The sequence below is a fragment of the Nelumbo nucifera genome, chromosome 1 (genome assembly GCF_055504915.1).
Source record: "Nelumbo nucifera cultivar China Antique chromosome 1, China Antique-T2T, whole genome shotgun sequence".
In the NCBI taxonomy this organism is placed as follows: Eukaryota; Viridiplantae; Streptophyta; class Magnoliopsida; order Proteales; family Nelumbonaceae; genus Nelumbo; species Nelumbo nucifera.
Genome location: NC_142649.1, coordinates 182,876,293 through 183,020,471, shown reverse-complemented (window position 1 = coordinate 183,020,471; position 144,179 = coordinate 182,876,293). Strand labels below are relative to the sequence as shown.

The following is a 144,179-nucleotide window of genomic DNA, read 5'->3' as shown; positions in this document are numbered from 1 at the left end:
GAAAAGCATTTATGCCTCTTTTTAGATTTCAGACATTTAATATCTTTTTAACTTTTCAGATTTATCAAACACCACCTAAATGTTCGACTGCTCAAGCGCACCATAATTACGAAGCAAAGCAAAGGCTCATTTTAACTTTTAAGAACCATATATAAGTAGCGTGTAGAGACAAGTTTGTTCCTCTGCTCCAAAGCCTTGTTAAGAATCTCTTCCTATCCTTGCAATTTACTGAGTTGCACAATCTATTGCTCTATCTCCGCTTATGCACATTGAATACCATAGCCCAGACCTTTATTGTTTTATTTGCTATACAATTGAGATGTCTTTACTGTGATTTGTATTCTGTGATTGAATTGGTGTCAAGAGAGACAAAGTTTCTCTCCTTTGTTATCACTATCAATCTAGCCAAGAAATGCAGATTCCCATTACAAAAGTGATGAAGAAATTGAGAAGGAAAGACAAAGTGGACAGAGATGGACAGTGAGTGGATCTTTGATTAATGAACTTAGAATTGATCTTGAATCAAGCACCAATATGTTGAGAAGGTAGAGGTAGAATTGAGGATGGAGAAAAAAAAAATGCACGGAGGAGTTGGATGATGCACTACAAAGGGCTGCCCTAGGCCATGCTAGAATTGCTCAACACTATGCCGAGCTGCAAGTGAAGCACAATGAATTGTTTAGAAGGCATTGGATGATCATGGAAGGGATTGCTGAAGTGAAGAGAGCAGTTGCAAAAGCAGGAGCCAAGTGTATTGGTTCTCGTTTTGCCAAGTCACTTGTTATAGAACTTTTAGCCGTGAGAGTAGAGAAGGAGAAAGAATGGGAATATGGGAATACTTGAAAAAGGAGAACATGAGTTTCAAAATTTAACTTAGAGACACTACATAAGCTATTCATGCTACTGGAGAACTCCTTGTGAGGTTGAGGGAGGCAGAAGAAGCTGCCTTGGTGGGAGAATAACTTTATGAGAGCTCAGCAAGAGAATGAGAAACTAAAGAAGGAAATGGATAAGTTGAAGAGAAAACACAAAATGGAGATGGTCACCATGAAATAGTACCTTGCAAAGAGCCGGTTGCCAGAATTTGCTTTGCAACCACTCTGTATATGTTTGGTTCTGTTTACGTTTATTGAGTAAACATTTATTGACGGTGCCACATAGGTGCCCCATCAGCAAGTGCCTTATTAATTGCATTTGTGTGTATTGAAGTTTGCAAAAGCAAACTTCGGTTTATGTGTGCCTCTCTCGTTTCAGGAAGCTTCATTTTGGAGCTTCCTAAAACAGATAGGCGTTTATTGGCATTTTGCTGATGTGGTGCCTAATGGCGCTTATGTGTCATAAACGCCTTCATTAAATGTGTTTCTTGGTTTTGTAGTCACACAAGAACAAAACGTTTATTGAATAAACATAAACGAAACCAAACACCCTCTATACCAATAGGATTCTGATATAACAAGCAACAAGACAAATCCATTTCATGATGATGATCATGCATGGAGAGATGAATTTGAATCAATATATCATGAGCATTATTAATTAAGTCTCTATGAAGAGGGAGATAGGAGTTTTGCAAGATAGTTCCAGTTTAAACTGAACTTCGCCACTCAGCCTGCTTTTGACCCTACTTGGGTTGGAACAATTAGATGATTACATGTAGAAGATGCCTCCAGTTGGCTTGATTTGCTTTGGTGTGGAAGAAGATTATTTGTGTTTTCTCTCTAATCCACTATAACAAAGATGCCATTGCATGTTAGAGTTGTTCTTTGAAAATCTGCACTTAAATCGCATTCTATGAAATCTATTTCCATTTAGGTAAAACCAAGCATATTCCAAAATGTTTTTTGAACTTGATAAGCTTGTAGATTTAGAGGGTGTTTGGTTCTGTTTACGTTTATGGGTGGCCGTTTATTTGTATTTTTTCACTTAAATTTTTTATTTATACTTTTCACTTTAAATGTTTTTTTTTTTACTTTAAATGTTTCTTGTTTTTGTTGTTTGGTTGGACTTCACTTCAAACATTTTTTACTCTCCACCTCTGATTAATACCCATTAAGGTGTGACACATCAACATTTGGTTTCAAAAAACACTAGGGCATTGGAGGAAACAAGAATTTGGCATTTCCCCAAATGCCCCATGCACAAAAATCAAAGCGTTTCAATTTTTTACCGTTTATTTAATAAACGGTGGAACCAAACAATTGTGTCATTTTGCTTCATATGCAATAAATGCCAATGCCTATGTGGTGCTGATGTGGCGATGTTTTTTCAATAAACGCCAACGAAACCAAACACATACTTAATTGTTGCTTCACTAGTTAGGTATGATTAAATCAGGGCTTCACCTAATCTTCTCATTTGAAGGTTATGAACGAATAATCATTTGAAAGTTGTTTCCATCCTCGTACCATTCTTTTAGCTGGATAAGTTTTGTTTCCATCCTCATACTATCTTATATATTTAAGATGACATATAAGGGCATTTTTGTCTTTTTATATGCCATTTAATGTTCATAAACAATTTTGGACTTATTTGATAATTTTTGAGACTTCAGGAATTGCAGTGGCACGTTTTGATGTTTGGTACTAAACTACTAAACTACAAGAAGGTACTAAACTACTAACTTGGAATTTTCCCAAAAATAAATCCTTTTTTTTTTTCAGTTACCCACGACACTAAACAATCTTCTTCCCTGTGGAAACCAGTGTACTAGTTGCCAGTAGCCGGCCTGAATAGATTCGACGACTCAAACTGAACACTACAATGGCCCCAAACTTGAACATATCCGGCGATTCAAGACTGAAGGGTGAATCAAATAAGGTGGGTAAGAGATTGATCATTGTCGATTCAAATGAGATGGGCAACAGATCTAAAGATCCAAGCTTGAACAAATCTGTTCTCTCCTCTTTCCATTTCTTTCCACTACAGTAGCCCAAGCTTAACAGATCTGGTAACTCTAAACAACGAATCAAATTACAGTTCAAAGTTGGGTGGTGTATTAGATCAAGATTGATCTTTGTCGTTCAGAGGTGGATGAAATCCCTTTCTATAAAAAACAAGCTCTTTTGCTTTGTTAGATCTGCCTTCTTATTTATTGAATTCATCCAATTTAAAATTTTCTGTACAAATACGTCTGTTTGTCACTATTAATGATTATTAGCTTTGTTTTTCCGTTGGAATGATTTTAGTTTGAGGTGTATATCGAGACACTTCTTCTTCCATTTCCTAGATTTGCTACCAGCTAGCATTGTTCTTTTGTTTTGCTATAAATTGGGTGTTTTATTTATCAAAGTTCCTTCATTGTGATATCTGGGTTTGGTCGAATATTACGGAGGAAAATGAAGGTTTTTGATTTTTGTGGCGAAACTACAAGAATTAGGAATGTTTACGGGTCGGGTTGGGTCGGTTTCTTGGGATTTTTTCAACCGACCCGACCTGGTTGGGTTAGCTAAGGTGGGAACCGAAAACCGACCCATTGATAGGCCAAACCGACCTGGTCGGTTTGAGTCGGGTTGGGTCGGTTTGGGTCAGTTTTGGTTTTGCTCCTGTACAAAGCCAAATAAAATCTGAATTAGTTGATAATTTGATATTCAAGAGTCCAAGATAAATCTAAATTTAATTCAGGTAAAGAATAAAATCAATAAATTCTTCATGTAAAAACAAGTGTCAATAATGAGCCTTCTAGAGCAAAAAACTAGGTAAATCTAGATAGGTAAATCAATAAAATAAAAATTTAGAAACCTTCTAAATTCTAATATGGGTAAAAAACTAAAAAAGGACACTTAATTGAATTCTAATTCTAATTGCCTAATGGGCCTTCTAGAGTTCTAGTTCTAGTAGAAGTCTAAAAGTAGAAGACTAGTAGGAATTAGGAAACTACTCAAACTAGGAAATAGGAACTACCAAACTAATAGAGTACTAGTTCGGTTCGGGTCGGGTTGGTTTCGGTTTTCACGCAAGAAAACCGAAACCGACCCGAGATTTCAGTTTATGTATGTGCCCAACCCGAAACCGACCGATACGGATGAAAACTCGGCCAACTCGAATTGAGTCGGTCTGGATTGGTCGGTTTGGTCGGATTGGGCATTCTTATGAACAGCCCTACTTTGAACCTTGATCTCCCTTACTTCAATGGGAGATGTTTCCAATTCTTGGTTGGGATGTGTTGTGGGTGCCCCATGGATGTACTGTGGGGCGCCAGTGTGATGTCTTGAAAAAATAGTACCTAATAGAGATTAACGTTTGGTGGGTTATTTGAAAGGTTAAATACCGTTTAGCAAGTCTTTTTAGAAGAACTTATAGATTGCAAATGGCCAAAACTGAGCTTTTGGGGTATTATATTATTTTTAAAGACAAATATCGTTTGGTAAATGGCTCAGTATATCGGGCTTTTAAAAAGGTGTTTAGTCTATTTATCATGTGTGGATAGATCAGAAAGCTTCAAAAGCTTCATTTGACGCTTTGTGAAACTTGATGCTTTCGGCCTTTCCGGGTCTTTCCGTGCTTATGTCTTCTTATCTTTCCAGTTTTTGGTTATTAAACGGAAAAAATAAAATCAATTTTCGGTCTTCCAAGTTTGCCGAAGACCATAATTAAGATAGTGTGAAATTGCCAACCACCACCTAAATCCCTTGTAGTAAGGAATTATGGATAGGGAAAGGTGGCGTAATTTAATTGGATTAATAGAAAGGAGAGCATATCAAAGTTAGTTGTAAATCGGAACTAGCATCCAATAGTCTGGTTTTTCCTTCTAAGCCTCAAACACTTACATTACCCAACTCTTGTTGGAAGGAAGAATTGATGGGATTCAATATCAGATTTCACATTCAGGTTTACAATCCTATCAATACGTTCAATTCAAATAAAAAGGCAAAAAGCTAATGTTGTCTTCTACACGGCTCAATCGTTCAGTAACGTGAATTCTTTTCTTTCTTTCCCTCTCGTGGAGTACTCAAATGTTCAAAATGATTTTTCAATGAAGACTGAAGAGAAAGGCTATGGACCAGAATGTTTACACCTCTTTGATTGCTTCCTGGGATAGCCCAAAAATACAAATGAAGCATCGGTCTGAGTAGAGTTCTGTCCATAGACCATAGAGAAAGGCAGAGGCATCTAGCGACTATATAATGACCGAGAACATGGAATCAAACAAAACAATAAGGTGGCCATCACTTCATACAGAAACAGTTCACTAAGAAAGCAGAAATATCTACAAGCGAGATGATGGAAACCATCCAATCATGCTGACTTTTTAACAAAAGAGGTATCTTTTCTTTCTTTTTATCTCCATGTCATTTCGTGTCGTGTTCCATTAACGTACTACCACTAATGCAGGATGGCACAGGCGATCGATCTCCATGGTCAATTATTCCAAATAATACAGTAAAAAGTTGATCATTAACTGAAATTATCGCCAATAATTGTCATTATTTTGCTGGAGATTGACAGATTGAGAGATGAATGGATAGAGGCAAGTAGATTTTGGAGTCAAAAAAGTTGGGATATCCACAAAATTCCCAGAAATTAATTTTATTTCTGTTTTTCTATCTTTCCTTCTGAGTGGAATACAGTGATATATATCCACAAGATCCAAATGGTGATATTGATTTGACTGATTGCTAAGCAGAGCCACTATCGGTCCTTCTATTTCTTCCTCCTCTTCTTCTTCAGTTCTTCGTGCTACTTTTCCTTTTTTTTTTTTGACAAACAATCATCTGTAAATGGTCTCCATAAAGTAAGCTCTGCTGGCTACTTCATCATGAACCCTTGGATGATAACTTCATCCTTCGATCGATCTCCTTCTCTAACTCTTCGAGGCCTCCCACCTCTTCTAGTTCCTGCAACAACAGAAGCAACAAAATGTACATCTGAGTTCTGATGTACACGATAAAAAGGGAGTGAAACTGTTCAAAAGGGCCGTCGGGTTACCCACCTTCGGACCCAAGAAGAGACCGTAGGGCACTCCGTTAAATTTGTCCGAGTGATGGATCTGCAACAGGTGGCAAAGTATATACAGAGGAAGGTCATAACTCCGCACTAATTCGACCGACCAAAATGGATGGGGCAGGGGCAGAGGCAGAGGAGGCATACCCGGTGGGCTGCAGCAACTTTGCGAAAATAAGGGACGTTGGCAATGGGTCCCACTGGGAATCTTCTATGCACCAGACCGTCGTGGACGAACATGTAGGCCATACCAAACACCGTTATTCCTAGACCCTGCAAACGAAATCTTTATCCCCGTAATTCAAATGCATCTTTGATTGAACTTCGTGGCTAACCGTTAGCCGTTAACGGCCTAACGAATCGTAGCCGTTTCAAGTTTGAGCCGGAGACAAAAAGGTCATCTATGCTATGCAGACCACCTTTTCGTCAGGATCACATCGGGATTACTTCACGTTTACCCTAATAATTAAATTTCAGTGTTGCAGCTAAGAGCCTAGAGAGAGAGAGAGAGAGAGAGAGATTCGAAACTTACAGCACCAAAGCAGAGTCCTGGAACGAGGCCTTTGTGGAAGAAGCCATAGGACAAAAGAGCGATTGCTGGAACCGCGTTGATAATGGCGAAGACATCGTTGAGCTCGAAGGGTCCCTCTCTGGGTCGGTGATGAGACTGCATTCAATTTTATCATATTTATTTCATTAAATTGTTATACCGCCTAAACTTTGGAAAAATGAATTAGTCAATGATAATACGATTCAAAAGTTAATTATTAATTGAAAAGAAAAGAAGAAAAGGGAGTCCCAGATCTCCTGTACAGTCCATTCTGCACAACCAATACATCAGCATTCACATCACACATTATGAACGTTGTACATGTGCGAGCAATTTAAGATGTCTAAAGATGCTCGTTTCATTTATATATTAAAAAAAAGGGTAACCCAGCCGTGAGATACAAATTTAATGGAGGATAACAGAGGTCATCTTCTTACCGACAACCCTTTCTCCTCACCAGCACCGCCCCTTTGTTTCTAGAGACAGGTGACATGGAAACTCTTTCCAACGAGACATATCGTGATTTCAGTTTTGAATTCAACCATTACATTAAAAAAAGAAAAATATTACAGATTAATCGGACCAATTACAGATCGGGTTCTGACATTAGAGAAGGAGAAAGCAAGTTAGAGTAGATGGTGGTATCGGATCAGGCCGGAGGAGGGAGGGGTTGGGATGTGGCGAGACAGGGTAGCATCTGATTGGCGGAGGAGAGGTAACAACTATGAGTCAACAGAAGTGTTAGGCAATCGGATGTGGACGACGGTGGATGGTGGTATCGGCGGAGGCGGGGACGGAATTGGGAAAAGACGGAAACCCCTCTCCCACACGTTTCTTCTCATCTCATCAATTTCTCCCCTCTTTTTTTTTTAATTTTAATGTTTTAATATATTAAAAATAAGAGAAAAGGACGTTTGACCTCCATGAACGTTCTTTGCACTCAGATACCTGCACATGATCTTATGCTTACGTGGCATCATGCGATTGGATGTGAAAGACATCGAGATCGAGTTCAGGAGATCCGAAATCAAGAAAAGGAAGAAGCATAGCCATACCTCGTGCATATGCCACAATGAAGCATGCCAAAGCGCTCTGTGAGCCCATCTAGCCCAAAACTCCATTCCGACCTAAAATTTCACAATACCCATCTCGTTAATTTCACTAATCAAATCATTCACAAATCCCCATGTCTCCGAATCCGGTTGGAGAAATCCGAGAGAAAGGGAAAGTAATACTTACAGCAGCGCCCACAGATAAGGAAAATGTCCCCAGCATTTCTGAAACAGGGACCTCTCCTCCCTGTTAATGGAAATTAAAAGAAACCCAAGTTAACGAAATCGAATCATTAAAAAGGAAAACTAATAGGCAAAAGAAGAAAGAACGCATACCTCCATTTGCCATGAAAACCGGTAATAAACAGCGGCCACGGCCATGGAAGTGATTCCCAGACTAGACATGATTGCAGCGATGAGGTAAGTATACCTTTCTGATTTCTTTCTTGCTAGTCTCTCAGCAACTCGTGCGGGTACCACCCGATTGATCTCATCGGAGCTCTCACCTGTGTTATGTTCTGGAGCTCTACTAGTACGAATACTACTACCACTACTGCTATCCTGTTTCTTCTCCTCTAAGACGAAGCATATAGTCATTCTCATACTTTTCTTCGCGGGGAAAATTTTAAGCGGACGGCGTATGGCCGGAGAGAAAAAGATAGAAGAGGGACGGATGAAGGAGGTGGCTCTGGGACCCATGAACGAATTTTGGCCGAAACCGTATGTTTTCGCGCCCGCAGCGATGGAGATGCCGGCTGTCATGGTCGCTCTTTTGCGGAGAGCTTGAAGCTGGACGAATGAACTCGGATTTCAGGAGGACAGAGAGCGCTTCAGCCTGTAGAAAGGCCTGGAATTAGTAGGTGAAGTGAAGTGCATGGGGACCTCATCGTCCGAACTCGGTCCATTTGAATCAAACAACCAGTGGAAATGCCACTATCTTTTCCCTAATTTACAAAACTGACCCCAAACATTTTCTTGGTCAAAGGCCAAAAGTAGTTAATCTCATCTTTTCTCCGATCTGTGACCTCTTAGTGCATGTAAAGAATGTGGGGCAGTGAGGATGAAACACGTGTCCCAACAATTGGATCAGTATTCAGTAGTGAAATGTCCATTACTTTTAAAACATTCCCTCCCTCAGTTGAGCAACCAAGCCATGTAGAAAGTATTTGACCAAAACAAAACACACATCAAGAGCTGATTGGTTCCCTAATAAAGTTGCAAAATGACCTATTGGATTGAGGCACTTTCCATCCCATGGAATGAATTACATTGCTTAATTTTTTAGTCGTATGGCAATCAGGGTTATCATCATCAAAATTGGAATCCGCTCCGATCTGATTAAAATCTGATTGAATTTGAAGTTCTTGGATTCGAATTCAAATCTTAATAGACTGATTTGGATTTATTCCGAATCTGCTTTAATTTTTTTTTTTAAATCTAAAATTTCAAATTCCATAAATCATTCTAAATGATGATTTTTTTTTATTGTTATTACTCACCATAGCATTGCTTTGGATGTCTTTTCATCAATGTAACAACAATATTATGTTTTAATCTAAGAAAAATGGTGGTAAAAAACATTTTATCAAATAGAAATTTGTACATGGTGTTGCTAGATCTGCTTAGATCTACCGAACAACATTCATGAGGGCTTTCTACTTTTCTTAGAAAATGAAAAACGGCGATGATACCTTAATAAGAACAACATTCTGTTAATTTGTTGGCTAATGTTAGGATCAAAGCGATGAAGAGTCAAACAATTAAGGGGGTGCTTTGTAGTATGGACGGGAAATTGGTGGGTATGGATCGATTTACACTACATCATGTTGCAGGAATCAATCCACACCATACCACAGTTCATAGCTGTTTTGAACTGTGGACTGGACCAGTCTACACCACACTTTTTGATTCCATGAATCTCATATACATTTATAAATGGTCTACACCAACATTTTAAAAAATGACTTGAAAACGGAACCATTCTAGCCACTGGTTTTCGGGTTGACGGTCCGACCGCCCGGTTCGAACAGACGACCCATTTTGACAAAAAAATTAAAAATAAAAAACGGTAAAAAACCGTTGAACAGGTTGATGGTTCGATCACTTGGGTCAATAGATTGTTGACTTTTTCAACGGTTTCTGGCCAAAAACCGAGTTTGGGGTAAAACAAAACCGCTTGCCTGGACGGTTTTCAGGCCGAATGGTCCGACCGTCCAGGTCAACGGCGGTTCAAAAACCTTGATCTACATAATTAATCATAAATATCTAATTTTTGCATTTTATATAATAAATATATTGAAAAAATTCATCAATGAATTAATATTAACCAATAAATATTAATTTTTTTATAAAAACAATAGTAAAATAATTTAAAATTTTAAAAATATTTTAAGTATTATTTTATTGATAAAATATTAAAATTTAAAAAATTAAAAATTAAATAAAATAATTAATATTTTATTAACAAAAATATTAAAATGTGATACAGACAATAGGATTTCAACCTTTCAAAGAAAGTGTGAAATAGGGGATCAAAAATCAAGTGGGAACAGTGCCTAACTATGAGATTTTGCCGTAGATAAAAAATTGGAATGTGGAGCGTGGATCGATCCCGTCCACAACGTACAGAACAGGTGTTCATCAGTCCCGTCTACGAAATTAACAGTGTTGAACACCGCCTAAACTGGTCCCATCACCGTTAAATTGGTTTAGTTGTCGTGTGTGTGTGGGGGGAGGTGTCAGGTCAGGTGGGTTGCTCACGGAAGTGTCGATAAAGGTAATTAAAGAATTTTCTAATGTTCTCTTTTAGTGAATTTGTACCAAACATTAGAATTCTGTTGTTGTTACTTGTGTCAATAACCTTTTGCTAACAAGGAAGTCCGGATTAGTTATTTGATAGCTGTGTAAAGTCTAGCGTAAAGATATTATTATCGGTTAAACAGCCCTTACACAGCCATCAACATTAATTTTCATTTCTGCAAGTAGGGGGTGTGAGTGTCAATTGGACTGGATTTGGTCCAATCCAATCCAGTCCAATGTAAACCCATTATAAATAGATTTGGTCTAATCCATTGTTTAGACTGTCCAATCTAATCAAATTTGTTTTAATTTAGATTGGTTCTATTTCAAATATGACTTGATTCATTGACACCTATATTCTCATTTTCTATCAATGGATCAGATATCGGCACAATCCAATCCAATCAATATAAATTCATTACAGATTAATCATGTCTAATTCAATCCAATAAATACTTTGGATCATTAAGCCTGGACTCATCTAATTTAATATATGTTATTAATTCGTCCAATCCCTTCAATTTAAAATCAATTTGAACACTCCTATCCGCAACTAAAGCAGCTTTATGTTTCTCTAGAGTCCAGACAAATACAAAAAGGGTTAATCCTCGTCTTCTTACACCTACAAGCCATTAAAGGGAGAGATGAGATCCCATCCCATTCCCATAATGTGAGTCAATGCTTTTTCTTTTTCTTTTCTACAAGTATATGTACATTCCATTCTCATCCAAATGCCGCCCAAACCCACTACAGATGACTACAGACCCACCACCGACCATCTCTATCTTTCTACTCGTTCTCAAATTACTCGGTTTTGGGTGCACATGTAAATATGCAAATTGCAAAGCAGCTCCGATGAATTAGTCAGAGTGGCAGTTTGGTAATTTGGTGAAAAGGAGAGGGTGAGAGACAAGAAGGTGGGGAGGGGCTGTCAATAGTTAGCAAAAGACATGTCATATGCAAGGCAATAACGAGAGGTGGAGAGGGACGGTCGTCTTGACTCATGAGAAAAGTGAGGAGACAAGGTAGGGAGAGAGCGAACGTATCTCAATGGGCAACCACGGCCACTCACTTGCCACATGTTTCCACCCGCTTGCATTAGCCCTGTACCTACCTGGCGTCCTCCACCTCCATGCTGTGGGTGCCGCTACTACCAATCAAGTCCAAATCAGCAATAACACGAGAGTTCGGATCTACTTCTCACAAATGCATTTCACACCAACCTTACGGTGCATTTTCTTCGCACATCAGAAACATCTCCCATATTTGTATTTATTATGCATGAGGAGATATTCTCAATAAAGGGTGGGATATGGCTGTGGGATTGGTGTGAGGCACACATCCCAATTCACGACATCCCATTTTATCAATTGATGGTGGCTCTCGGCTCAGCTCTTAGATGGTAGGTGATGAGGGGTGATTTGGCCTCTACTAATCTGGTGACATGTGGCATCTATCTTTGTCGCTTGACACCTCAGTGCCACATAGATAGACGCATACCTCGTCGAGTCAAGGAAATGCACCCCTGAATTAGTCCAGAATACCTCATACGCAGCTCGAGCACCTTAGCAAGGCAGCTAGTTGCACCTCGTCTAGGGCCGACTTGTAGTATCTCGTCGTTATCAGTCTAAGGGACCTTGGCATGAGGAGCAACCTCATTCGAGGACTTTCGACCTATGGTACTTATCAGTACCGGTCCAAGGGACCTTGACATGAAGAACGACCTCCCTCGAGGACTTTTCTATCTGATTGAAGTCCAAGTGGCAACCTACGAGACGTGCTCGCCGACTTTGCAGGCATCCCACCATTCCTAGGTCCTCCAAAAGTCAACTCCCATACCGAATGTTCTGGAGGAAGGCACCAAAGCCTATATAAATGTCTCATTTCCAACTTCAAGAGGTATGCACAATTTAGCTCTTGTAGCTCTCTAGCTCTTTTGCTCTCTAGCTCTTTTGCTCTTTAGCTCTCTCCAAAATCTATATTTCATTGACTTAAGCGTCAGAGTGCCCACCCCGAGTAAAGCAGCCTAGGCACTCTAGTACTGTCTCTTTGCAAGTTGACCCAACGAACCAGCCAGTTCGGCATCCGAATCACCTTCCAACAAGGAACTACTAGATCATGCATCATCAGTAAAATATCCGACTTGGACGAAAGACCTGGGATCAAATTCAAATCCCATTGTTGCCACCAAGATCTCGGGGGACGGGGGTTTTCAAGGGGTAGAGTTGGGTTATACCCCACAGGCGGTTCATAGCACATTTCCTTTGTGTATTGGGAACATTTCTTATACTTGTCACAGGAAGATATTCCTAATGTACGGAGAGGATGTGATGTAGGGTGCACTTTGTGGGGAGCAATGTTCTAAATATCGACAAGCCAATATGCCGATAGGGCGTATCTGCTTGTATCGGTGTTTTTTTTTCAAAACTAGTTCAAAGGGGTCAGTTTAAGTCCTAACTACCTTTTGAACCATGACATGATCCGCCCCTGTAAGGGCATATTGGGAAGGCCCAAATATGATATGTATTAGCTTATATGGACTGATATGTAACAATATTTTGAACATTAATGAAAAACCCATCTATCGAAGGTTTAAAATTTCATTACGTATCGATCTGTATTGGCCAATATGTATTGTATCAATGAATCAATGATATGCGAAATGTAAGGAGTTCCGGGGTATGACCTGTTTCAGGGTAACCAGGCCTTTAACCGACCCCTTGAACATATTTTGAAAATAAAAAACAAAAAACTTATATATAGTGTTAATACAAAGTCCGATACACCCAATTTGGCGTATCGGATTGTATGGAAACTTTGAACTTTTTGCATCTGTCCTTAAATATCTATAAAAAAAAAATTAAAAGATCACATCAATGCCCCACAGGGCATGTATCAAATGTGCATCATTGGAGATGTCTAATACACCGTTGGGATGTACTGTGAGGTGCCTATGTGAATTTGCAATTTTTGAACGGGCTCCAAACAGAATGTTCTGTGTCCCACAGGTACCCAACAGCCCATCCCTCCCGATGGGGGAGATGCTCCCAATTCATGAGAGGGATGGGCTGTGGGGCGCGCACTCTAGTGAGCCCATCACGTCTGGAAGGGGAGTGATTGGGGCACATGACCTCATGTACGAGTATGATGCATCCCACCTGTTGACGTGAAAAGACAAGAAATAACTGTTTGTAATGGTCCCTAAAAAAAATGGAATGTACCGATCGATATCATTCTATGTTGCAAAACCTAAACCTAATAAGCAACTCAATCGTGGAGACTTCAAAGCTTACATCCCCACACCGACGGCAGCCGGTGTCCACAGGCACAGGCATAGGCACAGCCATTCAATCAACTACTTCAGTGGACGATATTACCCCATTCATGATTCATCTACACCGTCCGATTTTAAACTTATTTGGATCGTTGCTTTGGTAGGAGCGTTCCGCAAGCCATTCCATTTTACGGCATTACCCATTGATCTTCCTCTTCTAAGTTGTAAGTTGTAACTCACTCCACACACACCCCTCCTTCTACAGTCTGCTTGTGATTGTGGTGGCCCACAGAACCTTGGAGCCATCTGTGTCAAATTGATGGTGACTGATCCATGAGGCCCTGTCTCCCTTTTGGACTACTCATCGTCGATGCAACTCACTAGCGTTCAACCTGCGATGGTCCGTCCAAACAACAAGTGACTTGCATTGAACGACCTTCAGGAGTCAGGACCATGTCCACGTCCGCAGGTATATTGTGGGCTTAGATTCTTCTTCATTCTTGGGATCATCGGGTTTCTTCTCAAATGATACCATATATACCACACACCAGCTATGCAATTCAAGTCTCAAAAACGTTGGGTGTCCCCACCTTAGTTTTATCATGAAGCAACCACTTGGCTCTTGAGTTGATAGGTGCCACACAGTCGGTGGCCTGGTTCTGAGAGAATGAACAAGACTGTCACACCTTTTTCCACTTGTCAACTGATTAGCCACATCTAAAGTTGCCAACTCATTCAAATCCCTTTTCTTTTCCACTACTCCCACCAAACTCCTCGTCTCATGTCAAACCGGTGAGTGGCTCTGCGATTTTGGGCTTTTCAAGTATATATATTGAAGATGACTTGTTCGTTTTTTTTTTTATTGAAAGAGCTTTGACGAATCAAAATTCATTCATAAATTTTAATAAATAACACTTGATTGGCTATTATGTTTATGATTGCAGTTTATTGCTCAAAAAATTTTCCTCAAGAACCCATTAGCATGAAGAGAATGTCTCGATCTTGAATGATGAATGAAAACTGCCCCGGAACAATTCAGAAGAAAGAAAAAACAATGCCCGCTAAAATGCATCCTTGAAATTGTATATATTGTATATACTGTATATATAGTATACACCGATTTTAGTTTTAAGCTTTTAGCTACATTTTGTTATTAATAAATAATAATAACAATGTGATTGGATTGGGTTTTGCCTAAACATGATGAAGGTGAGCCTGGCCCAAGCCCAACCTAAGTAGCTTGAGTTTGTCCAGAATAGATCAGCCAAGCCCACAAAACGTACAAATCTTTACTTTTATAATGGCAATGCCGATACTTAGACCATCATGCAAAAAAAATCTAATTTTATTTATGGTTAGAATTACATGTTGCACCATTCAAAAGACTCATGGTTAGAATTAGAAGTGAGCAATAAAATAAAATAAAATAAAAACCAAAAAAACCAAATCGGCTGAAACTGAACCGAAAAATTAGTTAACTGAACCGGTCGGTTTGGTTTCAGTTAACCAATATAGAAAACCGGCGGTTAACCGAACCAATCAATATACATATATTTTTATATATTTTATATATTTATGCATATTATATATATTTTATATATTATAAATTAATAAATATGTATATTTATAATATATGATATATTATTTATTATATAAAATATAATATTATATATATTTATATATATTTTTATAATATATATTGTAAAAATTAAAAAACCGAAAAATCGACGAACTGAATCGATCAACCAATTAATCGATAGGTTTCGGTTCGATTTTAGTTTCTGCTTTTCTAAAAACTGATACTACCGGTTTGATTACAAAATATGCCCCACGGTTTGGTTAACCGAATCGTGAGCACCCCTAGTTAGAATTACATTTAAGTTTGAAGATTTGAACTAAATAGAGTATTAATAACCGAAAATGGCTATTCTTCCTCAATCTTAATATTTACCTATTTGGCGTTATGACGAATCCAAAAAGTGAAAGTATAGTATGATATTATTTTGAATCTTATATTAGATATAAGACTTTTATGTAAATAGGTGTTTAAATATTTTTATAGAAAATTATGTTTGTTGGGAAATGGGATCATTAAAACTTGGAGGAGAAGCTCTGAGACATGTTTGAAGACGCTATCTTTAGAATGTTATTTGCTCACACTCAGTTTTACTAAATTTGCTGTTGGGTTATAGGTAAATCCGTTTATAAGATACAACAGAGCCTTGGGCAAGAATCTGCAACCGGCAAAGTTGAAGAGTCTCCAAAGAAGCCTTATGTGGGACAGTAGCAGACTGGACTGAGAGAGAGAGAGACAAAGTGATTTTCGAAATTGTGTGTGCAAATGCTTGATTCATGCTCTTTAAATAATTTCTGAAGAATAATGGAGCAGAGGAAGGTGCTGGTTCAGAAAAGGCTCATTGAACAGTCACAAGTTCAAAAATTGTGATTGTTAAAAGGTAGTTAACATCAACGGTCAGTCTCGCACCAAAAGTCAAAGCCGCCATTTGCGAGCAAAGTGCACATCATTGCGCCGCACACACGCATGTGCACGGTTGCGCGGTAGCAAGCATCCATACTCTCCTCTTTATATCTAAAGAGTGTAAATTAGCTCCTATTAAAAAACCCAAAACAATTCTTGTAATTTTCCAATGTGGGACAAATTAAAAACTGGTTTTAGTAAGAAAAAAATCTATTTTTCAAGACATGTGTGCAAGTGTATTTTTTCATGTAATTGACCAAACAAACCTATTGGATTTAATCTCTAATGAGATTGAAACCCAACAATGTTTAGCTTCATGTATGTATTATGGGGATGCATTGTTACTCAACTAGTTTGTTGGGTGAATGCAAATAAAAGATTTCTCAGTCAGTTTGTTGCATCTAAGGGTGCCAATAGACTGCCAAAATCAATTTGGACGGACCAAAAAGACAAAGTGGATTAGACTAATCTGGTCCAAAATATTTATTAGATTTGGACTGGACCTGGTCAGCCTGTAATAAATTTATATTGAATTTGGTTGGATTAAGTCAATATCCGCTCCATTGATACAAGATAAGGACATAGGTGTCAATGGACCGGATTTGGGTTGAAACCAATCTAAATTAAAATGAATTTGAACAAAATGGTCCAAATTACTCATTGGATTGGATTGGACCTAGTCTATTTGTAATGGACTCACATTGGACTGGATCGGATTGGATCAAATCCAGTCCAATCGACACCCCTAGCTGCATCAATTTGAAGTTCTTTATGGGGGGAGTATGTACGTTGCAATTTCTTTTGGAATCAATTATTCTCTTCAATATGAGGTCTTGGTCATGGGTAAATTTCAAATATTAAGACTTTTGCCTTGTTTTTAAATAAATTCCTAGAATTAAAAAAAAGATTCAACCATGATATGATACCGGAAAAACTTGTATCCAATCAACTGTATAACAAAATTGGTAACCAATTGGGTGGTATTTATCAAAATCCATAGGGGTTTTGATTGGTGAAAACATTTCCGGTATCATGTCTTTCTGAAATCATAGATTTTTCATTCATTTTCCTACATTTTCTTTCAAACCAAATGCAGCCTAAAAAAAGGGTAAATTGTTGAAACCTTCCTAAAAATTTGATAATTGAAATCACCTTCCCTGAACTTTCTGACATAGTTGCAAGTAGACCCCTTTTGATAGAGTTTTCTAAAAAAGACATAAAAATGTCCAAAATACCCATGCAATTACTTTGAACAAGAATGTTTATTTTTCAATTTTCTCTTCATATGAATCACTATCTCAAACCCTTCTATTCTCATTTCTGAAATTGATTTATTTTTCCAAAATTTTCCTTCATATCAATTATTCAAAGGTAAAGCTGCAACTTTAAATTCTCTTTGTTTTTATGGTTCATAAAGTTTTTATTGTTTTTTATTTTCCCTTAGACATTTTATGCCTTTTTTTAGAAGATTCCACCGGAGAGAATAAACTTACAACTGTATTAAAAAGTTCAGGGGAGGTAATTACAATTATAAAGTAGGAAAGATAACACGTGGCTAGTTCAGACTCCCTGGCCCAAATTTAACCGTTCATGGCGGGATAAAATTCTAATAGATGGTGCCGTTTGGCATACGAGGAAACCTCTTTCCATGTTTATAGCTGACACTCCTCACTCCCTCAGACTGGGCCGAGATCAGATCGAGCCCATCAATCTTAAAGGTGAGCCTGGTATTTGGTCCACACCAGTTCCGCATCGTTAATGGTTTGGCCCACTTGACAAAAACCCAGGATAGGCCACAGCCCAAATTGGGGAGCTGTCTAAAATGCAAATTTTCTCGAAGATGATTTTTTGTCTGGTGGGTTGAATTGTTAACTCACTTTTCTTATCTTTATTATTTATTTTAATTTATACTTTAGACGACCAGATTCATGAAATTTATGAATGCTATGAACAATGTAATTGGATACACAGGAGATTTTGGTGTATGCCACCCATCCCATGCCAGTCTTCTTATGGAAGTAAAAGCATGTTTTTGTTAGTTTCAGAAATAAAGTTTTCTTCTGGCTTAAATAGAAAGATTCCCACCTTGTTTTGAGAAACCAAACATCCAAGAACACGTTTTTGTTTTTTTATTTTGCTAATGTAACATTTTTAAAAACAAGAAAATTAGAAATATTTGAAGAAACAACAATAACAACAAAGACCAAGAAAACGATCAGGGGATTGAGCTTCTGAGCATCAGGGGAGGACAAGTAATGAGACCCCTGCAAACGGCATTGAGCTTCTGGGGCGCAAAAATGGAGGGACGCTTTCGGCCTTCCTCCAACAGAGGCCAAATCTCAACAAGTGAGTGAAGTTTGGGCCAAAGGATGTTGTTTGCTTCCACAAATAAATCAAGGTGCCAAAACGGGCCAAAGATAAGTTTGGGCTTCAATTGTTTGTTGCCATTCAAATATTCCTTTTATTAAGTCGTTTTGCCGGGCTCATGCCTATTCTGAAAGAAACAGTACCTGCTTAGCATAGAGAAATGGAAAACCCAAAGGTTGCGTTCGGAAATGATGCAAATGGAGTGTAAATCTTGGTTCAGGGTAAATTTGTATTTTGGTTTACTTTTACCTGTGTTTGGTAACAGTACATTTTTGTATTGATAAATGACAGATCAATGCATATTTACATTGATAATAATATGTAAAAGTACACTAATAAAAAAGAAGTAAATTTGCATTCAATTGGACTTTTGATAAAAAAAAAGTATATGTTTTATTGAAATTCATGTTTGCATCCATCGTAACTAAAAATCTGTTTGATAAGAAGGTAAATTTACCACTGCAAAACTAACCCAACTTTGCAATTTATATAAATCGTATTACACTTTATATATTTGCATTCACACTTATTTGCATTGTTTCTAAACTCAGCCAAAAGGGGAAACGTTTTATTCAATTTTATATTAAAAATCGAAAATTTCAGTTAAACCTTTTTTTTTTGGTTAAAACTGAATTTCATTAATATATTAATATATTAATATAATTTATCCAATTAACTGAATTTATAAATCTGAAAATTGAAACTAAAATCGAAATTTTGTAAAACCAAATTGACCAAACTGAAATAACCAAACAAAAAAAAATCTCAAATTAAAAATTTTAATTCGAATTTTTTTCAATGTTTTAACTTTTAACCGAACAATTTTAAAAGATGTATGCAAACATGAATTTCAATAAAACAATTTTAAAAGATGTTTGCAAACTGAAATGCAAACATGAATTTCAATAAAAGATGTATGCAAACATGAATTTCAATAAAACAATTTTAAAAGATGTATGCATCGGAAGGGCAATTTTAAAAGATGTATCAGGATATGCCTTGGATACGCATGTGTATCAGAGAAAAACTAAAATACACATAGATATGCTTGGAAACACTAGAAATACTTTAATAAATCATAAAAATACATCAATGACACTAAATATAAGACCTCAATGAGGTATATATACATTAAATTAATATATTTTAATAGTTTTATGAAGAAATATATTGTAGTTAACTATAATTTCATTGAAAATCCTATGCTTAACTATAATTTATAAATTACAATTCTTAAGATTTAATGTTTTATGGGATGGAAAAAACCCAACTCTCTTATCCAACCATAAAACAAGCATTGGCACAACTTCTAAGTGAAAATATAATTAGTAATTATTTATTATTTATTTCAAAAAATTATAAAAAATAAAAAATTATATAATATATTCAAAAAATAGTTATTAAAGAAGAAATTTCAATTGCTTTGTGGATATGATAGATCATCCACAGAATTAAAATATATTCAATCATTGTGATCAAATGATAAAATATAATTATTTAATTATTTATTTTTTTAATTCTAAAATAAAAAAATAAAAAATAATTAATAAAGAAGAAATTTCAATTGGTCTATCGATATGATACATCATCCATAGAATTATAATATATTCAATTTTTGTGATCAAATGATAAAATATAATTAATTATTATTTATTTTTAAATTCTAAAATATGAAAAAATAAAAAAAAAATTAAAAAAGAAATTTCAATTGTTCTATGGATATGATAGATAAATCCGTAGATCTAAAACATTTTTAGTCTTTATAGGCAAAGAAAAAATTACATTTTCAAATTTTTTGTTAAGTTATATTTATCCCAGATATCTTCATGAAATTTCCATAAATCTACTGATAACAGAAAAGAATTATGATTTTGAATGTAAGAAATGTAGATCAACATAAATTTAAACATTCAAGAAAAAAAGAAATCACAAGATATTATAAAAATTTGAAAAAGCTTACTTATTTTTGCCATATTTTTTCAAAATTTGAAAAATCTTAACAAAAATTAATGATTTACACTTGTTTCTTGCAAATTTTTGCAAATCTAGCACTCTAGGAATGAGGTTTGGAGTTTAGAGTCATTTGGGGGTGAAAGAAGGTTTATTTCAGGGAAAAGAAGCTTGTTTTCCCCATTTATTTATTTTTTTCAGTTTTGGTCATATCTTTTTCGTTGATACGCCTCGATGTGGTCTGATATGTGTCTGATATGCATGAAAAAAGAAAATGGGATGCCTGATTTCCATGTGTATTCCATTTCTTTTTTTCAAAGATATGATACAACACTCCCTATATTGGCATATCGTATTGAAATTTTAAACCTTGCTTGTAGTGTAATTTTAAGAGAGTCGTTGTAGACCGTTAGTGTAACTATACTTTTACTAGAAGATGCTTTAAGCCCTTCAATCAAGGCACTAATTTCTGGATCATATGCTTTGATGGCCCAACATGGGCTTCCATTGGCATGCAAAGATTTCAAGACTACTTTTGCATTGGAGGATGAATGCTTGTATGCGACACTTGTGAGAGGATCAAATGAACCATCAATTTGAAGTTGTAAATGGGGATTATGTTTTCTATTTGAATGAGTTTGGCTATCACATTGGAGATATAACTTTATTTTACCAATGATATCCATGGGAGAAGTATCGTGTGATCATTTTTAAAAACAACTTTGTTTCTTGCCTCCTAGATAGATAAATCATTAGACAATTATAAGTGCTTCATTTTTACCAAGGCCATGTTTGGGAGTGCTTAAGTTAAAAATAAGTGTTTATTCAAATAAGCTCTTATTTGCATTTGGCACCCAACTTTTTTGAGTGCTTATTTTTTAAAATAAGCACATATTTTATATTGGGGGTTTGGTAGTCTTTTTCTCTAATAAACACTTAAATAAGCATTTGTGACTATTTTGTTCTTCATTTTCTTTCAAATTTTCAAAACATGCCCTTTGAAAGTACTTATATGAAAGCACTTTTATAAAAGCATTTTTATGAAAGCACTTTTATGAAAGTACTTTTACGAAAGCACTTTTATGAAAGCGCCCTTATGAAAGCACTTTTATGAAAGTACTTTTACGAAAGCACTTTTATGAAAGTACCCTTATGAAAGCACTTTTATGAAAGTACTTTTATGAAAGCACTTTTATGAAAGTACCCTTATGAAAGCACTTTTACGAAAGTACTTTTATAAAGCGCTTTTATAAAAGTGCTTTCATAAAAGTACTTTCATAAAAGTGATTTCGTAAAAATGCTATCATAATAGTGCTTTCATAAAAGTACTTTCTTAAAAGTGCTTTCGCAAAAAGTACTTTTATAAAAATGCTTCTGTAAACATGCTTTTATAAAAGTACTTTTATAAGTTCTTTCATAAAATTGCTTTTATAAAATTCAAATAGGGATAATTTTATAAGTGGTATTTTAAAATTCAACTAGGGATAATTTTGGAAGAAAAAATTTTAATAAGTGCTTATTGTATAAACACTTAAAAAAAGCTGGAAATTTGGGCTTAAAAAATAAGCCATTATTTTTTAAATAAGCACGCATTTCGGGCTTATTTCCCAAATACTAATAAGTGCTTAATGGCCCAAATAAGCACTTATTTATAAACACTCCTAAACATGGCCCAAGTATAACAATTACATAAATACTTGGATACACTAGGGAAATGCATTCAAGCCACATAAACACATTTGTTGTCCTCGTCATCATCATGCCTTATCCCATCCATATGGGTTCGACTACATGAAACCTGTTTTGCCAATCCATTCTATTTAAAGCTATATCCACTATTAAAATATTAGTGCTTAACTCATTTGTTACTACTCCCATGTCCTTTTTGATTTACCTTAAGACGACATTCATTTTCTGGATATGTGATTTCTTTTGCCCAACACTTTGCTCCATACAACATATGGCTTGGCCTTATAACTGTTTTATAGAATTTTCTTTTTAATCTAAATGGTATTTTCCTTTAACATAGTAATCCAAATGCACCCCTCCATTTTGCCCATGCTGTTCTAATATTTTGAATGACATCCTCTTTAATATCTTTCTTGTTATGAATTATTAAACTAAGGTGCCAGAAATGATGACATTAAGTTATAAATCACATAAACAGATTAATAACACTAAATCTAAAGCTGAATTATTTATAAATGAGGAATAAATACATGAAAAATGCAAGCTTTAATAGGCAATATAAAGAGAAACATTACGCCAATAATAAGGCTATATAATTCCACCAAATTGAAAAGATATATAATTTACACCACGCATGATTTGGCAATATCATTTAAAATGAGTCCATAAGCTCTGCATGGAAAGAGTGTAAATACAAATGCTATCATTTTGTTTGCTGGTAAAGTTTCTTGTTCTATTATCAATTCAAAGCTTATACATTAGAATAATCTAGAACATGGTATCTTTCTGTTTCCCCATAAAAACAAGCTTTGTATGTTAAGAGGTGAGATAGTTTGTTTTTTGTACGAGTGATGTATACAAATTCTATTGACTAAAAGTGTTGTGTCTTGACTTGAATGGTACCCTAGTAAAGTTGTTCCACCCATGAGCAATCAAGAGAATGCTTCTTAAGTTTCTTGACCAGTCCTTCAGCATCCAAGTAGACCAATAAATGATTGCAATTATGATGGATTGCTGATTCCAAACCTTGAATTAGAGCTCTAATTTCTGCACCAATGCTCCCATTTGCTTTGCATGCTATTCCTTGCACTTCCAAGATTGCTTTTGATTCTGAACTCTTGAGTACATATCCAATTCCTGCATGACCTGATTTTTAATCAAATGAGCAATCTGTGTGCATGGCAAATGAGGGAATAACCGAATTCGACCTTGTGTCGGGGTACTCATTCTCTTCTTTTGCTGTTTCTGAATATTTTTTGAGGATGTTGCAAGTTGATTCAATGATTCTCAAGAGGTGAATTTTTTTTTCTTTTAAAAGATTTATTGATTCCTTGTTTCCCATAACTTATATAATATTACATCGAATTTGGAGAGGATGTAGATTTTCTCCATTTTAAAGAGATGGCCAAATAACAAGTAGAACCATTATGAAAGGTACTGGTGAAATAGGTTGTGTTTGGTGTATTCTGGGTTTACTCCTATTTGTACTCTTCCCAAAATAGTAATTTCGTATTTGGTGCAACTAATTGCATACCAAATGTCGTTGTGATTAAAAATATCAAGAGTTGGACTCACAAGGCGGCAAATAGGACGGAGCTGGTGGACATAAAAGATTTTGCAACAATTGAATACTTTTTGACCCAAAAGTTCAGGCATAATTTTGTGATCTATTCTCGTAAGTAAGCATTTTGTTTTTATTATTTCTATGACTTTCTATCCAATGCGAGATTTTCTTTTCATATACTCACACGTGCCTTCCAATGCTACAGTCCTTGGAAGTTGGGCTTTAGAGGCAAAAGCTGGGAACGATTCATTAGATAGCCACACCTAAAGGACTTTTGGCCAGGGCTGTCAGTGGCGTGGGTTTGGGTTGGTCCGATCTGAATCCAATTAGATTTAGATGTCCATTAAACTTATCAAAATCAGATTGGAATGGTATTAAGTGGACCATAGTATTATAGGATCGCATTGGATGTTATCAAATTTGACCCATTACAAATCTAGTTGAATTTCAAATGTCAACTTTTATTAAAGAATTCAAATGCATACTCACATTTTCGATTAATTTTGGCATATAAATCTCTCTCTTTCTCCTCTGTTGCAAGTACAGGGTTTGTTTTTTGTATTTTCTCTTTCTAAATTTTTGTATTGTCTATAATTTTTTATTCAGTTCGGATCAGGTTGAATTCGATCCATTCCAATCCATTATTAAAACGAATTGTCCATGGATTGGTATTTTTCTATTGGATTAGGATAAGGATGGATTCGAATTGTTTGCAACGAATTAATTCATAATTCATATTCGATCGGGTCGAATTGGATCAAAACCCAGTTAATTGGCAGCCCTATTTTTGGCCACTAAAACTTAGGGGTGAGCATTTGTTTTTTTTCGGTTTAAAACCAAACCGAAAAATTGAAATTTTAAAAACTGATCTAGTGAAATAAAAAACCAAAACCAAAACTGAAATGTATTAAAACCGATTAAATCGAACCAATTTTTTTTTGGTTATTTCGAATATTTCAATTAAAACTGAAATAATGGGCATGAGCATGAAGCACTTATTTGCTATGTGAAACTGATAGAGTTATCAAAACTCAAAATCACTTAAAAGTTAAAACCAAAATTGTCACTGTAACGTTATCAAAAGCTCTACCACTTTTATCCTCTGATTTCTAAACACAAATAAAAGTCCCTTACAAAGAAAATTTACAATCAAGAAGTTAAAACTGACGGGCTTTGCTGAGATACTCTGACCTATACTAATATTGCAAATCATTTGAAAAGAAAATACTGAGTTTTAGCCTTCTAGGTTCTATAAAAAACAGACAAGAAGAAGAAGAAGAAGATTTATTTACCTGTAACCGAATGTAAACACAACAATAAGTCCTGAAAGTGAAGTATGGACTCTGGAGTCTAGACTGAAGTCTGAAATCGATGGGAGTGAGTTGAGTGATGAACTAACGAATGGATGTAACTAGACCTGTTCATGGGCCGGGCTGGGCCAGGCTTTGACTCTTTATTAATAGAAAACTGTTAGGCCCGAGCCCGAGCCCGGCCCGACCAACGGGCTTACAACTTGGGCCCGAGCCCGGCCCTGATGAAAAGCCCGAAGCCCGAGCCCGAGCCCAAAGCCCGACCTAATAAAAGAAATTCAAAATTTTCTGACATTTTCTATTTTAATTTAAATGTTTTTTTCCCCTATTTAAATGAACAATGGGTCTACAAGTGAATCAATGACCTCAAATCAAAACATTTATTCAAATAGACATCACATAGGGTTTTTACTTAGGTTTAACTATAGGTTGGGCCGGGTTTACTTAAGTTTAACTATAAGTTGGGCTCGGGCCGGGCTATTTTGGCAAAGCCCGAGCCCGGCTCGAATTTTATGCAGGCCGGGCTTTTTGGCCCGAGGTTAAGCCCGTGGGCCAAAAATTCTGTTCAAGCCCGTCCGGGGGCCGAGCCGGGCCGGGCCGGCCCGTCGGGCCACCCGGCCCATGAACAGGTCTAGATGTAACAGTCTAGCACTACCACACTGGGCACTGCGCACTTGGAGTCTTGGACAACAGGACTAAAGTTGGGATTTGAACTCTGGACTGAAGTCGCCGGCTTGTCGCTGGCTCGCTTCCTCTCTCTCTCTGTCTCTCTGGAGTCTTTGAAATCCTAAGTTTCAAAGGCCAAAGGTAAACTCAGAAATCAAAAGTCACAAAGTTCGGAACAGTAAAACTAGAAGGAAGAAGTGAAGAAGAAGAACAGTTGATAGGTTTCTATGAAAAGGGAGGGAGGGCTGCGGGCTGCGGGCTGCGGCTGCCTATTCTTATTCCCTCTTTTATTGGATTTATTTAATTATTTAATAAATTTGGGCTTTTGGAAAATATTAGATGCAATAGGGACCACAATTGTATTGTGTCCCATCGAATGACCCAATGATATAGAGCTTCAAAACTAAATCGATTTTTTCAGTTAACCAATCTGTCAATCATGAGAACCGAAACCGAAAACTGAACTGTGTATTAACCGAATTCCAAAACTGAAATCGACCAAAACACCGATTAAATCGAAACCAAAATTTCAGTTCGGTTATTCGGTTTTAACCAAATTGTGCTCACCCCTACTAAAACCTGGTTCATTAACAAAATTGAAAATAGACAATAAATTAAAAAAATAATTTTAAATATTTTATTCATTTCAATTTAATGCATACAAATGATCATGTTATGAAGTAATAAAATTAAATTGAAAATAATTACAATGAAGTTGGAATAAAATAATATAATAAAATTAAAAAAAAATAGTGACATTGAAAAAATCACAAATAACTTTTAAATAAAATTAAAAAAACAAAATGTACAATAATTTTAAAAATATTGTACAATTATTGAATATACAAAACAAGAAAAAATCACTTCAATATTTTCTTGAACTTCAACCCTTTAAGTTCCACCTCCTCCATCTCCTTGATCTCGATTTGCATTATCTGTATTTGGTAACATTGAAAAAAATCACAAAATTAATTTTTAAATAAAATTGAAAAACTAAATTAACAATAATTTTAAAATATTGTACCATTATTGAATATACAAAACAAAAAAAAAAGCATTTCAATATTTTCTTGAACTTCAACCCTTCAAGTTTCACCTCCTCCATCTCCTTGATGTTGATTTGCATCATCTACATCTGGTGAACCATCATTAGTTGAAGTGTTATGTCCTCCATGATCTTGTAGTTTTGTCATCTACATTTAACCAATCCTTTAAACATATGCATGCCTCTAGGTAGGGGTGCAAGTCGAACGGGCTGGCCAGGTTTTAGCTCAACCTAGGCCCAACCCTAAGAATTGGACCTAAAGCCCGAGACCGAGGTCAAGCCCGAATTATCCAACCCAAGCCCAACCTACACTAAAATTTTAGGTACTAGGGTTGGGCCCAGGCCCGAGCCAAACTTGAATTGCTCATGTTTTTCACCCATTGTTAACATATTCTTGAAGTTGAAGACCAAGTATAAAGATGTACCCTACAGGAAATTAAAACATAAAATATAATTAATGAAAAATTAAATAATGGTTTAAGTTGTATATTTTCATGCAATGACAACAAACAAATTAAAGGAAATCAATTAGAAAGCATTTGAAATCAGTCCATCATGAACTAAAAATTAGTCCAAATCAGTCCTTCAACAAAACTAAAAATTTGCATTCAAAATTAGTCCATCATGAACCCATGCATTGTAGAAATAAGATAAAATAAAATAAAAAAAAAACAGAACAAGGATGCTGGTATGATATATTCCTCCTTGTCTTTGCTTCGCCAACACCAACAATGTATGAGATGTAACAAAAAAAAAACCAATGGCTTGTAGGTGTTTGTAGGAAGAAGAAGATCAGATATTGGATAATTACTAGATTGTGGTGCTACCCAGAATAATAAAAGACAAAGAAGGGATACTAACAGTGATTATTGAATACGTTTTTTTTTTCTCTTCAAGATACTAAGCAACGTGCCAACATTAGAACTTAGAACTTGTGAGTTTGTGATTTCATGATTTGTGAACCAAGACTCCAACTCTGGTTACTCTCCAACTCTAAGAGGAGACGTTAATAATAGTATTAGGGTTTTAGAATTTAGATTTTTAAGAGGTTTTCACTTTTCACTCGTTTTGGACATTTGGGCTTTTGGTGGTTTGGCCTTTGAGTTTCCTTAATTAATGTTGCCAACTTGCCATAATGTCATTTGAATTAAAAGAATTTGAAACGTGAAGTCTCATAGACGCACAAAGAGTGAAAGAGGGAAATCGTGTTCAGAAAAAGAAAGTTAAGAAAGTAATTAATGACTGAGTAATGGCATTGACAGCTGAGACATGGCACCTAATATTAAATTAGTAATTTACTAATTAAACAACTATCATTAAGTCAACATAAATAACATATTAACATACGATTCATTGACTCAACTATATACTACATGTACAACACATCGGGTCGGGCTTGGGTTGGGTTGGGTTCGGGCTGGGTCGGGCCGGGTTCGGATTTCCCAATACCTCAACCCGAGCTCAACCTGAAAAAAAAATAAAAACCCACCTTTTCAAGCCCTGGCCCAACCCGAGGCCCAAAAAATCCAACCCAACCTGTGAAAAAAATCGGGTTGGGTCGAGCCGGTCTCGAGTTAAACCCACCCAAGTTGCACCCCTACCTCTAGGCTTTTGTTATTCATGCAATTTCCTTCTTCTCCAATACCCTAGTACATGCACTAATATAAGACTCCAATGGAATTGTAGACATTGGAAAGGTTAGTAGATCGTGCCATGATGAACAACATTGGATAATTATAGCTTATCAATAAAAATGAAGTTTAGCAAATGAACTTGTTAACGAAGTGACAACCGATTGTTGTCTTTTATTTATTAATGACCAAATTTGATCTAATCCACTATTAGAACTAGTGGTTCCAATAGTGGAACCTATACAAGTTCTCATATGTCATAACATTTGTGATATATATATATATATATTATACATTTCAAATAATAAATTTTTAACTTTATCATTTTTTTGTTCAAAGATCACTTCCGTATTATCATAATAAGATTTAAGTAAAACATCTATATCATATTTTTTATTCTTGGGATCTAATATTGGAGCTAAGCAATATAAAGAAGAGATATTTTCTAATATTTTGTAAATTTAATTTTCATTACTCTAATAATACTTTTTAAATTTTGAATCATTTCTATGTTTTACAAAAAATTGACTAATTATATACTATTGATTAACTAAAATACAAGACGTTGATTAATAAACAATAAAAAATAAACTAATTGCATCATAAGAATGTTATAAAAAATTTGTTATACAAATTGCAATTTCCTAATATTCTTTACTTATAAAATCATGGGACATTTTTTTATTATAAAAATCAATTAGAATTTCATTATAAGGAATATAACTATGTAACATAGTATATGTTAAACTCCACCTATATTAAATATCTAATCCAAATCTTTTATACTTTATCTAGAGGTGTAAAGTGGGTCATGCTGGATCAGCACGACATGGCCCATAGGTGGCCCGCCCTAAAGGCGGGCTGTGCCATCCTCCCCGATGGAAATTTTGGGGATCGGCACGGCACGGCACGGCCCATGGCCCAGGCCTAAGCGGGGCCGTGCCGTCCTGTGCCGGCATGCGGGCCGGGCTACAGGCCGTACCAGGCTGGGCCATAAGGCGGGCCTTGGGCCTAGGCCAAACCGGACTGCATTGTTTTATTTTTTATTTTTTATTTTTTTTGAAAATTTTGATTTCTTTTCTAAGTAAAATATTTAACTTTCCTATGAACTTTGGGAACTAGGAACTATTTAAAAAAATTAAGAAATGAGAAATCTAAGTTATTTAATACATAAATGAAAAAAAATACTTAACCAAATTGAAATAAGAATGATGGAATAACAAATTGGAAGAAAAATAGAAATTTTATTTCATTTAAATTTTAATGGAACAAATTAGTGAATTACAAATACAATGATTGGATCATTGCATACTTGGATGAATGAAATATAAAAATGGAATAAATTAATAAAACATAAAAAATACAATATGGTTACAAATTGAAAATACAAAATTACATTGTTAAAAAATTTAAAAAATATATCAAATAAATTATATCAAATTTAAAAATTTTACAAGTAGTCAAATTCATTAATCATCATTCATGACTTTCATCATTTTCTTCGGGTGAAATGTCCGGTGTTGTATCATGCCCTCCCTTGTCTTGTAATCTATCTTCAGCATTTAGCCAATCCTTGAAGCATGCACATTTCTATGCTCTCATTATTCATGCAGCTTCTTTTGTCATCCAGTACCCTGGTACTTGCACTAAAACAAGATTCCGCTAGAACTGTAGACACTGAAGGGGTTAGTAGATCACATGCCATGGCGGCGAGAACCGGATAATTTTTCAAGTGTTCACTCCACCAGGCTAAAATATCAAAATTATTTGACACTTCACCTAAATTAGAAAAATTTGCTTACAAATAAAAATTAAGTTCAGTAAATGAACTTGTAGAACTAGTAGATTTCTACCTTCTACTTATTAAATAAAAAAGCTTTTCTCTTCTACTACTGGGCTCAAAGTCAAAAGGAGAAGAAGAAGAAGATGAATAAGTTGTAGGAATATCTCCTACAACTTCAGATTCATACAAACTATATACTTCAAATAATAAATTATTAATTTCTTCTTTTTTATTTCCTATATCAATATTCATATTTTTCATAATATGTTTAAAGTAAAATATCTAAACCATCTTTCCTAATCCTAGGGTCTAATATTGTAGCTAAACAATAAAGGGCAGAAATGTTCTCCCAATATTTTTTAAATTTATTTTCCATAATTTCAACAATACATTGAAATTGTGGATTATTTCTATATTTGGCAAAATAATCACTAATTACCATTAATTGATATGGTAAATTACAACTAATTGGATAATAAATTCTAGATAATTCATTTGTTGCATCATAAAAATGTTTTAAGAAATCTATAATACAGATTGCAATTTCCCAATCTTCCTCAAATATCATATCATTAGGCATTTTTAAATTATAAAAATCAAAAAGAATGTGTTTATGAGATATACAACTTTCTAACATAGCATAGGTAGAATTCCACCTATGCTTTACATCTAATATAAAATGTTTATATTTTAAACCATAGTTTTGGCATAAATATTTAAATTCTTGTTTTCTTGCCCTTGAACTTTTTATATATATAATACAATTTCTAATTTTTGAAATAATATTCAAGGCATATTGAATACATAAATTTAAGATGTGACATGCACATCTAATATAAAATAATTTACCATTTAAGCATGGTTTTAATTGAGATTTTAAAATATTTATTGCAGAATCATTATTGCTAGCATTATCAAAACTAACTATTCCATAAGCATGCAAAGTAGTTAAAATACTTGCAGCAATAGCTGGGCCACTATGTGGCCATTCAAGCCTAGTAAAACTTAAAGTTCTTTTATTCAAAAGCCAATTTTCATCAATGAAATGGCCGGTAACACAAATATAAGTAATATTAAATTTGGATGTCCAAACATCCAAAGTAACTGCAATTTTAGAATTAAGATTTGCTAACAAAGAAATTAAATTTTGTTAATATGAATAAAAAATTTTTAAAGCATCAGTTCTTATAGTATTTCTAGAAACTTTTTTATATTGTGGGTTTACAGAACTATGCAACCATTTTTCTAGCTTTGGATCATCACCTAACATAAATGGTTGTTTTGCATGTACACTATACTTAGCAAGTTCTAGTCTCAATTTTTCTTGTGAATATCTAAAAGTACGAAAACTAGTCCCCCTCCCAATCTGTGTTTGGGTTGTTTCTCTCCCTTCATCTTCCTCTCGCTCATGTGTGAGCAGATGTCTGCTCAAATGATCCATACCACCCTTGCTATGATAGCTAAAGTCTATCATACATTTTTGGCAAACGACCCTTTTCCCCTTCCCTTAAATATCCTCTACTTTGAAAACTTTCCAAACCGGGCTACTCAACTTAGAAGCCCTCATTTTTCCCCTAGTATCACTACTACCGGGTGTGAAAGTTCCACTTCTATCAGCATCAGTGTTAACACTAATACTATCGTGATGCGATTGAATGTCATCCATTGTGAACATGTTGGGGAATTGGTTTTGAGAAGGGCCGTCCATTTTTTTTTTTTAATTCTAAAAAGATAAAAATTAATTCAATTCGGCTTACTCGGATTGCTAGTTCAAAATCCCAACTTGATTTCAACGGTTGAAGCCTTTCAACGTCCAAGCCTCCCGAATTGAGATACTTGAGCTGGTTGAACAAGCATTCTTCTTGTTGAAAGTTGAAACTTCGATAAAGTTGAGAATTGAGAATTGGAGAATGTAGAATCAGATAATCAGCTAATCAGAATTTCTCAGATTGCAGATAATTGAGAATGTATGAGTATGAGAGAGAGAGAGAGAGAGAATTAAGAGAATTATTGAATTGGTGTGATGAGAATGGTGGAGGATAGGGCTATTTATAGGAATTGAACATAATTCAATTGCCCAAAATATCCAAAAAACTATCTATTATTTAGTTGTTGGGAGGGTTATGTCATATTTTAACCCCCTTAGCAAAATATAGAAATACCCCCCCTAATATGGATGTTTATAGCTGTTGGGGGGGGGGGGGGGGGTATTTCTGTAAACCCCCTCAAACGCTGAAACTAGCCGTTGGGGCCCTTTGGGAGGGGGACCCAACGGCTATATTCCAGGGTTGGCTGAGCGCGGCCCGTTACAGGCTTGGCGGGTGCGGCCCAACCCGATTTACACCTGTAATTTTATCCCATATTATTGACATAAATATTTAAATTCTTGTTCCAAAAGTTCTAAAATACATAAGACAATTTCTATTTTTAGAAATATGAGTTGAAATGATATATAAAGTTTCTTGTACACAAATTAAAAATGTGACATTCACGTCTAATATGAAATATTTTTCAATTTAAAAATGCTTTTAAATGAGATTTTAAAATATTCATAGCAAATTCATTATTACTAGCATTATCAAAACTAGTAGAAAAACTTTATTTTCAATACCCTAAATATGTAAAGTATTTAAAATACTTGCAATAATTATTGAGCCAGTATATCACCATTCAAGTCTTGTAAAACTTATTTTTTTTAGTAAAAACCAAGACTAATTAATAAAATGCCTTGTTACACAAATATAATTAATATTATATTTGAAAGTCCAAATATAAGGGCAATTCTAGAATTAATATTTGATAAAATAGAAATCAAATCTTGTTTGTATGAATAAAAATTTTTTAGATCATATGCTTTAATAGTATTCATAGAAATTGGAGATTTATAAATTTGTGTAAAAAATTTTCAAGCATAGTATCTGATGTAGCGCAATCCGGTCGGTCCTAGCTGTCAACGACCTTGCCTCTGACTGGAGCAACAGGTGCCTGAAATGGAGAAGAAGGCGAGGAGTCTCCGGGGTGGAACCCGGTGAGAGTGCTCCAAAGCTCAAGTTAGTATTTTCTCAAAGGCAAGATCAAAACCAGATAGCGCAAAGTTATCATGTACCTCCATTCTCGGGGGGAAGAGGGCCTTTTATAACCACTTCGCGCACTCACTCCCAAGCTCTTGTCAGGTCGGGTATCATTACCTCTGCACTTCTGCCAGTTCGGGTGTCGTCACCTCTGTTGGGGCAGGCAACCGCCACTGCTCTCTTTGTCGGAGCCGTCTCTGTAACTGGAGGTGGCGGTGGCAGGTGGTCGTTGAAGTGCGACTGTCAAGCGTCAGATCCCAAGTCAGTCTGGTGCGCCGTCTCAGGATACGGGCTCTGGTGTTAGGTACAGTGGTTCAGTTCGGTGGCCAGGAGACAGTGCCGGAGTGGTGCGCAAGGTAAAGTCTTGAGTTCGGATAGAAGTGTGACCCGAACTGCCCTGGGGTGGGCCAGTTCGGGTTGTGGCCCTTTGTGCTCTTCGCAAGGTTTGGGGCCAAGGGGAGAGTTCGGGCTTCTTTTGGGGAGCTCGGGTCACAGGTCCCTCTTGGGGGTGCTCGGGGTTCCTCTTCTTGGAGCTCGTGCCTTGAGCAATACTGTGCCGAGCTGTCGTTCTTGCCAGGTCACCCTTGGCTGCTTCCACGTGTCAGGTGGTCAAGAGGTTGGGTCAAATTTACCTCCATCAATTGCCCCCCACTCCTCATGCTAAGGGTCTTTGCACTAGTGTGGGGAGTTCGTGAGGTGACGGATGGAGTTGACCCGTTCTTTCAGACCATCTGACTGACGACGTGAAGTGCGCGGACGTCAAGAGTTTCCTCGAGCATCAAAAAGTCAGAAAAAACACGCCAGTCCGCCTTTCAATGGAGGCGCGACGGTGGGCGTTTAAAATTCAAAAAATCCCGCCGTTGCAGCCTTCAATGCTGGGAGACGTGCGCCGGCGCTGCTTCAGTTTCCAAAGACGTGCAGCCAGTCACGTCTCGGTCTTAGGAGGCATGCGGTCAGCCTGGTCGCGAGCCGTTGGATTTGTCTTGATCAGAGCCGTTGGTTTTTGGTCACTGTGGGTGTAAATAGTGGGGGACCCCCAGTCGTTTTCTTCCGCCATTCTCCTGCGTTTGCTTCTTGAGCTCGCGTCCAGATTTTTAGCTCGCGTCAACCTTCCGTAGTCCGTTTAGTTTTTTTCGAGTGAGTCTATTTTTCTTTTTGGTTTTCCTTTCCTCGCCATGTCTAGCTCGGACAACTCAGACAGCTTCTCGAGGGGGTCATACGCAGGTTCTTCGAACCGAGCTGCGGCCCCCGACAGCCTTAGTGAGTTCGAGGCGGAACCCGAAGTAGAGCTTGGGGAAGAGCTCGAGGAAGAGTTGGAACCCGTAGGCCGAGTTGCCTCGGGTAGTTTGGCGTCCTCCTCCCGTCGAGGTCGGACGTTAGACAAGTTCGGGCCTTTAACCATGACGCCCGAGGGGCTACATTCCCTTATCGCCCAATTCAACTTGCTCGGGGAGTATACTTATTCTATACCCTCGAGTGATTTCCCTTGGGAACACGGTCCAGATGAGATCGAGGTATTTCGGGAGCAGATCGTCGCTGGGCTGCGCCTACCTTTCCACCCTTTATCATCGAGGTCATGAACCACTTCGGCATTACCGTCGGTCAGCTTCAACCAAATTCTATCCGTAACTTGGTTGGGACCATCTCCCTCTTTTGCGCACACATTCTGCCCTTAGACCTAAATATCTTCTTCTCTATCCTTATGCTTAAGAAGCAAGCTGGTCTCCTTCCCGGGCGTAGGTGGGCATACTACTTGTCTCCTCGCCCGGGGTTCAAGCTTTTACACAACCTTCCCAACAAGGTCCTGGCGTGGAAACGGGACTACTTCGTGGCACGAAGTGTATCGGGGTGGCCGTTTCAAACCGGGTGGGGGTTGGCTGCCCCTGACCCCGGTGTTACGCTAGATAGGGAGACGGCGAAGGGCCTCCGAGAGTGGGCCCGGCTCGGGCTAAAATGCCATCACTATTTGACGGAGGCCAAGCTCATCCAGGCTGGCCTGAGTTCGGGTAGGTTCCTCGGGCATACTACCTGTTTTTTTTTTTTTTTTTTTTTTTTTATGCCGAGCTCTCTCTTGGTTTTTACAGGTGCAATGGACTCAGAAAAGACTCGCGGTGGGAACCTTTTTCACGCCATGAAGAGGAGGAAGCGAGTCGCCAAACGGGTTCGTGCCGAACCACCCCGAGGCGCGGAGCCCGAGGTGCCGAGCTCTCCGCCCAGGGAACCCGAAGTGGCCCCTCCAGTGCAAGAAGCGGCCGGGGCCCCTTACGCCGAGGCTACTTATACGGGGGCACCTTATACCGAGGCCGCTTATACCCGGGCTGCGCCTTCAGGCTTAGGAGGCCGAGGCGAGCTCAGGAGCGTGTTGTCGCCAAACCAAGCTCTCCAAAAAAGTAAGGAGGCATGTTACTCGGAGGAGGTCGCGACATGGGCCGAGCTTCCTTTGAACCATGTGGCCGGGCGTGCTGCTTCTTACACTATAGTGGTAGGTTAGTGACTTCTTGTTGGGCTCCTTATCATTACCCTTTTCGTTGCTACTCTTTTAACATTCTCGTTATTTTTCCTTTTGGTAGGTGAACTCCTCCATCCATGCCTTAGCGGCCCAAGCGGAAAGGAGCTCGAGGCGGGTGTGAGCTGCCAAAGAGGCTTCCCGAGCTGCCGAAGCGGCTTCTTGCGCTGCACAGGCCAGGCTGGCGAGGTCTCAGACAGACACCGAGGCCATGGGAGTGGTGGTGAAGCACATGGCGGACCTGAGGCTGGACTTGCAGCGTCAAGTCGAATACCTTCAGGAGGACATTCGAGAGAGGACCGAGATCTTTTCTCAGGGCATCGAGGATGCCAAGAAGAAGGTTATCGATGACTATATTGCCTCGCCGCATTTTGATGACCTGATGGTGAACTCGTACCGGAGGGGCTTTAAACTAAGCCGGTGGATGATCCGGAATACGTACCCCGAGCTCGATATTAGCGCCATAACCACTTCGCACATTACTCAGGAGATGGCCAACGCTGCTGACGGTGAACCAGATTTTGAGGACGAGGCAGGACCTTCGGGTATCGTTGAAGTGCCTTCCGATGGTGAAGAAGTACCTCCGGGCCTATGAGCTCGCTTCTGTTGTTTTTTTTTTTGAAATATAAACAAAGTATTTTGCAATGGAATGTTCTTCTTTTGGTTAGGTGTTGGTTACTCTTTCTTTCGAACTGACCATATGCCCAATCCATTTTTTGGCCGGGTTACTGCACTCGTGCGACCTGTTTTGGTGTTAACACTTGGCCTCCGAGATGCCGATGTCCTTATTAGTTCGCTGTTAGCACTTTGCCTGAGCTTTTGGTTAGCATTTTTTGCCTTTGCTTGCCGATGCCGAGGTCCTTGTTAGCTCGGTATTCTAGCTAACGACGTTCCACACTCGGAGATCTATAGGTAGTATCTTCTCAAGTTAACGACGTTCAACGCTCGGGGTACTTGTTTTTCCTCTAAAGTTTCGAGCTCGTATGCTCCTCCGAGCGCTCTCTTTACTCGGTAGGGCCCTTCCCAGTTCGGTCCAAGTTAGCCAACGCCAGGCTCGGGTGCCATGATCTTACGGAGAACCAAGTCACCAACGCGGAAGTTCCACTTTTTTACTCTGGCATTGTAGTACCGAGCTACTCTTTGCTGGTAAGCTGCACTCCGGATGTACGCGAGATCTCGTACCTCATCGAGTAGATCGAGGTTGGTACGTAGTTCTTCTCCGTTCGTCTGCTCGTCGTATGCTTCTAGTCGCAGTGTGGGTACTTTGATCTCCGCTGGTATTATTGCTTCGGTGCCGTAGGTGAGGTTAAAGGGGGTCTTTCCCGTGGCGGTTTTTTTGGTAGTTTGGTGAGCCCATAGAACAGTTGGTAACTCATCCACCCACAACCCTTTAGCTCGGTCTAGTCGCGCTTTCAGTCCGTGGAGGATAGCTCTGTTCATAACTTCTACTTGACCATTTGCCTGCGGGTGTGCGACCGATGTGAAGTTCTGCTGAATCCCCATATCTTGGCACCATTCCTAAAATTTGATGTCCTCGAACTGCTTGCCATTGTCGGAGATCAGTACACGAGGTAACCCGAAGCGATATACTATGCTCTTCCAAAAGAAATTCTGGACGTTTCGGGCTGTGATTGTTACGAGAGGTTTGGCTTCTACCCACTTCGTGATGTAATCCACCGCCACTACTAGGAATTTCCTCCCACCTGTTGCTGGCGGGAATGGTCCTAGTAGGTCGATGCCCCATTGTGCAAAGGGCCATGGACTGGTGAGGTACTTGAGGTCGGCGGCAGGCTGATGGTGGATGTTGGCGTGCCTCAGGCACTTGTCACATTTTCTAACGAGCTCGGTGGCTTTGGCCTTTATTGTTGGCCAGTAGTACCCTTGTCAAAGTGCCTTCTGAGCGAGAGCCCTGCCCCCCAAGTGTCCGCCGCACAAACCCTCATGGGTGTCGCGTAGTACGAGCTCAGCCTAAGTAGGTCGCAAGCAACGCAGATAGGGGAGTGTGTAGGATCGTCGGTACAGTCGTCCATCTATTATGACATACTTGGCTGCCTGGCGCTGCACCCTTCTGGCTGCGTTGCGATCTGCAGGGAGGGTTCCGTGTAGCAGGAAGCTCGCGAGTGGGTCAATCCAGCTCGGCTCTGCCTCAAGGATGGGAGCAACCTCCTCTGCCCCCCTGAAAATACTAGGCCGAGGTAAGTCCTCTATATACACCGTTCTCATGGTGTTGTCACTGGTGCTAGCTAACCGGGACAGGGCATCGGCCTTAGTGTTCTCTGACCTCGGGATCTGTCTGATGAAGTGTGACTGGAAGTTGAGGAGAGCCTCCTTTACCTTTGCTAAGTAGGAGATCATGGTTGACTCGCGAGCTTCATATTCGCCGGTGACCTGGTTGACCACGAGCTGGGAATCACTACAAACGACTATGTGCTTCGCTTTTACTTCTTATGCTAGGGCTAGCCTGACTATCAGCACTTCATAATCCGCATCATTGTTGGATGCCGCGAACTCAAAGCGTAGCACGTACTCCAGTTTTATGCTACTCGGGCCGCAAAGAACTACATCGGCTCCGCTGCCCTGCGGATTCGAGGAGCCATCCACGTGAAGGATCCAGCGCTCCTCATCCCAGTTCGCACTTGACCTAACCAGAAGAGATACCGATCTGGGTATGACCTCACGGTGCTCGGACTCGATTTTCCTGGAAGCACCGAGCTCACCCGAACTGGGAGCCTCATGCTTGGCCGGGCCAGTGGTCTCGGAGTGGAATGTGCATTCTGCAACAAAGTCTGCAAAGGCTTGGGCTTTGATGGCAGTTCGGGGCTTGTACTGGAGGTCGTATTCACTGAGTTCGATGGCCCACTTCGTCAATCATCCAGAGACTTCGGGTCTATGTAATACTTGCCTTAGGGGTTTTTCGGTGAGAAAGACGATGGTATGGGCTTGGAAATACGGGCAGAGTTTGCGGGCCGCGATGACCAACACGTAGGCTAGCTTTTCTTTCTCTGGATATCTCATTTCTGCTCCCTGCAATATCTTACTAACATAGTAGATGGGTCATTGGACCCGATCTGCTTCCTTTATTAGTACCGAACTGACCACTTCGTCGCTTGCCAAGAGGTACAGTTCTAAAATGTCGCCCTCTTAGGGCCGGGTCAAAACTGGGATGCTGGTGAGGTATCTTTTGAGCTCGTCAAATGCAAGCTGGCAGTTTGGGTTCCACTCGAACCCTTTGCCTTTTATTGCCTTGAAGAAGGGAAGGCAGCGGTTTGCTGATTTGGACATGAAACGACTCAGAGCAGCTATCTTGCCGTTTATCCTCTGAACCTCTTTTACTTTTCGTGGTGGTCTCATATCTAAGATGGCCTTTATTTTGTCCAGGTTGGCCTCAATACCGCATTGGTTGACGATGTACCCTAGGAACTTACCCGAGGTGACACCGAAGACGCACTTATTTGGGTTTAGTTTCATGTTAAATTGTCGAAGAATTTGGAAGACAGAATGCAAGTCTTGCACTAATTCATGCGCAAATTGTGTCTTGACGACCATCTCATCTACATAAAATTTTATTTTTGTGCCAATTAAGGCTGCTACAGCTTATTCACAAGTCTTTGGAAGGTCGCCCCAGCATTTTTCAGTCTGAAGGGCATGACCTTGTAACAGTACAGGTCAAACTCGGTTATGAAGGTTGTTTTTTCCTCGTCGGTTGGGTCCATCCTGATTTGGTTGTAGCCCGAGTAGGCGTCTAGGAAGCTTAGCAACTCGTGTCCCGAGGTCGCATCTACTAGGCGGTCAACCCTGGGGAGGGGGAAGCAATGTTTCGGGCAAGCTCGGTTCAGGTCGGTGTAGTCGACGCACATGCGCCATTTGCCGTTTGCCTTTCTTACTAGTACTGGGTTGGCTACCCAGCTCGGGTAATGAGCTTCCCTGATGAAGTCTGCTTCGAGGAGCTTCTCGACCTCCTCATCGACCTCCCTCCAGCGTTCTAGGGCTAGGTTGCGTTTCTTCTGTCTAAGGGGTCTGACTACGGGGTCAGTATTAAGCTTGTGAGTTATGAGCACAGGGTCTATGCCGGGCATTTCTGCCGCGGACCAAACAAAAATATCTAAATTTTGAAGTAAGAAACTTACCAGTTCGGATTGTAAAGGTTCTTGGATGAAAGCACCAATCTGTAGCGTTCGAGCTGGGTTTGTCGTCGAAGTCGGGACCGTGACCGTTTCTTCTGTGGGCGCAGCTCGCTCTTCGTCTTGCTCCGTAGGGCGTTCCAGTTCGATTTCACCGGCCACCTTGGTTTTTCCCTTCAAGGCGGCTACATAGCATTTGCGGGACTCGAGTTGGTCACCCCGCGCTACTCCTACACCGAAGTCCGTGGGGAACTTCATCACCAAATAGTAGGTGGAGACCACCGCCCGTAAGACATGGGTGATTGGCTACCCTACTATGGCGTTGTACGGGGAGGGGGTCGCGACCATTAGGAAGTCGTGGTTGAGTCTGACCGCACAGGGCCACGTGCCAACCTAGACGGGTACTGTCACTTTCCCAAGGGGCCTGACTTCTTCCCCACTGAAGCCCACCAAGGGAGTGTTCACAGACTTCAAGTCACTTCCCCGCAGCTGGAGCTGGTCAAATGCTGATTTGAATAGAATGTCTGCCGAGCTGCCTGAGTCGACAAGCACGCACTTGACTTCGAAGTCGTTGATCCTCAGCTTTATCACAAGTGCATCGTCGTGAGGGTAGTGGACCCCGCGCGCATCGTCTTCTGTGAAAAGAATTGGCTCTTCTACCTTCGGCCTCTTTGGAGGATTTTGGTCTTCTCGAGCAGCTTCGCGAACTGACGTCCAGGCTGCTGCCGAAGTGCATCCTGCTACAACCGAACCTCCCACTATCACATGGATGGTCCCCCGAACTAGCCTCTCTTCCGTAGGCTGCTTCTGTGGCTGCTCGGTCGGCCTACTGCTAGATTCAGGAAAATCCTTGCCGCGCTCCCCTTGCCGACCTGTCTTACTATTATTATTATTATTGTTACTACTATGATGTACAAAATTTCTTAAGTACCCGCGGCGAATGAGTTCCTCTATCTCGTCGCGGAGATTATTACAATTTTCGGTACTATGATCGTGATCTCTATGGAAACTGCTGTACATGTTTTTGTTCCTCTCGTTTGGGTTCCCTTTTAGGCGAGGTGGCCACTTTACGTACGGGGCATCCTTGATCGTCATTAAGATCTCAGCCCGCTTTGTGTTCAAGGGCGTATAGTTTGTCCGACCTGCTACGAGACCTCGGAACGGCTGGCTCGGTTTCGGCGCTCGAGCTGGATCCTTCCGGCTGTCTCCTTGGCTGGGGAGTTCTTCTCTCTTTCTTTTTTCAAACCCGCCCCCAGTCCTTTGATGGATCTCCTCCTCCGTTCGCATGAACTTGTCCACGAGATCAAGGAATTCGGCGATGGTCGTGGGCTAGTTGGCCACTATGTGCCATTTGAACTCCTTGTGCGTCACTCCCATCTTGGCCACCGCGAGCTGAACTGCGGGGTCCAGGCATGGGATCTGTAGGCATGCGTCGTTAAACCGCTTGATGTAGCTGCGGATGGGTTCTCCTTCCTTCTAGACCATGCCGAGGAGGCTCTCCTCGGTTCGGGGGCACCGCTTGCTGGTTACGAAGTGCGTGGTGAAGACTTGTATGAACTGGGCCCGGCTTCTTATTGACCCGAGGGCCAGGTTCCCGTACCAGGTGCGAGTCACTCCTTTGAAGGTGGTGGTGAAGGCTACGCACATACAGGACTCGCTGGCCCTCGCCAGGTGCATCTGGGACTGAAAGGCATCAACATGGCCACTAGGGTCAAAGGACCCGTCATACTTGTCAAGTGGGGGGAGTTTGAAGTCTCTGGGCATGGGGACTGCAAGGAGTCTTGATGACAGGGGGAAGGGATTGAGAGGACAGGGGTAGCTTTTACCTCGTCCGAGCTCGCCTCTTCTTTGCCTCAGAGCTCGGGTAGGACACGGGTTGCAGTTCGACGATTTCGCCGGCGGTGCCTCTGCTGCTTGGAAGGCCCAGCGCTGGCACTACTTGCCTTAGTGTTCCCGAGCTTGATGAGCTTGGACTGTTGGGGGTAGTCCGTGGCTAAGGCGCTAAACTGGTTCTCGGTGTGCAGGAGCCCGTCCTGAGGGTGCCGAGGTGATGTTGTTTTGACAGATCGGGTTCCTGATCCGCCGGCGCGTGGCGAGGCGGGGGCTGCAGCTCGCTCTCTCCTGCCAGGGGATGAGGCCTGGCTCCTAGAGGGGCTTCGAGGCTGGGAGGCCCGAGCTTGGGGAGTCCGAGCTTGGGAAGCCTCCTGGTGGGGGCGCCCGCCTTGAGGGGAGGACTTGGCTCGCCTAACGATGGGGTGCCAAGGTGGGAGCTACGACTGACTTTGAAGCTGACTTTGAAGCAGTTGGGGGAACTGCTGCTGGTAGTGGTACTGGGAAACATGGTGCAACATCTGCTACTGGTGGATTTGTTGTTGTTGAAGCTGCTGCATCTGGGCTTGGATGGCCTGCATGCCATGCATTAGGTCATCGAATTGGTTCTGGCTAGTTGCCGGGGGAACAATGGTTGGTTCAGCAAAGGTGGTTCCAATAGAGGGAGGAAGGGGGACATTCACGGAGGGAAGATTCATAGGCACCATTGTTCGCGGCGTACTCAGGCTGGGGATCCCATCCACCGAAAGGGGGATGGTGAACTGTCCGATGCATACCACGGGGACTTGAAGCTGTTCCCCGGTGGCGTTCATCTCCATGCTACATCCGACATTGCTGGAAGAAGCCATAGGTGTTGGGGTTTCTTGGTCAGAAGGTGCTACGAAAGTTTTAGAGGGAGGATTTTAGAAGCGTATTCCCACAGACGACGCCAAATGATGTAGTGCAATCCGGTCGGTCCTAGCTGTCAACGACCTTGCCTCTGACTGGAGCAATAGGTGCCTGAAAAGGAGAAGAAGGCGAGGAGTCTCCGGGGAGGAACCCGGTGAGAGTGCTCCGAAGCTCAAGTTAGTATTTCCTCAAAGGCAAGATCAAAACCAGATAGCGCAAAGTTATCACGTACCTCCATTCTCGGGGGGAAGAGGGCCTTTTATAACCACTTCGCGCACTCACTTCCAAGCTCCTGTCAGGTCGGGTATCATTACCTCTGCACTTCTGCCAGTTCGGGTGTCATCACCTCTGTTGGGGCAGGCAACCACCACTGCTCTCTTTGTCGGAGCCGTCTCTATAACTGGAGGTGGCGGTGGTAGGTGGTTGTTGAAGTGCGGCTGTCAAGCGTCAGATCCCAAGTCAGTCTGGTGTGCCGCCTCAAGATACGGGCTCTGGTGTTAGGTACGGTGGTTCAGTTCGGTGGCCAGGAGACAGTGCCGAAGTGGTGCGCGAGGTAAAGTCTTGAGTTCAGATAGAAGTGTGGCCCGAACTGCCCTAGGGTGGGCCAGTTCGGGTTGTGGCCCTTTGTGCTCTTCGCAAGGTTTGGGGCCAAGGGGAGAGTTCGGGCTTCTTTTGGGGAGCTCGGGTCATAGGTCCCTCTTGGGGGTGCTCGGGGTTCCTCTTCTTGGAGTTCGCGCCTTGAGCATTGCCGTGCCGAGCTGTCGTTCTTGCCAGGTCACCCTTGGCTGCTTCCACGTGTCGGGTGGTCAAGAGGTCGGGTCAAATTTACCTCCATCAATATCTTTAGCTAATGAAAATGGTTGTTCAACATGTACAATATATATTGCTAATTCTTGTTTCATTTTTCTTGTGAAATATTCAAAATTACCAAAAATCCCATGCCCAATTTGTGTTTGAGCTCCATTGTTATTGTATTTTAAATGGTTGTCCATGTGTTTAGCCAAATGGCCAGCACCTCCTTTGCTACTATAACTAAAATTACTTTTTCATTTCATGCAAATTTCTCTCTTTCCCTTTCTCTAAACATCTTTTATTTGAAACATTTTTTAGGCATGACAAGTCTTTCTCTTGCCACCCCTAGAAGCATTAGCAATAGGGACGGTTTCTTTAATTAGCAACCTTACTACTAACACCCATATCGGTGCTGCCATACTACAATTGGACATTATCAAAGTTGCAAGGAAAGGGATTGTGAGAGGAGCCATCCATTTTAATAAATTTTAAATATTAAAACCCTAAAAATGAAAATTAATTATCACTTATTTGGTCCTCCAATCTAGTATCCTAGCTTGATTTCTATTGATGAAACTTTTAAGCTTCCTAAGTCACAAATTTAAGACACTTAAACAAGCCTTCTCCTTGTTGAAACTTTGTCTATTAGGGATTGGGGAATAAAAAAGAGGATATGCGAAAGAGTGAAAGTATGGGAGAATATGAGAATCGGTGTGATGAGAATGGAGGGTAAGGTATTTATAATAGTTGGAAATAATTTAATTGAGAAAAATATCCTTAAAAACTAGCCATTTTGTAATTGTTGGGAGTGGTATTTTAGTTTTTCATAAAATTAACTATCACTTTACTAAGATACCCCCAAACTAGTTATATAGCTATTAGGGGGCATGCATGTCATTTTTGCCCCCAGAGCCAAAATATACAAATACTCCCCTAAAAAGTATAATATAGATGTTGGGGACCCCCAACGGCTATATTATTCAGTGGGCCAACACAGCTTGCAGTGGGCTAACTTCATGTTGTGTCGTGTTGAGCTACTATACGGGTTGTGTTGTGTCGGCCTATGAGCCTCAAAACCCAAGCTCAACATGACCCAAGAGAGATCACATCTCTGTCCCACAATGCCCCACAATGCCCCATCAATTCTGATATATCATCGGGAAATGTTCTCAATACATGGCAAGGATGTATTGTGGGATGTTGTGGGGCGGAGATGTAAACTCAACCCAAGGGTATACGTCTGGTTGGTACAACCCACTTTACAGCTGTACACCATAGAATATAAGATCAGTAGAAATTTGGGTCCATCCCAGGCTATAATGCTTGGGAGAATTAAAGCCAATGAGAGAGGGTCCTGCCAGTAACATCAAGGAAGGCCAATGAGCTACCAACTACGAACTCTTCCTCTCTTCACACATCTATTTGCTAGCCAATCCGCAGCTCCAACTAGTATCGAGTCACCTTATTTAACCATAATGGTCATTTTACCAATATTACCCAATTTTGATTTTATCAATTCACCTAGATGATTTATAGCTATACACTATACAGCAATATCCATATCGGCCATCTCGTTTAGCTGAAGCATCAAAATTAATTTTTAGAGTGTTGGGATCTGGGTGGGGTGCATCTAATCCAATTTAAGCCTTTTCCACTGCGGGGTCCCATAGAAATTAACCTGGTCCCAATTAGCTTCAATATATTATTTCATATAGGTCCTGGCACTATTTGTTCTTAAAAATTTTCTTATTTCTACTTTTGCAGAGGAGCTAGTAGACAATCAATATTCTTTTGAAGAACCATTGTGGATCGAAATGGGTCTTGCTTTCCAGGGCTCTTGTCCACCACTCCTTGAGATCCCAATTTAGATCAGACATTTGGCAACCGATTTCCTGAGATTCCTGATCCATTAATCTCCATACTTGGAGAACATTAATTGTGTTTATGTTTAAACCCCTGTCGGCTAGGATTCTCTTGGTCGGGAGCTTATTTAATATAAACAACCATAAGAAGGCCTTAGTTTTTTCAGAAACAAATAATGTCTTTGAGCATTTAATTAAACGCAATGTACCTCTTCATCAATAGTAGTGTTTCCTTGAATGAGATTGTAGGCCAATTTCACTATTAGACTCCCATTAGGACTTGGGCCCCAGATAATCACGTCCTCCTTCATTAAGATGAATTGCTTTATTGTATTATTTCTTGGGGAATCTTAGGGCCCATTTGGCATGTTTTTCATGTGGTCTTTCAGTTGTTTATAAGTTAGTAAGACCGATTTTTGGTCAATTTCTGTTTGGTTCGCGAAAGATCTAACCGCCAAAAGATGATGCGCCGAAAAGATGTGAAAAACTCATTCTGGACTGATTTTGGGAAGCTTCAAATGAAACTTTCCGCATCTTTTGCGTTTTAATCTCACGTGGAAAGACGCGGGCAGACACACGGAAAGACATGCATCTGCCAAACTGTCTTCGACTGCCCAGATCTTATGTCAAAAGCTCAGTGCGTCTTTTGACAGTCAGAACTACAAGAAAATCTTCTCAAAAAGACACACCAAACAGGCCCTTAATTTTCAGCTAATTTATTTTTGTCCCAGGTTTTATTTCTTATATTTATGTATTCCTTGACTTTTTCTTCTTCATCCAAGTGGTCCAAATTGCTAGTGTTTACCACCTCACTCAAGGGCCTCTTATCCATCCATAATTCCATATATCTGTTCACAATCTGTATTTTGATCCATCTCCCATTTTGTAAGTATTTCCTTTATTCAACATTAATTTTTTCATGCCCATGAACTTGATCCCAGGACGAAGACCTTAAGGTTGTGTTTGTTTACTGTATAAATCTCAGATAGAATTTACACCGAATCGTCCATTAAAAAGTAAGCATTACATCGATAAAATCAATGTAAAACCTCACTATAAGTGACGTTTTATATCGATTTACAATGTAAACCTCATCTCCACCCAAATGCCGGAAACCGAACTCTAATAACGTGCAAGAAGCTCAGCCACACAGGAGAGATACAGGACATTGTGGGGTCCGACAAAATTCTTATGCATAGAATGTCTTCTCATCACATTTCACATGGGTGGATGGAAATGACTTATTAACTAGACAACCGTACAAAATGAAGGGCCCAGCCGAAGACGGGTTCAACCACCGAAAGCCATTGACAAAGCCCACAAATCAGCAAAAGACATTGACAAATAAAGCTGGACACGGGTTCAACCACCAGCACACCAGTGAAGATCATATGAGGATATTCGTGTTTTGGCAGGTTAAGGCTATGGACGGACAAGACAACCCAAAGCAAGATATATAACTAATAAACAGGGCCATGGAATATTGATGGTAACGCCAACCTCTAGTAGGAGACCAGTACTTTTCCTTCTTTTTTTTTTTTTCTTTCTTTGTAATAACCCGCCATAACCAGCAATATCGATATCATAATCTACCTGGGTTCTGGGTATCCATCTCTTCTCTTCTGTTGCTACTGCGTTACACTTTTGGTCTGTTAATGAATGTAAACAGTTTATTTTTCACAGCTTCTGTCTTTCATGGTTGATACTACTTTAGTTTAAATGTTGAAACAATACTCAGAGAGCTATCATGCATCCATATCCAGTGATCGATGCATGAGGCAATCTAAAGGTTCAAACCCTTTCTTCTTCTGCTCTGCAGTGTAGAGGGGTTTTCAATGAACCTTACCAAAGCTGTGCTGTGAACTTAGCTGTTTCATCAGCAATATCAATCATTCCATCAGCTTTAGTATGTAAACTGCAGTAAGACCATGCAGAGACTACTGGTCTCCAGGATTCCCATCGTTTCCAGTAACTGGAGTTAGACACTGATACTAATTCATTGTAAATTTATCAGGATATATTAAACAATAAGCACCACTATTAGAGTTACTGTGAAACCTTGGAACTATATTAGCGTTGTTATCATCAATTGAATTCCATTCAGAAATTCTGTGAAACCTTGGAATGCTACAAGCTACCTAAGCTATACATCTCGAGGCCCATGCCAATAGGTAGTGAGTGGGATTCATTTAAGAAAAAGTCTACAGATACCAGTTAAAGCAACCACTACTGAAGTGGGATTCTTTTGGTCTACAAGCTGCCTTTTCACCCAATTCGATCTGCTTCTCTGAACAAGAGTAGCATAGTTCCTGTACCTTACTGAAAGGACCCCAGCTTAATGGGTCCAATTGCTGAGCTGGTGTCAATTAAGCAGCCTACCATGTCCCCAACATCTTTGCTTAAACCTACTTATGGTGCTGCTGCTTTTCTTGTGAAGATTTTCCCTACTATCTTGATTTCAATAATAGCTTTGCTTTTCCTTGGCCCATAATTGTGTGGTTAGAACTAATTAATTCATATATGCCTACGTTGATTGGTGACTTGTTCTAATTGATTTAATAGCACAACTGATGAACTGAAGTATTCCTGGTGTGTCCATCGATCCAATATGATCATTAATCATTCTATACCTTTTTGGGATTAATGTATGTTCACTCTAGATCTCTCCACTTTTCAATATATACTAAGAAGGTTGTTGGAATAGATTGCAATAAGTTCAATCAGCTACATATGCATCCTGATCCCTCCTCACAAGGCACCCATCATCTGCACCTTTTCAGTGCTGTCCTGGTAAGCTAAACTAGTTATTGGACGAAATGGTTCAAAGAAATGAACTAGTACCCAGTGATTTGGTGCACCAGATCACTAGCTAGTCTAATATATGGTTAAACTTGATTGTCATTGTTAATGGCGATTAGACCCTCCTGACATCGACACTTAAACAAATTTGTCTTTCAAATTCAATGGCTAATCGTATGATTCTAGTAACTTTTTTAAAGCATATCATCAAACAAAATTGCAAAATTATTATGTCAAATTATCAACCGATGTATATATATACTCAATTATTATATATAATTATATATACATTCTTTTTACTCTGATGTATGGAATATGTAAACGACTGAATAGCAACTTAATAAGTTTATATCTCGCCTTGCACATCTAAATGAATTACAGATTCCTTGTAATAGGATCAAAGTGGAGATTTTTGCAATTTGAAGGCCAAATCCACCCATACATCGTTAGTACAGGGGTATTGAAAATAATTTGTAAACCCTCAGTGACTCCACCTTATTGGGTGTTGGGTCAGCCTTAATCAAATTTTGGGTCGAGGTTAAGGTTAACCCATGCCAAAGTTGAACCATGAAATAATTTGTATGTTTAGGCATGGTTGACATCCCTAAGTTCAACCATTGACATTGACATCCCTAATCTTTAATTTTTGTGTCACTTTTTTTTTTTTTTTGGTATTCAATTTTTGCTTTACCAAACAATAGTGCATACAAGTAAATAATAATGATATAAGTTAACACTGTATAATTAAATTTTACTTTTATGAATTGCACCAAAATTAAGGCAAATTTTCATTTTATAATAGTATAGATATTCTTACTTGTATTTAAATTAGGAAAATGTTGATAAACCCATTTCAATTAACCCATGAAAAGTAAATTGAATTTTTGATGTAGTGTGATATAAAATTTTTTTGAAATGCACTGAATTTGGAGTACTCATATAAAATCTAGTCTATTTGCTATGGTTGTATGCTATTGAATAATTAAGAATAATGAATTTCACATGGATCCCATGTAGGCAAAAAAGCACACCAAGCCGTGTACGTTTATCTTGTCTGTTCTTTTTGTCTTTGCATTTTTCTTTCATTTTTTTATGGGAATCTGGCACTATGTAATAATTTAAAGTTGAGTTAAAAGATTCTTTTTAGGGAAAATCTATGATCCTGGAAAGACATGATATGGGGAAAATGATTTGATCAATCAAATCCCTCTGTGAATTTTGATGAAAATCCACTTGATTGGTTACTACTTTTATGAAACTGATTGATTGGATATAAACTTTTCCCGAATCATGTATTCCTGGTATCATAATTAACCTTCTTTTTCTAACAAACAATAATGTTAATATGTTTTTTTTTTCAGTCATACGATATGGGGGAAACATGATATAGTTTATACCATTGGAGAAATCTCCTCAGGATCGGGTGGGATCGAGTGTCATAAAGTGGCACATCAATATGTGACATCTTTAATGTGATTGATTGCATCATAAACCCTAACCCCTAATGATAGGGATTGAACCATCACAAATTTCCACAGTAATGAGCAAGCAACAGTACGAATTGAGCCACTCTCAGTTGCACTGCACCAATTTCTAGGGGCTATAACTAGTCTTCTACAAGGATCTGAAAGTATTATCTCACATCTAACCTAAGTAAAACCTAATAGTTTCCAATTTTCATCTTAACTTCCTTTTCAACGAATTGGGTGAAGATAATTTTTAGAATCCAACAGAAAATATTCCATTAAGTTTATTGATCTAATAAATGTTAATGGTTTAAACCCCAGATCCCAGATTTAATAGATTTTCTATGGTTGCATGGTACCTGCAGTAAAATTCATGGCAGTGCGCTAGCTATTACATGTTCATACATAAGAAACTCTAATACATTGTCTAAATAGTCTTTTAAGGCTATGTTTGGTTTGAAGGAAAAGGTAGGGAAAAAAAAAAAGGTTTGTAAATGTAAAGGTTTCTTACCTTTCCCTACTTTTTCCTTCAAACCAAACACAGGCAATAAATAGTTGGCATTTGAGGGAATTAAAACGCCAGTTCAAGCTTGCCCATGACTGCTAAACCAAGTCTGCGGTTACACATATGCCTGTGGATGGTGTACCTACTCTTAACTTGATAAGCACTCAAATCTACGGTCATACAACTACTCGTCTAGAAATCCCAACATAATTTTAAAAGAAGTAGAGAATAAGAAGAAGAAAGAAAGAAAAATCATAGAGATAATCAAGTACAAAGATGTCTTTTTCTGTTCTGGAGGATTCTCTCCCTTTAAACATTATAAATATAGACATTGCTAGAGCTAATTTAATGCAACAAAGAAAATTTTCGAAGGACAATAACCATGAGTAAAGGTGGGAGCTATGGCGGAGGCCAGAGTTCGCTGGGCTACCTGTTTGGGTCTGAGCAGCAGCCGGCGACAGCCCCAGTCGCCCCAGTCGTTACCAGGCCACCATGGGGAGATGATAACAGCACAGAGAATGCACCCTATCTTCTATCTCCAGTGCAGAAACGCGATGCCCCCGACCAGAGAGATCGGGGCTCGAACACGGGAACCTTCATAACTGTGAGTATTCGACAGGTTATATTTCTTTGTTTAATTGCTATAGATGAGTTGTATCGTTTCTCAGCATTTCTCAACTCTATACTTTTCAGGACCGTCCGTCCACCAAGGTTAAGTCAGTTCCTGGGGGAAACTCATCTCTCGGCTACTTGTTTGGAGATAAGTGAACGTTGCTCTCTCTCTCTCTCTCTCGCAACTCTTTCTGACAGAGATTCAAGTTGTGGGTTCCTAACAGAGTCTAAAATAAGGGTCTCAGTTCCCATTAATATGTGAATTTGCTAAACTACTTAATTATTGCTTGAACTTGTATGGTGCTCTCTCTCTCTCTCTCTCTCTCTCTTATTTAAGGTCGATGATTGAGGATCTATATTGGTGTTTAATATATAGAACATACAGATGGAAAAAGATTGAAGACATAATAGAGTCTGTACTTGGTTTTCTTGTATATATAAAAGACCGCCGGTTGCAGCGTCCTCGTTTGAATTATGAGATGTCTTTTGATTTAATTTCTTAATAAACTCGTGATGATATTTACTTTGAACAACATGTATCAGGGGATGTAATTAATTAATCAACATCTCCAAATTATGCATCGTTATGTTGATGCTTCTTTATTTCAGATTGCTTGTTATATATGGAAGTGGAACCAATTTAACTCATCATGAGCCTATATCTGTAACCCTAAACTGTTGTCATGTATAGACAAGGGATGCAATTTGAATGAGGAAACCCCAATATATATATATATATATATATATATATATATATATATATATAAGGAACTGTCAAAGATTAACATCGCTAAAAGTGCAACATGCAGATCAAAAATGGATTATAGAATGCTCCTGCATTAAAAGATTCAACATGAGAACTCCATGGAGATGGTTTGGCTCCCCATCTGAAGACTGGTAATAGCACATATATGTTTATTTATGATATCTGGGCTGCCAAATATCTTTCTCTAATGCCTGCTTTGATTCATCCAGCTGAACCAACCCCATCTCCCTCAATAGAATCAGGCGGCAATCAAGTTCATACCCATGAAACTGATCATCATCGTCCATCTGATAAACAGCAACTCGTATTCATGAGTTTTATTTTCTCTAGTTGCAGCTAGCTCAGAGAATCTGTAAATTAATTGTTCGATCAGTATTACGATTTTCAATACAAATGAACAAACTAAAATGAGAAGTCAGGCCGATACCAAGGCACAGACCGACCGGTCTGTGGTGTTTAATTAGTTTCACTATCTGGTTGCTTCAGTACTACATTAATTCGTGAACTTGTCTATTAACTCACAGGCCAGGGCACATCGAATGCTCTCACTCGTGCATATATAATTCATCTACATTCATTGCATTCATTCAGTTGCTCCGGGCTTGTTGGATGAACCCGAGCGGTTCTTTTCACTGCTCTAGCTAGCCGCTTATAGGATCAGGAAGTAGTGATCAACTCTCTGAACAAAGTATGAAAGAGTAGATCGAAGAAATGAATGAAAAAATAGCTGCCTTTGCTGAGAATAATAAATGGACTCGTCTTCTTTGTCAAATAGACCTGGATGTTCTGAGTTTAGGTTTTGTATTATCTTTTAAATCTAATTGAGATAAATTGATATATAGGCCTCCCAAAATAAAGATATGTTATGCCAAATTTGTAGACAAGGAAAAGGGAAACTACCTTGGGTGATTTCAGTAGTCCAAAGAGAGAGAGGAATAATTGAGAAACGTAATGGAGCACCCTATCACTAGTAGGGTTTCATTTTTCTTGCTGTAGGATAAGTTCTTATTTGACTACACTAAACCTTCTTGTCTCCTTAATTATGTTTCAGCATCTAGAACCCAATGGAGCATCCTATCATGATCATAAACCCTTTTATGCATGGGCACTTCTTTAAAAACTGCAAAGGCTCCAATACAATGTCACATATTCATGACGACATATTTTCGATTGGACACAGGATTCCTCCATGTGTAACAGAATGTGTAATTTTTTTTCCTGCATTATATATCTAATTCACCCGATTTCTATAAATAAGCATTTTATATATCGGTATTATATTGCATTTAAATATGCTTCAGAATTTTTGCTTCTTTTAGTTGCTTTTTAGTTTTTCTCTTTGTCTGGTTTTATGGGTGTATCTCTGAACTGTTTGTTGCTAGTTTGTTGGAATGAAATGCTTTTATACTGCCAAAAAAAGGAGTTTGTGTTTTAAAAGCCCAAAAGTCCAAAGGGAAAATCTATGATACCAGAAAGACACACATGATGCTGGAAGAGTTTTGACCAATCAATGTACTGTCATGAATTTTGATGAATACCACTTGATTGGTAACCTATTTTATATGATACCGGTTTATTTGCTGTAATTTTTTCTCGAAATTAGAGAATCACTAAATTCAAAAATAAGAATATTTCATTCAAAATTCAGCAAGTTCATTCATAATTTTAATAGTAGTATAGATATGGATTAGAAATGTTTAATTTTCTTTCTTTTTGTTAAGCATTAAGAATATCCAGTTGGATATTTTCTTAAAGCAACTTATTGGTAGTTCAAATCAAATGTAACAACTGGTTATTCAAATTTTCAAATTCTAAATGCCAACTGGTTCAGTTGAAAAGGTCTTTGGCTGGCTGTAAGCAAAGACTTCGGGTAGAATTGACCCCATGAAATTCCCTGGAAGATGAAAATTTTTCTTCCTTCTTTTCTACTTATTAGCAAGCAAGTAGATGGTATCAACAACAGAGGTGATCAATGTTTTTGAGAGGTTTCAGCAGTAAATTACAGAAGCTGTAGAACGCTTCCATGTCAAACTTGATGACTACCTAGCTGATGCATAAATGCATGGGCTAAGTCCCACAATTCAGCTAATAAAAAGCTAGCACAGGCCGTAATTAATAAACGGGAGGCATGCAAGCGCAATCAGTGGTTCAGCTTTCCTTTTTCTAATCATCGTTCAGAATCAGCTGCAGGTTCAATATAATGGGACGGATCACTAATTATATATCTCGGTCTACGCCATAACGTAGTCTCACTCTATTTTCATTATTATTATTATTATTATTATTGGTTTGTTTCATGACATGACAATTGACAAATCACAGCTGAAGTGACTGAATGGAATGTTTTAATAACTCATTGATTAGGCCGTGGGCTGCTTATATACCAGCCATAAACTTACTTACATGTTTTAATTGGTATGCCTGGTTCTCATAATTATCATTTTACTATTTTAAAATACATTTGGTTCATAATTGGAATCAGAATGGTCTATTCACATAAAAATTATGAAAATAAGAATTAAAATCTATCAACAGGAATGGAATTTCATTTCCAAGGAGGGAGAGGAAATGGCCATTTCCTCAAATGGGGGAATATCATTCCACCAGGATGTAATTCCAATTCCACCCAATCAATCAGTTGGAATCAAAATAGCTTGTTTCAATTCTAATTCCCGGGTTCCTGCAAACCAAATGGGGCCTTGTAGACTAACATATAGCAATGGAGACATTCAAATGCATGTATTGAGAATGGCACCTCTGATGTGTTAGCTCATATTTAAAGTAAATCTTTTTAGGGCAAGGTTAGTTTGCAGGAATAGGGATCTGAAATCGAAATTAGAATGGATGGTCTATTTCAACTTCAACAGTTTGGTTGGGTGGAATGGCCATTCCCTCCCCCTCGTAAATGATAATCCATTCGAATTGATTTCAATTCAGATGATAATCCATTCCAATTTCAATAACCAAACAAGTGGAGGGAATTGGTCATTCTAATTCTGGTTCTAATTCTGATGGTGAACCAAATGGATCTCTTTAGTGATACAGCTAAAATTTTGTGAAGAATCTGAAGAGACATTCCAAATCTCCCTGCCTTCCCCCCTACTCACTGGCCCCCAATTACTAAGTAGCTGGTTTGCTAGTCACAATCCCATCAAAGGCCTATGAGTCTTCCACGTGGCAAATCTATTTGAAGCTCAAAAGATGAAGTATACAAATACCTCTGTTGATGTGAAAAAATTTAGCTAATAAACTTGTCATATGTGCAAAATAAACAATAATCTATATTATATTATAAAGAGATTAGGTCCCACGTCACCAGCCCTCTCCTTCTCCCATTCCTCTTTATCTTTTTTTTTTTTCCTTAAACCTCTTTCCTTTCTCCCTTACCACTTCCTATCCCTTTCACGTAGCCACGTGGCAACCCTCTCTTCTACGCTAGAGTGCCACTCCAAGTTTCTCTCTCATGTTCTCAATCACTTAGCCAATCCCCTCCTAAAATTTTCCCTAAACTATCTCTTCTACCTAAAATACCTCTTAATCTATATTGCCATGTGGCAGCCCTCTCTTCTTCACTAGAGTTCCTCTCTCTCTCTCTCTCTCTCTCTCTCATGTTACCAATCCGCTCAACCCCTACTCAAATTTCTCCTAAACAATATTTCTCATCTAAAATTCCTCTTAATCTATATTATAAACCATTTAAAAACCAAAAACGTGGGTAAATTAGTTTAGGTAGTTAAATTAATTAATTAAATTAATTTAGGTAGTTAAATTAATTTGTGAAATATTTTCTATATTTTCACTAATTAATAATATTATTGAATATTATTAAGTAAATATCAACACCTAAACTATAATTTTTCATAATTTTGGTAAATTAAAAAATTTAATTACTTGCTGAAAATTACTGATTTTGGTAATTTAATTTCAGAATTTTTGAAAATTAATTATTGAAATCAATAATTACTAAAAAATAATTATTAACTAAAATATTAATAAATTTATCAGTAATTTTTAAAAACAAGTAGTTATTGATATTTTCAGAAATTTTGGTCAAGTTATTGATATTTAATGATATTATCAAACAATAATTAAGAATTTTGAGTAATGTTTTAGTGGAAAATTAATTTCAATAAATATAAATTTATTTTTTATATTTTCAGTCATTTTGATATTTACTTTAATTTTTGAGCAATAATTAGTGATTTTGTTAATTTAGTGAAACTTAAATTATAAAACTTCCAACTTTTCAAATAAATAATTGGAAATTTTAATAATTTTCATAAGTATTGGATACTACATTTATAATTACCATAATTAAGGGAACTAGGGTGTGGGGGTGTTATAAGTTTAGGGGATGACCCCCGGGGAAGGAATGGCAATGGGAGGGTTTGGAGCGGGGATCATACTCCCCATCCCGACCTTGAGTTTTAAATTAATCCCTATAAAAAAATTTTAGCCTACATCCCTAGTCCTTGACAAAGAGGGCTTCCCCATCGGGGACTTGAATCCCTGGATTTTTTTAATTAAAACTTTGTATAAATAATATTTTAAAATAAAGGAAAAATTAAAATGTAAATAATATTTTAAATATATTTTGATATATACATATATATATATATAAGGCAATCTCCATCCCATCCCCGCCTGATTGGGAAGGCCAGGTACTTGGGCGGGGATGGAGAAAATTGCCATCCCTACTGACGGGGTGTTTTGCTCACTTGGCGAGTCAGGGAGTTGTGAGAATTGAATTTGCTTGTATGATATCTCAAGAAGCTTTCTAAGATGGATATCCCAGCGGCCAACAACTGCTTGAACGTTTGGAAAGAGGAAAACTTAGAAGTTTGTTTAGTGGGAAATAGAGATATACGTTTTGTGTAATAGTAATGTGTTAAAAAATTAAATAGTAATGATGTTTCTCACGGTAGAGATATTCCCAATGTGTGACTGTAGTGGCTGGTTGGAACATGTTAAGAGCGTTTGGTTGGTAGCAGATCTGAATTCCACGTACGCTAGAGTTGGGTGGACTCATCTTGGACTGGGAGTCTAGAGTCTTTAAGCCACAGTCAATCAACCGCATGTCAGTCAATGGGCTTTAACTCTGGAATTAGTAACAGTATTAAGGGTAAAAGAAAGACTTAAACATATTCTGAGTTTTCATAAATTGATCTAAACATTCCTGAGGTTTTAAAATAGATTTAAATATACCTTGTGGATTGACCCATTAAACTTAAATATACTCTCATTACTGTGAATTCATAAAAAAATGAAAAATACTATTTTGCCCTCTTCCGATGAGATTCTCAGCTTGTGACATTTTTCTAAGGAGAGAAGAAAAGAGGAAATCAGGACTCAGGAGAGCAGATTGAGACAAAAAGAGAAAAATAGTTGGATTAGATCAGATGAATGTGTGATTCTCCACCGTTGAGTTCTTGTTTAATGCAACTGAGCCAAAATAACTGGAATTTCTTTCATTGGTTCTCCATCAATTGTAATTCTTTGCTGGTGAGTTTTTTTTTTTATTTTCTTTTACAAATCTTCACCAGAATTTTTTTTTTAATGTTCACTGGTTTGTTTTAAACCCCACTGGAATTTCTTTCATAAAAAAACTGCAACCAAAGCTCAAGCTACCAATGGTCACTATGCTCAAGCTACCAATGATCTAGATACTCCTACCAGTCAGGGGATCAGTTCTATTTTTTCTTAAAATTGGAATTTTGCCAAAAAAATGTTGATTTGGTCAATAAATTGCTGACCCGGGTGATTGAATCGTTTGAAGCGTTCAACAGTTTTGACCATTTTTTATTTATTTTTTTATTTTTTTGTCAAAATGGATTGTTCGTTCGATTCAAACAGTCAGATCGTTCGACTCGGAAATTGGACCCCTGACCAGTTTGTTATCTGGTTCGATTTTAAAAACCTTGGTATTTACATCAATACATTGCAAAAAGAATGATCCATTGACATAAAGCACTTTGAACAAGAAATCATTATTCATTTTAAAACCTCAAGGTATCTTAGAACAAAAATTCACCGTTCTAAGACAGCCATGCTGTTTTGGCTTTAAAACAAAGAACCCTTTGTGAGTTCTTTGTTTAAAGGAAATTTTATGTTTTTTAATGAAGGGTGATTTGGCACGACCTAGTAAGAAGGGGTCACGTGGACGTGATCTGCTCGAGGAGTGACAACTCAGCCAAAGGATCACAGTTCGCAACATTCGGAGCTCGGATATTCAGTCACCTCGGCCCAAAAACCACCTCGGCGTAGAGACACCTCGACACCCAATCCAGTTCGGGACTAAAGAACCAAAGTACCAATTTGGAGATAAAGAGCCGAAACACCACGTAATCAATTCCAAAGGCCTCCCCAACGGACCCCGAATTTCTCGGGATCACAACGAGACTCATCCTAGCTCCGCCTGAATCATAGGAAAACAATAAACCTTATCAACTAATGCATTGCTCTCCTTCAAAATCGGAACTGATCTTATCCGCACGACTCGGAGATCTCGGAGCTCTTTCGTAAGGTCCACGACTACTCCACTATATAAGGACATCAAACCCCAAGGCAAAGGTACACGTGATTATTTACTTACTAGCACTCAAGCATCCAAGTATTCAGCTCGCATCCACAGTATAGAACTGACTTAAGCATCAGAGCGACCCCGTCGGGCTAGTCACCCCGGGTTCTTTGATCTATTATTTTGCAGCTTGGTCCAGCTCACCGCACAACTAGAGTTCGGATCATCTTCCAGCTAGGAGTATCTAGATCGCGCACCATCAATTGGTGCCATCTGTGGGAAACGATCGAAAGGTCATCCCAATTTCAGTTATAGTTTTAGCTTTTGTTTTATCCCAATGGATTCTTCCAGCAACACCGGGAAAAGCATCGAGATGAACGTCACCGAGGGGCAAGATCAGCAATCAACCTTCCCCCAAGGTCCCACGGTATGTATCAGCCAGTTTACTATTCCCCTTACAGCTTCAGGGGTCCCATCACTATCCGTACCGCAGGGCACTACGCAAGTGAGCGTCCTGCTTCCCCTAGTGGGTGTAACTTTCTCTAAGTCATTTGTGGTCCCTCCTGGAATCGGTCACTCCCAATTCCATGACCTCATTCAGTGCGTCCGGACAATATAGATCCAGATGCACCAGGTCCAATACTTCCAACAGTATTAGCACTACTATCTGTACCAGCAGTATTAGAAACAGTTCCCACCACTACAGTCGAACCAGTAGCCAATTCCACCCCGGCACCCAGAGTTGCATCAGGGCCAGAACCCGAATTGGCCTAGAACTAGTCAGAACGTCAATCAATCCCCCCATCGGGGTGAGGGGACCTCGTTGGTGCCAGTTCCTCCCAGGGGTCAAGTTTCGCCCCGTGGAAGGAGAGATGATCAGCACACTCCTCCAGTCTCGTAAGGAAATTTTAGAAACAGACCCGGGGATAGTTAGCTCAATAGGGCCAATCCAGCTTGGCACTTCTAGCAGGAAAATAACGGCTCGTGAGGATATAACAACCAGTCTGGAGTTCGAGGTGCAAACTCAAGGTAGGACCCCTCTATCCCTCGTGATAGTCGGTAAGAACTCCACAACCAAGAGAACCCGGTAAGGAGGAACCAGGATCCACCTCGCGGTAATGTCTGTAGTGATTCCGAGATACCAGATCATACCAAAATCAGCAGCACTAATGCCAAGCCGGTGAAGAAGCAGCAGCAATGACGTCACAAGACACGTCGCTCCTCGGCCAGAACCAGTCCACCAGCAAGCAGAGCAAGCTAAAGAAAAGGAAGAAGTGAGCTCAGTGGTGACAAAGACTGCACCACCATTGCTTTGCCGGTCATCTCCTCTGTCTCCCGAGCTCCTAGCAACTCCGATGTCGAAAGACTTTATGGTGCCCCTATCAGATAAGTATGACGGGTCGTTTGACCCCAACAATCATGTGGGTTCCTTCCAGTCTCAGATGCACCTAGCCGAGGATGACGAATCCTGCATGTGTGTGGCCTTCTCCACTACGTTTAGGGGGGTAGTCCAAACTTGGTATCAAAACCTCATGTCGGGCTTCATCAAAAGCTGGTCCCAATTTTTTGACCTGTTTACTGCGCATTTCATTACCAGCAAGAAGTGTCCGAAGTCGCAAGAAAGCCTTCTGAACGTGGTTCAGAGGGAAGGAGAATCAATCAGAAGCTACATAAAGCGCTCCAACGATACTTGCCTACAAATACCGGACCTCGATCCAGCGGTGCGACTCACTGCGGCAAAGAAAGGAATCACCCATAAAGAGTTCAAGTGGCACGTGGTAGCCAACAAACCAAAAGATATCACCGAGTTCCTCAAGTTGGCAGATCAGTTCATTAGTACCGAGGAGGTGATCAACCAAAAGATTGACAACCCAACACCGGAAAAGAGGAAAAGAGAATGAAGGGACGAGCAATGGTGGGTAGAAAAGAAAGAAGAGCAAGTCTCCGAGTAGGGGAAGATGCAAGTCAAGAAGTCGGTCCCCTTTGCGCGGCACAAGCCAGGTCGGCGCTCTAGGACCCCGCCCGTGGAGAGAACAAGCTATACGCCTTTGAATGCTAAGTGTGGAGAGATCTTAATGGCTATTAAGGAGACCCGACAACAAGAAACCCGAATGTCTACTGCCATTTCCACCGAGATCATGGACATAACACGAAGAACTGTAGGAATCTTCATGACAAGACCGAGGAACTTATCTGTCGCGGGTACCTGAAGAATTACATATTGAGAGAAGAGAGGGGACAAACAAACTGACAAGAATCGATAGGGTGATCAGAGGAGGAATGGCCTCGAGGCCAGTAAGTAGAATGAGCAACCACCTCGGTAGCTGCCAGAGGAAAGACCAATCTGCGGGGTAATCAATATGATCATCGGTGGGTCCATCATTGCCGGATGTACATCGACAGGTGGGAGGACCTCGGTCCACGAATTGGAGAATGAAGGCAAAAATCCGCCAAAGCGACTTCAGCTCGAAGAACCGATCTACTTCACAGAGGACGATGCACGCGAGATCCAGTACCCACATGATGATGCTTTAGTAGTGAAGCTAAGGATCAATGACTTCGAGGTGAAACGCATCCTAGTAGACTTAGGTAGCTCAGCAGACATACTCTTCAATGAGACCTTTGACAAATTACAGCTACAGCAGAGCGACCTGAAACCAGTAGATACGCCTTTAATAGGGTTCAACGGTGAGGAGGTCAGACCTCTTGGTCGAATCACAGTACCCGTGGAAGCTAGCATGTGGCCAAACATTGTGCGATTTGAGCACACGTTCTTGGTAGTCATGACTCCCTCCCCCTAGAACGCGATAGTAGGTTGGCTTATCACGCACGTTTTACGTACGACAGTGTCCACTTACTACTTAGCAATGAAATTCTCAACTAATTACGAGGTGGGAGTCGTGCGAGGTGACCAGCTCGAATCCCGCAAGTGGTACGTGGCTGCCTTAAAAGGAAAAGCAAACTGGTAGAGGACGCCAAGCTCGAGCAACCGGTGGAGTATATTGACGAGTGAGCTACCCCAAAAGAAGAAATAGTCCAAATACCAGTCTTTGCTGTCGAACCAGCCAAAACTTTTCAAATCAGTGTCTCAATCAACGAACCACTTCGAACCTAGATAGTAAGTTTCTTACTTGAAAATTTAGATATTTTTGCTTGGTCCGCGACAGAGATGCCCTCGATTGATCCAAAAATTATAACTCAAAATCTTAATACCGACCCTTTAGTCAGGCCAATAAGACAAAAGAAACGCAACCTCGCCCCGGAACGTTGGAGGGTAGTCGATGAGGAGGTCGGGAAGCTCCTCGCGGTAGACTTCATCAAGGAAGTCCATTACCCGAGCTAGGTGGCCAACCTGGTTCAGGTGAAGAAGGCCAATGGCAAGTGGCGCATGTGCGTCGACTACACTGACCTGAACAGAGCTTGTTCGGAAGATTGCTTCCCGCTATCCAAGATCGACCGCTTAGTGGACGCAACCTCAAGGCATGAGTTGCTGAGCTTCCTGGACGCCTATTCCGGTTACAACCAGATTAGGATGGATCCTGCTGACAAAGTCAAGACCGCTTTCATAACTGAGCTCGGGTTATATTGTTACATGGTCATGCCCTTTAGACTGAAAAATGCTGGGGCAACATTCCAACACCTTGTAAACAAACTTTTTGAGCCGTTGATCGGCAATAAAGTAGAATGTTATGTTTATGACATGGTCGTGAAGACCCAATTTTATAATTCTTTGTTGAATGATTTAAATGATGTTTTTCAAATTTTAAGAAGATATAACAAGAAATTAAATCCGAATAAATGCGTCTTCGAAGTCACTTCAGGTAAATTCCTAGGCTATATTGTCAACTGTCGTGGCATCGAGGCTAACCCAGAAAAAATAAAGGCGATCCTAGATATGAGATCACCCCGAAAAATAAAAGAAGTCCAGATGTTGACTAGCCAGATAGCTGCCCTAAGCCGTTTCATGTCTAAGTCGGCAGATCGGTGCCTACCCTTTTTTAAATCTATAAAAAAGAGCAAGAAATTTGAATGAACTGAAAGTGCCAACTCACTTTTGACGAGCTGAAAAGGTACTTAAGTACCGCCCCAGTTTTAGCTCAGTCTGAAGAAGGGGACGTGTTAAAACTATACCTCTCTTCAAGCGATGAAGTGGTTAGTTCGGTACTGATCAAAGACGTAGATCGGGTTCAACGACCCATCTACTATCTTAGTAAAGTTTTGTAGGATGCGGAGACTAGGTATCCGAAGATTGAGAAACTAGCATACGTGCTGGTCATAGTAACCTGGAAACTTTGCCCATACTTTCAGGCCCACACTATCGTTGTTCTCACCAACAAACCCCTGAGGCAAATTCTACTCAAAGCTGAGGTGTCTGGAAGATTAACGAAGTGGTCCATCGAGCTGAGCGAATATGATATCCGGTATGAGCCACGACCAGCAGTCAAAGCCCAGGTCTTAACAGACTTCGTACCAGAGTGCATGTTCGGCACAACGACCCCTGAGTTGTCTGAGCTCGCTCACATGATGGGAGCATCAACCAGTACGGCACCAACCCTAATCAGAGTGGAACCGACCTGGGATGAGGAGCCTTGGATCCTCCACCTCAACGGCTCATCCAACTAGCAGGGAAGCGGTGCAGGACTGATACTGTACGGCCCAAGCGAGGTGAAGTTGGAGTATGCTCTCCGGTTCGGATTCGAGGCATCGAACAACGAGACAGAATATGAAGCGTTGATCGCCGGACTAACGTTAGCAAAGGAAATGAAAGCAAAGCACCTCATCGTATGCAACGACTCACAACTACTGGTCAACCAAGTCACTGGCGAGTACGAAGCCCGTGACCCAACTATGGCAGCTTACTTGGCCAAAGTCATCGAGATCCTGCATAGCTTCATCTCCCGCTTTGTCAGGCAAATTTTGAGGTCTGAGAACGTTGAGGCTGATGCCTTGTCACATCTAGCAAGCACGAGCAACAACACTATGTGAATTGTGTACAAAGAGGACTTACCTCCGCCTAACATTCTCAGGGGGCAGAATAGGTTGCTCCCGTGTCACAAGCGGAACCGAGCTGGATCGACCCACTCGCTGGTTATCTACTCCACGGGACCCTACCTGCAGAATGCAATGCAGCTCGGAGGGTAGAGCGTCAATCAGCCAAGTACTTCATCATAGACGGACAACTATACAGAAGATCCTTCACGCTCCCTTATCTGCATTGCCCGCGACCCTCAGAAGTTGAGCACATGCTTCACGACACCCACGAAGGCTTGTGCGGTGGACACTTGGGCGGCAAAGCCCTCGCACAGAAAGTGTTAAGGCAAGGCTATTATTGGCTCACAATGATGGCAGATGCACTCGAGCTCGTCAAAAAGTGTGACAAATGTCAGAGGCATGCCAACATCCACCACCAACATGCTGCTGATTTGAAATACCTCACCAGCCCATGGCCCTTCAAGCAGTTGGGAATCAACATCTTTGGTCATTTCTTGCCAGCAACAGGGCAGAGGAGGTTCTTGGTTGTAGCAGTAGATTATTTTACGAAGTGGGTGAAAGCCAAACCCCTAGTAACGATTACAACCCATAACATATAGAATTTCTTCTGGAAAAGCATAGTATGCCGCTTCGGACTACCCCCGGTGCTGATATCCGACAATGGGAAGCAGTTCGAAGATGTTAAGTTTCAAAACTGGTGTGCCGAGATGGTGATTCAACAAAAGTTTACCTCGGTGGCACACCCCCAAGCGAACAAACAAGCAAAAGTAATTAACAGGGCGATACTTCGTTGATTGAAAGCTCGCTTAACTCGAGCCAAGGGATTGTGGGTGGATGAACTGCCCAGTATCCTTTGGGCCTATCGAACTACTATCAAGACTGCGATGGGTGAGACCCCCTTCAACCTCACGTATGGTACAGAGGTGGTGATCCCAGCAGAGATTGAGGTACCCACATTACGATTTGAGGCTTATGATGAGGAAACAAATGATGACGAGCTCCGTACCAACCTGTACCTGGTAAAGGAGCGGGACCTGGCCTACATTTGGACCGCGGCCTACCAGTAGAGAGTAGCTCAATACAATAACGCCCGGGTCAAAAAATAGCAGTTCCGTGTCGACAACCTAGTTCTCCGAAAAGTTATGGTACCTGAGCCCGGCGTAGGTAAGCTCAGACCAAATTGGGAATGTCCGTACCGTATAAAGCGGGTATTCGGGGAAGGCACATATGAGCTCGAGACTTTGGAAAAGAAGCAGGTACCTCGAGCATGGAACATCGATAACCTAAGAAAGTACTACTTATGAGCCTGTGACTCCAAGGAAAATTTTCTCCAAGTCTATGTGACCACCGAACTGGTCAAAAAAGACAACTAACTAGAGAGAGGATTGTGAGTTACTCCCAGAAGCCTAAGGGCTACGGTGCCAAGCTGACCAAGAGACCTCGGCACTACAATAAGTCTTAGTCACCTCTTTGGCATAGGCAGACAAGTCCTAGTTGCCTCTTCGGCATAGGTAGATAATTCCTAGTCGCCTCCTCGGCATAGGCGTAACGATTCCCAACCGCTTCTTCGGCTTGGGCAAGAAAGTTGCTCGTGCATAGATAGGTCAGGTATATACCCTACAGTGTCTATCTACCTCAGCGTACAACAAACACAAGGTTATTCCTACCTGGAGTCCAGCTCGCTAGTCTAGCACTTCGGGATAACCAATCGCCTCTAAGTAGCTCGTGCATAGATAGGTTGGGTATATACCCTACAATATCTATCCACCTCGGCATACAACAAGACAAGGTTAATCCCACCTGGAGTCCAGCTCGCTAGTCTGGCACTTCGGGATAACCAACACTTAGAATAAATTTTACTTAGAAAGACTTTTGCACACATAAGACTTTTTGAATCATTATATTTCATTAACAAAAAAGTTCCGAGTACATGGTTACTATAACCGGGCTCGGAGGCCCGGGGCATACACTATATGGGGGGTCCAATAAAAGAGACATGTTTAAACATCAGATTTGCTAGAATCTCCTCTAGTAGGTAGGTCAGTCTCCATGTGGTCCTCCATGTCATCTTGACCAGCCTCCCATGACGGTCTCACCTTGAGAAGTTCGTCATCGATTTCTCCCTCGGAGGAGTCAGGTTCCTTGTCAGCCTCTTTCGCCATCTCCGGAGTAACGGTAGACATAGAGATGGATCCGAGATCGAGCTTGGGGAACTTCTGCCGCACCAACCACCTACAGAGCTTGAAGCTCGATCGGTACGATCCAGAACCATACTCGACTTGGAGGTCGTGAAACTCGGGGAACTCTTTGAACTCCTTGATGGCACAATCTCCCTCCTGAATCTTTGCCTCCTGAATTGCGGTGTCGAAGATTTCGGTGTGTTCCTTGATCATCGCCTCAAGGTTTTCATTCTCCCGGAGGAGAGATTCCTTCTCCCCCTTGAGCTTCTTTTTTTCCTCCATCAGCACTAGGATTAGCTCCTCCTGGCTCCGAGCTCCCTTTTTAGCTCTAAGAAATTCACCCCGAGCTAAGTCCAGTTCGTGGTAAAGCTTCAGAGCGTTCTCTTCGGCCTCCCGAGTTCGCTTCAAGTGGATCTCAGATTGATAGACTAGCGAGTGGATAGTGGAGTTCACCTAAAAACAGAAAGCAAGCGTAAGTATCATTGGCAGAAGGATAAGAAAGTAAACGAAGGGGCAAGTTACTTACCACCATACAGTAGCTAGCTGCTCTCCCTCCGAGCTGACTCGTTGGCATGTCAGCCCACTCCGCAACCTCCGCAGGAAACATTGTGTCTTTACTCTTAAGAAGCCCGAGCCTCGAAGTCATTATGCTCTCCTTCGCTGAGGGGGGCTGAGGCTCAAGCACCGAAGTACTTTCGGGCTCGCGAGGTGGGGTCTCCTCATCCTGATCCTCATCCAGGTCAACAACCGGAGGTTGGGGATGAACCTCCTCCCCTCGGAGCTCGGCAAAGGATGGCTCTGGCATTGCGACCTTGGGTTCAACAAGAATCGAAGAGGTGGCCTCCTCTCGACGGGACCTTTTCAAGGCCTTCCTCTTCTTCCCCTTCTGAACACTCCTTAGGAGGTTGGCGGCATCGACACTTGTAATAGCTTCTGCAAAAGAGAAGAAAAAGAGAATTTTTTCATTCACCTGTGAACTGAAGTAAGTGCAAAAAGGAAAAAAGAGAAGTAATGTGTGTGTCGAGGTGGAGGCCTACCAGGAGGACTCAGCCCAACTCGTACAAGCTTCTCCTCGGCCAGGAAATCTTCCATCTCAAGGTCGAGGTCCCTCCAAGAATGGATGACTGCCATGGTCTCTGCATCCAGCCTCACCCCGGGGTCCTTAATGGCCACTCGATCAATAGTGACCTTAAAAAAACTTAATAATTTCTACAATGAAGGGGTGGAGCGAGAAGCACAACCCAGCTACAAGTTGCTCAAAAACCGCGAGTTCGTAATGGTCGTGGACCCAAGGGTACTGACCTAAAGGAATTCTGAAGACAAGAGTATCGGGGAGACAGTAACGAGCTATTAAGGACAACAATCTGTCCGAGGTCATCGTGGAAGGGCTGAAGTTGTCCGGATCCCGACCTTGAGAAGAAGACGAGACTCCATTTCCAGAGGTCGGCTGCTCTACCTGAGGTTCGGGTTCCTCAAGCCAATATGGCCCGACATCAGGAAAAGCCATTTCTCCTAAAAGGTGTAAAGAGGAGCTTTCTAGCGAAGAGCTGGCCTCACCGGCGGGAGTTGAGGACCACACCTCGGCACCCCTGGGCTCGCTAGAATCACTAAGTAACCTATTCTAGCACTAGACATATTGGACAAGAAAAGGAAAAGGGAACAACCAGTGAAAGAAGACGAATCACCAAAAAATGCGATAACGACCTCGGACACAAGGGCCTCCCCAACGGACTATTGTTGGTACGAATCACCACGTAATCAATTCCAAAGGCCTCCCCAACAGACCCCGAATTTCTCGGGATCACGACGAGACTCATCCTATCTCCGCCTAAATCGGAGGAAAATGATAAACCTTATCAACTAACGCATTGCTCTCCTTCAAAATTGGAACTGATCTTATCCGCACAGCTCGGAGATCCCGGAGCTCTTTCGTAAGGTCCACGACAACTCCACTATATAAGGACATCAAACCCCAAGGCAAAGGTACGCGTGATTATTTACTTACTAGCACTCAAGCATCCAAGTATCCAGTTCGCATCCACAATATAGAACTAACTTAAGCATCGGAGCGACCCCTCCGGGCTAGTCACCCCGGGTTCTCTGATCTATTATATTACAGCTTGGTCCAGCTCGCCACGCAACTGGAGTTCGGATCATCTTCCAACTAGGAGTATCTAAATCGTGCACCATCATTTTTCTTTGGTTCTTTTTGAAAATTTGAAAGAAGATAAAGGATACAACACCAATGTCCCTACAACACCCACTATGAGTTTTTTGTTTGAACCATTGTTGATCCAGACGGTCAGACTGTTCAGCCTAAAAACCGTATAGGCAAGTAGTTTTGTTTCACCCCTAAACTATTTTTTTGTCAAAAACTGTTGACTTGGTCAGTGAGCCATTAATCTGGACAATTAAACCATCGACCCCTTCTATTCAGACAATGGTTTTTGACCATTTTTTTCTTTATTTTTTAAATTGCAATGGATCATCCATTCAGACCAGACAATTTAATCGTTGACCTAGAAACTGATGGCCAAAGCAATCCCAACTCTAAATCGATTTTTAAAACATTGACTAAGAGGATCAAGTGCCAGGAGGACTTTTACGGGATGGATTTCCGCTTTGTGAGATGAGCCCCACCTAAACAGCCTATAACCAGTGTTGTAGTCTATAGATTCTTGAGGACACTTTTAAATGACATTTTCTTTTTATTCTCCCACTTATTCAAACATAAATGAACAGTTAATCCAAAATGTGAATCCATCTTATGTGTCACAAAGTAACAAGGAAAATATATTTTATGCTAGAATTCAAAATTTATAAATTATTTTAATAGCATATACTTTTCTATAGACGTATTTATAATTTACTTCCATATCTTCTATCTTTCTGACTCGAACCCTGCACATGCATCGGATTCTGACTCTGTGTATGAGTTCATGCAACATTGCCCATAAACATTGTTTGGTGGAAAACCTTGAAAGCTCAAAATCGCTGTCATTTAATAAGAAAAAGACTCCTGATTGATTATTACTTTTTTTTATATCGATTTATATATATATATATATATATATATATATATATATATATATACTAGTAAATGTGTATGTGTATTTGTACGTAGTAGTATCTCTAAAGGGAAAATTTATGATACGGAAAAGATATGATATGGAAAGAGTTTTGACCAATCAAAATCCACCCATGAATTTTGATAAATAACACCTAATTCGCTACCACATTTATGAGTTTATTGGGCAGTTGTTTTTCGGATATCACATCTTTTCCATATCCTAGTAGAACCCATCTCTAAAATAAAACTATTTATAATTTATGAGTAGTTTCTTGTTATAAGTGGGTAGTTTCTGAACTATTATAAGTGGGCAGTTTCTAAAGTAAGAGTAAAGGACATTTATGCCCATTGTATGCTTAGACAAGAGGGGTAGAAAACATCCAATGAAAATTCCAAAAATAAGGGGCATTCGCTCTTTTATAGGTAGTATATATATATACTTTAAAAAGCATGAATAGCCATAAAAATATTTTTGGAATTTTCTCAAGACAAAATTTACCCCTCCATATTTAAATTTATTGATAAAACAAGAGGGCAATTAGGGTAATCGATTATTGATATTAAATGAGTTGAAAAAGGTAATATTAAGATATTCAATGTATTGAATTCTCTATCATTAAATCCAACATTTAAGTTATTAACTTGCATTTACCTTCATTGAATCATATATTTAAGGCATTTTTGTTTCTTCTTGTCATTAAATTCTATTAATTAAATCCATACATAATAAATTAATAATTTCAATAACATAAAAACTTATACTTTTAAAATATACTTAAAAATATATTGTTAGGTGGTGGTAAGAAATTAAACCATTTTGAGTCAAATGTGACAATCCATGTTTCCACAATCAAATAACAAAATTCAAAATAGATGAAATGCAAAAAAAAATATAGAAAAACTGGGGGCACTTTTATCATAATATATTCAACATATTAAACAATAATAAGTATGATAAATAAGAAATGTTTTAATTAATGATGGAAATGGAATATAAAATTTAAAACCAATTGGAAATAAAACTATTTTTCATATTATCTCTCATTAAATCATATATTTAAGATATCATTATTAAATTATACTAATTAAATCCACAATATTAGTTTTAATAGCATAAAAATAAATATTTTGAAAAATAATTTGAAAACAGAACCATTTTCTTCCCTCTTGGTGGTGGATAAGAAATTTAACCATTTGAGTCAATGGGTTAACTAATAATTCCATAATTAAATAATAAATTAAAAATAAACAAAATATCAAATTATAAAAAAGATTTGGGTATATCTCTAATATTATATATTCATTATACTAAACAAAAATAATTATTATATTTAATAAGTAACTTTATTAATGATGAAAATGGAATGTCAAATCTAAAATCAACACAAAAATGAAATGATGTCATAATCAAATAAGAAAATATTTAGAAATAAAAAATACAAAGAATCACAAAAATAAATAAAAAATTAGAAAAAAATTGGGGCACTTTTTTGTTGTTATATATTTATAAAAGATAAAAGTATTGGGTACATATATTTAGTATTGACCAAGAAATCAAACTATTTTTCTTTTTAGGTGGTAGGTTAAATATTTCTAATGTTATATATTCATCATATTAAATAAAATAATTGTTAAAATAAAAATTATTTTTTTATGACAAATGGAATACAAAATTTAATAATAATAATAATAATAATAATAATAATAATTGTTATTGTAATTTAAAATTTCCACATGCAATGCACACACACATTCCTACAAGCATTTAAATTTATATTTAATCATATTATTACTTTTGTTAGTTTTCAATTTCTATATGTAAAATTCAAATAATTAATATGAAGAAAAATATCTCACGTGCAATTTTCTGGTATATATATGTATTGCTTATAAGTTTTTTCTGGTATCATATCTTTATGGTATGCCAATTGAACTCAATTTTTAATAACTTCTTGGCCTCAAAAAATCTTTTACTAACTTCTTCAAAGCAGCTCAACAAAAGCAACTCAACAAAAAATTTAGCTATCCTAAACGAGCCCCAAAGCTCAATATTGATGGAAGCAATCTAGGTGTTATAGTGGTGGAGGGGAAGTTCATGACTTCATCGAAATCATGAAAGCAAAATCAGCAAAGCTAAATGCAAGCTTCATTGGATGGCAAATGAAGTTTTCACAAGACTTTTGGTTGTAAGAGACAATTGTGGAATGTGATTCTATTATTATGATTAATAAAGTTTTATTTATTCGGCCACTCAACCGCAACTAAAAGTTGTGTTTGGTAACATTGTTGTTTCTATTTGAAACATTTTAGTTGATCAATATAAATTGGCATACGATTGTTATTTGAGAATATTTATGGTTGAAATGGGCATACCTTAAAAATTCATGTATGAGAATTCTAGAATTGCTTTAGGGGGTGAAGTCTAATCATTTTAGTTGAAATAATGCCATGTTTAGAAGTGCTTAAAAATAAGTGTTTATTTGAAAAAAAATTGCTTATTTGGGCTGGGACCACATCATTAAGCAATTATTGGTGTTTGAGAAATAAGTCTAAAATAAGTGCTTATTTTAAAAATAAGGGCTTATTTTTTAAGCCCAAATTTCCAACTTTTTTAAGTGCTTATACAATAAGCACTTATTCAATTTTTTTCTTCCAAAACTATCCTTAGCTGAATTTTAAAATACCACTTACAAAATTATCCCTAATTGAATTTTATAAAAATTCTTTCGTAAAAGTGCTTTTGTAAAAGTATTTTCATAAAAGTGCTTTTGCAAAAATTCTTTTATAAAAATATTTTCATAAAAATAATTTTGTAAAATTTGATAGAAAATGAAGGACAAAATAGTCACAAATGTTTATTGAAGAAAAAGACTACCAAATACTCAATATGAAATAAGTGTTTTTTTTTTTAAATAAACACTTGAAAAAGTTGGATGCCAAATGCAAATAAATACTTATTCAAATAAACACTTATTGTTAAGCACTTATTTTTAACATAAACACTTTCAAGCATGACCTGATTCTCATATGAGATGTAACAATATATATCCCTCAAAAATTTATATTCATCAATCCAAAACGTTTGAGATAGAAACAACAATGATACTAAACACAATATTTGATTACAAAATTAACTAATTTCGCATAGGGAATATATTGGGATTTGGGCCAGAGGCCCGTATACCATATTTGCCAAATGCCGCATATTTCGAGTATTGGGACCCATGGTTGTATGGGCTCCATCAAGACTTTAAAAATGAGCCCGATCAGAGTAGATAACCATTTATGACATCTAATTCGTCGAGCATGTATGAATTTTTTATGTTACAGTTTTCTATCGTCTAATTAAATGAATTAAAATCAAATTGTACATCTTCTATTCATTCTTTTCTTAGCCCAGTTAATTGGTAAAACAGGACTCATCCAACTTTTTCACATAGATGAGGAAAAGTCAAGGGCCCGTTAACGGTCCTGACCTTTAGGCTATGTTTGGTTTAAAGGTAAATAGGGAAAAGAAAGGAAAGTTGGGAAAACTTATACAAGATTTGTGAAGATTTCCTTGACTTTTTTCCTTCCCACCCAAACCAATATGATATTCTCTGATATCAAATTCAAAACTTCGACGAGTTGCAAATTGCAGTGATTGGACCTGCCTTAAAAGTGCTTCCAAAAGTAGGTTGGACCATTTTTTTATCCATCCTGCACATAATCGGAGGTGGTGTTAGACTTATTAGAGAATTGAGACTAGACGGTATTATTATAATCTTCATCTCTGGGCCAACAAATTGATGACACCTGGTCTGGAAGTGAATCTGTCCACTCTAATGAATCTGACGTGGCATGCAAAGAAGAGGCAACGTACGGTGTGTTTGTGGAAGTTGGAGTGGCTACCGGATGGGACGGCGTCGATGTGCTGTGAGGCCCATTATAATAATTGATGGAAAATGGAAATTGAGTTAGAATTCCAAATTGATGGTAGATGATGTGGGTTCCACCACAAGAAATGCTAGGCACGCGCACCCCTCTCCAGCACACAAAGGCACCACTAGGCATTAGCATTTAGCAGTGGAGAAGGTGGGAGTGGCCGAGTGGGAGGGTCTCTCTCTCTCATGTGAAGTGCACCGACCAGCATTACTTCCTCCGACCAGAAAAAAACATCCACCACCCCATTCACTTGTTTAGTAAGTGGGGGTTGCTTTGTTGTCCTCCTTACACTCTTCCTTTCTCTTTCTAACACTCTTATTTCTTTTCTACTTTTTTTTTTTTTTAAATTATTATCTGATCACTTGGACACTTATACCATGCATGTGAGTTTGCTTGGTAGGGCCTGAGGCAAGGTTTACAAAAACAAAGGATAAAATTCTAGTGGAGAAACGAACCCGCTCGTGACTCGTGAGGGGGTTGAGTGCCTGTTACTTACCCCTGTTTGTCTTTTGGTATTGTGGGACCCATGCAGACCCACGTGCATATAGGCGCAATTTGGGTTTAGTTAGCAGTCTGATTGGGCTGAAGTTTTGGTTAAGGTTAGGGTTGAGTAGGAGTGTCAATTGTACTAGATTTGGTTTAATCGGATTCGGTTCAATATGAGTCTATTACAGATGGACCAGGTTCAATCCAATTCAATGAATGTGCTGGACCATTTTGAACCGGTTCAATTTAATGTCTTATTGGTTCAATCTGATCCAATACAATATAAATCCATTATGGATGGACCAAGTCCAATCCAATCCAACAAATACGTTGGACCATTAAGTCTGAATTGGTCCAATTTAATGTCTTATTGGTCTATCCAATTCGTCCAAATTAATTTCAATTTCAACAGGGTCCAACTGAAAACCAGTCCATTGACACCCCATAGGGCTGAGGCCTTGAGGATTATGGTTAAGGATAATGTTTTAAAAACCGACCTGGAACCATAATTGATTTGGCCACTGGTTTTCAAGTCAGCGGTTCAATTGTCTAGTTCGAATGGTTGGCCCGTTCTAGGTTAAAAAAGATAAAATTAAATAAAATTAAAAAAAGCCAAAAACTGTTATCTGAGTCGATAGCTCAATCACCTGAGTCAGTGAATGGCTGACCAAGTCAATAGTTTTGGCCAAGACATGGGTTAAGAGTGAAATAGAACCAGATGACTAGATGATTTCCAGACCGAACAGTCCGACTGTACGGATCAACCACGGTTCAAAAGCCATGGTTAAAAGATTTGGGGGTTCAAGTCCAACAACATAAAATTGAATCAGGGTTGATGTAAACGGCTAAACCCAACCTAACCCGGTCGGACTAGCACGTGCGCCAGATTCCATGAGGCCCAAGCTAACAAAGGGAAGTTGTTGTTTTTGTTTGGCAACGCTGACGCTGGTGAGAAGTTTTTGTTATTGGACCCCACCATGTTGCAACCCGTGAAGAAGGTGAAGAGGAGTGGTGTTCACGGGAACGCCCTGAAAAGTGCAGTGCTGCATTTTGTAACTTGCAAGTAGTGATGGGAGTTGGAGAATAGAAGGGGGAGGATGTGGGACCCGCCGACTACATTCCAACAAGGAATGCGCCAAATTGTCACCGTCCTCCCTCCCAAGATTCATTACCTGACCCTCTCATTTTCTATCTCTGCATCATTTGTCTGACAAAGCGCAAAATTGAGAGGGACTACCTTTTGGGAAAATATACTGTGCGGTAGGCGTTGGTTTATACACATGCAATGCAGTGTGTGTGGTGTGATGTGATTTAAGACGGACGTCCAGTGATGGGTGCATGCAACAGTTTGAGCTACGACGGACGGTTGGATGAGGGAGTCGTGGAAGAATGATAATGTGTGTACTCTCACTAGCTAACATAGGACTAAGAGGCTGGAGGCCCAGTGTGAGTTCACACACACTAACACCTCTACCTCTAGTCTAGTCTGTGGAGTGAGGCCTGTGCTGTAACCTGTGAGGAATCAGTAGAGAGCTACATAGTGCTTGCTTTTTCGCATTGCGTTTCTTTTATGGGCTTTTGGGCTTTGGGTTCCAAATAAGGCAATGCAATTCAATTATGCAGGGGCAAGCCTGTTAATGGATCGGGTTAACCCAATTGAGCCCATCTGACACAACCCAATTATACAGGTCTACATTACACTTTTCAATTGTAATTGGGTATATGTATATCCAGTATAATTGGATGATCTTATCGGGTCAGACTTGATATTCTCAGATTAATAGTTGATTAGATTTTGGATCTATTATTGCAAAGCAACTGTCTAGTCTGGGAACCGGTTGTGCATATGTATCTATCGAGACCAGAACCGACCCCCACAGCACAACTGCACAAGACAAGCTATATGCTGATGGGTACGGGTTTGTGGCGGACAAGCCCGTAAACCAGGGCAAGATTTTCCGGGTCGGGTTGACAATAAGGCGTAAGTCCAGTTTTACAAGTCCCGAGTGAGTGTGGTTGTCTGTCGCTTCAACGTTGTCGTCAATTCAAATGTCATCGTCAAAACTTATTAGCCTTCTCTATATGGTAAGGTAATATTTCTTTTAATACGTTAATTTAATTAGAAAGAACAACGAGTGAAGGACCAAACATGAACATGCTGCCAGTTTCCTCGTCATTGACTTCTCATCCTTTGTCACAACTCACAAGACAATCCATGGACTTGGATGGAAAACCGTTACAAGCCAAGAACGCTTTCATTTCCAATTTTCAATTTTTAATTTCCAACCAAAAAATAAAGGGAGAAGTACGGATAGGCCTAATGAATTTACATCAATACCCACATTTTATGCACCAACGCCGGCCCATGAATTGACATCAATTCCGAGCAGACACCTATCTCAACACTACTTTTAGTCTACAAATTTTGATCTGGGCTGAACCTTCATTCTCCCAAATCCCAACAAACAAAAACAACTGAGACCGTTGGGCCTTTCTGTTTTTTAAATACTGGGCTTTTGATTTGGATTACAAAGCCCAATTTCATGGGTACAGTCTGCAAGGGTAGTATTGTCATTTACGCGTTTTACCTACAGTTAAAAAAACTAACGTGGTTGGTTTGTGGATTGCCCTTATATGTTTGAGCATTTAACTGTTCATTAACAATCTCTTTCCTTTTTTTTAGGACTGTGATGCATGCACATCCCAATTTTGATAAAAAGGGAATTTCTGAAAAGACAAAAATACCCTTATTGGGTTCACATTTAGTTAAACATTCTCTCTATGTGACTTAAGAAAGGGTCCATTTGGGTTGTTTAGAAATCCCATGAAATTGGAATTGGAGTTGTATATTCATATACTTGTTCGGTTCAGAAGAGAATTGAAATCAAACTCCATAAGATATGTATAACTCCCAATTAGGGTTCGTGTCAGGCAAAGAAAAATAGGGTTTGGGTTTTTTTTTCTTTATGAGATTTTTATTCCCATAGGGGGAGACATCGGAATAGCCATTCCCCCAAATGGTGAATGCCATTTCAGCAGGAATCAGAATGCCATTCTACTCAACCAAACTCCAATTCCAGACCCTTATTCTTATGAACCAAACAAACAGATCCTAAAATATTGTATATGCGTGGAATCTAAATTCTGAAATGCTATTCCACACTAAAGGGTAAATTCGTCAGCAAGGGTTACCAAACTGGATTAATTAAACACATGCTTGAGTTTATATATACTGCTCCTTTTGTCTCTGCATCAAAACAAAGCCAGAACCCAGAAGGCAACATATCTATATTCTTCCGAATGGAGTTGTGCGGAAATCTTAGATGCCATGTATATTTCCTTTCCTTATGCTTTTTTGTTTTCTTGCTCTCTTTTCTCTGTTTCTCTTAAATCTCAGAACAACCAGTAGGCAAGCTATTTGCTTTGCACCAGTCTCTCTTTTCTTTTCTTTTTTCCACATTTTTTCTTTAATGCATTATCTGTTATGCATGTTCTTCTCCAATCTACACATGGTTAAAATCATTAATCTCGTAAGAAAGCATGCATTTCTTCCTTCTTTCTCTTCCCTTTTGTTGCTGGTTTTCTGTGTTCATAGCTTTTGGCTCTTCCCCCATCTCGCATTCTTTGTTGATGTTTCTAATCTCTTTCATTTTTGTACTTCGCTTCATCGAACAGATAATGGAGATAATCTCAGTGCTTGTAGTGCTGGGGCTATTGAGCACGAAAGGAGCAGAGTGCAGGAGAGCAAGGATTCTAGATTCTTTCCAATACTCTGCAATGAGTTGCAGAGTACACAGTGCTTCGTTGACAGATTACGGAGGAGTGGGCGACGGACAGACTTTGAACACAAAGGCCTTCCAGTCAGCAATCGATCATCTGAGCCAATTCGCTTCGGACGGCGGTGCCCAGCTGTTCGTTCCCCCGGGACGATGGTTAACCGGAAGCTTCAATCTCACCAGCCATTTCACCCTTTTCCTCCACAGAGACGCCGTCTTGCTAGCATCTCAGGTTCGTTCACATTACTAGGACTAGGAGATTTTCACCATCTGAACTTTGAACTAATATCCCGTTCAGATTCAGTTATTCAGTTACAGTAAGCATCAACCCATTAATCTTCTCCACGTTAAATTTTGTTTGAACATTAAACAAGGGACCCACGACGTGGCAAGCAACTCCCGTCTCCCGGTATGTATGTAGTAGGCCCTTTGATGATCCAATTGCATTAGGGCTTGTTTGGATTGATTCTTCAAGGAAATGAAACTGGGCAAGGTCAAGGCTAGGGTTTTCCTGGTTAAAAGGTAGATGATCAGAAAAAGAAAACGAATACGTACGTATACGACTCTGCTTGGAAAAACATTAAAACAGCTTAAGCTATAGCCTATAGCTAGGTCTGAGAGTCTGAGACTCTGACTGACACCAGTCCTGGGACATCACACCAAGTTTACCGCTTCATTATTTTTTTTACGGTACCAAACCCAAATGCAAAACTTTACTCAACTTGGGATTTGATCAGGACGTGAGCCAATGGCCAGTGATCGAGCCCTTGCCATCATACGGTAGAGGGAGAGATACAGCCGGTGGAAGGTACGTCAGCTTAATCTTCGGAACCAACCTCACCGACGTTGTAATTACAGGTACGAAACGGAACCGTGATCTTTTCTTTCATCTTCCTTTCTGATTTTGATCGATAGATGATGAATGATGATCATTTTGGCCCCACTTTGATGATGAATTCGATTCCAGGGGATAATGGCACGATAGACGGCCAGGGTGCTCTCTGGTGGCAGAAATTCCACAAGGGCCAGCTTAAGTACACCCGGCCCTACCTGATCGAAATCATGTTCTCCGATCAGGTTCAGATCTCCAATCTCATGCTGGTGAATTCCCCATCATGGAACGTCCATCCCGTCTATAGCAGGTAACTACTATAATACAGCCTATACTGCTTCACTTCACATTCACAGAACCACAGTTGATTTGATAAGAATTGATTTATGGGAAAGTGTTTTTCTGCAAACAAAATATGCAGCAACGTTCTGGTCCAAGGCATCACCATCATAGCCCCCGTTACATCTCCAAACACCGATGGCATCAACCCAGGTTCGTTTTCGTTTTTTGTTCACTTTCCTTGCAACGCAACGTTTCTGAATTCTGAGTTCCGACATACAAGATACAACGTTTCTGGTTCATTTGCAGATTCATCCACAAACGTCCGAATTGAAGATTGCTACATAGTGTCTGGGGATGACTGTGTGGCCGTGAAAAGCGGGTGGGACGAGTATGGAATCGCCTTTGGGATGCCGACCAAAGGATTAGTGATCAGACGGCTGACATGCATTTCGCCCGACAGTGCCGTGATCGCACTGGGAAGTGAGATGTCCGGTGGGATAGAGGACGTGAGGGCCGAAGACATTTTGGCCATCAATTCGGAATCCGGAGTCCGCATCAAGACAGCAGTAGGGAGGGGAGGGTACGTGAAAGATGTATACGTGAGGGGAATGACGATGAAAACCATGAAGTGGGCCTTCTGGATGACGGGCAATTATGGGTCCCATCCCGACAACAAGTACGACCCCAACGCGCTTCCCGTGATCAACGGAATCAATTACCGGGACATGGTGGCGGAGAACGTCACAATGGCCGCCAGGTTGGAGGGAATTGCCGGAGATCAGTTCACCGGAATTTGCATATCAAATGTGACGATCGGGCTGGCGCATAAGGCGAAGAAGGTGCCGTGGACATGCAGCGATATCGAAGGGATCACAAGCGGCGTGACGCCTGCGCCCTGTGCTCTGTTGCCGGATCAGGCACCCCAGGGGCTCACCAGTTGCGCTTTCCCCACCGACAGCCTGCCCATCGATACTGTTCAACTGCAGACCTGCTCTTACGCGATGAAGTACCTATAATTAATAGTACCAGTCCTAGATGTGTCCTATAATTTACTAGTATTTGTTCTCTTTTGTATCAGCTCAACAGAGCTTTATGTAATATGCAGTGGATTTAGAAGTTCAATATACACTGAATCAATTAGCAACACCTTAACAAAGTTGCATACTTAAAGCTGATTTTTTGGGCACTCAGTATCTATTGTTGCGTGTCTTAAAACATATGAAAATGAAACAAGTGCCAGCTCTTGGCCACAAATTGCTCCACCATATCCAGAATTCTATCGCCGCAAAGCAGATCGGCACCACAAATTGCTCCAAAAAATTTGTTGCGTTTTTAAGTTTGGAGACAAGAGTGGCACTAAACCTAGAAAATTTCCAAAAAAAAAACAAGCAAACTCTTGTTGTCAGGATGGAAGGCCCACATGGAAGTCAATAGTTTTGTCCTAATCTCTGTGATTTTGGTTTTTTTTTTTTTGACAAACCTCTACCGTGGAATTTTGTATTTAAGAATAACATCAAATTTGAGGCACAAATGACTATAAACAAGGTATAAACATAAACATATAAGAAACACATTTTAATAATTTATATCAAGTCTAAACTATTGGAATTAATACACTTCGAGAAACATTGGGAAATGGTATAAGAAATTAAAACATGGGTGTATGATTTAGCTAATCCATGCTATTTGACAGGTAATCTAATTTAAATGAAGTTAACTATAGTAAAATTTAAAATTTTGGATTTGATAAATTTAATTGGATATCAGTTAGTTGGGGTCAATTATAGTAATTGGATTTAAATGGAATTAGTTAATTAATAAGGCATGTTAAATTTATAGTTTTGGTAGCCATTCGCACTAGGAAGAAACTTGCTTAACTGCAACCTCTAGGTTCTAAGAGAATGGCAAGAAATTATTTAAGGATCCATACAGTACAACTCTTCCCCTTGACACACCTTATCTAAAAGCTGAGAAAGAGTTGATGAGCCGTACAACTTTATACAATCTTCTTGTCCAATGCTCTAAACCAATAATATGCCCTTGATACTGGTGGTAAGTATAACAGCACCAACATGGTCTACAAGGACCTGCACAAATACAGATTTGGGGTTTGATAAAATTTTGGTCTCTGATCACACAGCATAATTTGTTTCAAGTTTACGGAATATCATAACTTAACCACGGGACATCTCAGTTACGGTCCTCATCTCTTATTTGTAAGGATTGTGATAGGAATGAATTGAACCTTGAGAAACCAATCTACAGTATTTGCAGCAATTACCAATTTACCATCTCACACATCCTAATGAATTGGGCCAGGGTTGAACTTCACAGATTCCCTCCATACGAGTTCCTTGATGTTCTCTTCAGTGAATGATGGTTGCTCAAAATCAAAAACAAAAGGCCTTGAGCAAACAGGCTCATCGATGATATCATGTAGAGATGAAAGATATGGGTGACACAGTGCCTCATCGACTGCAAACAAACAAGAGTTGGAAAAGGCTCTAGTAAGTCATTACTCAAGGATGCTGTCACTGAAAGTAACACTATCTATTTTCATTATACCTGTGATACGCTTGTTTGGATCAAACACAAGCATTTTCTCCAGAAAATCAAGAGCACTGGGAGACATATTGGGGAATCTAGCAGAAAATTGCTGTCTGGGGTATTGTGGAAGCTGCCGAACATATCTCCGGGCATTATCGCTTCGAAGAAACCCAAGACTGGCATCATCAGGTGAACCTATCAACTTTTTTTAAGGAAAAGGAAAAGAAAGCACAGTTTGTCATAATCAAACATAACCATTCCAGTGAGAGTGCAACCTCACTTTTCATTATACAATAGTATATATTTTCATATTTTTTCTAGAAAGTGACATATTTTGTAATCTTTCAAGGCTTTCTTTGGTTCTTTGAAATAAAGAGTACCTAGGACTATCATCAATATTTGGTCTTGATTTCATGAAAAGTATCATAACAATATTGCCCACGCATACTGATTTAGAGTGGAGAAATTTTGTGCCTTTTGTTTATAAGGAACAGATGTGACATATGAATAATCAAAGCTTAGGTAAATAAGCTTTTTGCTTTTTGTTTCTTAAGATAGCTTAGATATTCAAGCTCGAGTTCTAAATACAGGACCATTCAGATTTCTATGATATGCTGGCCAGTGAAGTAATCATATTCCAGAAGAACCAGCTAAAAGTAGTTATATTCTAAGGATCACATGGCCAGAAATAATCGCCATTCTGAGTAGACACAGAACAAGAATGCTTGACACAACGCTCTGAATTGGTAAGTGGTGCTATTTTCATCAAAAATAAAAAATAAAAATAAAAACTGAGAGAAAAGAAATGAAAGATGCTAATGCAACATCTTGGTTGGTTAAGAAGCAGAAACAGTGCAAGGCTCTCCAGCACAAATTAATTAGAACCATGAAAGTTACAAGGAGTACCTCTGTGATAAGCCTCAATTGATGAACATAATCTTTGCCTGGAAACAGGGGTTCCCGTGTCATGATTTCACCAAGTATGCAACCCACTGACCAAATATCAATTGCAGAAGTATATTCTGAACAATTTAGTAGCAACTCTGGTGCTCGATACCACCGAGTGACGACATACTCAGTCATGAAATCTGTTTCAGATGTTGCCCTTGCCAATCCAAAGTCACCAATCTTAAGATCACAGTTAGCATTTAGAAACAAATTGCTTGGCTTGAGATCACGGTGGAGGACGTTCGCTGAGTGTACATACTTTAATCCTCGCAACAACTGATATAAGAAGTACTGCAGAAGTAACAGGGACATATTAATATCATGCTAATGTTTACTCCAAACAAGTTAACAAAACAATATTAAAAAACAGAAATATGTTGGAATACTTCTAGTTTGTAAAAATATCAGGGGTATTGAGCAAGTTCATAGGATGTTTCACATATACCTTCCACTAAGACCAACACTCTCCTTTTTTACAGGTAAATTAGGATAGAATTTGCATTGTTTAATAAAGAGTGCAACCAACTAAGTTATGGTCCAATCCCATCTATTCTTCAATTTAGCAGTATTTTTGTAACCTCTATTGTAGGGTACACACCTAGCAATTGTTCTTAAGAATTTACCATTCCAATATTGTGAGTTATGTTTACATTTAGTTCTGGAGGGCCAATAGTTGCACTAGAGGTCAATTTGTTACAAGTTGAAAAGGGCAAAGGGGAAGGTTAAAAAGAATCTATGCTGATGTAATCATTCATGGAGAGAGAGAGAGAAGAGAAGAGAGGAGAGAGGAGAAGAGGAAGATACGATTGAGAGTCTCAAAAACATATCTGGTGGCAGCCAGTTTGTTTATTTACATTAGCTTAATATAAAGGAATGAGAAATTATAAGTATGCCCCTGGTGGCACTCCCTAGTAACAAGCTAATAAGAAAGAAAGAAACTAACTGGCTGACAGCATCTTAAGCTGACAGCATACTAACAACAACTGTAAAATAACAATTAAATAATCCTCACAACACTCCCCCTTAAGTTGGGCTGAATATGTCTATCATGCCCAGCTTGTCACATAACTCATTGTGCCACGAGTATGGAAGTCCTTTTGTGAGGACATCAGCAAGTTGTTCCTTGGAGTTGACATAAGGGATGCAAATTTCCATTTTTTCCAATTTTTCCCTTATGAAGTGTTTGTCCACTTCAATGTGCTTGGTCCTCTCATGTAGGACAGGGTTGCTGGCGAGGTTTATGGCTGCTTTGTTGTCACAGTAAAGAGACATAGGATTATGAACAACAACTCCAAGCTCCCCTAGAAAGTTTTTTAGCCAAAGGACTTCAGATACCCCATGTGCCATAGCTCTATATTCAGCTTCAGCACTTGACCTTGCTACCACACTTTGTTTCCTCCCACAAAACGTCACTAGGTTTCCTCCCACAAATGTGCAATACCCACTTATGGACTTTCTATCATCCATAGCACCTGCCCAATCAGCATCTATAAAGACTTCCACCTTTACGTGATTATGTTTACTGAATAGTAGACCTGTTCCTGGATACTTTTTTAAGTATCTAAGAACTCTCTCTGCTGCCTCCATGTGTGGTTTCTTAGGAGAGTGCATGAATTGGCTCAGGACCCCAACTGAATAGGCAATGTCTGGACAGGTCATGGACAAATAAATCAACTTTCCCACTAACCTTTGGAACTGTTTCACATCTTTCAGAGGTTCACCATCTCGGTCACCCAATTTGTGATCAACATCCATTGGAGTATCTGCTGGCCTTGCGCCTAACTTGCCTGTCTTGTAACAGATCAAGGGTGTACTTCCTTTGATAAATGAAGATACCCCTTTTTGAGCGAGCGACTTCAATTCCAAGAAAATACTTTAGGGGACCTAAATCTTTTACTTCAAATTTAGATGCAAGGAATTGTTTCAATTTTTGTATTTCTGAACTCCAATTTCCTGTAATGATGATATCATCCACATACACTATCAATACAACAACCTGTTCCTGACATCTCTTCACAAAGAGTGTGTGATCAGACTGAGATTGCTTGAACCCTACCTGCTAAACTGCCATGTGAAACTTACTGAACCAAGCCCTGGGAGATTGTTTTAAACCATAAAGAGACTTTCTCATCTTGTGCACCTTATTTTCACTTCCCATGGCACAAAATCCAGGGGGTTGAACCATGTACACTTCCTCCTCTAGGTCACCATTTAAAAAGGCATTCTTTATGTCCAGTTGATGCAATTCCCAGTCAAGGTTAGTAGCTAATGACAGGAGGACTCTAATTGAGTTCATCTTAGCTACTGGAGCAAAAGTCTCATCATAGTCAACCCCGTACACTTGAGTGTACCCCTTGGCTACTAATCTTGTTTTGTACCTTTCAACTGTCCTGTCCGCTTTGTGTTTAACTGTAAACACCCACTTACGCCCCACTGGGTCTTTCCCCCTTGGAAGATCCACCACCAATTCCCAAGTTTGATTTTTATGGAGGGCATTAATCTCCTCCTTCATAGCATCTGTCTATTCAGGGCATTTTAAGGCTTCTGCAACATTTTTGGGTACAGAGATGCAATCAACTGCAGATAGGAAGGCTTGGTATGAGGGGAAATGTGATCATAGGAGACATACTGGGTAATGGGGTGTTTGGTAGTGTATGACCTGACTCCCTTTCTTTGAGCAATAGGAATGTCAAGGTCATCCACAGTAGGAGTAGGAGTATCAATAGGTGCAATAGGGTTTGGACTTACTTCCTGGGAGTCTAACAATGTCGGTTGCTCAATGTTTGGCTACTCCACATCTCTATCACATTGTTGATCTCTACGGCGTGTACGTTGGAAGACACGAAAGGGAGCAAGGTCCGGAATAGAAGGAAGAGAGACTTGGCGGACCTGAACCTGCTTCTCCTTTTCCACACTACTCTCCCCCTGAGGAGAAGCAGGGAAGAACGGTTCAGATTCAAAGAAGGACACATCCATAGACACAAAAAACTTATGACTAACGGGATCAAAGCACCGATACCCTTTTTGAGAGGAGGGATACCTAGAAAGATATAAGGAATGGACCGCGGGTCTAACTTACCCCGAGATGGAGACAAATCATGGACAAAGGCACGACAACCAAAAACTTTCATGGGAATGGAAAATAAAGGGGATTGAGGGAACAACAACTGATGAGGGGCCATGTAGTTCAGCACTTTGGAGGGCATGCGATTGATGACATAAGCAGTTGCAAGTATAGCATCCATCCAAAACCTTTTTGGAACATTCATGTGTAACATCATCCCTCGAGCTACCTCAATGAGGTGTCTATTTTTTCTTTCTGCAACACCATTTTGTTGTGGTGTTCTTGCGCATGAGCTCCTATGAATAGATCCATGGGAGGCAAAGAAACTCATTGAGCTCACTATGGAAATATTCATTTGCATTGTCTGATTGAAAGATCTATATTTCAACATGGAATTGCGTAAACACCATCCTCTAGAAGTCTTTCACAATCTTTGGAACTTCATCTCTACTACGCATAGGGAATACCCATGTATAGCGAGAAAAATCATCGATCAATGTGATAAAGTACTTATACCCGCCCTCAAAGATTACAGTAGTAGGCCCCCATACATCAGAATACACAACATGATAAGGAAAACTTGATCTTTTATTATTTGAGTGAAAAGTTATTCTACATTGTTTGCTCAACTGACATGTTTGACACTGGAACTCTGACACTGAACATGACTTAAATAAAACTAGAAACAAAGACTTTACCGTAAAGAGATTGGGCCGAATGGGCCCTTACAGCCTCTCTTGTAATATCTTTTATTTTATGTTGATGGGCCACACTTAATGGGCTTGTTATTTATTCTTGTTTTATTTTTCTTTATGTAACTGCCAAGCTGGCCGCCCACTTAAGGGCATTCTTGTCATCATCAAATTTTTAGATCTTAATAAAATAGGGTTAGAGGAGAATGGAGAATAATTCGACTCCTTCTTCTCTTACCTCTTCTCTTCGCCATCTTCTTCTCTTGTACAGTTATTCAGACCTGTTTTATTCTGCTAATCACTAAATTTAATCTTGATATTAAATGACTGATTTACATCTTGGTATCAAAGCGGGTTTAGTTCCTCTTCCTTCTTTTTCTTCGTTCTTGTACACTCTAAAATCAAGAGAGTGTATGGAGAGATAGGCTCTCTATAGTATAGAGAATCACTTGCTTAGTTGGTAGAAGGGTTTGGAGAGTTTAGTTCTTGCTAGATTTTGCCAAGAAGTGATGTTGTTCTGTTGCTACCCGAAACCCTAGCCGACTAAAGATTTTCGAGGTTACCAGGAAAGTTGAAGCTCGGGTGTGGCGCTCTGTGCTTGGAAGGTGTCTTGTGACTGCTAAAGGAGGGCGGTTTAGGTTTGGAAGAGTTTGGGTTAGTCTAGTAGGTGCGGCAACATCTTCTCTCTTCCTCTCATCTGCTGGACAGAGCAAAACCCTAGTTTTTCAAGCACCCGAGTTCTGGTTTGACTTCAAATAAGTTTACATAGTCAAAATTTTTGTTCTTTGATTTCCGTTTGATTAATGGAGACATACGGAAGTGAGTTCAAGCAGGTGTCGGTTTCTGGACCTGCCTCAGTAGATTATGTTTTGACTGGTGTTACCACAATTAAGATAGATGGGACGGACTATCTGGTTTGGGCACAGTCTATAAAAATCTATGTTTGTAGTAGAGGAAAACTCGGGTATCTCACAGGTAGTAAGGTGAAACCCGAAGAGACAGACCTTGAATTTGAAAAATGGATGCAAGAGAACTATACTGTTATAGGATGGTTAGTCAACTCTATGCAACCCCATATAAGCCAACACTATCTCTGGATATCTTCGGCTAAGGAGATATGGGACAGTGTAACTAAGACCTATTCACAGAAACTGAATGTAGCCAGAGCGTACAAATTGAAAAGTGATGTGAAAAACCCGAGATAGGGGGAGAAGAGTGTAGCAATCTACTACTCTATACTAAAATCCCTATGGCAGGAAATTGATGTTATGGAAACAGTGGTATGGGAGAGTAAAAAGGATGCTGAAATGTATAGAAAGCTGGTGGAGAGAAATAGGGTGTTTGAGTTTCTCACTGGACTCAACCCTAAGTTTGATATTATTAGACAGAATATTTTGGCCAGGGATGAGGTTTCTCTTTCACAGGCATATGCTATGATAAGTAGTGAGGAGAGTAGGCGGCAAGTTCAGTTGCAGAGTCTACCTACAGAACATTTTGCACATGCGGGAATGAAACCAAAGGACCCTACTAAGAAAAGAGAGCATGTGTGTGAATATTGCAAGAAACCACGGCATACAAAGGACACCTGCTGAAAGCTTCATCATGGACTTCTCCCTGATAGATTTAAGAACAATAATAACCCTAAGAAGGGCAATCAGGTGGGAAAACCCAAGACTGCTAATGCTGCTACAGTACCTAAAGGGGGAAGTAAGGAGAGTGAAGAGAAATCAACCATTGAGCAGTTGGCTGAAATGAAGCTTGATTTTGAGAAGTATGGGAGTCTCCTAAATCACCTGGAAGCTACAGTTTCTTCAGTTCACCCTTCCAACAGTTTCTTTACAGGAGTGTATGGGAAAAAAATGAAAGGCAAGGTGTGTAAACTACACAAATCTATTTATGGTCTCAAACAATCTCCTTGGGCTTGGTTTGAGAGATTTCGGGCTGCTCTTGTCTCCTTTGGCTACATTCAAACACAATCTGATCATACATTGTTCTTGAAGAAAAATGACTCTCTGGTGACCTTCTTGATTGTTTATGTTGATGACATTGTGGTCACGGGTAATGACATTGAAGAGGCCAGTAAACTAAAAGGATTTCTCAACTCTAAATTTGAAATCAAAGACTTGGGAGATCTTCGGTATTTCCTGGGCATTGAAGTTGCTCGGTCTAAGGATGGTATCTTTATATCTCAGCGCAAATATGTCCTTGATCTTCTTGTTGAAACTGGTAAACTTGGAGCTAAACCTATCTCCACTCCCATTGATCCTAATCATAAGCTTTCTGCCACAGATGGTGAACCTTTGTCTGATAAGGGAGTGTTTCAGAGACTACTTGGGAAGTTGTTATACCTTTGTATGACTCGGCCAGTTTATGCATACTCCCAGAGATACTCATCTAGTTGCTGTAGAAAGGGTTTTGTGCTACTTGAAAGGTACTCCAGGGAAAGGTATTCTATTTGCTAAGCATGGTCACATGAAGTTGGAAGCCTTTACTGATGCAGATTGGGTAGGATGTATTGATGACAGAAGGTCCACCTCTGGTTATTGTGCTCTGGTTGCTGGGAATATTGTGTCTTGGAGGAGTAAGAAACAATCAGTAGTTGCTAGATCCTCGGCTGAAGCAGAATACAGGGCAATGGCTCATGGTGTGTCAGAATTACTATGGCTACGATCCCTTCTAGAGGAATTTGGGGTGGACTACGAGAAACCAATGATGCTCTATTGTGACAACCAAGCTGCTATCAACATTGCACATAATCCTGCTCAACATGACAGAACTAAGCACATTGAGGTTGATAGGCATTTCATAAGGGAAAGAGTCTCTTCAGGAGAAGTTTGTTTACCATTCATCACATCAGAAGAGCAACTGGCTGATATCTTGACCAAGGGAGTTCCAAGGGGGAAATTGACACACTATATAAGCAAGCTGGGCATGATTGACATCTATGCTCAGCTTGAGGGGGAATGTAAAGAGACTGGGCTGAATGGGCCCTAACAGCCTCTCTTGTAATATCTTTTATTTTATGTTGATGGGCCACACTTAATGGGCCTGTTATTTATTCTTGTTTTATTTTTCTTTATGTAACTACCAAGCTGACTGCCCACTTAAGGGCATTCTTGTCATCATCAAACTTTTAGATCTTAATAAAATAGGGTTAGAGGAGAATGGAGAATAATTCGACTCCTCCTTCTCTTACCTCTTCTCTTCGCCATCTTCTTCTCTTGTATAGTTATTTAGACTTGTTTTATTCTGCTAATCACTAAGTTTAATCTTGATATTAAAGGACTAATTTACATCTTTTACCATTTCAAAAGAAACATGACCTAACCAACTATGCCACAAAAAACTTGACTCTTATTTGATTGACTATACGACTCTAAGGACAACACCGAGAGACCAGCTTTGTTGTCGATAATGTAGAGACCATCCACTAGGCTCCCTCTACCAATCGTCCTCCCAGATGTTAGATCCTGAAAAAGACATGAACCAGGAAAAAAAGTTACACTACAGTTTAAAGAGTTTGTGATACTACTGATTGAAAGCAAATTTATAGAAAGTTGAGGGACATGCAATACATAATTCAGGTTAAGGCCATAGGGAAGAAATATTGATCCTTGGCCTACAATGGAGAAGAATGATCCATCTGCAAACCTCACTTTATCCCTTCCTGACAAAAGGGCTATAAGTTTGAAACAAGTTTGCTTACCGGTCATGTGGTTAGAGGCCCCTGAATCAATGATCCAAGGGGAGTCAATGGTAGTGGTGACATGGAATGCAGAAGCTGCATTACTTGATGTGGACGCAAATGAAGTAGGAGTACCAGTAACTGAATATCCATCTGTCGCAAAGCCCTACCATATGACTCCAAGTGATCTCTGAAGGAATTCATGACATCTTCCTTGGGGTCAAAACCAGTAAAGTGGTCTTGAGTAATACCAACAGACTGAGTATCTTGGGTTACCACATGTGCTGCATTATGTGTTGTATTCGGCTTCTTCTGACCTTGTACTGTACCCTGTTCTTGGTTCTTCACTGCCCACTTGGGCTTCCCATGAATCTCCCAACATGTCTCACGTGTATGTCTCGAGCGCCAACAATGGGTACAAAACAACTTGTCTTTACCATTAGCCTTTTTGGAGTCACTTTTCTTTCCATTATTGTTACTACCTATCGCAGCCAATGCTACCTGTTGCTCCCCCTCAGTTGTAACCATCACACTCCGCCTACTTTCCTCAGATTGAACGAGGGCATACACCTCTTAAACTGAAGGCAACTCTTTACTTCCTAAGATCTGACTCTCAAGGGTTCATAAGCAGGGTTTAGACCCAACAAGAATGTAAAAACCCACTGCTGAGAAACCAGCTTCTTATAGGCCTTAGCATCATCATCATGTTTCCATTCTATAGCCTGATAGTGATCCAATTCTTTCCACACTGAAGTAAGGGCTGAATAATAGGCAGACAAACTATGATTCCCCTGTTTACAGGTTGAGGATTCAGCTTGCAACTGGTCCGGTTCAGGGTTTCAAGAAAACCCACACTGCATGTATCTCAAGTCTCACCCTGGCAGCTGAGACAGGCCACCCCAACCAACTTGGCGACACATTAGTATCAGCCTTGGCAGCATAAATCTCCCTAGATTTATCCAACGGCTGTGAAAATTCTAAACTAACACGAGTCTCATATGTGTCCAGTTTAAGGGTATTACATAGAAACACACCATAATAACATGAATCAAATATGTACTTTATTCATTTACATTAAATGTCATAATGTACATCATTCTGATTGGAGCTAAGGGCATACATTGTCTAACATCTCCCTTTATCCTATTCGTGACACTTTTTTTCTCTTTTGTTTTCTACCTTTTTTAAATCAGAAAACAACTATTTGTTGATTTAATTTATTCAAGTGTTGCGAATCTCATCATAAAATTTTTGGAAAATGGTAAACAATTCATTCCTTTCTTTCATTAAATAGAGTCACGTCATCCTTGAATGAACCAAATAAAATGGTAAACAATTCACTCATTTCTTTCATTAAACAAAATATCTATATGATATTACTTTATAAGGACCCCAAACATCTGAATGAACAAAAGAAAAAGAACTCAACACACGGTTATCAACCCGAGGACTAAAGGGAACACGATGATGTTTCCCCAATTGACACGACTCACAATCTAAAACAGAAAGTTGACTCAACGAAAGAACCAAAGACTTCAAAACTTTCAATGAAGGATGACCGAATCGGCAGTGCCACTGGAGAGGAGAGAGAGATGACTAGAGAGCTGTTGATGTTCTTCCACCACCGTCAAGATAATACAATCCACCAGCCTCATGCCCTCCACCAATCTTCATCCCCATCTTGAGATCCTGAAAAACACACGGAGAAGGGTAAAAGGTAATAGAGCAATTGAGTGACTTGGTCAACTTACTAACAGACATAAGGTTAAACGGAAATTTAGGGACATACAAAACTAAGGATAAAGGAAAGGGGGGCATGTTAACATTGCCAACACTACAAATGGAGGATGTGGAGCCATTAGCAAGGGTAACAGATTGTGATGTTGAGCAATGAGAGAGGGAAAAAAAACACACCTAGAGTTCCAGTCATGTGATCAGATGCTCCAGAGTCAATAATCCAGGGATTAGGTGTGGATGCCAAACAAGCCATACTTGAGTGTGCGAGAGTAGCCGTGTTCTGCTGAGATGTTGATTGGACAAACCTCTCATACTCATCACAGGGGACACTCATCATCTCTTTCCCGTGAACATCTGTGGATGTAGGAAGCATCTGATCAGCTGAACGACTCTCCTGTCTGAAGCTGTTGTCACTAGTCATGGCGTGATTGGCCCAAGTTGAGGGTGGACCATGCAAGTCATAGCAATAATTAATGGTATGTCCATCCATACCACAGTGAGTACACCTCCTCGGACCCGAACCGCGTCCTCTACCACAGGCTCCCCCTAAATCTCTACCTTCAGTACGACCACCACCACGGTTATATGTAGGTCCACCACCACCACTCCGGCCATATACCGGACCACTGCTACCACTACGACCAGACTGAGCTCCCCAAGCTCCACCTCTAACACCACGGCCCTCGATATTGCAAAGGCTGATCTATTGGAAACATTAAAGTTCTCAGTAGATTCAATGGAAATCCTCCAAAGTCGAGCAAAACCTCTTCTAAGGGAGAGTTGACCCTCCTAGTAGAACCCGCACTGGTTCATACTCAGATTTCAGCCCCACTAAAAATCAAGTCACATCAAGTTGTTCTCTCTGTTGTTGCTGAATTTTGACATCAGAGGTGAGGGGGTGATAAACATTCAGCTCATTACAAATGTTTCTCATACTAGCATAGTACTCCTCAAGACTTTGATTGCCCTGTTGCAGATTAAAGTATTCCTATTACAACTGATATACTCTGGTTGTATTGTCTTGACTAGAATACAACTTTTTAGCATGGTCCCACACATCTTTGGTAGTGTCAAGAAACATGAAATTTACACTAATCTTGGGTTCCATACTATTCCATAACCACGTGATAATCTGTGCATCCTCTTGTTCCCAATCATCATACTCATGAGAATCACTGGAGGGTTTTTCCTCCCTTGTGTGTTTCACCTTCTTCTTTGCCTTAAGAAAACTTCTATAGATTTAGCCCAAGGTACATAATTTTCTCCATTCAGTTTAATGGAGGTCATTTGAACATTCAGGTAGTCAGTAGGTATCATCACACTAGACTTGCTATCACTTCTGTCTCCCATTGCTAAATTTTGTTATTGCTGAATTCGGCACACTGCACACTAGACCACACCACACACTGATCACACTGATTTCAGCACTTGTTATTGCTGAAGATTGCACTCTTTACACCACAAACCCTATCCCACGTCTACCTGAAACTCACCACTATATGAGGACCACTCCCTCTTCGAATCACATTGAAAATAGCATAAATCCTAGCACACTATAGTTGAAATCCCACCATACGATCTGAAACATACTTCTTATTTGATTCACAACAAAAACATTGCAGAGAAATCTCTACCTCATCACCTGAAAATCAAACCACACAAAACACCCACTGCACCACACGAATCAGCCCTCTTCTCTTTATCAATTAGGGGAGGGCTTCTTAGAAACCACAGCAACCGACCATGAACAGCACACCTAGAGGCATAGAAACCTCCAAGGGAAGAGGGAGACCACACCTTTTCAGCCCTTTCCCTTATCTCCAACCGATGGCAAAGAAACCAAAAGAAAATCCTAGACTGGGTGCATAGAAAACAGAAATTTGGGCAGATCCGAGTTGCTTAGTTGAGCTCTAATGCCATATTATGATTCGGCCTGCCCTTGAGTTCTGTTAGTTTGATAACAGCCAAGAAGAAAGAAGAAAGAAAGAGAGAGAGAGAGAGAGAAAGGAGAAGAAAAGTCTGGTTCAAATGAGAGAAAAATTACCTCTCCCATTCGGCCAGATGTGTTTTATATTACTAACATAATGAAAAAAACACATGTGCCCCTACTTAAGTGAGGGACACCAGTTCTAACAAAATATTACACATCAGCAACCTCAACATAAGTATAAAGACTGAAATACCCCTACATACTTGACACTAACAGTGTGGAAGACAATCCTGGCAGCTGTACTCTGGTCCATTTGGACTAAAATGAATAACAGAATAATCTGTAACAAAAAGAAAAGTTCAGATGAAATTGTGCAGTATGCAGTCAGTACATTGGTTTCTTGTGTTGTTGTTAATCCAGTATTTAACCATGTAAATGTATTCCAGAAACTCAGGACTGAATCCCTTTGGTGTCTGTAGCTCTTGTTATTTTCTGGCCAGTCCCTTTGTGGACTATGTTTGTAGCTTCTTTCAATATTCAATAAAATTACTTTACCTTTTCAAAAAAAAAATGCCAGAGCCAAACCTGACAATGGTCATCCGTCAACGGTTGGTTGGAGCGTATTATCTTATGAAGATCAGTGTCCATTAATTCATAAACAATGAATACATCATTGAAGTTCTCTTTCCGTGGAGGTCGTATGATATCCTTGATGGCAATAACCTGGATTGATAAAGAACAAAGTAGTTAGGCCTTTGTCATGATAAAAAACAAGCAAGAAACATCATAGAATTTCCACCAATCAAGTCTCCTGGCTTTCCCAACCATAGTTTTCAAGGTGCCAAAGCAAGTCTATGCAACAGGAGGGTGCCTAGGCAATGGATTTTTTTATAAGTAAAAGACTTCTATCCTAGAGTAGTTCCCAAGGTTCCATAACCAAATTTCCTTAATAGCTATCCATAATTTTCATAATAAAAGTATGAACTTCATAATAAAGTATAGAAAATCAACATATTTATGAAAAGAAAAATAAGAAAGAAAAGAAATTTCAAAAAATATAGGGGTATTTTTGTTATAGTTAAATAAGAAGAAGATTAGACAAAATTTCAAGTTCTTCTTTACTTATTGGTTCAGGTTTTGAAGTCTTTGAGGGTTCAATACAGCATTCAGCAATGTTTGTGTTGATTAAACCCAAACAAATAAGAAAGTAATAGAAATAAATTAGTATATAAGCACACAAAATGAATATTTTAGTTTATTCATGTTTACTTTATAAATTAATCTCAAAAAATTAATCTCCAAGGGTGCCTTGTTGCCTAGGCATCACCTAGGTGCCTGCCTAGGCATCGCCTTGACAACTATGTTCCCAACAACTCTCCTAGGTAGGGACTAGACCTGTTCATGGGCCTGGTCGGGCTTTCACTCTGTATTAACAAATTTTTTAAGGCCCAAGCCCAAGCCCGACCCAACCATCGGGCCTACAACTTGGGCCCGAGCCCGGCCCAAATAAAAAGCCCGAAGCCCGGGCCTAGGGCCGAGCCCGAAATTTAGCCCATACTATTACTATTACTACTGCTGAAGCGACTGAATAGAGAGAGAGAGAGAGAGAAATTATAAAGAAAAGAATAAAAAATATATATATTAAATTATAAATATATATTTTAATAAATATTATATATTTTATATAATATATAAAATACATATTATATATTTTATAAAATATATAATGCTGAGTCGGGCCGGGCTTTTTTGACAAATCCCGAGCCCAGCCCGAAACACAGTCGGGCTTACTGTGTTAGGCCCGAGGTCAGGCCCGCGAGCCTAATTACATGACCAAGCCCAACCGGGGTGCGGGCCGGGCCATCGGGCTACCCGGCCCATGAACAAGTCTAGTAGGGACCATATTGGGAGGCTAATCTTAAGAAAGAGACTCAAAATCACCCGAGCTCCTGTGGTTTGTGATATGGTCCTCAATGAAGACATAAGGTTACATAAATATGTTCTCCTATAGTAAAGGTCAATGTTTGAAACTGAGCATCCAACATTGAAAATATGTGGAACTGCAAAAGATTAGACTAATCTGAGTTTTGATAATATGGATGGCATACATATATAATAGGGATGTAGTATGTATTGGTTGTGAGGTAATTCCATATACTTCATTGATCTACTGTTTTAAACATAGAACCAAATCAGATCGAAGGGGTGCAAGGGGAAGGGGGCAATTTTCTTTTTTTTTTTCATGTTTTGAAAACTTGTATTTATATATGATTTACTACAATCTGCCCCTCAAATATCTTTTCCCAGCTTTCCACCTGTACAAAACCACAATCATGTCTTGCAAAAAAATGCCTTGAAAAAAAGCCCACAAGAAAATTTCTCTAACCAGTTAGGCCAACTGGTTAAGATTTATCATGAATCTCATTATATATTGCAGCAACAGCAGTAGGTTTTGATTGTAAAATCTAGAGAAGTCCCCCTAGGGACAAGTATCTAGAGAAGTACCCCTGTTAATGTCAAGTATGTAGGGGTATTTCTGTCTTTATGCTTATGTTAGAACTATTGTCCCTCACTTAAGTAGGGGCACATGTGTCTTTTCCATTATGTTAGTAATATAAAACACATCTGACCCAATGAGAGAAGTAATCTTTTTTCTCATTTGAACTAGAACTTTCTCTCCCTTTCTTCTCTTCTTTTCTTCTCCTTTCTCTCTCTCTTTATTTCTTTCTTCTTCTTCTCTCTTCTTGACTGTTATCAGACTAACAAGACTCAAGGGCAGGCCGAATCATAATATGGTATTAGATCTCAACTAAGCAACTCGGATGAATTCTCGGACTGTCCCAACATACCCAGGTTTTGACCCCCGCTAAGGATCTCACTGATTGGCATATCAAAGACAGCCCAATCTGACACCTAGTGCAGTACTATAATCGAGTCTAACCAGTGGAATGGGTGATGTGCTGGACGGGACGACTCCTAATTCCTGAATGAACTTTTTCATCCAGACGGCTTCCTTGGCAGCTTCACTTGCGGCAATGTACTCGGCCTCGGTTGTGGAATCTACAATGGACCCTTGTTTGTTGCTTTTCCAGCTAACTGCACAGGACCCCATCGTAAAGATGTATCCAAATGTAGACTTTTTATCATCTGCGTCTGACTGGAAATCAGCATCGGTATACCCAAGGATCTGTAGTGAACTACCATCGAATACCAAACAAAACTCTTTTGTCCTTCAAAGGTATTTCAGTATGTTTTTCACAGCGGTCCAATTCTCTTGTCCTATGTTAGATTGGTATCTACTTATCATACTCACGGCCTGAGCAATGTCTGGCCGAGTGCACAGCATGGCATAAATGATGCCCCCTACGGCAGAGGCATAGGGAACTTCATGCCCTCACTCTCCTCAGGTGTCTTGGGAGACATTCATGCCCTCAATTTCCTTTCTTGGAGTTCTCCATACTATATCTCTTGATTATTTTGTCAATGTAAGTAGACTGCGATAATCCTATTATCCTCTTCGATCTATCTCTATAGAGTCGAAGTCCCAAGATATAAGAGGCTTCTCCAAGATCTTTCATGGAGAATTGTTGTGAAAGCCACACTTTCACCGTAGTCAACATTCCTACATCATTCCCAATGAGTAGAATTTCGTCTACATATAGAACCAAGAACATAACCTTATCCCCACTGGTCTTCCTGTAAACACAGGGTTCATCCGGATTCTGTTCAAAGTCAAATTGTTTGACGGTAGAGTCAAACTGGATGTTCCAACTCCTAGAAGCTTGCTTAAGTCCATATATGAATCGATTAAGTTTACATACCATGTGTTCTTGACCTGCAGCTATGAACCCTTGCGGTTGCTGCATATAGATATCTTCAGTAAGATCTCCATTCAGGAACGCGGTTTTGACACCCATTTGCCAAATCTCGTAGTCATGGTATGTTGCTACAACTAGAAGGACCCTAATGGATTTAAGCATAGCCATGGGCAAAAGGGTTTCCTCATAGTCGATTCCCTCTTTCCGAGTGTACCCTTTCGCCACAAGATGAGCCTTGTAGGTCTCAACCTTACCATCAAGGCCCTTCTTCCTCTTATAGATCCATTTGCAACCAATTGCTTTTACCCCAGGGGGCGGATCTACTAGAGTCCATACTCCATTGGTCTCCATTGAGTCCATCTTAGCTCCCATGACATCTACCCACTTCAAGGAATCTATGTCCAACATAGCTTCCGTATAAGTCACGGGATCCTCCTCACTTGTCGTGGCTTCCACCAAGTAACTTTCTTGGTCATAGCCGTAACAAATTGGAGGCCTGGAAACCCGGGTAGATCTTCCAGGTTGGTTATTATCTGGAGCTTGTGGAACATTTCCCACTACCCCTAAACTCTCCTCATCAAGAACAACTTCCTGACGATGATTGTTCAAGATGTAATCTTCCTCCAAGAAATTGGCATTTCGACTACAGAACACTTTCTGTTCTCCTGGGTCAGAATATATACCCGACAGAGCCTTTGGGGTAACCTACAAATAGGCAACGGCCGGTTTTAGATTCCAATTTGACAGCACTTGTTCTTTTAACATGTGCTAGACAACCCCAAATCTTCAAGTGTCTCACACTTGGTTTCTTGTCGGTCCAAAGCTCATAAGGAGTCTTCGAAACGAATTTGGATGGAACCCTGTTCAGCACGTATATCGCAGTCTCTAATGCGTATTCCCAAAAGGATGTAGGTAATTCCGAGTGGACGAAAAGTGGTCGGACCATATCCAATAAAGTCTAGTTCCTCCTTTCCAACACACCGTTTAACTGTGGTGTAGCAGGAGGAGTTAGTTGTGATACTATCCCATTTTCCTTTAAGTAGTCTCTGATTTCGTCAGAGAGATTCGCCTCCTCGATCTGATCGAATGGCCTTAATGTGTCTCCCTAACTGTTTCTCAACCTCATGTCTGAAATCTTTGAACTTTTCAAAGGATTCAGACTTGTGTCTCATTAGGTACACGTAACCATACCGTGAGTGATCATCGGTAAATGTTATGAAATAAACGTGTTGGTTACGTGTCCTAACATTCATGGGACCACATACATCAATATGTATAAGGTCAAGCGTGCTTGTTGATCTTTCAGGCTTACTGGTGAATGGCGGTTTCGTCATCTTACCCTAAAGGCAAGGTTCACAGGTTGGAAGATCTTCTACAGTTAGAAAATCCAAAGGACCATCCTTTACCAATCTTGTGATACGATCTACGTTAATGTGGCCAAGTCGGTAATGCCACAGGCATGTGGGATTAACTGTATCACGAGTTCTTTTCTTAGGGATATTATCCGACGTAGTTTCGGTTATATTTGTTTCCATATAAGGATGGAAAACATGGAGACCATTCCCAAGTTCTCCATATAAGAGGAATTTGTTATTCCTTTTATTAGTAATCACATTGCTAAAAAGAAAAAAAATAACCATCCTCACACAGTTTTGAAACCGAAATCAGATTTCTTCTCAAATTGGGTACATAAGACAATCTTTTAATGTAATAATCCCTTCTCTGAAATACAATTCTATAGTTCCTATGGCTGTAGCTGCAACATTTGCAGAAGTCCCCAAGTAAAGAATCACTTCTCCGTCACTCAATCTTTTACTTGTCCTGAACCCCTGCAATGTATTACATGCATGAGTAGAAGCCCCGGAGTCAATACACCAAAAAGCATAAGTGACCAACATATTGGTCTCTACGACAAAGGATTCGAAATTACCTTGTTTCTTGGTCTCCAGGTACTGAGGACAACTCCTCTTCCAGTGGCCGGTCAGCTTGTAGAAGTGACAGGCATCCGATGCCTTGTCCTTCTTCTGCTTTTTAGGCTTGCTAGTTTTCTTCTGAGGTTTCTTCTTTGCCTTCCTCTTCTTCTTGTTGATTTGCCACCTTCAACAAGCATGGCTATGGGTTCATCCTTCTTTATCAGTTATTCGGCTCTCTGCAACATATTGTTGAGTTCCTGAAGGATAACATTTAGCTTGTTCATATTATAGTTCATTATGAATTGATTGAAAGAATGAGGCAAAGAGTTCAAAATGGCATCAACTTTGGTGACATGATCTAGCCCAGATCCAAGAGCCTCTAGTTCATTAATGTATCCCATCATCTTAAGACAATGGTCATGAACTAGCTGGTTCTTGGACATTTGTGCGGTCATAAACTGCTTTAGGACCTTTTGACGAGTAGAACGATTCTTTTCTTCATACATGGTCCTTAGATTATCCAAGATATCCTTGAACACTTCGATCTGATCGAACTATCGTTGTATCTGATTGTCTAAGGAGGCTATGATGTAGCACCGAGCAAGAGAGTTTTTCTCCTCCCATTCTTGATATTCACTCCTTCGGGCCTCAGAAGCCCTATCACCCGAACGATCCGGAGCAGGGTTCTTAGCAATTTTGTCCAATTTCTCGAATGTCAGAACCAGCATAAGGTTACAAAACCAGTCAACGTAATTTGGGCCCTTAAAATTATTATCGTAGTTTGGCGAATTGTCCGTTTGCCATTTCTGATAAAAGGCAAAGCAAATATTAGTCCACAACCTGATTTGATTAATGTTATCTACATAGAAATGGCTTTAAATCTATATTCCATTTCCATTTGTTCATCTCTGAGATTTCCCTCCTATCTCAGTGACGGAGACTGCAAAATGTCTCTAGAAATGTGGGAAACCACATATAGTGCATGGAACCAACTGTTTCAGCTGCATAACCCCACCACCTTCTGTGAAGGATCATATCCACTCATCTTATGAGCTTTCCCTTTGGCCTCTGTCAGACAACGTTCATTACCATTTTAGGTTAAACCTTTCTGTTCAGTAAGTGCTTACCCATCATATTCGTGAACGCCAAGGTACCGTGAGAGAGTCTTCAATTTTAGGATAGGCCCCTCTCACATTGATCTATGATGCCCCTATCATCTTATGAAACAATCCAACAGATCTAATAGCAAATGGATAGCCCAATTTTATGGTGCATCTCCTCATTACTGAATGATCCATCTTCATGCTAATGATGGAAGGCCTTTAGAGAGTTCATCATATGAATCTCCCTATCACATGCACTTATATTTCATTGGAGGGAACAAATAATTACGCCCTACTTTTATTTAGATTAAACCAAAGTGGCTCCCACTGACTTTCTCAAAGCCAGATTTAAATGGAACCTAAACGGCTAGGGTTCCGCACGGTTCCTCTTGGGGTGGAAACTGATGTGGGGCCCATCAATCAGAGAGATCATCTAATGATCTTATGGACACCATGGCAATGATGTGCATTCACCCATGGTGTGCGAAAGAGCCACTACTGAATTAACATGGGCCAAGTGCTTATGGCCCAAGTACGTAGCACATCACACATTCATACATCTCATGCATGAAACAAATTGATCCAATCAATCAAAAAAAATATCTATAAAACCCTAAATTAATTAGGTTAAATCAGTATCAGCCCAAAAGAGCCCATAATATTATCAAATAGCATTATTTAGGTATATGGGCTGAATTGCAAAAGTAGTTTGGCCCATATAGCTGAATCAAGGCTGATGCAGTTTTAACATATTAAAACTGGGTTTTACAGAGGTGGGCCAAATTAAAACTTGAAGTGGGCCCATCAACCCTCTGGCCGAAATCGAATTTGGGTTAGAAAAACCAACCCCATCAAACCAAGAATTTGGTCCAACCAATTTGGACCAAATCTGGTTCAAATCGGCCCAAGTTTTGGTGTTTGGTTCAAGATTTAATTCAAGAATAATGATCTGGAAAATAAATTAAATCCAGATAATCAACATTATCAAGAAAATAAAATCAGAGGGATGCACTGTGATTTTCTTGGACATCCTGCAAACCTGCAAAGAAAAATTAATCGCGGATTGCAGAATCGATATCTGCAAAATCGCGGATCGCAGAACTTCTTTCTACGAAATCTTCTCCTCTGTTGCGCACTCCAGCAATCTCCAGATGAAAATAAAATAGAAAAACCTAATTTTTTCTATTATTACATCACATTGAATTCCTATACAATTTGTCTAAAAAAAAAAAAAAATCTATTTACAGACCAAATTGAATAGAAAAGAAATAGCAGGGTGCCCCAATCTTGGCACCAGAAAGATTCGATCTTCATCACACGTGCAGCCCAAATATTCAAGAAACATTCACAGAACAATTCTATAAATATAACAGAACAATAAAGATTTATTTTCGAGATCATCCGCACATAATCTGGGAACCAATTCCCAGAAAAAATGCTAACTGCGCAAATCGGGCAGAACACCTTCTACCCATTTGCACAGATACAGATCTGATCTAATTTGGTTCAAGACTTGAAACTGGCTCAGATACCACTAAAGAGATGGGATATCCATCGTATGGATGGCCGAACCCTGCAGGATGGTTGGGCGGAATTTCAAAAATTTCTTTTCTCCCATCCGGGAATCGTATTCCCAATTTAGAAAACTGCATTTTCAAGGTTCATTCTTGTAACCAAACCGGACCAAATCTGAAACCAAGATTGGGGAGAGGTATACCTGATACGGAATCCACGCAAAACTACTCCTCTCAATGCAGGTGTTCACGCCCAAAGAGTGTACCAAATCCTCCCTCCACTGATTATGACACAACTTAGAATGAGGTAGGATCAGTAGATAGTTCTTCACCAAGAACCTTTGATTTTTCAACAAGAATCGAATGGGGTAGTGAGCACAACTTCAGAATTGTTTCTTCTACCAAGAAACAATATCAAGATCAAATCTTTATCAGTTCCAAGAAATGGAGATCGAACAGGGTGGAGCAGCAAGAGCAGGGAGAGAACGAACTAAAGGTAGAAACAGTCAAACTGAGTTGTCTTCTGTGTTGTGTGTGTCTTTTAGATCTGCCCTGCTCTCTATTTATAGCCTTAAATAGATGACCTCCTAATCTGATTAGGAGTCTTTTGATCCAAATCTTTATTTGGATTTGAACTCTTTAAGTGATAAGGATAATCCCTTATCTTATCTACAGATCAAGATCAGCTATTCCTAATCAAATTAGGAGTTCCCTGATCCAAATTTCTATTTGGATCTGGACTCTTCAAGTGGATAAGAGTTATCCTCTTATCCTTATCTGCTAATCCATACCCAGATTCGCCCCTATTTAATTAATCCAATTAACCCAGTTCGGAATGGGCTTTAAGCCCATTAAGCTTTCAGGCTCACTTCCTTTTAAAGATGGCTAGCTTGGTTCTTGTTGAGCAGGAGAAGAAGGAGAAGAAGAAAGGAGGAAGGAAGAAGAAGAAGAGGCAACTGAGTTGAGGCCTCAAAATAACTGCTTCAGTCGAGTGAAGCATTGTATTTATACTATACTGGCCGTACAACACAATAGGTCTGCAAAATTACAAAAATACCCCTGCGGGTACTAAACCTGTGTACAGTACATATAATACACCTGTCAAAACTCCCCTCAAGTTGAGGCATAGATATCAATCATGCCCAACTTGTCACAGAGACCTTGGTGTCTGGAATGGTTTAGCCCTTTTGTAAAGATGTCTGCTAGTTGGTCTTCAGAGCTGATGTATGGAGTGCATACTTCGCCTGTGATGATTTTCTCTCTGATAAAGTGCTTATCAACTTCAATGTGCTTTGTTCTATCATGTAGTATCGGGTTGGCAGCGATACTTATAGCTTCCTTGTTGTCACAGAGTAGAGTCATGGGTTTATCAACTAGAAAACACAACTCTCCCAATAAATTCTTTATCCACGTACCTTCGGCTACTCCGTGTGCCATTGCACGGTACTCAGCTTCAGCATTGGATCTAGCTACCACGGTTTGCTTCTTACTCCTCCAAGTAACAAGGTTCCCTCCCACAAAGGTGCGGTAACCACTAGTAGACTTTCTGCCAATCCGCATCTGTGTAAATTTCAACTCTCAAATGTCCATGTGTCTGAAATAATAAGCCAGCACCCGGGAACTTCTTAAGATACCGCAGTATTCTCTCCGCTGCTTCAAGATGAGTGAACCTAGGTGCATGCATGAACTGGTTGAGGACACCAACAGCATATGCTATGTCTGGACGAGTCATAGAGAGGTACAACAGTCTCCCTACAAGCCTCTGAAATTGCTTCACATCCTTAAGAGGTTCACCTTGGCTGTCACTTAACTTGTGGTTGGGGTCAATGGGAGAGTCAACTGGTTTAGCCCCAATCTTTCCAGTGTCCTTAAGCAAATCTAGGACATATTTCCTTTGGGAGATGAAAATACCCTTTTTTGATCGGACAACCTCAATTCCAAGGAAGTATTTGGCGGGTCCTAGATCTTTCACTTCGAACTGAGTGGCAAGGAAGTCCTTCAAACTTTGAATTTCATCCTTCCAGTCATCAGTAACAATTATGTCATCCACATATACTATTAGGGCAGCCATTTTACCTTCTACTCTTTTTACAAACAGTGTGTGATCTAACTGACATTGCTTGTATCCCCTCTGCTGAACTGCAGTATGAAATCTACTGAACCAAGCTCTTGGAGATTGTTTCAGCCCATATAAAGACTTCTTCAACTTGCACACCTTTTGTTCACTTCCTTAAGCCAAAAAACCGGGGGGTTGAACCATATAAACTTCCTCTTCAAGGTCACCATTCAAGAAGGCATTCTTGATGTCAAGCTGATGTAGATCCCAATTCAGATTGGCAGCAAGAGAAAAAAGGACTCTAATAGAGTTCATTTTGGCAACAGGGGCAAAGGTTTTAGCATAATCAACCCCATATACTTGAGTAAAACCCTTCGCCACTAAACGAGCTTTATACCTCTCCACGGTTCCATCAGCCCCATGCTTAACAGTGAACATCTATTTACATCCAATTGGATCCTTCCCCTTAGGGAGATCAACAAGTTCCCACGTGTCATTCTTATGAAGAGCATCAATTTCTTCCTTCATGGCCTTCGTCCATTCTGGTACTGAGAGAGCTTCTGCCACATTCTTGGGAATAGGGATACTGTTAATGGAGGTAAGAAAAGCACGAAATGAAGGTGAGATTTTCTCATAGGAAACAAAGTTGGAAATGGGGTGTTTAGTGGTGCACGACCTAACACCTTTCCTGTGGGCAATGGGAATGTTAAGATCATTAGCAATAGGGAGGTTGGGAGTCAAGTTACCTGAGTGAGTATGATCTTCCCCCAAGGAATTTGATGGCATTTGAGGTACGGCTTCTGGATTCTCCACAACACTTGAACCTAGTTGCCTTTACGACGACGAGAAAAAACACGGAAAGGTGGAGGATCAGAAAGAGAAGGGGGAGAAGGAGTAGGAAAAGGAGGCAGTTGAACCAGTTTCTCCTCATGTCTACACTCCCCCTGAGGAGAAACAGGAAAAAAGGGCTCATCCTCAAAAAAGGTAACATCCATGGAGACATAGAATTTCTGAGAAATAGGATCAAAGCAATGATACCCTTTCTGAGAGAATGAGTAGCCAAGAAATATGCACGGGATAGCACGAGAGCCTAATTTCCCCCGGGTGGGAGATAGGTTTTGGACAAAGCACCGACAACCAAAAACACGAGGAGGAATAGAAAGAAGAGGGGCCTTAGGAAAGAGAAGCTGATGTGGGGCTTTGTACTCTAACCAACGAGAGGGCATTCGGTTAATGAGGTATGTAGAACAAAGGACGGCCTCAAGCCAAAAACGTTTTGGAATTGAAGAAAACTGAAGAGAGGAGAGCTTGAGAGTTCAACAATGAGGGTCTGAGAATGAGAGTTTCGAACCTACTCTCTCTCAGCACCCTAACATTCTTTAAGATATATTTGAATAATTACAAGGAGGCCCTTAGGTGAGCAAGAATTTACAAAGAACTTAATATAGACAGGATGGGCCCAGAATAAGGCCCATTACAGAAAAGAAACATAAATAACAAGAAAGAATAAACAACCTATGGGCCATTCGGCCCATCTTCTCTACACTCCCCCTCAAGCTAAGCATAGATGTCAATCATGCCAAACTTGCTGGTATCATGCTGAAGTTTTGCCTTGGGAATGCCTTTGGTGAGAAAATCTGCCAACTGTCCTTCAAATGTGATGAAAGGAAGACACACTTCACCCGAAGAGATCATTTCCCTAATGAAGTGTCGATCAACTTCAATATGCTTGGTTCTATTATGTTGCACTGGGTTGTGAGCAATGTTGATGGCAGTCTGATTATCACAGTACAACATCATTGGCTTGTCATATTCAACTCCAAGTTCTTCCATCAATGATTTTAGCCATAATAATTCAGAAACTCCATGTGCCATGGCCCTGTATTCTACTTCAGCAGAGGACCGAGCAACAACCGATTGTTTCTTGCTTCTCCAAGAAACAACATTACCAGCCACCAAGCTGCAATACCCAGAAGTAGATCTTCTGTCATCAATGTTTCCGGCCCAGTCAGCATCGGTGTAGGCTTCAAGTTTCATATGACCATGCTTGGCAAACAGAATACCTTCTCCTGGGGAGCCCTTCAAATAACATAGGATTCTCTTTGCTGCTGCCAGATGAGTGTCTCGGGGAGCATGTGTGAATTGGCTAATGCAACTGACTACATATGCAATATCTAGCCGAGTCATGCATAGATACAAAAGTTTCCCAAGAAGTCTCTGAAAGATTCATTTGTCTTCTAACAATGTCCCTTCTGAGGCTGAGAGTTTATGACTCATATCAATAGGAGTAGCAACTGGTCTAGCACCCATCTTTCCAGTCTCGGAGAGCAAGTCAAGAACATACTTCCTTTGGGAGATAAGAATCCCATCCTTGGATCGAGCCACTTCTATACCAAGAAAGTATCTCAAGTCCCCCAAATCTTTAATCTCAAACTCTGTATGGAGAAAAGATTTTAGATCATGAATTCCTAAAACATCATTACCAATCACTACAATATCATCTACATACACAATGAGGTATACTGCCAGAGGTCCACTCCTCTTCACAAAAAGAGTATAATCGGACTGTGTCTGCACATAACCAAAGTTAACAAGTGCTGTTCTAGATCTCTCAAACCATGCTCTAGGGGACTGTTTTAGTCCATAAAGAGATTTCTTCAGCCTGCATACCTTTCCTTTCATATCAGTTCCATACATCCCTGGAGGAAGAGACATATAAACCTCCTCATGTAATTCACCATTCAGAAATGCATTCTTCACATCCAATTGATAAAGAGGCCAGTCAAAGTGAGCAGCTAAAGATAGAAGAACCCTCACAGATGTCATCTTGGCAACAGGTACAAAGGTCTCTAAATAATCAATCCCATATGTTTGTGTATAGCCTTTTGCAACCAGCCTGGCCTTGTACCTTTCAATAGTGCCATCAGCTTGGTATTTGATAGTAAAGACCCACTTGCAACCGGCTGGATCCTTCCCTTCAGGCAAATCCACCACTTCCCATGTGTCATTCTTGTATAGGGCATCGATTTCAGATCTCATAGCATCCCTCCACTCTGGAATCTTAAGAGCTTCTGACACAGACCTGGGAATAGGATGAGAAGCAACAGAAGAGAGATAGGCAAAGTATGGAGGTGAAAGCAAACTATAAGAAAGGTGCTTGGAAATGCAGTGTGCAGTGCACTTCCGTTTTCCTTTCCTAACAGCGATGGGAATATCAAGATCAGGGAAGGATGAATCCAAAGATGCTAAAACAGTACCTGTTGTCTCTTCTGTGACTGGAAGTGTATGAGGCCCATGTGTTGTAGGAGAAACAACCTGCACATTTCTGGATCTTTGCCTTTGATACACCTTGGGGTTGAGGATAGGACGAGGAGGTAGAGTACTGGGACAAGGGGAAAGGAACGACTGATCCACCCTTGATGCATTTGAAGGAGAAGCAGACACATCAAGAGACTCAACAGGGACAGGAAGAGGAAGAGCAAACACCTGTGACAAATCCTCCCCCTATGGACAATGTCCTTCTGGAGAGGAACCATAAAAGGGGGAAAGCTCATCAAAGGTGACATCCATTGAGACATACCGATTGCCAGACTTTGGATCAAAACAACAATAACCCTTCTGTGTGGGGGAATAACCAAGGAAGATACACTTTTGAGCTTTTGGTTCAAATTTATGCCTTTGGACACTTGGAACATGTACATAACAGGTGCAGCCAAAGACCCGAATAGGAATAGGAAAAAGGTCCTTGTCTGGATGAAGAAGATTGAAGGGAGACTTAAACCCCAAAACCCTGGATGGCATACAGTTTATAAGATAGGTAGCAGTAAGAACAGCATCACCCCAAAACCTGGTAGGAACATGTGAGGCAAATAAGATACTTCTTGCAACTTCAACAATATGCCTATTTTTCCTCTCAGCAACCCCATTCTGTTCTGGGGTCCTAGCACATGAGCTTTGATGAATAACCCCCATGTCAGAGAAATAGCAGGATAGGTTTTTCTCAAAGTATTCTTTTGCATTGTCAGATCTGAAGATTTTAATCCTGGTATCAAATTGGGTTAAAACAAATTCATAGAATTGTCTTACAAGTCTTGGAACTTCATCACGGGATTTCATCAGGAATATCCAAGTGAACCGAAAAAAATCATCAATAAACAGGATAAAATATTTATAGCCACCCATGGAAGGTAAGTGGTAAGGCCCCCACACATCAGAGTGCACAATATTAAAAGGAAAATAAGATCTTTTATTGCTCAAAGGATAATTGTTTCTACAATGCTTTGACAATTCACAAAACTCACAATGAAGACTAGACAAACTAATTCCCTTAAACAGTTCAGGGAAAAGATGACTCAAGGCAGAAAAAGACAGATGACCAAAACGACGATGACACAACATAATCCGACTAACAGACTCTGAAGAAACAGATCCAAGAGCAGCATTCCCAAGATGATCAGTGCATTGTTCCGGGGTATCAAGCAGGTATATTCCGTTCGCCTCATGGCCACTCCCAATCACCTTCTAAGACTCCAGATCCTGAAAAACACAGTAGGAAGGAAAGAAGATTACACAACAGTTTAGTGATTTGGTTAAACTGCTTACAGACAACAAATTTGTATTTAGTTTAGGTACATGAAGGGCAGAAGGTAGGAACAAGGAATCCGTAGCCTTGATGGTTCCCTTACCAGAGATAGGGGCAAGTGAACCATCAGCTAAAGTGATTTTATCACGTCCAGGGAGCAAGTCATATGAAACAAATAGGGTAGAAAGATTAGTCATATGGTTAGAAGCACCCGAGTCAATAATCCAAGGGATCTTGAGATTACCTGAAGTGGTAGCATGATTGGCAGAAGCCATTATACCTGAATGAGCAAATGCTGAAGCAGTAGAAGAATTTCCTGAAGGGTTGGAAGAAGAGGTCACATCACTCAGCTGACTGATCATCTTCCCAAACTTTTCATATTCTGCTCTCATGGCTGCCAACTGTGCAGAAGCAAACATTTCTTCACTATCTGGCCCGGCAGCTACATTTGCACTTCCTGATCTTTTACTATCATATTTTTTCTGAAACCGACTGGGAACAAGATTAGGATGTAATTTCCAGCACTTATCTTTGGTGTGCTGACTTCTTGCAGTACTCACATATAACTTCTTTCTTTCCTATGCCACCAGAAGTTCCAGCATTCCCTTTGGGTTTAATCCCCATATTGGCAAAGTGATCATTCATATCAGCCCCTTGAACCTGAACAGCCCTTCTGCTCTCTTCACTACTCACCAATGCATAAGCTTGTGACAAAGAGACACACTCCTTGAAAAGAATATTCTGTTTTGTGATATCATATTCTGGGTTTAGTCCAGTTAAGAACTCAAATACCCTGTTCCTTTCAACCAATTTTCTGTAGGTCTCTGCATCATTGGTGGTGTCCCAAGGTACAGCTTCTATTAGGTCAATCTCTTGCCATAAGGACTTCAGGGTTGAGAAATATACAGCAAGAGGTTTCTCCCCTTGTCTTAAATTCTTTACATCACTTCTCAATTTATATGCCCGGGCCACATTGAGTTTTTGTGAATAGGTTTCCGCAACACTGTCCCAAATTTCTTTTGCTGAATTCATCCATAGGTAGTGTTGGCTGATATGCGGCTGCATTGAGTTCACAAGCCACCCAATGACAGTGTAATTTTCTTGCATCCACTTCTCGTAGGATGGATCATCTTCTGGGGGAGCCTTCTTACTCCCAGAAATGAACCCCCACTTTTCTCTACTACAAACATGAATCTTTACTGATTGTGACCATGCCAAATAATTAGTTCCATCTAGTTTAACTGTGGTCACAGTCAATAAGGAATCATTTTGAGTTCCCTGAACCAATCCATATTCGGCACCACTTTTGTTTTCAAACTCTGAGGAGTACATCATGTAAACACCCTAAACAGAGTTCAGCCGACCACAAGAAGACAATACACTGAGTTCAGCCTTCAAGAAGTAATCAGAAACTCCTAGGCACTGTGCAATCAGCCGAAGTACCTTTTCAAAGTTGTGCACTCATCCAAGAAGAGTAAATACCAATCGGTATTGCTGAACAGGCCTTTTCACAAACACAGTGTGGGCAATAGAGACAGCCCCACTGTCAAGGAAGAGAAAAGACCCCAAAAAACAGTTCGTACAGTCCCTTAAAACAGCCAAAATATGAGTAACAATACACAGCCTTGTTACAAGGATGTTTCGGCAGGTTTTAACAGTACAAGAAGAAGAGAAAAACAGCCCAGAAATTTCTGGGTTAAACCAGATTTAATGCAGTCGACAGCTAGGGTTTCGGACACTTCAACAGTCCAAACACAGCCGAAGATTATACAGAACAACCAGAAACTGAGCACAACTTACAGTTCGAGCTTCAACAGTCCAAACACAGTCGAGCTTCAAAAACAGAACCGAGTTGTTCCCCTTCTCCTTCCCCTTTTCTTTTTTTTTCTCTGATTCTTCCTGGCCACCGAACCCCTTCCCCAAGAGATTCTAGTCTTGGGCTCGTCCACTGACCTCCAAGAATCAGGCAGTATGTGACTAAGCTTCCAGCCCTATGATATTCAGGTTCAGATATGCTCTGATACCATGAAGAAAACTGAAGAGAGGAGAGCTTGAGAGTTCAGCAATGAGGGTCTGAGAATGAGAGTTTCGAACCTACTCTCTCTCAGCACCCTAACATTCTTTTATTAAGATATATTTGAATAATTACAAGGAGGCCCTTAGGTGGGCAAGAATTTACAAAGAACTTAATATAGACAGGATGGGCCCAGAATAAGGCCCATTACAAAAAAGAAACATAAATAACAAGAAAGAATAAACAACCTATGGGCCATTCGGCCCATCTTCTCTACAGGAACATTCATGTGGAGTAGTAAACCCCGTGCCACTGTGAAAATTTGAGAGAAAAAATGAATTGATTGTATTGTCTTGGAAGGAGCATATACACAACTTTATATAGAATTACAGAGCTAACATACAGGGTGATAAAATAGGATACTAACTTTTCCTAAAAAACTAATTTCTATATCAGTGGGATTCTCCAATTAATATCCCATGATTCTAGGATATCCCATGATTCTAGGAAATTAAGTTTCCTAAACTGATGGACCTAAAATTATGGAGAATCAATCAGAGAGTCAATCTTCTACTTTCCAACACTCCCCCTCAAGCTGGTGAATATGCATCTTTCATTCCCAGCTTGGAGATAAGTCCTTGGAATGCCACACTGCAAAGCCCTTTTGTCAGCACATCTGCCAGTTGACCATTCGTTGAGACGTATGGAGTGCAAATTAATCCGCTATCCAGCTTTTCCTTTATGAAATGCCTATCTATCTCAATGTGCTTTGTCCTGTCATGTTGGACGGGATTGTGAGCAATGTTAATAGCTGACTTGTTGTCACAGAATAATCTCATTGGACCTTCCCATCTGATCTTTAGGTCTTCCAAAATTGTCTTGATCTAGCTACCACATTTTGCTTCTTACTCCTCCATGTCACAAGATTTCCTCCAAGGAACGTATAGTAACCTGTAGTGGACCGCCTATCCATGGGAGAGCCTGCATAATCTGCATCGGTGTATGCCTCTAGGGTTAATCCAGTATTTCTTTTAAACAAGATTCCTTTGCCAGGATTAGCCTTTAGGTAATGTAGTATCCTATAGACCGCCTGTAGGTGAACCTCTTTCGGGTTGTGCATATGCTATGTCTGGCCTTGTGTGGGCAAGATATATAAGTTTTCCTACTAATCTTTGGTACATTTCCTTATTCACGGCTGGATCTTCATTTGCTTCTCCCAATTTGTGATTTGGCTCAATCGGTGTGGAGGATGGTTTGTAGGCTAACTTTCTTGTCTCTCTTAAAAGATCTGTTACATATTTCTTTTGTGAGATAAAGATGCCTTCTCTAGAAAGAGCTACTTCAATCCCTAGAAAATACTTCAATCTCCCAAGTTCTTTTATTTCGAATTCTCTAACTAGGCATCTTCTCAAGGCTTCCTTCTCCTTTTCATCATTTCCTATCACAATTATGTCATTGACATATACCAGAAGAGCCGTGACTCCCCCTACACCCAAATGCTTTATAAAGAGTGTATGATCTCCCTGACTTTGTTTGTATCCAATGGCAAGCATAACTTTAGTAAATCTTCCAAACCACGCCCTAGGTGATTGCTTGAGACCATATAGTGCTTTCTTCAACCTACAAACTTTATTTCCTTTTAGATTTCCTTTGAAGCCCGGAGGAATATCCATGTATATCTCCTCTTCTAAATTACCATGAAGAAAAGCATTCTTTACATCAAATTGCTCCAAGTACCAGTCGAAGTTAGCTGCTAGTGACAACAAAATTCTTACCGTATTCATCTTAGCCACTGGAGCGAATGTCTCCTGATAGTCAACACCATAGGTTTGTGTATATCCCTTTGCCACGAGTCTTGCCTTGTATCTTTCTAGAGAGCTGTCTGACTTGTACTTTACTGTGAAAACCCACTTGCAGCCCACGGGTTTCTTTCCTGGTGGTAGGTCAACAATTTCCCATGTTTGATTCTTATCTAGAGCCTGCATCTCTTCTCTCATAGCATCTTTCCATTTCTCATCAGATAATGCCTCAGATAAAGTATTAGGAATATGAATGGTGTTTAGACTAACTAGGAAACTCCTATGTGATGGTGAGAATTTTTTAAAGGACACAAAATTTGCTAAGGGATATAAGGGATGTTTAGTGCATTCTCTTGTGCCTTTCCTAAGGGCAATAGGAAGATCTTGGTCAGATGCTAATTCATAAGAAATTTCTGGAACTGTATTTACCTCATTCTCAGGATTAGGAGTTGAATCTTGAACCTGCACAAGATTAGGATCCTGGTTTCTTCTTCTTGAATATACCTGCAATCTCATAGAGTCACAAAGTTCACCATTCTCTGTCATGGGTCTGGTATGAATGAGTGATGAAGTTGGTTTGGTTTGAGGTGGTTCGATAGGTGCAAATACGGATTGAACTGGTATAGATGCTGAGTTTGGGTGTTGAGAAACTGTAGGTAGACCAAGTGGGAACAAATCTCTGTCCTTATCTTCAATGAATGACAAGGACTCCCCCTGAAGATAAGGTTGAGTGAAATATGGTGTTTTTTCTTCAAAAGTGGCATCGATAGAGATAGAATTTTTTAGTAGGTAGGTGGTAACACTTATAACCCTTTTGGGTGGACGAATAACCCACAAAAATACACTTGACGGCTCTTGGATCTAACTTCCCTCTATTATGGGTATGAAAATGGACAAAAGCAGTGCATCCAAAGATTCTTGGGGTGAGATTATTTGTTGTACGTAGATCAGGATAAAATTGAGAAAGTGTTTCCATTGGTGTTTTAAATCCCAACACCCTCGAAGGTAATCGATTTATAATGTTTGCGGCTGTAAGCACAGCTTCCCCCCAATAGATTTTTGGAACATGCTGGTGGAAAAGTAAGGCTCGGGTTGCAGCTAGTAGATGACCATTCTTCCTTTCTGCTACTCCATTTTGTTGTAGAGTATTAATGCAGGAGGATTCATGGATAATCCCTTCTTTTTGAAAATATGGGGAAAAGTTTGGTTGAAATAATCCCGTGCATTATCCGATCTAAATCTTTTGATTCTGACCCCAAACTGATTTTGGATCATGTTATGGAAATTTGGGAGTACACTACTTACATCTGATTTAGATTTAAGAAGAAAGATCCAAGAGACCCTAGTGCAATCATCAATAAAAGAGACGAACCATTGTGAGCCAGACACATTTGGAACTATGGAGGGTCCCCATATATCACTATGGATCAAAAAGAATGGGACTGAACTTCTCTTGTTACTGATTGGAAAGGGCACACGCTTGTGTTTTGCAAATTCACACACATCACAATGAAAATATTCAACACTCAATCCTTTAAACAAGGAGGGAAACATAGTTTTTCAGAATTCCAAAAGATGGATGTCCTAGTCTAAAGTGATGAAGCCAAATGGTGTCTTTGTTGGATGATGAAAGGAATGACAGAGATAACTTATCCTGGACAATATTTGATTTGCATGATTCTTCAAGATAGTAGAATCCATTCTTCTCCTTAGCAAGTCCAATCCTCTTCCCCGAATCCTGGTCTTGAAATATACAGTAAGAAGGATAGAAAAGCACATTACAATTCATGTCATGGGTGAGTTTTTTGGATGGATATCAGGTTAGTGGACAATTTTGGAACATGAAGGACACCTTTTAGTGTAAGTGATGGATTAATAAGGATATCCCCAAGGCCAGCTACGGTAGTAAGGGAACCGTCTGCAATGGCTATTTTTCGATTGCTTGGGAAGGGGTATAAGTGCTAAAATGTAGTGAGGAGTCATGTGATCTGTGGCTCCTGAGTCAATAACCCATAAATCCCTAATAGGTTCATCTGAGATATTTAGTCCATGAGGAATAGAAAACTTACCTGAGATTGCAAGAAAGCCTGTACCACTAGGTTTCTCCAACGATCCCAAAAGCCCCCTTAACTTTTCGATCTCCTCCTTATTGAACTCGGTCTTGTCTGGAGGCTTTTCTTGGCTCGGCTGATTCGTGTTGAAGTTACCTTGACTTCGACTCTTCTGTTATCCTCCTCGGTAGCCCCATTCCCTATTCGATGGTTTACCATTCAGCTTCCAACACTTCTCTTTGGTGTGCCTTGGTTTCTTGCAATAGGTACACCAAAGAGACTCCTTGTTGTCCCGTGCAGAGGACAAATCTGTCTTCATTCCTTCCAGTATTTTTGGTTGTTCCATCCTTGTAGTCATGGCTGAACCTTCTAGTACTTGGAGTTCATGCATAACCCCCCTACGGCTTTCTTCAGCACAAATCAAAGAAATAGTTTCATTTAGAGATGGTACCTCTTCTTTGCCGAGAATCTGGATCCTAACTTGATCAAATTCTGCGTTGAGTCCTGCAAGAAAGTCATAAACGCAATCTTTTTCGATAAAACTCTTTAGGATTGCTGCATCCGCTGCACATTTAGTCTCAATGCACCGATAATGATCGAGTTCTTGCCACAGGTTCTGTAGTAAATTTGCATACTCGGTAACTATCTTGCTGCCTTATTTAGTTGCTCCAGTCTTGACTTTGATTTCGTACACTTGTGCTGCATCACGTGCTTTTGAATATGTTTGTCGGACGGCATACCAGATCTCTTTAGCCGTGGATAAAAACATACACGTGTCGCTGATTTCAGGGTTCATTGAATTCCATAACCATGACATGATCATGGAGTCAGCTTCGTCCCATGCATCAAATCTTGGATCTCCTTCCTTCGGTCCCGTCCCTAAGAGATGGCTAAGCTTTCCTTTTCCCTTTAAATATGTTCAAACAAACTGAGACCACTTCAAATAATTTTTCCCGTTCAACCTATATGCTGCCTGAATGTTTTGTAGGTCGCCAGATGCTTGATGTGAGGAAACTTCTTCCGATTGTGCAATGGTATTTGATACGGTGGCTTCTGACATATTGGGCGGGCTTCAAGAAAGAGAGAAAAACAGACAATGAAGGTCTGAAAAATTTAGTAAGGGTTGGCGATGAAGGCCTAAAGAATCTTTCAGCCAATGTAAAAAAAAGGTAACTGTAATGCTCCACTAAACTGAAGAGTGGATCGAAACCACTCAAAATCAAAACTGATCCAAACCAAACCAAAGGGATTCAGTAAATCTGCTATGGGCAACACCAGATCTAAGATTTCAGACTGATCTGATGTCTCTACAAAGAGATCCAAGAAAAAGGATGAATCCGATGGCGCAGCAGTCCAAAAGAAGCAAAAATGTAGAGTTCAGATCTGTAGCCGATCTCGAAGAAGAATCAAGGACACTCAAGAACCTCCCAAATACTGTTAGACAGTTCTTGAACCAGCAGCAGAGATGACCAAAGAGATACTATGTGTAGAATAAGTCGTGACCAGCTCTGATACCATGTGAAAATTTGAGAGAAAAAATGAATTGATTGTATTGTCTTGGAAGGAGCATATACACAGCTTTATATAGAATTACAGAGCTAACTTACAGGGTGATAAAATAGGAAACTAACTTTTCCTAAAAAACTAATTTCTATATCAGTGGGATTCTCCAATTAATATCCCATGATTCTAGGATATCCCATGATTCTAGGAAATTAAGTTTCCTAAATTGATGGACCTAAAATTATGGAGAATCAATCAGAGAGTCAATCTTCTACTTTCCAACAGCCACTTCAAGAAGGTGTCGGTTCTTCTATTCAGCCACACCATTTTGTTGTGGCGTGCGGGCACAAGAGCTCCGATGAAGTGAGCCATGTGAAGCAAAGAACTCCATGAGGCCACTATGAAAAAATTCTTTTGCATTGTCTGATTGAAATATTTGGATTTCGGTCTGAAATTGGGTGAAGACCATCCGCTGAAAATATTGGATAATTTTTGGTACTTCCTCACGGGTTCGCATTGGATATACCCAAGTGTATCTGGAATAATCGTCAATGAAGGTAATGAAGTACTTGTAGCCACTCTCAGAAGGTAAAGTAACAGGGCCCCACACATCAGAATGCACAATGTGAAAAGGAAACTCAGATTTACTATTTCTTTGAGGAAATTGAGTTCTACAATACTTGCTTAACTGACACGTTTGACAAGAAAAATTAGAAACAGACACAGACTTACACAGTTCTGGGAAAACAACTTTCAATGACTCAAAAGACAAATGACCCAGACGACAATGCCACAAATACATTTTACTCTTTCTGCACTAACTCATAGACTCTGTAACATGAAGGCCAGCCGTATTCTCCAGCATATAGAGTCCATCAACCATAAGTCCCCTACCAATCGTCCTCCCCGAGGCCAGATCCTGAATCACACAATAGGAAGGGAAAAAGGTCACCGAACAGTTTAAGGAATTTGTAACACTACTGACTGAAAACAAATTCATAGGGAATTTTGGAACATGAAGAACATTAGAAAGAGTAAGGTCGAGGGGAAGAGAGAGAGTTCCTTGACCAGCTATGGAAGTGTATGATCCATCAGCTAGTCTCACTTTATCTCTTCCAGAAAGAGGGTGATAAGTTTGAAAGTAAGAAGACATACCAGTCATGTGTTTTGACGCTCTAGAATCAATGATCCATGGAGAGTCAAGGTCGTGAGAAGCAACATGGAAGGCTGTGGCAGGATTACCTGATGTGGATGCAAAAGAGGTAGTGGGAGGAGCATCCATCTGGCGAATAGCTCTACCATAAAGATCCAAATGGTCACGGAAGGAATTTACAATATCCTCCCTTGGGTCAGATCCAGAGTAGCTATGTTGGCCATGTGGTGTTTGAGTCACAGTAGAAGTGGAGGGCTGATTCTCCCGAGTAACCATATTGGCCATGTGGTGTTTCTTGGTACCTTGTTGCTCGGGTCTTCTAATTACATCTGAGCCTTGCTTCTTAGGTAAATCTTGAGCCCACTTTGGTTTCCCATGGAGATCCCAACAAGTATCTTTGGTGTGTCGGGGTTTCTGACAATTAGTGCCCCACAATTTTTCCTTATCTTCTGCTTTCTTCTAGAGATCCCCTCTCTTGGAAGAAGGGCCTCCACTAGTAGAGGAACCCCCCTTTGCCGCTAATACAATTGCATCCCCTCCAGTGCTGTTCATCAAGTTTCTTCTGCTCTCTTAAGACTGGACAAGAGCATAGACCTCCAGAATTGAACAGTCACTTAGGGTCTAGGGTTCATCAACAGTCCCTTAGAGAGCAGAATAGAGCAACACACAATCGAAGGAAGGGGGACAGTCCCTACTCAGATTTTGGGACATCAACAGTTGTACAAGAAGAGAACCATAAACAGAAAAAAAATCAGTTCAGTACCTAGGTCACCCGAACTGTGAATAGGAAGTAAAGTCATGGACTCAAACTTCTCTTCAAATCAGAACCTTCCTTCATACATCTATGATGGTTTTCTACAGTCTTCTTAGCCAAGCAACTCCAGTTACCAGCACCCAAGGCTGAAGGATGAAGGAAGAAGAAGAAAACCTTGTAGCAGAACCCTTTTCTGCGCTAGGAAGTTGAACAGTCAGCTTTCTTGTAACAGAACCCTACTCGGCAAAGGAGACTAGCAGCAGCACTAGAGAATGCTTCCTCTTCCTTGTCTTCGAGCATCAGGACTATAGCTTCTACGCAGCAGTGGAGAGAGACCTCAGCTGGTTGTTTTCCAGGCCTGGACGGTCCTGCTCTAATACCATGTTGAGCAGGAGAAGAAGGAGAAGAAGAAAGAAGGAAGAAGAAGAAGAAGAAGAAGAAGAAGAGGCAACTGAGTTGAGGCCTCAAAAGAACTGCTTCAGTCGAGTGAAGCATTGTATTTATACTATACTGGCCGTACAACACAATAGGTCTGCAAAATTACAAAAATACCCCTATGGGTACTAAACCTGTGTACAGTACATATAATACACCTGTCAACAGTTCTCTTTGTATGGCGTGGAACCCTATCATTGATCTACACATCAGCCACATGGGTTCAGCCTAGCCTCTGTTACAAGGCCTGGCCGAATTCAATGCTGAATACAATGAACCCCTGAGTCCATCACCATGCGATCTTTAATGGGCCTAACATTTACACTAAATGGTCCTTGGGTCCAGCCATCTTATGAAGACCCAAGGACTGTAGGCAGATGCAAGATTATCCCATCAGGTATAACCCTCAATGGTCTTACACTTAGCCTCTCAGCCCTTAATGATCAAACACTGCCCGACAAGAGAGGACCTCTCCCTTGGCAGCAAGGTATAGTGTTGCATTCTCTACTCACATGGATCCCGAGAATTAAAACATTTTTGCAAACAATTTGAAAACATAATATATAAGTATATCTCTATATGAATATATTTTGCAAAACCAAATTTCAAACACATTTGAAATCCACTACCGGCAGTTTAGGTTTCCATCAGAGAGAGTGCATTTCCCCGATCATTCACTTTGTCCGACAAAGGAGCTGATCATGTCACTATGATCACCCACTCAGATGAATTCTCGGACTGTCCCAACATACCCAGCTAAGGATCTCACTGATTGGCATATCAAAGACAGCCCAATCCGACACCTAGTGCAGTACTATAATCGAGTCTAGGGGTCAGGTGTAACATTCCAGTTTTGCCCATCAATCTCCAAGGTCCAGGGCAATACTGGAATTTGGTCCGGTTCAAGGTTTCAAGAAAACCCACACAACATGTACCTTAGGTCTCACCCTGGCAGCTGAGACAAGCCACCCCAACCAACTTGGGGGCACATCAATGTCAGCCTTGGTAGGATAAATCTCCCCAAATCTATCCAACGGCTGTGAAGATTCTAAACTAACACAAGTCTCTTATGTGTCCAGTTTAAGGGTATTACACAGAAATACACCACAATAACATGAATCAAATATGTACTTTATTCATTTACAATAAATGTCATAATGTACATCATGCTGATTGGAGCTAAGGGCATACACTGTTTAACATTAAGTTGAGGATACGGCCCAACCTTGGTTTCTTTAATAGGCCCAACAATTTTTAGAGGCCCACGCATGCTTACTTGCATTGGCACGTGAGGCTTTACCACTTCACACTCAATGCCTGGGACACCCGGCTCAAGTTCACCTTTTTTGGTTCGAACTAGTCTGAAACCTTTAATTTTCCTTCATAACTTGAATTTAAAACCTCCTTCTTGTTGCCTTTAACCATCTAAGCATAAGATTTACTGCACTCCCTTCTGATAGCTTGCACTCCACGTAGTTGACCACCCATCTGCCCCTTCTCTTTTAAAGTCTCTAGTTTTTTCTTACCCAAATCGGTGAAAGACTGATCAACCTTTGAGATTACCAATCTCCTTGTTCCATGTAGGGCTTCTTCTTCTACCTTCTCATCTTCTTCCTTGCGAGCCTCCCTCCACAGTGTAGCTTCTATGGAGGAGGCCATCCAAATTGAGTAGAAGCAACCTTCCACGTTTATCTCCACTTTTCTGGGTACGTCTTCTGGTTTCACTCCGTTCAATAGAAGAGTTGCTGATCGAAGGTCCCCCCAAAAGGCTTTGGTAAGATTACCACCACATAACAGTGCAATGGATGCAGTCACTTCCTGTTTCTGTTAGACAGTTTTGTATGCCCTTAGCTCCAATCAATTTGATGTACTTATGACATTTATTGTAAATGAATAAAGTACATATTTGATTCATGTTATGTGGTGTGTTTCTGTGCAATACCCTTAAAACCGGACACTTATGAGACATGTGTTGGTTTAGAACGTTCACAGCCAGTGGGTCGGTCTGGGGAGACCTATCTTGATAAGGCTGACACTGATGTACCGCCAAGTCGGTTGGGGTGGCCTGTCTATGCCACCAGGGTGAGACCCGAGGTACATGTAGTGTGGGATCAGCTTGAGACCTTGAACCGGACCAGAATTCCAGTATTGCCCTGGACCTTGGCGATTAGTGGGCAAAACTGGAATGTTACACTTGACCCCTAGACTCGATTATGGTACCGCACTAGGTGGCGGATTGGGCCATCTTTGATATGTCAATCAGTGAGACCCTTGAGGGGGTCAAAACCTAGGTATGTTGAGATGGTTCAAGAACCCATCTAAGTGGGTGATCATAGTGACAGGATCAGCCCCTTTGTCGGACAAAGGTAATGATCGGGGAAATGCACTCTCTCTGATGGAAAGCAAAACTGCCGGTAGTTGATTTCAATCATTGAAATTTTGTTTTGCAAAATATATTTATATAATATATATATATATATAGGTTTCCAAAATTGTTTGCAAAATGTTTTCATCCCCGGGGTCCATGTAAGAGGAGAGTGCAGCACTGTACCTTGCAATCCGGGAGAGGTCCTCCCTTGTCGGGCAGTGTTTGATCATTATGGGCTGAGAGATTAAGTGTAAGGCCTTTGAGGGTTAAACCTGATGGGCTAATCTTGCATCTGCCCACAGTCCTTGGGTGTTACAAGGTGGCTTGGCCCAATGACCACTTAGTGTAAGTGTTGGGCCCATAGAGTCCATATGATGGGCTCAAGGGGTTCACTGGGCTTTTCCAGTGAATTCAGCTAGGCCTTGTGATAAAGGATGGGCCGAACCCTTATGGCTGATGTGTAGATCAACGTTTGGGTCCCACGCCATACAGAGAAAGCCCAACTAGGCAGCAATTTGGAAGGCTTAAGTGAGAACATACACTTAATGGGCCAAAAGCCTAATACAAGTTGGGCTAATTAGATTAGCTTGAATGGGGCGAATCTGAGATATGGACCAGCCTTAAAGGATAAGGGAATGTCCCTATCCACTTAGTAATAGTCCAGATTTGAATCATATTCAAATCTGGAAACTCCTAATCAAATTAGGAGGGCTGATCATGATCTGCAAATTAGATAAAAACCCTACCTTATCACTTAAGAGGATCAACATCTCCTAATAGGATTAGGAGCTGATACCTTTAGGATTATAAAAGGAGGAGGGGGCGGCAGCCTCAAAACACACTCATCTGAGATACAGATACAACACAAAAGAGAGAAATCAGCATACAGTGAGACTGTGCCAATTTCTCCCAGACGCCTCCTTCCTACCGCCGCCACCTTTAGCAGTTCGCCTCCACTCACGTGGGAGTCATCAAGAAGGGTTCTTGATTTCAGTTCTTTGTGAAAGAATTGAAAAGAAGTTGTGCTCACCTGTCGTCCAGTGGGTTCTTGCGAAGGATCCAGTTCTTGTGAAGAACGTTGCTGATTCTGCTCTGTCCTACACTGCGTCATCTTCAGTGGGAGCAGTCTTTGGTGACTTTTCTGGGCGTGAACACCTTCGTTGGGGGATACTAATTCTCCGTATCAGGTATTTCCCTCTCCTACTATTTTGTTCAGATCTGGTTCGGTTCTTCATTCAAGTTTGATCCTTGAAAATTAGTTTTCAAAAATAGGGAATGCGATTCCCAGTTGTAGGAAGGAAAGAAATTTTTGAAATTCGCCCATTCTATTCTGCTTTATCCGGGCGTCCATACGATGGATCTTTCCATTCCTTCATTAGTATCAGAGCCATGGTTCAAATCTTGAATCAAATTTCTTCAGATCTGAACCTGCGCAAATGGGCAGAAGGCATTCTACCGTATTTGCGTAGATTTTGTTTTTTGGGAAATTGCTCCCATAAATATGGGCGAATGATCTGGAATTAAATTTTACATAAATCTGAATTTTATATGGAATGGTTCTTTATAATTTTCTTGATTTATGGGTTGTTCGTACAATGGAGATCGAAATCTTTTATTCTTGGCACGTGAATATCTGCGATTTGCAGATTCTTGTTTATTCTTTACATTTGGTTTGTAAATAATTTTTTTTATTTTTAGACTAGATGTATAGGATTTGATCTGATGTAATAATTAATAGAAAATTAGGTTTTTCTATTTCTGTACTTTTTGGATCGAAGTTGGCGGCGCTGGAAGGAGAATTCGCAGATATGAAAATCGCTATCTGCGATTTGCAGTTTGTGAAACTGCAAACTGTGAACTAACCTCTGTTTTGCAGGATGGAGTGTGCGAACAGCCCTACTTGACTGATTTGTGTTTTTCTTTATCAGTATTTAATTTCAGATCATTAATCTTGAATTATTTCTTGAATTAAAAATCAAACCCAGACCAATTCGAACCAGATTTGGACCAAATCAGTTGAACCAAATCTAGGGTTCGATGGGACTGATTTCAGCCCTGATTTCTCCCACTTTTGGGCCAGGATTTAATGTTTAATAGCAAGTATTAATTCGGCCCAACCTGTAAAGGCCCAGTTTTAAATTGTTAAAACTGCAAAAGCCCACCATTCGCATGAAAGCTATATGGGTCGAACTGCTAACTGCTATTCAGCCCATATACCTAGATAATATTAAATGTTAATATTATGGACTTTAAATGGGCTTTACAGATATTTAATTGATTGGATCAATTCTTCCTGCATGTGATGTATGGATGTGTGATGTGTTGCGTTCATGGGCCATAAGCACTTGGCCCATGCAGATACGATAGTGGCTCTTGCGCACACCCTGGCTGAATGCACATCAATGCCATGGTGTCCCTTATGGTCATTGGATGACCTTCCCTTCGTGGTGGGCCCCACACCCCTGAAATGACACGTGCGGAAACCCTAGCCAAATTGGGCCACCAGAAATCTGGCTTTATGAAAGCCAGTGGGAGCCACTCAGGTTTGACCTAAAACTAGGGCGTAACTTGTTCCCTCCTGAAATATGAGTGCATGTGATAGGGAGATCCATATGATGGACTCTCTAAAGGCCTTCCGTCATTAGCATGAAGACGGGTCCTTCAAGTGATGAGGGGAAGCACCAGAAAATGGGCCAACCGATTTGTTGTTGGATCTGTTGGATTGTTTCATACGATGATAGGGACGTCATAGACTGATGTGGGAGGGGCTTCACCAGAAAATGGGAACTCTCTCACGGTACTTTGGCGTGGTCGAATATGATGGGTGAACACTCACTGGACAGAAAGGTTTACCCATAAACAGCTATGAACCTTGTCTGACAGAGGCCAAAGGGAAAGCTCATGTGATGAGTGGATATGATCCTTCACAGAAAGGTGGTGGGGTTATGCAGCTGAAACAGTTGGCTCCATGCACCCTATGTGGTTTCCCACATTTCCAAGAGACGTAATTTCCGTTGTCTCCGTCACTGAGAGAGGAGGGAAATCCCGGTGATGAACAAATGGAAATGGGACATAGATTAAAAGCCTTATCTATGTAGATAACATGAATCAAATTAGGTTGTGGATTGATGTCTTGCTATTTTACCAGAAAATGGCTAACGGACAATTCGCCAAGCTTCTTGATGACAACAAACTTAAAGGCCCTAATTACGCTGACTGGTACCGTAACCTCATGCTGGTACTGACTTCTGAAAAATTGGATAAAGTTGCCAAAAACCCCGCCCCGGAGCGTCTGGGTGATCGGGCTTCTGAGGCCCGCAGAAGGGACTACCTTGAGTGGGAGGAAAAGAACTCCCTGGTCCACTACTATATCATAGCTTCTCTGGACAATCCAATACAGAGGCAGTTCGATCAGATCGAACTAGCCAAGGACATATTGGACAATCTGAAAACTATGTACGAAGAGCAGAATCGTTCTACTCGGCAGAAGGTCTTGAAGCAGTTCATGACCGCTCAAATGACCAAGGGACAGCAAGTGCATGACCATTGTCTTCGGATGATGGGATACATAAACGAGCTGGAGGCCCTAGGGTCCAGGCTAGACCACGTCACCAAGGTAGACGCCATTCTGAATTCTTTACCTCCATCCTACAATCAGTTTGTCATGAATTATAATATGAATAAACTGAACGTCAGCTTACAAGAGCTCAGCAATATGTTGCAACGAGCTGAGGAACTGATTCGTAAGGATGAGCCCGTCGCCATGCTTATGGAAGCAGGCGAGTGTGGCAAGAAGAGGAGGTCTAAGAAGAGGCCCCAGAAAAAGGGCAACAAATCCAAGAGACAGAAGAAGGACAAGGCATCCGATGCCTATCACCATTGTCACCAGACTGGCCACTGGAGAAGGAATTGTCCTGCCTACCTGGAATCCAAGAAAGGTAATCCCAAATCCTGTGTCATAGAAACCAATTTGTTGGTTACTTCTGTTTCCTGGTGTATTGACTCCGGGGCTTCGACTCATGCATGTAACACATTGCAGGGTTTTAGAATAAGTAGAAGACTGAGTGAGGGAGAGGTGACGCTCTTCTTGGGAACTTCTGCAAGCGTTGCAGTTGCGGCCATCGGATCCGTAGAATTGTTTTTTAGAAAATAATCACTTGTACTTAAAGATTGTTTTTATATACAGAATTTAAGAAGAAATTTGATTTCTGTCTCAAAATTGTGTGCTGATGGATATTCTGTTTTCTTTAGTAATACGATTACCATTAAAAGAAACAACAAATTCATCGCATACGGGGAACTGGAGAACGGTCTCTATGTTCTGCATCCTTCTCTAGAAACCAACTTAGCCAAAACTACGTCGGTTAACGTTCCCAAGAGAACTCGTGATACCGTTAGTCCCACGTGCCTGTGGCATTACCGTCGTGACCATATCGGTATTGACCGAATCACAAGGTTGGTAAAGGATGGTCCTTTGGATTTTCTAACTGTAGAAGATCTTCCCACCTGTGAGCCTTGCCTTCGTGGTAAGATGACAAAACGGCCATTCGGCGGCAAGCCTGAAAGATGTACGGGCACGCTTGACCTCATACATAGTGATGTATGCGGGCCCCTGAATGTTAGGAGTCGTAACCAACACGTATACTTCATCACCTTCACCGATGATTATTCGCGGTATGGTTACGTGTACCTAATGAGACACAAGTCTGAATCCTTTGAAAAGTTCAAGGAGTTTAGACAAGAGGTCGATAAACAGTTGGGGAGAGAAATTAAAACCCTTCGATCCAATCAAGGTGGCGAGTATTGTTATACAGTTTATGTATGCCCTTAGCTTCAATCCGATTTGATGTACTTTTGTTATTTAGTGGAAATAAATAAAGTGCATGATTGATTCATGTTGTTTGGTTTAATTCTGTGTAAAACCCTAAAACTGGACATTTATAGAGATTCATGTTAATTTTAAATGTTCACAGCCGTTGGATAAGTCTAGGGAGATTTATCCTGCCAAGGCTGATGCTGGTGTGCCACCAAGTGTTGGGATGGCCTGTCTCAGCCATCAGGGTAGGCTGGACCGGACCAGATTTCCAGTCTTGCCCTGGACCTTGGAGATAGATGGGCAAAACTGGAAAGTTACACCTGACCCCTAGACTCGATTATGACACTTCACTAGGTGCTGGATCAGGCTGCCTTTGATATGCCAACCAGTGAGATCCTTAGCGGGGATCAAAACCTGGGTATGTTGGGGCAGTTTGAGAATTCATCTGAGTGGGTGGTCATAGTAACAAAATCAGCCACTTTGTCGGACAAAGGGTAATGATCGGGAATGCACTCTCTCTGATGGAAACCAAACTGCCGGCAGTTGATTTCAATTGTTGGAATTTTGTTTTTGCAAAATTAATATACTTATATTATATGTACGGTTTCAAATTGTTTGCAAATGGTTTTAATTCCCGAGATCCATGTGAGAGGGAGGTGCGGCACTGTTCCTTGCAGCCGAGGGAGAGGTCCTCTCTTGTCGGGCAGTGCTTGATCATTAAGGGCTGAGAGGTTAAGTGTAAGACCATTTAAGATAATACCTGATGGGCTAATCTTGCACCTGCCCACAGTCCCTGGGTTTTTATAAGATGGCTTGGCCCAGGGACCACTTAATGTAAGTGTTGGGCCCATAGGGTCCATACGATGGACTCAAGGGGTTCATTGAGTTTTTCAGTGAATTCGGCTGGGCCTTGTATTAAAGGCTGGGCCGAACCCATGTGGCTGGTGTGTAGATCAATGCTTGGGTCCCACGCCATACAAAGAAGCCCAACTGGGCAGCAGATTGGAAAGTAATTAGACACTGAACACTTAATGGGCCGAAAGCCCATTTCGAGGTGGGCTGATATGATCACCCATCCATGGGGCGAATTTGAGATTGAAGTTAGTAAAAGGATTGGGTCTTTAGCCTTATCCACTCTAAGAGACCAAATTCAAATTAGATTTGAATTTGGTAACCTCCTGATAAGATCAGGAGTAACCTAACTCTATCTGCAGATAGGATTAAGATAATCCCCTATCCAAATACTGATTTGGATTGGGATGAGTCCTGATTTAGGAGGTTTCTTAATCAAGAAGAAAGGAGGAGAAAAACATCAGATTTCGAACCACCTTTTTGGATACACAAGGGATACCTTCTGCAAATTTTAGAGATCAGATCTCATACTCTCCAGAAAAGGAGAAAAAGCAGTTCAGCTTTTTCGGTTTTGGTTCTCTCCTCCTGCCGCCGCCATCTGCCATTGCAAGATTGGATCTTTGCAGAAAAGAAAGTCAAGAAATCTGTTCTTGACATCAGTCTTGCAAGAAAGACTGAAAAGGTTACAGTGTTTAGTTCTTCCAGAGGATTCTTGTGAAGGATCCAGTGTGTAGGACGCACCCTGCTGGTTCTGTTCCATCCACAGCTGTGTCATCTTCAGCAGGAACAGATCTTGGAGCATTCTTTGGGCGTGAACACCAACTTTGGGAGATACTGCTTCTCCGGATCAGGTATATTCCTCCCATTTACCTTTTGGTACAGATCTGGTTTGATTATGGTTCAAGTAGGATCCTTGAATGTTGTATTCTAAATTTAGGGAATATGATTCCCAGTTGGGAGAAGGTAGGAAATTTTTGAAATTCGCCCACCCATTCCGCAACCTTTATGGCGTCCATTAGATGGATCCTACCATTCTTTCAAGTATCTCTCTGACGAATTCAGAGACTACCTAAAGGTCAACGGGATAGTATCGCAGTTAGCTCCTCCTGCTACACCACAACTTAACGGTGTTTCAGAGAGGAGATAGGACCTTACTTGATATGGTCCGGTCACTTCTCGCACACTCGGAGTTACCCACATCCTTTTGGGGATACGCATTAGAGACTGCGATTTACGTGCTGAATAGGGTTCCAACCAAATCGGTTCCGAGCACTCCATATGAACTTTGGAGCGGAAAGAAACCAAGTGTCAGACACTTGAAGATTTGGGGTTGTCTGACACACGTTAAAAGAACGAGCCCGGACAAATTGGAATCCCGAACCAGCCGTTGCCTATTTGTAGGCTACCCCAAAAGCTCTATGGGCTATCTATTCTATGACCCAGAGGAACAGAAGGTGTTCTGTAGTCGGAATGCCCATTTTTTGGAGGAAGATTACATCCTAAACAATCATCGTCAGGAAGTTGTTCTTGATGAAGAGAGCTTAGGGGTAGTGGGAGATGTCCCACATGTTCCAGGTAGTGACCAACCTAGAAGATCTACCCGGGTATCCAGGCCACCAATCCGTTATGGTTATGACCAGGATAGTTACCTAGTGGAAGCCTTGACTAGTGAGGAGGATCCCGTGACTTACGCGGAAGCTATGTTGGACATAGATTCCCAGAAGTGGGTAGATGCCATGAGAGCTGAGATGGATTCAATGGAGGCCAATGGAGTCTGGACTCTAGTAGATCCGCCCGTCGAGGTAAAAGCAATTGGTTGCAAATGGATCTATAAGAGGAAGAAGGGCCCCCATGGCAATGTTGAGACCTACAAGGCTCGCTTGGTGGCGAAAGGGTATACTCAGAAAGAGGGCATCGATTATGAGGAAACCTTTTCACCTGTGGCCATGCTTAAATCCATTAAGATCCTGCTAGCTGTAGCAGCATACCATGACTACGAGATTTGGCAAATGGATGTCAAAACCGCGTTCCTGAATGGAGATCTTATTGAAGATATCTACATGCAGCAGTCGCAAGGCTTCATTGTTGCTGGTCAGGAACACATGGTATGTAAACTTAATAGATCCATATATGGACTTAAGCAAGCTTCTAGGAGTTGGAACATTCGATTTGACTCTGCCGTCAAAACGTTTGATTTTGAGCAGAACCCGGATGAGCCCTGTGTATACAGGAAGTCCAGTGGGGATAAGGTTACGTTCTTGGTTCTGTATGTGGATGATATCCTACTCATTGGGAATGATGTGGGAATGTTGACATCGGTCAAAGTACGGCTTTCACAGCAATTCTCCATGAAAGATCTTGGAGAAGCGTCTTATCTATTGGGTTTTCGACTCTATAGAGATAGATCGAAGCGGATAATAGGATTATCCCAATCTGCTTACATTAACAAAATTGTCAAAGGGTACAGCATGGAGAACTCCAAGAAGGGAAACGTTCCTTTCAGCCACGGAGTTACTCTCTCCAAGAAGATGTCTCCCAAGACATCTAAGGAGATCGAGGACATGAAGAATGTTCCCTATGCCTCAGCCGTGGGGAGCATCATGTATGCCATGCTGTGCACTCACCCCGATATTGCTCACGCGGTGAGTATAGTAAGCAGATTTCAGGCCAACCCAGGGCAGGAGCATTGGACCGCTGTGAAATGCATACTTAAGTACCTTCGTAGAACAAAAGAGTTTTGTCTAGTATTCGATGGTACATCACTACAGATCCAAGGGTATACCGATGCCGACTTCCAGTCAGACCCAGATGATAGAAAGTCTACATCTGGTTACGTATTCACGATAGGATCGTGTGTTATTTGCTAGAAAAGCAGCAAACAGGGGTCCACGGCGGATTCCACAACCGAAGCTGAATACATTGCCGCAAGCGAGGCTGCCAAGGAAGCCATGTGGATGAAGAAGTTCGTCCAATAGTTAGGAGTAGTTCCATCCAGCACATCACCCATCCCATTGCTGTGCGACAACAATGGGGCCATTGCTCAGGCTAAGGAGCCACGAGCCCACTCGAAGTCCAAGCACATCGAGAGGAAGTACCACGTATTGCGGGAGATTGTTGGTAGAGGGGACGTCCTAATTCAGAAGGTAGCTTCAGCGGAGAATGTTACAAACCCATTGACTAAGCCACTCACACAGAAAGTGTTTGAGAAACACGTGGAAAGTATGGGACTCCGGCTTATTCCAGATTGGACCTAAGTGCAAGTGGGAGTTGTTAGACAGTTTTGTATGCCCTTAGCTCCAATCAGTTTGATGTACTTATGACATTTATTGTAAATGAATAAAGTACATATTTGATTCATGTTATGTGGTGTGTTTCTGTGTAATACCCTTAAAACCGGACACTTATAAGACTTGTGTTGGTTTAGAACGTTCACAGCCAGTGGGTCGGTCTGGGGAGACCTATCCTAATAAGGCTGACACTGATGTACCGCCAAGTCGGTTGGGGTGGCCTGTCTATGCCACCAGGGTGAGACCCGAGGTACATGCAGTGTGGGATCAACTTGAGACCTTGAACTGGACCAAAATTCCAGTATTGCCCTGGACCTTGGCGATTAGTGGGCAAAACTAGAATGTTACACTTGACCCCTAGACTCGATTATGGTACCGCACTGGGTGGCGGATTGGGCCATCTTTGATATGCCAATCAGTGAGACCCTTAGAGGGGGTCAAAACCTGGGTATGTTGAGATGGTTCATGAACCCATCTGAGTGGGTGATCATAGTGACAAGATCAGCCCCTTTGTCGGACAAAGGTAATGATCGGAGAAATGTACTCTCTCTGATGGAAACCAAAACCGCCGACAGTTGATTTCAATCGTTGAAATTTTGTTTTGCAAAATATATTTATATAATATATATATAGGTTTCCAAAATTGTTTGCAAAATGTTTGAAATTCGCCCATTCTATTCCGCTTTATCAGGGCGTCCATACGATGGATCTTTCCATTCCTTCAGTTTCCACAAGTGAAAGGGCAGACCAAGAACCCATACCACCACCCCGTCCTCAATGAAGAACTCTTTGTTAGATGAAGGGTTCCACTTAGTGATTGTAATCACACCATATTCAGATTAAAAACTGATAGCTGAGAGCTCAAACTTATCTTCAGTCAAATCAAGCACCGCTTTACTGTTCTCAAAAGGTGTTAGAATAAACATCCCTTTTAACTTCAGCTGTAATATGAGCAGGTCTGCAACTCTCCTCCAGTTGCTAACCGGATTTTTAACTTGAACCACGTATTTATCTTCCCACTCTTCTCTCCTGGAATAGCCAACCAGCCTGTTCTGTCCAAAGGCTAGTAGCTCTTGGACCTGGTCTTCATCTTCAGTTGAAAGTTTGATGGTTTTACCATTCTCCTTCAATAGATCCAAGCGCAAGGTTTCCAAGTGTTGGATAAATTCTTCTAGTATTCCATTGGTTTTCTTCCATCCAAGTCCTTGTCTACCTTCAGGAAAGCAAACTAGTTGCCTCCTTCCTTTCCCGAAATATTCAGAAAGAGTTAAGTAACCCCCTTTACTGTTTCTTCTGCATTCTACGACATACCTCTTCCCTTCTTGAGTTCTCAATTCCTTCTAGTTTCTTTATATATGTTGGTTACATCAGATGAACCTCTCCACTACCAACCTACCCTAATTCTTTGGGCAACATCCTTTTCAATTTCTCCATTAGTCTTAAGTGTACCACCGGTGATGCAGGAGCTGAAGAGGCAAAATTGGAATTTTATGAAATTTTATGTATTTCTATATTTTTGGATAGTAGGGGTATTTTTGTCTTTTGTAATTTTCTATGGGGTCCAATGATAGGGTTTAATTTGCCTAGCTATAGTTTGCTTATGTTTAAAATTTTAGAGTCATTGCATAAGTAGGATTAGAGTTATTGAGTCTTCTTTGAATTAAAATAGGATATGACAGCTTAGTTTGACTTCTACTAGGATTATTGAGTCTAATAGTTTGACTCCTAAGACTATTATGAGTCTAACAATTTAATTCCTAGGATTATTATGAATTTAGAGTCTATAAATATGTATGCACGTTTTACACAAAGGCAATAAAGTTTATTGAGTTTTCTTCAGCTTATGCTAGCTATGGTGAGTAGGGGTGTACAATCGGTCGGTCCGATTCGGTTCGGTTAGAACCAAGGACCTAACCAACTATTCAGTTTGACCATTTTCTCCAACCGAACCAAACTGAACTAGAGTTCAGAATCGAACTGACCCTAACCAAATTCGATTCGGTTTGGTTCGGTTGGGCCCTAATTCCACATAAATGAGAAGCATTGATCAACGACAAATAAATAATTTATAATTACTAAGTGTTATTAATCAAAAGTTAAAATGGCCCCAAAACCCAATGGTTTTAATTAATTAACTATTATTATTAACTAAAAGTTAGAATGACCCAAAGCCCAATGGTTTTTTAAATAAAAACCGAACCGAACTTGCTTATTCGATTTGGTTCAGTTTGGTTCGGTTTGGTTTTTGGTTTATCAACTGAGTTTGAACACCCCTAATGGTGAGTGATTCCCATGCCCTAGAGTGATTCAAGGTATTTTCCTCTCTTCTTTCTCTCCCTATTTTCTCTCTTATTCCTTCAAGAAGACGTTATAGCCATCAACAGCCATAAAACTCTGATCAAGAAGACCACTCAACATTCTCTAAGGACTAGAACTGAGCTGGTCCTACATCAACCATACTGCTACTACATTTATTAAATTTGCAATATAATATAAAATATATTATGTCTTAGCCCAACTTATCTTGAAACCTTTTGATTCTAAAATGTCTCCTTTGCGTTTTCTTTGCATTTAGCCCATCTTTAGCTTTATCACAATATTATATCATCAGTAAACAACATAAACTATTCATTTAAGATATTTGCATGATAGTCATGTACAAAAGAATGTAGATAAAGTTAATACACGTGTTAGAATTCGGCCTGCCTTTGAGTTCTGTTAGTCTGATAACAGTCAAGAAAAAAGAGGAAGAAAGAGGGAAGAAAGAGAGAGAGAGAAAAGAGGAGAAAAAGAGAGAAGAAAAGTCCGATTCGAATTAGGGTAAAAATCACTCCCCCATTCGGCCAAACATGTTTTTATATTATTAACAGAATGGAAAAGACACATGTGCCCTTATTTAAGTGAGAGACACTAGTTCTGATATAATATTACAGATCAATAACCTCAACATAAGTATAAAGACAGAAATACCCCTACACTAACACTCCCCCTCAAGCTGGTGAGTATATATCATATAATCCCAGCTTGTTACATATGTAGTCCACTCTTCTCCGACTCAACCCTTTTGTAAATGTCTGTCTACCGGTTCCCTATATTAACGTATGCAGTGTCTATCACTCCATTCAACACCTTCTCTCTCACAAAGTGACAGTCAACCTCTATGTGCTTGGTTAATTCACGAAACACCGGATTAGAAGAAATATGAACTGCAGCCTGATTGTCACAATAGAGCTTCATTGGAGTATTAATGTTGTATCCTATCTCCTGTAGAAGGTTCCTTAGCCACACTAATTTACAAGCAGTATGTGCCATAGCTCTATACTCTACCTCTGCACTGCTTCTTGCCACGACTGTCTGCTTCTTACTTTTCCATGTCACCAGATTACCCCTAGAAAATTGCAATAACCTGTGGTAGACCGCTTATCAGACATAGAACCAGCCCAGTCAGCATCAGTATACTCTTCTATTTCAAGTGTTCCACCACTTTTGTATATCAAACCACGACCAGGGGCCCCTTTTAAATACCTCACAATTCTTAGAACCGCATTCCAATGAGGAATCAGAAGTTTCTGCATGAACTGACTTACCACACTAACCACAAATGAAATATCTGGCTGAGTAATGGTTAGGTAGTTTAGTTTACCTACAAGTCGTCGTATCTTCCAGGGTCTTCAAACACTTCACCCATATCTGTTCAGCTTAGTATTTGTTTCCATAGGTGTTTCAGCTAGTTTAGCAACTAACAAACATGTTTCCTCCAGCAAATCAAGCACATATTTCCTCTGACACAAATTAATATCGTGCTTAGACCTTGCTACTTCTATCCCCAAGAAATATTTCAAGTTACCAAGGTCCTTTGTTTGAAAATGTTCCTGTAGAAAAGTCTTCAACCTGTCAATGCCCATTTTATCATTCTCGGTAATAACAATATCATCTACATACACCACCAATAGTATTTTTCCTGTCGGAGAGTCATGACTAAAGACGGAATGATCAACTTGGCATTGTTTCATACCAAACTTCTTTACCACCTCACTGAACCTACCAAACCATGCTCGAGGAGACTGTTTAAGCCCATATATAGCCTTCTTGAGTCTGCATACCCTACCATCCTCCCCCTGAGCAACAAACCCTGGTGGTTGCTCCATGTAGACCTCCTCGAGCAAATCACCATGCAAAAAGGCATTCTTGATATCAAGTTGATATAGGGGCCAATCATACATAGCTGCAAGAGAGATCACAACACGAACCGACCCTATCTTAGCAACTGGGGAGAAGGTTTCTGTGTAGTCAATACCATAGGTTTGGGAGTACCCTTTTGCAACCAATCGAGCTTTCAGGCGCTCAACACTACCATTAGGAAAATACTTAACAGTATAAACCCACTTACAACCGACAGCCTGCTTCCTAGGAGGAAGAGTGGTGAGTTCCCAAGTATGATTATGAAGTAGAGCCGAGAGCTCTTCTTCCATTGCACAGCACCACCCTGGAGAGGCAAGGGCTTCTTGGACATCCTTAGGAACAACAACTGAGGATAACAAATAAATAAACTGGCGATGGGAAGCGAAAAGGTGAGTGAGTAAAACATGATTAGAAATAGGATGAAGGGTGCAAGTGTGTTTACCTTTCCGCAAGGCAATGGGAAGATCAAGATCAAATATTGGGTTCGGGGCTGGTGTGGAGACAACTGTTGGATCTACCGACGGTGATGGAGCCGGAGGAATAGCAACCGGTACACGTGGGCGATGAATATACACGTGACGGATAGGTGGAAGTTCAATAGGAGGTGGCACCGGAGGCAAGGATAACAGTTAGTCTGATACCATGTTAGAATTCATACAACACGTATTATGTATGAAATGTCAACACTCTTAGCTGAATAGAGAAAAGAACAAGAATAATCTTAGAGGTGTCAAGAATAATCAACCCCCACCTCAAAGAGTCTTATATATTAAACGATATGTACAATTACAAAAATGCCCATATAGGGTTGAAAGAGAAAAGAAAAATAAGATGTATAAGTAATACACAACAGGGACTATAAGTCTATACTAATAAGATACATCAAGTTACAATCTCCACACTCCCCCTCAAACTGATGCCTAGACATAAGCATTAGTTTGTCTATAAGAAAGAGATGTCAAATTCTAGTCATAGCTTTGTTGAAGATATTAGCAATCTGCATGTCCGAGACTGCATGAGGAAACAATATAGACCCAGTAGTGAAAAGATCTCGAATAAAGTGATAGTCCACCCTGATGTGCTTGGTCCTCTCACGGAAGACAGAATTAGATGCAATCTTGATAGCACTCGTATTGTCTGCATAGAGAGGAATAGGAATAAGAAGTTGAATGCCAAGATCCATAAAGAGAGATCGTAACCAAACAATCTCACTACAAATAGAAGACATGGCCCTATATCAGCTTCAATGGAAAACTTAGAGATTGTTTGTTGTTTCTTACACTTCCAAGAGATGAGTGAATCACCCATAAAAACACCACCCATAAGTGGACCTACAAGTGTCTGGACAACCAGCCCAGTCTGCATCAGCATATGCTCTCAACTGAATAGAAGAGGAGGAGAAGAACAATAGCTAAGAAATTGTGCTTCTAACATATCGAATGATGCGATGAAAAGCAATCATATGAGGCTGACAAGGGGCAAAAACAAATTGACTAACAACCTGAGTAGCATGAAAAATATCAAGCAGAGTCATAGTGAGATAAATAAGGGGCCCCACAAGCTGGCAATACAAGGTAGCATCGAGAAGTAATGGACCTTCAAATTTAGACAGCTTAATATTTAGCTCCATGGGTGTATCAACATGTTTTTCATCATTAAGACTAGCAACTTTAACAAGGTTAAAGGCATACTATTGCTAACAAACAAAATACCCTCAATCACTACGATGTACTTCCAGTCCCAGGAAATAGGTGAGAGGGCGGGCCCAAGTCCTTCATATGAAAGGAATTACGAAGTAATAATTTCAATTAACGAATGCCCTCAACATCATTCCCAATCAACATGTCATCAACATACAGTAGGAGAATGGTAATACCTTGAGGCCATCGCCTAACAAAGAGAGAGTGATCAAAAGAACTCTGGCTATATCCAACAACTACGACATCGCGAAAGCGTTCAAACCATGCCCGGGGAACTTGTTTTAGACCATATAGAGATTTTTTTAGGCGGCATACTAAAGAAGAATCACTGCAGTATCCAGGAGGAGGCTTCATGTAGACCGTCTCCTTCAACTGACCATGAAGAAAGGCATTCTTCACATCAAGCTGGCATATGGTCCAAGATTGAGCAACATACACTGCTAAAAGAACACGGGTTGTGGTGATCTTTGCAACAGGAGCAAAGGTTTCTTCATAGTCGATACCATACTCCTAACTATATCCCTAGGCAACTAAACATGCCTTATATCGATCAAAAGATCCATTAGATTTCAGCTTGATGTTGTAAATCCAACGACTCCCAACAATGGATGCATCTGGAGGAGCATGCACAAAGTCTTAAGTGTCATTATCATGTAAAGCATGAATCTCTACATCCATGGTTTCCTTCCAATGAGGGCTACTATTAGCTTCCTGGTAGGAGCGAGGAACATCTGTGGAGGATAGGACAGCAGACAAAGAGTTATGGTTTAAAGGAAAACCATAGCGGTCAGGAGGTCTAGATATATGAGTAAAATGACAAAGAGGAACAGAAGTATGAAGAGTGTATGAAGTAGAGGTATCACTTACAGAAGCAGTGGTAAGATGATGATCTGAACCGGGAGGAAGGAGAGTCGCAGGCGCAGGGACTGGAGCACGTAACCGTTTGCGAGAGAAGACGAGAAGGTCCTTCTCAGTAGAATGAGGTAGAGCATCATGTGAATCATAGTTTGGCAAAACAGAAATAGATGGTGCAAACAGTCTAGCAATTCGACAGAAAAAAGAAATGTGCTCAAGGAAAACAACATTACATGATACACGAATGCAATGAATAAAGGGATCATAACAAAGAAATCCTTTGTAGTCAGGACTGTAACCCACAAAGGCACACATGGCAAACTGTGCAGGCAATTTAGAATGTTCACGAGAGGGAAGATGAACGAAACACACATTCAAAAACATGAAGAATAGATAAATTTGGAGAACGACCAAACTTCTAAAAGGAAGGCATATAACCAAGAACAGGGGAAGGAAAATAGTTGATCAAAAAACACAATTGTACTAGCCGCCTCTACCCAAAAAGAATGTGGAGTATGGGACTCTTGCAATAATGTCCTCACAACATTAAGGATATGCCCATTCTTGCACTCGGCCACACCATTCTGCCAAGGAGTATCTGGACAACTTCATCACACTTGTATTCCATGATTCTTCAAATAGGATAAAAAAATCTCCATCAATGTATTCTCCCCCTAAATCCGAACGAAGAATATGCACTTGTGATTGAAACTAAACCCATACCTTAGCATGAAATAGCTTAAATGTTGGGAACACCTCAAACTTGTGGCAAAGAAAGTATATCCATGTGTACCTGGTACAACCATCAATGAACGACAAAATATTTGTATCCAAGTTAAGAAGTGACAGATGCAGTCCAAACATTACTATGTATAAGCTCGAAGGGAAAGGTGGCATGCTCAGATATATGGGAAATGGTAAGGTACGACTCTTACTTAAGCAACAGAAAACACAAGATGTATCAAAGGTGTGCAAGGAAGGAACTCTATTCTTAATAGGGCTTGAATCAAACAAAAATTTTAATTTTTCAGCATGCATATGACCCAAACATTTATGCCATAAGTCCCAAACATCATTTCTATAACTCAAAAACGAACTAGAAGTGGAGGAACTGAAATAAGTTGATGACGCTATTGTTTGAGACTTCTCAAACTCCAATACAAACAGACGGCCCAACCTGCGCCCCTTCCCTTTCACCTTCCTACTATTCGGTCCTGAATTAAACATTGACAGTAACAATATGTTTGTGATGGGTTTCAGTAAGGTTACTTGGTTGGTTAGGGTAGGCTCCTGTCATGTGGTTGGTGGCTTCAGAATCAATGATTCAAATATGAGAAGGAGAAGCACAATAACCGGAAAACTCACTAAGTAAGCCAATAGCAGAAAGAGTAGAAGAAATAGCAGATGTTACCAGTTGTCGAATGTTTTCTTCAACCATAAATGCTAGAGAATCACCTTTAACAAAAGAATCACCACTAGTAGTAGATTTCTTACTCCCATGTGCTACAGCAACAGTGTCAATTCCATAGGTTGATCCTTCCAATTTTATAGGAATAATATCGTCTCTATCAAAGGCCATTTCAGCAAGAAAACAGCAATCTAGGCACAAGGATATCAGAGAAAACCAAATTCAGCAATCAAGAACTCAAGATGATAGTCCAAAAAAAAAAGCAAGTTTTAAGACTGTCGAGTCTAAAACCTTACAAATACGAATCTGAAGCCTGAATCAAACAAATGGGAAGCAAGAAAACCCTAGGACGACACCAGATCAAGGGTTATAGGTTGATCGAGTCAGACGATTGAGAGAAAACTGTGATTTACCAACACATCAGGCATCTTTTTCAAGAACAATGAGGTATCTTGTGCTGATCGAAACAGTCCTTAGAAATCTCCAAACCAGAACTAAGTGTAGAGTTAAGAAGAGCTTGGGAGAACCTTTCAATATAGAGAGAAAAACTCAAATCGCAGGCTGATGTAGAAGGCCTGAAGTCCAAAGATGTTGCAGTAGGAAACTGTACAGTGTTGACTCCCCAAGAAGAAGATCAAAACTCCTTCGAAAACTTCACCAAATCAGATGTTGTTTGTAAGCAGAATAGATCAGGTTTAGGTGGCACCAAATCTAAAGTTCAAAGTTGTTGCAGTCCAAAAAAGGAAACTGTACAGTGTTGCCACCCCAAGAAGATCAGAACTCCTTCGAAAACTTCACCAAATCAGGTGATGTTTGTAGGGAGAATAGATCAGGTCTAGACGACACCATATCTGAAATTTGGTCTCGAACCAATGTCTCGCAAGAGAGATCTAATGAAATCTCTCTTGCTGGTTGCACAAAGAAGATTAAACAGAAAAGGGTTGATCAAAACAGCCCTAATACGATAGGATTACTGCTTCTAGTGAGGTTCAAGAGAGAGAAAATAGATCAAAGAGCAGCATGCTCTGATACCATGTCAACACTCTTGGTTGAATAGAGAAAAGAACAAGAATAATCTTAGAGGTGTCAAGAATAATCGACCCCCACCTCAAAGAGTCACTTATATATTAAAAGATATGTACAATTACAAGAATGCCCATACAGGGCTGAAAGAGAAAAGAAGAATAAGATGTATAAGTAAGATATAATAGGGACTATACTAATAAGATACATCAAGTTACAAAGTTTCCACACCCCCTTAAGATTGCAAATAATATATTCCTTAATTCCTCAATATTGTGACAAACAATTATGAACAATCTTTATCTTTTTTTATCAGTAATGGAAAGATAAAGTTCACTATTGAAAAAACAAAGTTAAACAGTGCAATGATTGACATAGCCTGCCTCTCATTATGCATTACACAGTGCCCCCCCCCCCCAAGGAAACCCCAACAAAACTCTTGCTTAGTTAAATCTGAATAAGCAATTTTGACCGTTAGCAAAGGATCTAGCCTCTCTTGTGAGATATCTAAGCTACCAAATTCCTACAAAAAAATTCATCCAGCTAAGTGGCTAACCACTACTTGTGAGTCGACATGATGCTGAACAATTCTTAACAGTCATTTGTCAAGGCATTTTTCTACCTGGCAGTCAGCATTATTTCCTTGCTCTTGACTTTGACCAAGAAACTTTACACATTGTCCTTGCGTTTTGTTTGAGATGTCTATGAGAACTCATTACCAACACATTGAATGACATGTAACCATCAAGAATGAAGTATTTCCAAGCATAGGATGATTTTAAATGGAATATTATATAAAAGGCAATTACCCAATGTTGATCCCAGCTATCTGGGGTCTTGGAAGGTAGGGGTGCTCACAGTTCAGTTAACCAACTTTGGGCTTATTTTCAAAACCGAACCAGTAGCACTGGTTTTAGGAAAACCATGAACCAAAACCAAACCGAAACCAATCGGTTCACCAGTTGACCGGTTTGGTTTTCAAATGGTTATATTCTTCATTTTTTCAGTTTTTTTATATTTATCATATATATTATAAATAAATATTTAAATATATAAAATGAATACTAGAAATACATATAATATAATATATTATAAATAATAAATAATATATTTATTTTTAATATATATGAAAAATATATAATATACATAAATATATATACCGGTTGGTTTGGTTAACTAGGGGTGCAACTTGGACGGACCCAACCTAAACCCAAACCGATCCAATCCGAAATTTTACACAAGTTGGGCTTGGATTTTCGGTCCTTGGGCCGGGCATAGGCCCAAGAATTTGGGCTTTTTTATTTTTGGTCTGGGCCCGGGCCTAGCCCTTAGGTAACCCAAACCTAGTCCAACTATACACTACATACATACATATATGGATATGTATTTACATATATACATACAATATATGTATACATATTTGCATAAATGCATACATACATGTATAATTTTAGAGAGGGCTCATTAACCAACCCAAACCCAGCCCATGCCCAAGCCCAACCCAAGTGCATCAAATTATAATGCAGGCTGAGCTTGGGTTGGGAAGATCGGGCTTGACCACGGTCTCGGTCCAAGCTCAGGCCTTAGGCCCAAATCTTAGGGTTGGGCCTGGGTTGACCATAAACCCAGCCCAACCTGCCCGACTTGCACCCCTAAGGTTAACCGCCGGTTTTTCATATTGGTTAACCAAAACTGAACTGGTACCTTCCATTTTTCAAACTGAACTGACCAGTTCAGTTAACTGAAATTTTCGGTTCTATTCGGTTTTTTTGGTTTTTCAGTTTTTTATGAGCACCCCCAAGGGGTAGACTGGATGCAAACCTAACCTTTGGCACTTTCTGATACAATATTTTGTTTGGTTGTTTGTGGACTACTTAGTACTGAATCCACAGATGTCTATATATTGTAATAAGATTAGATTATCCCAGTCAAATAAGTTTTTCCAAACAATTTGGTGTAATTATAAGCTAAGGGCCATTACCCAATGATGGTTCCAGCTATCTGGGGTGTGGGGTCTTGGGAGGGGAAGAGCGGATATGACCTAAAACATGAAAAAAGAAAATGGAATGAAAGGATTGGCTAGAGAAAGTGCAACCATTGAAACATCACCAGCACCCACCATCCATCTAACCAACTTATGTCTAATCAGCTAAAATTATTTATTGGAACAAAGGAAGAATCATGCCACAGACATATGGTGAACCTGATCAAAATCTTGATGCAAGATAGAGAAGATGAAAAGTGACATGATTACAAATTATGAAGGTAACTAAACTTACATTTTCATGATCCATGTGGCGCAGAAGCTTAATTTCCCTCAATGTCCTTTTAGCATCAATTCTATTGTCAAATGCATTACTAATCTTCTTAATTGCAACCTCTTCACGTGTCTCTGAATTCACAGCAGCACTGGAGAAAGAAGATAAAATTATATGGCATAAGGTAATACCTTACTGATATATATTTACGAAATGTCATACAATATGAATCACAAAAAGAAAATAAAAGATTATCGAGATTTTAAGAGTTCTTTAAGATTAACAAGCCAATATGACTAAACTAATGTTATCTGAAAAATGCACTCAACAATGAGCTGCTTTGCAAGAAAAAAAATGTTGATCCCTGACCATATTGAGTAGGTGAAACAGCAAGCATGACAAGCAGCAAAGACAGCAAGGAAGCATCTAGAAAAGATGGGAAAATAACCCAAGTAGTGAACTGATTTGAAAGGTACTTGGCTATTAAAACAATTGTCATTCAAATGATAAATGTACCCTTCAGCATGGATCATCAAACAGTTGATTTGGATATAAGATGATTTTCTGACAAATAATATAGGAAATGAAAAATATATGCTTCAAAGAAGTTCACTAATGAACATAAAATGCATAGTATGAAAGGTTTCCTAATTGAGTCAAGTATGGAGCTTCCCTACATGATCTACTTATTTCTTTGCCACGTGGATGGATGATGAAACCAATTCCACCTGCCACAGGGCAGGGACCCTCTGGATTGAAATTTGAATTAAGCCCCTAGTCAAAATTTTTCCCCTTTTACCCATAAAAGAGGGCCTATTTTGATCACTAGAAAGGTCTTCAGGCCTGAAATTTGTTCAATGGATATATGAAAGGGAGAGGAACATGCAAAGTCCTTTTGGACTCCAATCTCATCTGCCGCATTGAAGATTCCTTTGTTGTTGAGGGAGCTTCCCTGAACAACTCAACTAGATAATCCATCCCCTACAATCATATGCAGACACAGAGATGCTAGGAATAATTGGAAGTGTGGACTCTGAAAAGGAGCAGCAGTAACTATGTGAGAAGTATATTTGACTAGGGTCCACCCAAAAACCAAAAGATAGGATATTGTTTATTCAAACATATAAAGTTTACGGGTATCTTGTCCAAGCTTCTGTTGTCAAAAAAATGGAAAATGAAAAATGACAAATTTACCCCAAAATCTCCAAGGAAACCTGGAGAGACAAAATATCCATGCAGTGAAGTGAACATGGCAAAATATGTTTTCTTGTTGCCCTGTTAGCCATATAACTGGTAACAAATACATGCTCCTAGTCCTACTAGAATAATAACCTCCCTCCTAAGAGAAAATAAATAAAATAAATGTTATATAAATTAATTGTCACTCAGACACCAAATCAAACTTGCAGTGGCAAAAGCCTAGAAGATTTAATATGATTTCTCATGCAAAAGCACTAATGTTATCCATTTGAAATAAGTTGTCAAATAGGAGTCCTGACAATGGCATCGCTAGAAAAAATCTTATCATGACTTAATCTCTATAATGCTTGAGAGAAGTATTGGCAGCTTCAAATCACAAGACCAACTATAAATAAACAAAAAGAAGCAGGATCACAAACTATGATTATAAACTAGGGCTTTTTTCAAAGACAAACTGCACAAGGTAAACATGAACAAGATAAAGTACATATCAAGGTTATTTGGATCAGACTAGGCAGGGAACCCAGCATCATTTATGCATTAAAACAGTCACATTTGCATTGGGAGTTGCACACTAAATCTGCTCATCATGCTAAATTAAGCATATCAAGGTTAATTGGACTATTGTTTAAAGAATTTGTGTGCATTAAAATAATCATTGTTACCATCGTGAATAAAAGTCTACTCCATGAAACATATCGGTATCTCTCCAAATCATCCCCACACACAGGAAATAGTTCTAAGCTCCATAGCAAGTATGAGAGAGAGAGAGAGCAGTAGTGGACTATTACTTTTTGTTTTTGGTAATAGAGTACTAATTACTTATACATTGCAAAACAAAAAGTGCATATCGATAAAGTTGTTTTGCATCGTTTCCCCAAATATAAAATACATTTGAATGAATTTGGTTGGACCTCAACTAGAGCATGGAAAGGGGATGTGAAGAAAGAAGTAGAACTCATAAATCAAATCCGAGTTTCAGAAATTTCTGAGTACAAACTTTCAAATTCCACAAAACCAAAATGAAATCTGAACAAAATATAACAAACCAGAAGTTCAAATCATTTTAATCGCGATAGAAACATATATAAATCGAGTTAGGAAAAACTCTAATAATCAGAAAATTAAGCAAAAGCATAACAGATGAAGCAAGAACGGAGATAGCTTACCAGACAATGCCATAAGCACCTCTTCCAACAGGCCGTATCGGAGGAACATACTTAGTAGGCACCTCGAAAAGATTCCCATAAACATTGTACTGAACATATCGACCTCCATGAGTGAGTATTCCCCTGATATTATTTCCTTCAGCTGAAGCAGCACCCGCTTCTGCAGACATGCTTAGTCCCCGACTCCCCGCACAGAAGGAATAGACTCTCACGCAGAGATCCGAGAAGAAGACTTTTCTCTGCTTTCTTCTCAGCTGAGATTCCGCTAAATTTGGTTGGAACAAATTACTTTGGGGGAGAGCTGTCAGTAGTCTCTATAATGACGAAGAAATTTCTTGTGTTTTATCTTCCGACTTCTGACTAGTGGGCCTTGAATGGAACTTTCCATCTCACAGGCCCTTGAAAATCCGTGAAAACTCCAGTTCAGACGTCGCCCCTTTTCTATTTATTTTGCTCTTTTTCTCTCCGCGTCCGCTGTCCGCATCCTCTTCTTTGGTGGACTGCTGTGCTCCTCATCAACAAACCAAACAAAACCCCGGCTGATTGTGGTGAACTTGTCAATACAAATTAAAAATTCAAACCCCAGTTCAATATATACCGAAAAGACATAATGCCGATGATACCGAAAAGACTTGTACCCAACCAAGTGGGACCTATCAAAATTCATGGGGTTTTTTATTGGACAAAATCCTTCCGGTATCATATCAAAATACCGTTAAAAATGGAATTGAGATCTGTTACTCACAAGCGCGTCTCACACCCGCCTCACAGCCACATCCCGCCCTGTATTAGAAATATCTCTCCATGTGTACGAGAGATGTTTTAGATGTGATCAGGAGGATTAGAGATGTTTTGATGTGATCAGGAGGATGACGATCCAGCCAGTAATAGAGTTCCGACGTGTCTAAAACTCGAAATCCAAGTGGTTCTGCTCTGCCTACCTGGCCATTGGCCAAGAATAAAAAAAGAGAAAGAATCCATAGGTCGCAATTCTTCGATCTGGACCGTTGAAATGGTGGGGCCATACGATCAGCTGTTATTAATTAATGGCTGTAGTGCAGACGACTGGTCTTCCCGTTAGCCGTTTGGTTGTTGTGAATGTGAAAGCACCAAAAGAGTTGACCAAAGAAATTTAAGGGCCGGCGCCTGCCTGAACAGCTACAGCTTGTTTGTGCAGCATTAAGTTTTATAAGTAACTGGTATAACGGCTTAAAGACTCAACAGTCAACAAGAACAAAGGTAGAGAGTGAATGGAGAGTTTCCTTTTTGTCTCTGCTTGTGCAGTTGTGGTCACGGTTATTACGGCTCAAAGTCAACGCTTTGTTATGTTGGGCATTATAACTGTTCATGGGTCGGGTAGCCGACGGCCCGTGCCTTTATTTTTTGGGTTTGAATAAAATTTTAGGCATGTGAGTTCAGGCTTGGATTTTAAATATCAGGTTCGATTATTTTTTGGATTGAATTTGGGCTATTTTAAATAAGTCCGGTCCGATATTATTATATATAATAAAAAAGTATTTATGTTATATATAATATATATTTGTTTCTTGAAATATTAATAAATATTAATTTATTATTAAGAAATACAAATTAGTTTATTAACTTATTAAATTATTACTAAATTAATATAATATTAATTTATAAAAGTACATTAAAAATAAGACTTTTTGTGTACAGACCGAGTTTCAGACTTTGGGTTTTATATAAGGGTCAGGCTTGTGTTCAAGATCTAGGTCCAATAGTCGGGCAAGGCTCGGACTCGAACTTAAGCTTACACATTTTCTATGAATAAAGAGGTAAAACCCGGCCCAAGCCAGGCCCATTAACAAGTCTATTGGGCATCAATTATTGGATAGCTAGCTGTCTCCTGGACCGTTCAACATTTTTAGCATTCAAATTCTAACTCTAATTTCCCACTACTCTACACAGCTGTCCACTACTCATAGGCAGCATTGCTTTAGCTTACAGCCCTTCTTCATCTTTCTTTTAAATTCTTAACGCCCCTAGGTAGGCTCAGTTTGGGAAGAGTGCAAATGCATATATGCACTCTGATTCAGTTTTTCATGTATTTGATTCAATGTTTTAAAATCCGATTCGAAATCAGAACCATTTTGACCATCAGTTTCTGGGTTAGGGGTCTGATCGGCCAGTCTGAACAGATGGCCCGTCACATTTAAAAAAAATAATTAAAATGAAAAAGAATGATCAAAACCGTTCACTGAATCAAACGGATTAATGGTTTGACCATTCAAATCAATAGATTACTATTCAAGTCAACATTTTTTGACATAAGACTGGATTTGGAGTGAAATGGAACTGATTGTCTGAATGGTTTTTTATTTGAATATCCGATCGTACCAGTCAACAATGATTCAAAAACCATTATT

The 144,179-nt window shown here is 40.1% G+C and overlaps 4 protein-coding genes and 2 long non-coding RNA genes across 17 annotated transcripts; 3 read left to right on the top strand and 3 right to left on the bottom strand.

Moving 5' to 3' along the window:
* Positions 1-4,994: 4,994 nt before the first annotated feature.
* On the top strand, positions 4,995-6,781 carry LOC148804228 (uncharacterized). Its single transcript, XR_016080741.1, has 2 exons — positions 4,995-5,260; positions 5,332-6,781. It is a non-coding gene; the product is annotated as an uncharacterized LOC148804228 (long non-coding RNA).
* Positions 5,477-8,429, bottom strand: LOC104595976 (beta-carotene hydroxylase 2, chloroplastic-like). The gene is made up of 7 exons (XM_010256925.3): positions 7,879-8,429; positions 7,730-7,789; positions 7,546-7,617; positions 6,473-6,607; positions 6,088-6,213; positions 5,930-5,986; positions 5,477-5,834 (listed from the first exon to the last, which is right to left on the bottom strand). Exons 1-7 carry the CDS (start codon positions 8,302-8,304, stop codon positions 5,754-5,756), a joined length of 957 nt encoding a protein of 318 aa, XP_010255227.1. The 5' UTR covers positions 8,305-8,429; the 3' UTR covers positions 5,477-5,753.
* A 41,824-nt stretch (positions 8,430-50,253) lies between these two features.
* SP1L5 (SPIRAL1-like5) lies at positions 50,254-50,849 on the top strand. The gene is made up of 2 exons (XM_010256924.3): positions 50,254-50,543; positions 50,633-50,849. The coding sequence occupies exons 1-2, from the start codon at positions 50,322-50,324 to the stop codon at positions 50,705-50,707; spliced, it is 297 nt and encodes a 98-aa protein (XP_010255226.1). The 5' UTR covers positions 50,254-50,321; the 3' UTR covers positions 50,708-50,849.
* A 24,807-nt stretch (positions 50,850-75,656) lies between these two features.
* On the top strand, positions 75,657-78,551 carry LOC104595973 (putative polygalacturonase). 3 transcript variants are annotated; one of them, XM_010256921.3, is made up of 6 exons: positions 75,657-75,816; positions 76,162-76,494; positions 77,000-77,120; positions 77,230-77,404; positions 77,516-77,586; positions 77,683-78,551. In XM_010256921.3, the coding sequence occupies exons 1-6, from the start codon at positions 75,700-75,702 to the stop codon at positions 78,390-78,392; spliced, it is 1,527 nt and encodes a 508-aa protein (XP_010255223.1). In that variant the 5' UTR covers positions 75,657-75,699; the 3' UTR covers positions 78,393-78,551. The 3 variants fall into 3 exon arrangements, with proteins under 3 accessions (XP_010255223.1, XP_010255224.2, XP_010255225.1); XM_010256922.2 differs by having other exon boundaries at positions 75,794-76,016; XM_010256923.3 differs by having other exon boundaries at positions 75,813-75,895.
* A 714-nt stretch (positions 78,552-79,265) lies between these two features.
* LOC104600189 (mitogen-activated protein kinase homolog MMK2-like) lies at positions 79,266-142,353 on the bottom strand. 10 transcript variants are annotated; one of them, XM_088895526.1, is made up of 8 exons: positions 141,793-141,811; positions 139,445-139,574; positions 135,458-135,527; positions 134,747-134,845; positions 92,535-92,702; positions 80,830-81,162; positions 79,942-80,125; positions 79,266-79,851 (listed from the first exon to the last, which is right to left on the bottom strand). In XM_088895526.1, exons 2-8 carry the CDS (start codon positions 139,450-139,452, stop codon positions 79,679-79,681), a joined length of 1,035 nt encoding a protein of 344 aa, XP_088751652.1. In that variant the 5' UTR covers positions 139,453-139,574; positions 141,793-141,811; the 3' UTR covers positions 79,266-79,678. The 10 variants fall into 10 exon arrangements, with proteins under 10 accessions (XP_088751652.1, XP_088751653.1, XP_088751657.1 ...); XM_088895527.1 differs by lacking the exons at positions 134,747-134,845; positions 135,458-135,527 and adding an exon at positions 136,146-136,333 and having other exon boundaries at positions 141,793-142,348; XM_088895531.1 differs by lacking the exons at positions 134,747-134,845; positions 135,458-135,527 and adding an exon at positions 136,190-136,333 and having other exon boundaries at positions 141,793-142,347.
* Positions 129,511-134,740, bottom strand: LOC148804227 (uncharacterized). Its single transcript, XR_016080740.1, has 3 exons — positions 134,056-134,740; positions 133,460-133,560; positions 129,511-133,316 (listed from the first exon to the last, which is right to left on the bottom strand). It is a non-coding gene; the product is annotated as an uncharacterized LOC148804227 (long non-coding RNA).
* Positions 142,354-144,179: the final 1,826 nt, after the last annotated feature.

Bases quoted from the DNA above. Each gene is read 5' to 3' on its own strand.
- LOC104595973 (XM_010256922.2), top strand. From the start codon at position 75,810: ATGCCATGTATATTTCCTTTCCTTATGCTTTTTTGTTTTCTTGCTCTC. The intron at 77,121-77,229 runs GTACGAAACGGA...ATTCGATTCCAG, and splicing joins CACCGACGTTGTAATTACAG to GGGATAATGGCACGATAGAC. The intron at 77,405-77,515 runs GTAACTACTATA...CAAAATATGCAG, and splicing joins GTCCATCCCGTCTATAGCAG to CAACGTTCTGGTCCAAGGCA.
- LOC104595976 (XM_010256925.3), bottom strand. From the start codon at position 8,304: ATGACAGCCGGCATCTCCATCGCTGCGGGCGCGAAAACATACGGTTTC. The intron at 7,790-7,878 runs GTATGCGTTCTT...TTCCATTAACAG, and splicing joins GGTTTTCATGGCAAATGGAG to GGAGGAGAGGTCCCTGTTTC. The intron at 7,618-7,729 runs GTAAGTATTACT...GTGAAATTTTAG, and splicing joins CCTTATCTGTGGGCGCTGCT to GTCGGAATGGAGTTTTGGGC.
- LOC104600189 (XM_088895521.1), bottom strand. From the start codon at position 135,118: ATGTTTTTGAATGTGTGTTTCGTTCATCTTCCCTCTCGTGAACATTCT. The intron at 80,126-80,829 runs GTACTCCTTGTA...CCTTAAAAAAAG, and splicing joins AATTGAGGCTTATCACAGAG to TTGATAGGTTCACCTGATGA. The intron at 79,852-79,941 runs GTATAATGAAAA...GTTTGTTTGCAG, and splicing joins TCCAAACAAGCGTATCACAG to TCGATGAGGCACTGTGTCAC.
- SP1L5 (XM_010256924.3), top strand. From the start codon at position 50,322: ATGAGTAAAGGTGGGAGCTATGGCGGAGGCCAGAGTTCGCTGGGCTAC. The intron at 50,544-50,632 runs GTGAGTATTCGA...TATACTTTTCAG, and splicing joins ACACGGGAACCTTCATAACT to GACCGTCCGTCCACCAAGGT.